General features: G+C 44.4%; 2 protein-coding genes across 2 annotated transcripts; one reads left to right on the top strand and one right to left on the bottom strand.

The window, feature by feature from the left end:
- Positions 1-2,028: 2,028 nt before the first annotated feature.
- LOC147712354 (olfactory receptor 10A7-like) lies at positions 2,029-2,973 on the top strand. The gene has a single exon (XM_086919647.1). The coding sequence runs from the start codon at positions 2,029-2,031 to the stop codon at positions 2,971-2,973; it is 945 nt and encodes a 314-aa protein (XP_086775773.1).
- A 24,082-nt stretch (positions 2,974-27,055) lies between these two features.
- On the bottom strand, positions 27,056-120,635 carry LOC147712353 (olfactory receptor 10A4-like). Its single transcript, XM_086919646.1, has 3 exons — positions 120,491-120,635; positions 37,863-38,599; positions 27,056-28,012 (listed from the first exon to the last, which is right to left on the bottom strand). Exons 1-3 carry the CDS (start codon positions 120,633-120,635, stop codon positions 27,056-27,058), a joined length of 1,839 nt encoding a protein of 612 aa, XP_086775772.1.
- Positions 120,636-144,179: the final 23,544 nt, after the last annotated feature.

The raw sequence follows: 144,179 nt of genomic DNA, 5'->3' as shown, positions 1-144,179 counted from the left end.
TCAGGAAAAAGAAATAGTGGAAGCCCAGGAACACGAACAAAGAATAACTATAGCCCAGGAACTCAGGAAACAAGGTAGCACTGCAGGCAGTGCTAATTCAGGTACAAGGAATAGCTATAGCTCAGGAACTCAGGAAACAAGGTAGCACTGCAGGCAGTGCTAATTCGGGCACAAGGAATATCTGTAGCTCAGTAACTCAGGAAACAAGGTAGCACTGCTGGCAGTGCTAATTCGGGCACAAGGAATAGCTATAGCTCAGGAACTCAGGAAACAAGGTAGCACTGCAGGCAGTGCTAATTCAGGTACAAGGAATATCTGTAGCTCAGTAACTCAGGAAACAAGGTAGCACTGCTGGCAGTGCTAATTCGGGCACAAGGAATAGCTATAGCTCAGGAATCAAGGAACAAGGATTAACTATAGCTCAGGAATCAAGGAATATCAAAAGCTCAGGAAACAATAATCAGTCTCACCGGAAAAGAGATACAATGACCAACAATGGGCTGAAGGGAGCTGGGGCTTAAAAGAGCTCACAGTACTCATGCACGTCAGGTGCGAGAAGGCTAGCAGCAGCCAGCCACAGGTGAGCTGAATTCCTCCACCCATCCTTGGCCCGCAGGGGAGGAGACAAAGCAGTGAGCATGGGATTATAGCTAATGAAGTTTCCAGCATGAGCAGACTGGCTTCTACAAAACCCACAATGGATTGGGAATGGATGTCAATTCCTAAATAGTGTCAAAATGCCTGTAAGTCAAGATATGCATGCAGGGGGGTGCCTGGAAGCATATTAGAATACTGGAAAGCCCCACAATTTGGCCCCCTGGTGTGGGCACGAAAGAACAGGTAGTGAATCGTGACATCTGACCGCCTCAGACAGGACAGCAGAAGACGGTTCGATCGGCATCGTAACAAGCCCCTAAGTCTCCAGAAAACTGTACTATAATGCTGTTAATGGCAGCATGGCAGACATGTTGGTCATTTTTGTGTCTGACAAGTCGTTCTCCGGTATGTCATTGCTATTTGTCCATGTTACCTGTATCAGACTTGCAAACACAATTCAGGCCCAGACGAAAAAGCTGCTGGTGTACTCTGCAGGTTGCACTGGTATTGGAATTTATTGAACATCACAAAGCTGGCTTTACCTACTGAAAAACTGGCATCACCCCAAAAGAGTTGCGGTATTAATGAGTTTGGGCACACAGGAAACAATGAATTGTTTTGTGGCTGCTGCATTACTGCTCATCTCTAGATGAGGCCCAAAAGCATCCTAATCTCTTATGCTGCCCAGGAAACCCACTTATATTAAGACAATTTCTGCTGAGGCAGGTTATTCTCTGACTATACTCACAATCAGTAAATAAAACCTGCCAAACACAGAAAATCCGATAAATCACAAATATTTCAGGCTGGAAGGTAACCAACCTCTCACCAGAAACATAGGTGCTCAGATAATTCCCTGTTCACAATCCTTTCTGATCAAAGCCTTTGAAAAAGAACAACCCGTCCATCGGCAGCACTTTCAAGGAAATGTCATAAAAAGTCTAGAGTAATTTATGTACCAGTGTGTGTGGCTGAAATTGTGTAAAATCCATTTCCTATACAGTGAAACTAAAAGCTTTGCAATTCAGTTTTTTGTTGTTGGTTTTTAGAATTTTATATAACGCAAACTAGACCCGAGACATCGGGTATCAGAGCGCTTTACATGAGCACCAGTTTGGGTACAGAAGGACACATTCATTTTTTTGCCAGGCACAGGGAGATTAAGTGATTTGGCCAGAATCACAGGATGTTGTGCGCGTTACCAAGACTGGAACCCAGTTCCCCAGCTTTGAGGTCGACTGCTCTAACCGTAAGGCTACATCCTCTCCCAGTTGTAATGAAAAAAGATCCATCTAGACAGGGGAGGGATGGGGGGGGGAGGCAGCAAATGCCACATTACAGCTGGTTGAAACTTAATTTAAAAATAATAAATGTGTGATCTCTAGGTTGATCATATGTGGCTATTCCTTCTTTTATTTCTTTTACAGAAACATGGAAATTCTAAATAGACAAAATCAGACTGCTGTGATGGAATTCGTGTTGGTAGGATTCACAACAAGCAAGGATCTGCAGAAGATCATTTTCTGCATGTTCCTGACTATTTACCTCCTCACCATCCTCGCCAACCTTGTGATCATTACTGTGGTGAGCAATGAGCCACGCCTCCACACCCCCATGTATCTTTTCCTCTGCAACTTCTCCTTCCTGGAGATATGCTACATCTCGGTCACTGTGCCTAAAATGCTGGTGGATCTCATGTCGGGCAGCCATGTCATCTCAAAGTCTGCCTGCATTGTCCAATACTACTTCTTTTTTGTCTGTGGTGCCATGGAGAATGTTTTGCTAGCTGTAATGGCCTATGACCGCTTCTTAGCTCTCTGCTACCCCCTCCGATACATGGTTCTCATGAGCTGGTCAGTTTGGGTTCGCCTGGTTCTGGGTTCCTGGTTGTTTTCTCTCCTTGCACCCGTGATGACTGCCAGCTGGATGTCAGGGCTGCAGTTTTGCGGCCCCAACCAGCTGGATCACTTCTTTTGTGACTTTTGGCCTCTGCTTCAGCTATCTTGTACAGACACCTTGCTTCCAGAGCTTACCTTTCTTGTTGCTGCCTGGGCCATCCTGCTCAGTTGCTTCTTCTTTGTCTTAGCTTCTTATGGGTACATTATAGTCACCATCCAGCAAATGCCATCCAGCACTGGAAAGAGTAAGGCTTTTTCCACCTGCACCTCCCACATCACTGTTGTAAGCATCTACTACAGTACTGCGCTGTACACCTATATCAGGCTGAGGGGGGCTGGAAGATATCATCAGGATAAGATTGTGTCTGTCTTCTATTCGTTGGCCACACCACTTTTGAATCCAGTCATCTACAGCCTTAGAAACAGAGAGATGAAGGATGCCCTGGCTCGAATCCTCATCAAATGTATGAAGCATTGACTGCGCAAAATGCTTTTCTCTGAGATATTGATGTTCCATCTTTAGATTTCATCCAGAATGTGGCAGTGCCGAGGAGGCAGGGATTCGGTTTCCTAGGTGATGTTGATAGGTCTCTGGGAGATTAGGGTCTGAGGCTAGCTTGGGATCCGTTGTTAATTTTGCTAACAAATTTGCTTATGACTGTCTGTTTGAGCTCCATCAACAATTCTTAGATTCACATCAAAGAGGGCCTTAATTGAACAAGACCCAATTGGAAGGCTAGAACATTCTCAACTACTCAATAGGCAGTTGAGATAAGGTACTTGTGGTGACTGAATTGAGTCAAAACAGAGGGGAGTATGGGTAGGAAGCAGCAGGAAAAGGCAGGTGCATTGTTTTTATCATTGCTGGTGCTGCCTGGTACACGTGACCTGAGTGAGATGTTCCGCACTGAGTGGATCCATGGACGTTGCAGGTTGAGACTGGAGGTAAGTCCTTCCTCTGTTTCACACACCCAAAATCCTGTAACCCTGCACATTTAATGAGTGACATAATAACCATGCATATTGCACAAATAAAGTAACAATGGGAGCTCAACAGGTTTTACAGACACTTTCACATCCGAACAGTGAGCTGGCTGGTTGGCGGGCCTTCATGCTGCGACTCCTGAGACTCGGCTGGGCGCCTACGGCACGGAGGCCGTGCATGCTACAGGCGGAGTCCCACATCTGGAGCTACATGGAATCCACCTCAGTTGCTGCCTCCCATGCCCAGAACCTGGATGCCTGACCCTAAGATGGTGCCCTTCGCCACTAGGCAGTGCATAGAAAATGGGGAGCACAACAAGAGGCAAGAGACACGTTGCCCTACTAGAGCTGCCCAAGAGAATATGGAGTACCAGCCTAGGAGTACTTATATTGCCTTTACCGAACACCTGCTGCTCATGAGGGAAGCCTTCCACACTCCTCTGCTCAAGGGCATTTACTCTGGGAACCCTCCCTTGACTGAGATCTAGCTATTCTGACTGATGCCCGGTGGAGTTACCCCAATAGCTATTGGAGAGAAGGGCTGTGGATTCCCTCCTCTGCAGTCTCCTGATGCCCGGTGGATCTACCAGATAGCTAAAGAGAAGATGGGTTTATGGACTCCCCCCGCCGTCACCTACCCAGCCGGACCTTGGACAGATTTCCCCTCGTCTCTACGTCTTATCTTCCTCCTTCCCCTTTATCCTATCCCCTCTTCCTTGCTCCATTCATCTTGTCCCCTATGTTCTTTAAATGCTTTTCTTGATACTTATGTAACTTTTAACTGATGTTAATTGTAACATTACTGCTCCTCATGTAAAGCACTCTGATTCCTTCGGGTCTAGCCAGCGCTATATAATAACTCATTAACTAAATATGTTCCCATTTAGTACTCTTTCTCTCTTTGTCTACTTCCCTAGCTCCTATACCCTCTCCCCTGAATCTCTCCCCTTGCCTGCTACTCTGCCTAGCTCCCTGTCCTTTGTGCCCTTTGACTAAGCACTCCTTCTCCCCTTGTTGGGAAAAGATCCAATATTTATACTCTGAAGTCTCAGCGAACCCGCTGAGAGAGTCCACGGTGCCAAGGGAGCCACTCACAGCTGAGGTATGGTATGGCACCCCTTGCCAAAAGCACTCCCTCTCCCCTTTTTGGGGAAGGATCTAGTATGTAGGCCTTGGAGTCTCAGTGACCCCTCTGAGAGAGTCCACTGTGTAAAGGGAGCCTCTCGCAACAGAGATAGTGTGTACCCATCACCCTTCCCCTCCTCTCTCCATGCGGTGTCTCTCACCCTCCCCTCCTCTTTCCCACCTTCATTATCTGTCTACTTCCCCTGCTCCTACCCACTCCCCTGAATCTCTCCCCTTGCCTGCTTTTCCCCTTTCGTATTTGTGCTTATTGTTTATCTCGACCTTACAAGTAACTATGTTGCCATGCTCTAATAACTGTGTAGCCTTTGTAAAAATGTAAAATGTAACCTGTAACTATGATCTGATTCTCATGTAAAGCGCTCTGATACCTCCGGGTCTAGCCAGTGCTATATAAAACCTTTAAAATAAATAAATAAATAAATAATAAAAGTATATTATAGACAGGGATAATATTGACAAAAAGTGATGGAAAGAGCAACAATACAAGGATAAACATGGCAAGAGGCTTGTTTGTTTATCTCACAAAGGTTTCACATGGATGTATCATGTATCATGCTTTGACCGCACCATAGAATTGAGTACTGTCATGGTCCATCAACATACATTAGGCATGCATCAGCTTTCTGCTGTATGAAATGCAGGACATTACAGTTTGGCTTTGTGTTCCGTGGGCATCACAAATTGGCTCTGTATTTTCTATTGTGGTAGCATTCAACTTGTTTTACTTGTGCATTGCCTACAAGTTGAATCAACTATTTATGCAAGTATTAAAAGACTATGCGAGTCGTTTGGCCCCTCAAAGGAGTTACATGACTCAAATAATCAATGACCATGAGACTCTGGAGCGTATTCCAGGTCACTTTTTTCCTGTGGCAACCATCAGTCATGAGCAGGAACAAAAAACAATATAAGGCTAGTCCTCCAGAGGGTGGGACTTTACAGTTGGCAGTATGACAGAATATTGTGAACAATATTGTCTGACATGAATATCATCTCAAAAATATAGTTTACAAAAATTCTTGAACTTTTCCCCATTCTGGTGGCCCTGCAAACTTGGCCCGAGGGATTCAGAGATCACTCTGTGGTGTTCTGGTCTGATAACATGACCGTGGTTGAGTGTATCAATAGCCAGGCAGCACGATGCAAATGGATTCTGAGATTGCTCAAAGAAATCGTGTTATTGTGTATGCAATTGAATGTGCTATTTAAGGCAAGACATGTGCCGGGGGTAATGAACAAAGCGGCTGATGCGCTTTCTCGTTTTCATATGCAGGACTTCTGGGGTTTTCTGCCCACAGCGGACCCGGTGGCGGCACCCTTTCCCGAAGCTCTCTGGTCTCTCGGTGCCCAGAACTACAAAACCTCGTGGGAGAGAGTTTAGCACCCAGGACGAGGAAGGCATATGAAGGGGCGTTCCGTTCCTATTGGGCCTTTTTGGGGGTTGCTAGGGGGGAGCTTTGGGGCCAGGAGGAGTTGGTAGTAAAATTTTTGCTGTCTTTACATCAGGCAGGCAAATCGGTGGCTACGGCCCAGAGGCACCGGGCAGCCATTTCCTTTATGGCAAGGGCTCATGGGATCCAGGACCCGACTGCGTCTTTCGTTGTGCAAAAAGCGCTACGTGGGTGGCAACGCCTTGAGGGTCGCAGAGTAGATGAAAGGCGCCCGATAGGTTTGGATAGGTTGGCCCGGTTATTATCTGTACTTCCTGCAACGTGTTCATCCCAGTATGAAACAGTGTTATTCCGAGCCGCTTTTGCGCTGGCATTCCATGGGGCTATGCGGGTGAGCGAACTAGTGGCGAAGAACAAGCAGGATGCCATGGGGGGACTGTGCCGAGAGCACGTTCAGGTCAGGGGGGAGACAATGACTGTCTCGTTTGTCAAGTCCAAGACCGATCAGGGTGCGGTTGGGGACTGCATAATCATACAAAGGATTCCCGGGTCTTCCATGTGCCCTGTAGTGTGCGTAGAGGAATATTTGGCGCAAAGGGTGGCATCATGGGGGGGGACCTTGTTGAGACACGCTGACGCTACCCCACTGACGAGGTTTCAGTTCCAGCGGGTGCTTGCGATGTCGATTTCGGCCGCGGGCTTGAACCCCGGCGAGTTTGGGACCCATTCCTTTCGGATAGGGGCTGCTACAGAGGCTACAGCCAGGGGTTTGAATGTAGAACAAGTAAAACGTGTGGGGCGTTGGTCCTCGAACTGTTATAAGAGGTATGTGCGCGTGCATATGTTGTGAAGCTGTAATGATGTACTCACGCTTCTTGTTTTGTTTGGTTTTCAGTTGCGCAAGCCTGCGAGGCGGGGCGGACTGTGCAGTCGACCCGACACCGGGGGGCCAGCGGTCAGACATCACCGGCTGTGAAAAAGGAGGTGTGGGTCGTGGGCCACTCATACGTGAGGCGTGCCGCGAACGTATTCAAAGCAGGTGACATGATTCACGTGGCTGGGGAATACGGGTACAGGGTGTCCTTCTACGGAAAGGGCGGGCTCTGTATTGACCAGTTTCAATCATTTTTTGAGGGTTTGTTAGGGCGGACAAGGTCACCGCCGTCTGTAGTTATAGTACATCTTGGGGGCAACGATTTGGTGACCACTGGTAGACGACTTCTTCTTGAGGCGATGCTTTCCACTGTAAGTTGGTTAGCGAGAAGAGTTCCAGGGTGCACAATTGCATGGTCCCATATGATCCCACGGAAAGTGTGGCGGGGGGCTATTTCGGTTTCTGCTCTGAATCATTCAGTAAGGAAAATTAATAATAAAGTGAGTAGATTGTTCCGTTCAAGTACACTGCATTCTGTTTCGCATGGTTGTATTAAAGGGGACAGTATGTATTTGGGGGACGGTGTTCATTTGTCCCGGATGGGGAACGAGTTACTCATAGGAGACCTGATAGCTTGGCTAAAGACTTTATGACATGACCTTTAGGCAGGAGTGTTGTGGGGGGGTCCGGATAGCCGGTCAACTATCCGGCCTGTGGCGGTAAGGTCATGATCGGTGAGCAGTAATTGGAAGATCCCTATGGGTGGGCGTCACCCATTACGGATGGGAGTGCTCGGGGGAGGTGGCCATTGGCCCCTCAACGAGGAGGCGGTCCCTTCTAAGGATGGGCCGCCGAAAGGAAAGGAAAGGCGGTCAAGGCCCCTTCCTGGGTAGGAGGGGCTACAGCCCCCTCCTGGGGAATTTCCCGGGGCCAGGACATCTGCGACGGCAGATGTGGTAAGTTGTGTGGGGTTTGGGAGGGGGTTTACGCTACCTTCTAGACACCTCACACGAGTCCTCGGACGACCTTTAAATGGCGTCGAGTTTATTGGGGCCCCCGTCAAGTCAAGGGAAATTGGTAGATGCACTTGAGGTACACCTCTGTGCGGTCGCCCCTCACAAGTGAGGGGGATATTTCTGGTTTAGGGATCTGACACCGGTTACGACCTTGCCGTTGGCCCTTAAACGTTAGGATGTACAATTTCAAGTTAAATGTCTTGTAGGATGTTAGTTCGGCTAGGTGAACCTTTGTATTAGAGAATATGTTAAGGTTAGCCAAACATCGCAATGTGGAAATGAAATTGTACATAATATGAAACGGTTATTTTAATGTTTTAATTTTGTTTCATATTTTAATAAATACGGCCGGGAGGGTCACTCCCTCCCGTCTTCCAAAAGTTCAGAACCGTTTCCGGTTTCCCATCCTTGGGGATTGTGTTGAGAGGGGGTGGCGGGTATCTCAGCCATATGGCAAGGGGCGACCATTCGGTCCCCCCGAACGTATGGTGGAGTACCACGATCCCCCCGGGAAGCCATCTTGGGCGGGAGGCGCGTCTCGGCTGGTATGCCCGAAGCGGCGTAGCCGGGGCGCGCCTTTTCCCGCCCTGGAGTGGGCTGGCCTAGACACTGACGCGGCCGGCCACGCCCTTGGGGCAGGCAGGGGCGGGTTTACGCCCGCCCTGAAGACGGATAAAAGGAGCAACAAGCCAAGGAAGCATCCTCTTGTTCCTGTGCTCTGAAGCTGCACCTCCTCGCTGCACGTGAGCTCGAGACGAAACGAAGAGCCAATTTTGACCCACCCACCAGCCCCTGAGGACAGCAAGTGGTTTTTGAATAAAGTTTTGATGTGGTAACTCTATTTCTTGCAGGTTGTGATGACTATCGTGATAACTTTGAGTATGCAATAAAGAATGGTCAATTTTAGTTTGTTTTGCAAATAAAGTAATTCTGCACTAGTGTTGATCAGTAATCATGCCTTTTAATAAGTGGTAATTGTTACTGTCATGTAGTAATGTAGTCATTTAGAATTTAGTTAGAATTGTCGTATTTATTTTGGTCGGGCGGTAAGGTCATGATCGGTGAGCAGTAATTGGAAGATCCCTATGGGTGGGCGTCACCCATTACGGATGGGAGCGCTCGGGGGAGGTGGCCATTGGCCCCTCAACGGGGAGGCGGTCCCTTCTAAGGATGGGCCGCCGAAAGGAAAGGAAAGGCGGTCAAGGCCCCTTCCTGGGTAGGAGGGGCTACAGCCCCCTCCTGGGGAATTTCCCGGGGCCAGGACATCTGCGACGGCAGATGTGGTAAGTTGTGTGGGGTTTGGGAGGGGGTTTACGCTACCTTCTAGACACCTCACACGAGTCCTCGGACGACCTTTAAATGGCGTCGAGTTTATTGGGGCCCCCGTCAAGTCAAGGGAAATTGGTAGATGCACTTGAGGTACACCTCTGTGCGGTCGCCCCTCACAAGTGAGGGGGATATTTCTGGTTTAGGGATCTGACACCGGTTACGACCTTGCCGTTGGCCCTTAAACGTTAGGATGTACAATTTCAAGTTAAATGTCTTGTAGGATGTTAGTTCGGCTAGGTGAACCTTTGTATTAGAGAATATGTTAAGGTTAGCCAAACATCGCAATGTGGAAATGAAATTGTACATAATATGAAACTGTTATTTTAATGTTTTAATTTTGTTTCATATTTTAATAAATACGGCCGGGAGGGTCACTCCCTCCCGTCTTCCAAAAGTTCAGAACCGTTTCCGGTTTCCCATCCTTGGGGATTGTGTTGAGAGGGGGTGGCGGGTATCTCAGCCATATAGGCACAGGTTTGTTTAGGGGTTTTTGTGGCTCACTCTGACAAGGAGTGGGATTATTATTTGAGGTGGGTTCTTAGTTCACATTTCATACAATATTTGTATTAATTTCTATGTGTTGTAAATATCAGGTGTTACTATTAACTTATTCTAGGTCATCTTTTGTATTACATTGCCCATCATTGGGCATATTTTGTTAACATTGCACTGCGTTGGTAAAACATAGGTCAGTCTTTCCTGCATATATTTAGCAATGAACTGCCACCTATCACACTTTCCAATCCTAGGAGTAGAAGAGCATTTAATGAAATCCTGGTTTCACTCAAGAGTTGAGTGTTTTCTGACATACCTTGTGTCAGGAATGGAATGCAGGCTTATGGAGATATAATCCCTCAGTAGGGGAGACCTAAAAGAGTGAGGCAATGGCAATTGGCCTAGCACTTACACCAAAAAAGGTAAACCATTAGCCTGTTACTGCTCCGACTTCTTTCAAGCTGTGGTCCTAAGGATCATGAAGGTGAATAGTTGGACAATATCTGGTTGAAGATTGTCAAAAATAACTGTATTGCTTTGCAAAATATTTGGTAAAATATGAGACACGTTCTAATGACACAAAGATCAAGTGGATGTGCAGTTAATTATTCTTGAACTTATATAAATTCAGGGATGTTTCCATAATATTTTTTGGACCATGGCACATGTTCGTAGAAGCTCCTGTCAGGAAGAAGGGAGTTACATGGATTTGGGTATTCACTTCTGGGACTGGTTGCCATAGAATATGGTTGAGGAAGCCAGGAAGGTTGGGGAGGACTGGTCTAATGCACCTTGGGCATCGGGGTCATCACTGGTGGGGGTCAAGGCGAGGGACTCCCCGGTTTTAAGGGGTAGCAGGGCTTTATAAGCTCTCTACGCCCCTTGGGAAGGTGCCTGTCAACCTTTCAGTATTGTATTGGCTTCTTTGCTTTCGTTCAGTTTACTCACCATTGTTGTGTTACTCACCTTTGGTCTTTTGTTCTCCTCTTGGTTTCCTCAGTTCACTGACCTTCTAGCCTGAATTTTAACCTGCTGTCAGGATTACGATTTTATACTGTTTGCTAACCAGCTGCCTGGACTCTGACTTGCCTTTTGGATTACAACTTGGCTGTGTTTGCTGAATGGTTGCCTGAACAGTTTTGTGCCTCAGGATTATGTATTGGTTGCTGTTTTGTTCCAGGAATTTCAGGTGCTTTGCTGACCCAGGATTCCATTGTTGCTATATTAGTTTCCTTTGCTTGTGGCTTAGGTACCCTGTGGCCCACCATTATGAAGCCGGTAAGCAAATTCACTGATACCTCCCTTTCTCAGAATACTTTAATGTTTATGCAACATAGTAAACCTTTTTTGTTTTATTCATCTTCAGCCTATGTATGGCAGCCACTTCTGAAAATGCTATTGAGACTCTCCTGAAGTATGAGAGCAATGTGGCTGATTCCAGCTGTCTCTTCACTTTTGACTCCCATTCCCCTTCGCTGTTCAGTTCTGCTGGTGATTACTCGCACACGGGCACAGATACGTTCTGGGAGTGGGAGGGATTGTCTTCAGATTCTGTCAATCAAGATCTGTGAGCCATTGCAGTTCCTTTGAAAAATAATTTCTTCCAAAATGCAGTACAGATGCCATTGAGTTTTTTAAGACTTATATTGGTCGAAACATATTAAAGATTGATCACAGTTAGCCCCCTGTACATTCTCCTTGCCACTGTTGAAAGTCACAGTATACCTGGTCCACAACTAAGTGAGCATAGGCTGAAGAACAAATTCCTCTTAGTACACATTACTGGGACAATATTGAGTTTGCTACTCAGCACTGATACTCAGCACTATCATTTTAGGTGTGTGTTATTTCATGGAGATGGAACGGGTGAGGTTACTCAAGCAAAGCAAACTTAGCGTTTTCAGAATTTGCCTTGACCTTCAACAGTAGCACCAGGATCTGGCAACACCTTCAGTGGGAATCACAGTACAAACAGCTGTTCACCTTCAGCCCACTGGTAGGTGGTGGACTTTATTCCTAATAAATGTGTAGCACAATGTTAAACAAAATAAAGACGTTAATAGTTATCAGTGCTCGTGTTTTTGCCTGAGGCATAATCCTCATTCAAACACTTTACAGAAATAAATGTCTATTTATAGCGACATTTCCAATATGAACAGCTTCTTCCACCATGATTGATGGCTCTCCAGTGCTCTAGTGTCTAGATTGTAATGGGACATGTATATTTCTACTGCAAAAAAAAACATCTTTATTTAGTATAATTGTCGTTGCAGTGCAAATCAGTGCAGGTACAAATACACCGAGAGAATTGTTAAATGCTTACAGTAAACTGGAATAATAAAGACACCTTCACATAAACCCTCATTTACCAGACTGCCAGCATGGCTCAGAGTGCCTCCAACTTAATGTACTACTGTCTCCTAAATATATCTACACTTAAGGGCAGATTTACAAGCCCCTTGCGACATCTTTACGACATTGTTGCATCACTTCTGTGACGCAGCAGCATCGTATACAATACGCCACTATGCAACATATTTACAACGTGACGCATCTAGGGAGATGTGTCACGTTGTAAAGCCCTGCGCTACAATATACCTGCATCAGGTATAATGTATGCAGGGTGGGCGTTATGTGGCAAGGAAGCCCCGTAAAAGTGATGCAGTGAAATCTACAAGATTTCACAGGAGTCACTTTTATGACCCCGCTGCATCAAAACCTTAGTAGTAGGCGTAAGGAGTGACGCAGCACAGCAAGTATAGGCAGCCCCGAGTAGTGCTGGAGTTGAGTCGCGCTTGCAACATGACTCCAGCACTGCGTCACCTTTACGCTGACAGATGCGCCACGCACCTGTCTATCCTTGCGCCACTGTGCACCGCATTATAAATGCGGCACATCCATGGTGGTGCAAGGGCATTTTTCCATCACACACAATAACTGGCGCATCCCCGCATATATACAGGTATGCGCCGGTTGTTGTAAATCTGCCTCATGATATTTGTGGCACTGCTCCTGTGTGAGAAATCTAGACAAATTAGAGAAGCTAGTTGATCTGGTAGAATGTCTGATTGCTCAATGCTCTCATTGGTCTGAAAATGCCTTTAGAAAGTTGGGCTTTTGTGCACTTACCATTTGGTACCTGCAGCCTGTTCCAAGGTCACATGATCAGGTGTGAGTAACAGTTGGGCTTTGTGTATTCCTCTCGGACAGCCACACAATAGAGGGACTAGTTGTGCCTCTATGGGTCATTGTAGGCAGGTTGGAGGGACGGGGCTGTGAGCAGGCCACTAGCACTCCAAAAGACCCTGTATCACACACATACAAACAACTTCACACTAGCCAATTGTGCCTGCAGACAGACTGGAACCAGGGCAGGGAGATAGGAAATTCCAGACACTTTGTGTGGGGGAAGTCTCCAAAAGTTTCTTCCATGTCAGGACGATGCTCCTCAGGACTTGCAAAATGCCAGAAGGGATCCACCTACAGGCACCTCCAATCTCTGCTTGTGATTATCACACAGAGCCTTAGAGTGGCCAGGCGGGGGAAAGGGTGTTGAGAAGGGTACTGCTGGGAAGGAGACCTGAAAAGACAAGAAATACCTTTACACTTAATCTTAAGTAAATCAATAAATTTTCCGAAGCTATGAATCTTATAATCATAATCACCTGTTCTTCCCTAGGTTCTGCCAGGAACGACTTTTAGTTTAGCTATAAATAGAATGCAAATAATTTTTAGTATGCTGCTTTTAGTTAAAGAAGAATTCTAATAAAAGTTTTCTAATAGTAGTATCATAAACAATACCCACCAAGTTCCTGCCTTAGGCTGCCTTTAAAGACTTTCTCCTAGAACTCCATTTTAAGGTCCTGGAATAAACATGCGCGACCTGCCACGCAACTTTGTACAAGAGTTCCTTAGTTAAGCTTAAGAAATAGTTTCATGTCTCTAGTTCACAGTTTCTCAAATGTTCCAACAAACTCCTCGCAGGTTTGTTAAATATCAAAGCAGTTTCTCAAATGTACCAACAAACTCCTCGCAGGTTTGTTAAATATCAAAGCAGGCTGAAAACTGCATTTCAAAGTCGTACAGGAAGTAACATTGCCAACTAGTATCAATGCTTGCACACGAAGATTGCAGCTCGAGTAGAGAGACGTCCTTACCCTGATTCCAATAACCCCGCTCCTTCTGTTATTCTGCCACTGAGACTGCGCCTCACTGGATCAGCTGCTCCGGGAGTCTCTGTAGGAAGGAAAGACCCGCAATGAAAGAAACCCCGCTCCAGCAAGGTTTCCAGAATAACGAGCGCGCATTATCGGGCGTGGTCCTCTTTTATAGGAGAGACCCCCCAGACGTTTTCGACGCTGTTAGGAAGAGTCCCGTGATGTCACACAGGAGGCGTGGTCATGGTCATTAAAGAATCGGCATAACCTGGAACCAACCTTTTTATAGGAAATAAAGAAGTGTCAACATAACAAGTAAAGCATATTGAAAGTACCAATGTGTAGTTCCTAGGTACAGTAAATATAGCAATGCAGCTACTTCACTAAAACATAGTTTATGCAGTAAGTGCTGCAGTCTTGAGGGTTCACCTTGCATTAAGATTCACTTAATGTTTATTGAAGTGGGCGGAGCGGCAATCCTCCAATGGATAATGAACCCTGCCACAGAGTCTGCGCAAACACCCATGCTTGCAGTGGCAAGGGTTGGTGGGGTTAATGTGGCGGAGGTTGGTGGTGCCCCTAGAGCCGCAGCCCATGAACATAACAGTACTCTCCCCTCCCAAGCGGACTCTAGGGGCTGGTTTATGAGGGTAGGAGTCATGGAACTTTCGCACCAAACGGGGCCCGTAGACATGCATGTTCAGGACCATAACCCTTCCAGGAAATCAGATACCATAACTGAGAACCCCCCCGCCTAGAATCCAAGACACGGTGTACCTCAAATTTGTCATGTCCCTTGACAGATACAGGACCTGGGGGGGAAGAACAAGTCTGCAGGGCTGGTTTCAGCAATGAAGTATGAAAAACGGGATGAATCTTCAGGCTTGAAGGTAGACTCAATCTGTAGGTGACTGGATTTGTCTGTCCAATGATTTCATATGGGCCAATAAACGTAGGGTGAAAGGTTTTCTTATTTTTGAACGTGATATTTTTGGTAGAAAGCCATACTTTATCGCCTATGACATAATGAGTGCCTGGAATGCGGCGTTTATCTGTAGATGATTTGAATGCCAATTTTCACATTCTCCAGCTGTAACATAATGGAAAAATGTACTTTTTGGATGTGTTTTACTCCAGAAGTTATTGACGGACCAGGTTTTGATCCGCAGGAAGAACCACAGGCAAATAGCTGAGATGAAAGCCATACGTAGAAAAGAAAGGAGAGGCCTGTAGAGAAGAATGATGAGCTGAGTTGTATGCAATCTCAGCTAACCAGTGTAAATTTACCCAGGACTCTTTTGTGGATGTAATAGAACACCGAAGATATTGCTTTAAAGTCTGATTAAGTCTCTCAGTTTGACCATCGGTCTGTGGATGGTATTTGTAGAAAGAGCTGGGGATATCTGCAAGGCTCGACACCAATGAGACCAAAATGTAGCAGTAAATTGAGAATCACGGTCAGAAACAATTTTCCTCGGAATGCCATGTAGACGGACAACTTGAAAAAGTAGCAGATTGGCCAATTCATAAGAGGTAGGTATATTTTTACATGCCACACAATGTCCCAACTTGATGAAGTTGTCTACAATTACTAAGATGCATGTGTGACCTCGATCTGCTGGTAAATCAGTAATAAAATCAACTGAACAGTGTTCCCATGGTCGTTGTGGTGTTTGCAAAAGAGGTAATAACCCTTTGGTTTTTCCATGTTCCCTTTTATTGCGAGCACATATCTCACAGTCAGCTACCCATTGTGACACATCCTGAGTTAATTTAGGCCATCAAAAATTTTGTTTTATTGCAGTTATGGTCTTAGATCTACCTGGATGACCTGAACAAGGATGATTGTGATGCCATCCAAAAACTGTTTTACGTAACTGTTCAGTAGGCAGAAATAGGGCATTTTCGTGAAAAGGTAATTATTGGATAATTTGTCTGTTGGCTTCCTGAGTTAACCAGTTTTTCCAGGAGAGAATTGAAAAGTTTTCTCGAACTTCATCCAAAAACCTTCCTGTAGTTATTATACAAATTACCTTGTCTGGATTGATAATAGCTTGTGGTCTTTCGGTCAGGGGCAATTGAGTTGAGTCTTGACGGGTTAGAGCATCAGCTTTTCTACTCCTGGACAAAATGTGACTATGAAATCATATTCAGAAAAGAAAAGCATCCATCTTAATTGATGGGGTGTTAGTACTCGAGCTGACTTCGTGAATTGTAAGTTGCGGTGATCAGTGAACACTGTAATAGTATGTCGTGGACCAAGTAAGTGATGTCTCCATTCTTTAAATGCTTCTCTTATCGCCAACAGTTCCTTTTCCGCAATTGTGTAATTTGTTTCTGCCAAGGATAGTTTTTTGGACATAAAAGCGATAGGATGGAGCTGGCCTGTGTTTTCACTTTGTTGCGAAAGAATCGCTCCAATTGCAATGTCTGAAGTGTCAGCTTTTACAATGTATGGTTGTTCTGGGTTTGCATGCACTAAAATGGGAGCAGAAGTAAAAGCCCTTTTTAATTGCTCAAAAGCCTCCTAAGCTTCCGCATTCCACTGGAAGGGAACTTTTTTTCTCAAAAGGTGAGTAATTTCAGCAATTGTCTGGGAAAATTATTCAATAAATCGTCGATAAAAATTTGCAAAGCCCAGAAAACATTGAACATCTCGGACATTTTTTGGGATAGGCCAATTTAACAATGCTTGCATCTTTCTTTGTGCCATTTGAAATCCTCCTGGAGTTAGAATGACTCCCAGGAATTCTACTTCGGTGCCGTGGAAATCGCATTTTGACAGTTTACAGTAAAGGCCATGTTTTTGCAACTGGCCCAAAATTGTTGAACCGTGTTGTTCATGTGTTTGGTGAGAAGTAGAATAAATCAAGATATCATCAATATAAACAGTGATGAATTTGTCAAGGAACTCGCGCAAAATGTCATTAAGAAAAAATTGAAATGCTGCAGGAGCGTTACATAGCCCAAACGGCATAACGGTATACTCAAAAAGACCGTATCTAGTTTTAAAAGCTGTTTTCCACTCGTCTCCTGCTCTCATGAGTACTAGGTGATACGCCCCCTTAAATCTAATTTGGTGTAGACTACAGATGACTTTACTTGGTCTAGTAGAACAGAGATGAGAGGAAGTGGGTATTTGTTCTTAATTGTTATTTTATTTAATGCTCTGTAGTCTGTTCACGAGCAGAGCTCTCCGTTGGCTTTTGGCACAAAAAAAAGTGGAGAAGCTGCAGGGGACTTTTGAAGGCCGAATAAAACCATTGGCCAGATATTTATCCAGGTATTCTCTAAGATGTTCATTCTCTTTTTCGGCCAGGGCATAGATACGACAGTTCGGAACCACTTCCCCAGGTATTAAGTCAATTTGGCAATCATATGCCCGATGAGGTGGTAAGGTATCCGCTTCTTTGTCATTGTAAAGATCGTGATATTTTTCGTATTGTGGGGGTAATTTAGTTTCCTTCTCTTCTGCAGTGGCGAGAGCATGATCTTGAATCAAATTCTTTTGTTCAGATTCACTTGGAATACAATTTATTTTGCAGGACTCAGAAAGTCAGATGATTTTCTTTTAAGCCCAATCTATATGAGGCTTGTGTGCTTAAAGCAAAGGCATTCCTAAAATAAACCCGTATTGAGGGGCACGGATGAGATTGAAAGAGATGTTTTCAATATGTTTTTGGGTGACTATAGCAAATTCTAATTGCATCGTCTTGGTTTGTTCAGTAATTGATCCTGAAGTAAGAACTCTTCCATCGACAGTTTGAACTATTTCTTGTTTACTCTTAGGTTCACAAGGTAAATACAAATGGTGGGCCAGGGTGACGCCTACAAAGTTACCTGTAACTCCAGAGTCAAGAAGTACAGTTATTGCATGTCTGATTTTGGGAGTGACTTCTATAATCATGTCTAAAGTCAAATACGTAACTTGATTGTTATTAGACGAATGCACTGAGGGGATTTGCCCACAACTCAAAAGATCTCCCTTTACATCTTTTGAGCTAGTTAGTTTCCCGTTGGTTTTGGAGGTGTATCTATAGTTTTGATTATTGATTGATAGATTTAGTTTTTTGGTTTAGTTGGACATTCTTTTACACAGTGGCCCTTCTTACCACAATACAGCCACAAACCATTCTTTCTTTGCAACTCTTTTTCCTCTTTGGTAAGTGCTGGACGAACTGATCCTATTTCCATGGGCTCCCCTTGATTGTCTTGAGCAGGTGGACTGAGAATTGGTCTGCTTCATTCAAAGCGAAGTCTGCTTTTCTCAGATCGTCGACCTTTTCGTTCTGCTAGTCTATGATCTAGACATAGGGTTAGATCAATCAGTTCTGTACATCCCTTTGGTTAAGGGTCTATTTGTGCCAAAACATCTTTTAGTTCATCTCGTAACCCATGATAATAAATTGCGGCACTTTTTTCTTATGGCCATTTGGTTTCTGACACTAGTCGATTGAATTGAGTTAAATACGTGATTAGATCTCGATTTCCTTGTTGTAATTCTAATAACTCCATATCTGAGGACAAAGTGACAGCTCTACGATCAAATATTTTCTCGAATTCTTTGACAAAGTTTCTCCAATTATGCAAAATGGGGTCATCCTCACGAACCAACAGGACTGCCCAAGAAGCTGCGTCACCAATCAAGTAGGAGATAAGAAAAGCCACCTTTGACTGGGCATCAGGAAAAGATGTGTGTTTGCAAGTAAAGTGTAACTCAATTTGCGTGAGAAAGATTTGGATTTTACTAGGGTCTCCAGAAAAACGTTCAGGAGTAGCCAGAGGTATCTGAGGTGGTACAGTTACAGAAATAGAGGTAGTGTGGGCACTTCCTCCCACAGCTCCATGTCCCACAGATTGCACCATGCTAGGAAATTTTCCTGGGGGAATATCAAAAGGATTACGTTCAGCTTTTTCCCTACTTTCAATCTTTTGTTGTAGATGTGCGACATTGTTTGCTAAAGCCGTAGTTCTTGTCTTAGATTCTAACAATTCTTGTTGAACCTGGCCTGGTGCCTTAAGGATATCATCTAGGGTGGCTATTCTAATATCAGGCAAGCCGGGAGGAGTACTATCCGTGGGCTCGTTATTCTGTCAGGACGATGCTCCTCAGTACTTGCATGCTGTCAGAAGGGATCCACCTCCAGGCACCTCCAATCTCTGCTTGTGATTATCACACAGAGCCTTAGAGTGGCCAGGGGGGGAAAGGGTGTTGGGAAGGGTACTGCTGGGAAGGAGACCTGAAAAGACAATAAGAAATACCTTTACACTTAATCTTAAGTAAATCTATTAATTTTCCTAAGCTATGAATCTTAAAATCATAATCACCTGTTCTTCCCTATGTTCTGCCAGGAACGACTTTTAGGTTAGTTATAAATAGAATGCAAATAATTTTTAGTATGCTACTTTTAGTTAAACAAGAATTCTAATAAAGGTTTTCTAATAATAGCATCATAAAAAATACCCACCAAGTTCCTTCCTTATGCTGTCTTTAAAGTCTTTCTCCTAGAACTCCTTTTTAAGGTCGTGGAATAAACATGCGCGACCTGCCATGCAACTTTGTACAAGAGTTATTAGTTAAGCTTAAGAAACAGTTTCATGTCTCTAGTTCACAGTTTCTCAAATGTTCCAACAAATTCCTCGCAGGTTTGTTAAATATCAAATCAGTTTCTCAAATGTACCAACAAACTCCTCGCAGGTTTGTTAAATATCAAAGCAGGCTGAAAACTGCATTTCAAAGTCGTACAGGAAGTAACATTGCCAACTTGTATCAATGTTTGCACACGAAGATTGCAGCTCGAGTAGAAAGACGTCCTTACCCTGATTCCAATAACTCCGCTCCTTCTGTTATTCTGCCACTGAGACCGCACCTCACTGGATCAGCTGCTCCGGGAGTCTCCGTAGGAAGAAAAGACCCGCGACAAAAGAAACCCAGCTCCGGCAATGTTTCCAGAATAACGAGTGTATTATTGGGGGTGATGATCATGTCACGCGAGAGGCGTGGTCATTAAAGAATCGGCAAAACCTGGAACCAACCTTTTTATAGGAAATAAAGAAGTGTCAACATAACAAGTAAAGCATATTGAAAGTACCAATGTGTCGTTCCTAGGTACAGTGAATATCGCAATGTAGCTACTTCACTAAAACACAGTTTATTCAGTAAGTGCTGCAGTCTTGAGGGGTCACTTTGCATTAAGATTCACTTAATGTTTATTGAATTGGGCAGTGCGGCGATCCTCCAATGGATAATGAACCCTGCCACAGAGTCTGCGCGAACACCCATGCTTGCAGTGGCAAGGGTTGGTGACGTCAATGTGGCAGAGGTTGGTGGTGCCCCTAGAGCCGCAGCCCGTGACCATGACATTCCACTTCTAAGTGAACACCAGGTATAGAAAGGGTACCTTCAGACCCACTCTTCAATTCAGTTTCTGGACCTGTGAAAGGACTCTCAGAGTACTGCCTGCATCTGTGCCCTGCTGAGTACTTCAGAAGGCTGCTTTGCTGCATCAAGAAGCCTGTTTTGCTTTGTAAATTTTGCTCTGAGCCCCCATAGGTCTGCCCTGCTGCTTGATCTCTGCACGTCTTCTTGAACCCAGGACTTTCACAGTGATTCCAAAGGCTAAATGGCTGACCTCCTGATCAGAGCTTTAGGGGCAGAAAAGGCTCCAACCATTGTGATCAGCACCTGGACCCTGCCTGAGTGAGTCCAGCCCAGAGCCCTTCAAATTGGTGCTAAAGGTGCCCGGATATCCAGAACTTGAGGCTAAAAATATTTTTTATCAAAAAGTGCTCTGAGAATCAAGAGAGGATCAAGATTTAGCTGCTTGTCGATCTGCCCAAGATGATGACTATGTTACAGTTCCCACTAAATTCTTCTGTGCAGGAGCAAATCCTGTTCAGCGGCTCCTCGCAGAAAGGTTATCCTGTCTCGTGGAGCTTTCATCAGCTACAGCCTGCAGCTTCATCCCCCCAAAAAAGACTAAGGTTCAGACTTTGATCTCTGTGGATTAGTCACACCATTACAATGGTGACGGACATCCGGGCTGCCAAAATATAAAATGTATGATAACCTCTGGGATTTATATTTCGGCAGACAGGATATTCATCACCTTTGTGACAGAGTAACCCATCCACCAAAATATAAATCAGGCCCTAAATCTGAATGTAGAAAACTTCACCCTGACCTTGCCCACTGTCTCTCCGATGACAATGCCTCCTCCTCAGACACCGTCAGCTGCCTTGCCCAGTTGGACTTTACCTTCACAGGCATTTTCTTTCCAAATTTCTTCTGAGTACTAAGGTAAGTGAAGACCGAGGGAGCTCCACTTCATGTATCCAATACACACATTCCATCAAAGTCGACTATAATTTTCAACTTTGCCCCAGTCTTGTGTGACTAGATTTCTGTGGTTGGTGCTTTGATCTTTTAGGTAATATTTTGTACTTCAAATTATAAAAAATCATAACTGGGTCTACTGATTACATTTTAGTTATTTTGGTATCAGACAATTTATTAAATGGTACTCTATTTTTCTAAATGGGTGTGAGATATTTCTTGTGTTGGTTTTTTATTTTTTGCTGTTTGTTTGCTGCATAAATACTTTACACATTGCCTTTAAATTAAGCCTTACTACTTTTCTGCCGATCTACCAGAGAGATAAGCACAGGTTCATTTAGTGACTGTTTGCATTTCAACCAGACAGAGATTGGGACTGTCTCACAACTTGAATTAATGCAGGAAAGCTTCATCGAACCTTGCTGGCTGTCCACCTAGTCTTGGTGGTCAACAGTGTCAAACGTTGCTGAGAGATCAAACATGCTAAGAAGATATTGTTCAACACTGTCAGAGATTATGAGGGTGTTGTCAAAGTTTTAAATGATAGCCATATTAGTGCTGAATTGTGATATAAATTAGCCCCAGGAGTAGTTTGTGGAGTTTTGCTATGCGGAATCCGCAAAGTTACAAAAAAACTCTGCAAAGTTGAGCGAGTATCCGAGTGCAGTGCGAATCGCAGTTTGTGGTGGTATTTCTGCTGCTCGGGTAAAAATTCTACCCGAGCCGCATCTCGCGCACGGTAAGTTCAAGAGCGGGGAAAAAACTTTGCTGCACATCGTGCAGCAAAGTTTTCTGCTCTCCGCGAGCTCCGTGGAGTCTAGAGTGCAGCAAACTCCATAAACGGAGCGAAGTTCATTGCCCAGGCCTAATATAAATCCAGACAGGTAGTCCTGCAGGAGGAAGTTAATCTTGATCTGTTCATATTTATGGTTATCCAATGCCTTCCCGATGATCTAACACATGATCAGTAGATAGCTGTAGCAAGATATGTCCATTTTTAGGGGCTTGCTGGAGGCACCTTGTGTTAAGAATGCAATAAAGATATTAGGATAGGGAGTCAGGAATTCACTGGATTGTTTCCTCCAATTTAAAATGATAGGATGGCATCATCTTCATGTGCAATAGCCTTCACGAATTGAAGTAGATGCTCTAGGTCATCAGCAGGGTATATTATGAAAGCAAAATATTTGGATATGTTATAGGCCATTTTACAGATAGTGGGTGTTTGTGTGTAGTTTGTTTGTTAGTAAACCCTGTGTCACTTGTCCTTTGAGCAGACATTACCATAATGTTGTGGCTATGATTACCGTATGAGAGGCATTCAATGCGATTGTGATATTGGGGCATGGGAGGCTTATTCAGTCCTTGTGAGTACCTGATGCAAATGATAAGTTAGCAACTGGTGAACAAGCTGGTGGATTTACTAAAAATACAAATCTTGCATTTCTGCACTCTAAATGAGGCGTAGAGACAACATTGTTCATTTTTCATAATATATTTAAAGTTTATATTTGAGCAATAGTTCATTGTTGCATTGAGGGTCACTTGTTACTGATGCTAATTTATCGTTCCAAAGGGCACTTGCTGTTCTTTCATGATTTTTGTGTAGGCATTACGTTATCCAGTTATAAAATATTGATACCGAAGCCCTGTTAACTGAGTCCAAATAAGAAAAGTCCAACAGATGGATAGTGCTGAAAGATTCAGTAGTTTATTCCTCATATGATCCACAATTGAGGCAATATTTCCACATGTAGCTTGATTGTAAACTTGTTATACATCAAAAAAAGCTGACGAGTGTTTCATCACAACTGCGACTTTTTCAAAGCTGCACAAGTATCCAAAAAATGAGACTACATTTATAGACAAATCTAAATTAAAAATGCTCATGCCCAAAGTTACAAAGCAGTAATAGATAGACAGGAAAGTCCCAAAATCCATGGATATGTACCCAAAATTGCCAGTGAAAATCATTTCACAAGAGCAGTAAACACACACGTATTATCAGCTCATGACCATTGTGTGGTATACAAGCATATAGCTACATGTGCTCATCAAATGATCATTGAGAGACAAGAGCGTGTAAACCCATAATATTCAATTGTCCCTAAAAGATTGTATCCAAAGCCAGATAGTATCTAGAAAGGGGAGTGCCGAGCCAATGTGTCAGTAGAGGTTAAAATAAATACCTAAATAAATAAATAGGATATAATAGCAAAACGTAAACCTCAAGGTTCAAAATCGTCACATCAATCATCAGATATGTCAGAATCCAGGTCTGAGTTACAAGATCCAACCACAGTATACAGGGATTTGTGGTGTTAAGAAAAAAACACTCTACAACATAAAGCATATATATTACTGGCAGCGTTGTCATAAGTAAACAGGAAGGCGCCATAACATGAGATGAGAATGCAAATCCAAAATTTTTAAAACTTGCCTAAAGTCAGTCACATACTTTTATTCAGCTATTATAGCCATAAAAACACAGATAAATTAAACAATACACAATTGTGAAAAGGAAACATTAAAATATAAAGTGCTATGGTACATTAAGTGCTGATTTCGTTGCCACAGAAAGAGATTAACACATTGATAGAAAAAGTGGTTTTCCAAGAACATTACATTATAAAAACATTTTGTGCGTAACATTTCTTTGGCCCCAAAATGGTAACATTTCAGCTTACAAAAACCCTCATAGAAGTAAATGAAGATGACAGACGACTCTTATAATACATAATATTGTTTTTATTGGAACATTCAATTATCTCCTAATTCTCAATGCATGCCAGATATAACCAAGAACTACATGACATATAAAGAAGGAATCTTAGTTAAAGTCAATAAATTGCAAAAAATCACCACACCATGAAACGCAGGGAAATCAAAGTACTACACCCGTGCTCAATGAAGGTCTTTTCCAAACGATATAGTACTGATGATTAGTCCAGCTGCCATAATAAGCCTCCAACTATAACATAACAGAATAGAGTAAAACATAGAGATTACGGATATACTCTTCCAAAAAGTATGTCCCTAAAGGCTACAAATGACAGTCAAATCTACCAACCTGTAGATTTGTCAGCTTTCCAAATCTGAGTGAGCAATCAAAACAAAATAATGGCCCCACAAACGCCATATAGGCGTGTTGGCAAAGAAATAAAAGAAGGACCCAATGGCAAGTAGCTGTAAAGATTTGCTGCCATTTCAGAAGGAGCAACCAGTGTATGCATACAATGTGGTTCATGGACTACATTTTCATGAATCACAGTCAATAGTCACCATCAAACACACCAAACTAAACTGTCCCAAAAAACAAAATCAAGATTCATCACAACATTTTAATGTATTCAATATTAACAATAGAGGCCCTCTTAATGTACGAACAAACTTGTAAAGTCACACTGAAAAAATAATAAGAAAGGGACTGAAACAAATTGCCATTTGTGATTACGGTCATCTCCTAGATAGGCAAAATATGCAAGGCGTAAAAAAGATACATTCACCCAAAAAGTTAGATAAAATCCAAAAGCAGTAAGAAAACTGTATGAAGAAACAGATAGAAAGTCACATATGCACAATAGAGTTAAAGGTGCATCAACATATATATATATATATATATATATATATATATATATATATATATATATATATATATATATATATATATATATATATATATATATATATATATATAATAATAATTGTAAATATGTACAACTATCCACTGAAACAAGTAAACAAACAAAGGTACATTAGTCAGTAAGGAAGACATATAGTTCCCTGTCGGTATTAAGCCCTCCCTCCACAGCTCTAAGTCTGATAATCCATTTTTTTTAAGTGTTCCAAAGGTAGACACTTCCCTTTTGGGATACACATGAATAGTGAGCACACATCAAGTGTGACGAACATGTATTTTTCTAACCAGTGAATATCAGTCAATTTGTTTACCAGATATTTCGTGTCATGAATATATAATGACAGATTGCATACAATCGCATTTCGTTATCAATGCTGATATTATACATCACATAGGAAACTATCTCAGTCCTCAAAGTTCCATGTCATTTCGAAACTAATTGGATTACACTAGTCAATAATTTTGCTATGAAAAACATGTTTTCATTTTCCCAAAATAAACAGTTTTACAATGCCCACCTTTGTGTTGTGTTTTCAGTGGAGTGGTGTGGCTCACTGGTTAGAGGCGGCAGACCCGGAAGCAGAGATCGGCCCGGGACCAGGGTTCAATTCCCGACGCGGCAGGGTCGTGGATCAGGGTCAGCGGACTCGATAATTCTCACCTCAATGCCTACTCTAACCAGGGATCACACTTGGCTACTCTGGGCATTAGCTTGCCTCATCTCTACAACGGCCCCCCACATTTGCCGGGGATGCCTGGTTTCACCTTGGAGATACCCAGTAGGGACCATCTCACAGGGATAGCCAGGACGGGTTCCCCAGCGGTCTACAGCGCCAGGACGCCTCAGGGCAGCAGTGCGCTTTACAAGACACATACATTACATTACAATATATCATAATTCAATTAATTAGCTGCATCAGTGAATGTGCTGTTCTGGGGAAATGCTTTGCAAAATATTAATTTCTTCTTCAGGATCTACCATTACAAATTATTACATCTGAATATAATAATCCATATGCCTTTATTAAACATCCCTTTAAACTTTTCCTTCCATCTTGTCCACTTTTCATTTCAAGCCACATTATCTGCCTCAGCTCTGCAGGGAAAACATTCTTGTTCATGAATCCTGTTACATTGGATTAGACCTAATAAAATCTTTAAATAATAAAAACAAATGGGAGTGCTCACATTTCTTCCTCAAAATAGTATAATATTCAAACTTTCTTCCTCAATTCTCACTGCGTAAGACTATATGAAGAGCTGTCTACTAAGGCCGATAAAATGTTTTGCGTTGGTGTCTTTTATAGTTCTAGCTCTTTCTGTGCCCATCTAGAACTGGAAGTGATTCCGTCTGCCTGTTTTGCTTTACAGGCTCTCCCCATGCATGATTTGGCCTTTCCTCTTTATCTATGAGTCAGTGCTATCTGTTTTCATCTTGATTTACCTCCCACTTGCATTTTATTGGTCTTTTTTTATTTCAGGCATGGGTGCCATCTTCTAATTGATTTATCCAAAACACTTTCCTTTGAGTTTCTATTTATTGTCTTACACCTGTTGTTGGCAGCAGAGCAAATTTAGCAATAATTTGAAATCATATTTGAGGTATTGTATGGTGTGCTTCCATCTAATGCCTTGCCACAAGGCATGGTTTATCATTTAGAATGTTTGACTTTTGGCTTGTGGGTTGTTTGCCTGCTTTATATTATTTGACAGGGTGATTTAATCAAATGGAGTACGAATGAACTTTCAAAACTATAGCCTCTCAACTTGATTTTTCTGCCTGCCTGTAAATGTATTACACATTGACCTTGAATATAACAATTTTACAAATATTGCAGTTTGTGAGTATACTATTTTTTCCTATTTTCAGTTTAGAATATTAATTGAACCTCACATTCATGTTAGACTTGGAACTATTATTTTACTCCAATCAACAAGGTTTTTTGATTGTGTATTTGAAACTGTGAGTGAACGATAGACTTATGACTTTTTAGATCTTTAGGCTATCTGATATGATTGAACACTCAATTGCCAGACCCTCTGTTCTGCCTCAGAGAGCATGCTTTTTATTCACTCTGCACAAACAGCGGAATTCTCCTATTCAGTAACCAATTGATAGACATGCTGCACGCTGTATTAGCGGGGATGCTTTCTTATTGGCTTGTGTTTCATCCTTAGCACTTCTACATTCACTAGTCAATCAGTTTCCTTCTGATCAGAGACCAGAGTCCTCTTTTGATGTCTTGGTTCCTCAGACTGTAGATGAGAGGGTTGAGCAGTGGGGTCCCCACGCAGTAGAGAAGCGAGAGTAGCTTTCCGCTAGATTCAGCTCCCTCCGCTTGGATCCGTAGGTACACCACCATGCCAGATCCGTAAAGGAGCGCCACAGAGACCAAGTGTGAGCCACAGGTAGAGAAGACCTTGCGCCGCCCCACAGAAGACTTCATCCGCAGAATGGTGGAGAGGATGTTGATGTAGGAGTAGAGGATCAACAGAAAAGGGATCAGCATCATAAACACGCTAACGACAAAGAGGGAAATCACATTGATGCTTGTGTCCCCACAGGCCAACTTAAGGACGGGTGGAAAGTCACAGAAAAAATGGTTGATGTTATCATTGGCACAGTAGGTCAGACTGAATGTGAGCAGGACTAGCTCAAGAGCAACCAAAAAGCCAGTGAACCATGTCATGGCCACCAGCACCACGCAAGTCTGCATAGTCATGATGGACACATAGCGCAGAGGGTTGCAGATAGCGATGTATCGATCACAGGCCATTACCCCCAGAAGGAAACACTCGGTCACACCCAACACAGAGAAGAAGAACATCTGTGCGGCACACGCAGTGAGGGAGATTCTCCGGCCCAGGGGCTGGAAAGTGGCCAGCAGTTTTGGAACAGTGACAGTGGTGAAGATGACTTCCTGAATGGATAGATTCCTGAGGAGGAAGTACATTGGAGTGTGCAAGTGGGGGTCTGACTTGGTTACAGCGATAATTAGCATATTCCCTATGAGAGTGCACAGATAGGCCAGTGTAAAGAGCAAGAATAAAAATGCCTGAAGCTGCGGGGCGAGGTCTGAGAATCCGATCAAGTAAAACTCTGTTAAGGAGGTCAGATTGCTCTTGAGTGCAATTTCTATTGGGCTCATCTGAAAGGAGAAGGGAGAAAACACTGGATAAGGTCAATGGCTAGAAAAATCAGAGAAAAGCAGAACATCAGTGCATTTAATCTACAGCTGAGACTTGGCAGTCAGTCGCATTGAGAGATGCACAAACATTGGAATTGAGGGTGAGCATAGGCATAGCTGAGGATGTGGAAGGACAAAGATACATCATGGAGTACTGGTTATGCAGCTGCAGTACTAGACAAGAAACTCTGAAGGAGCCTAGTGCTGTGTACAATATTGCCCAGGGCCCGATGTAGCTCTAGCAGAGCTCAGTGCAACATTTTATTTTGGACGCCTTCCTAATGACCTCCCTCTCCATGCATTCCCTCACTGCCATCCTCCAACACTTCCCCTCACCTCTCCATAGCCCCTCTCTCATCTGCATTTCATTTGTTTTATAGGCTACTCATACCAGTGCTGGGTGTCCGATCACTTGACATGACACACACATTGTACACAGACAATGGATCATACTTGAGTAAATCAGTCTATAGGAAAAGGTACTTACAATAATGAGTATCACAAGGTGCAAGAATCACATGTCATTCACAGTAGGCAATATATTTGAGCAGTGTTTTGTCTACAGAAGCACAAAGTCAGGATTTAAAACATGCAACAGTGGTTGGGATTGGCTTTACTAATAGAATTGTATCTCTATTCAAACTAACCCTTATTAGCAAAATTAGGATAATAAAAAACTGGGGGAAAAAATGTAATGTTTTTGCCTATACTGTGTGGTATTGCAAGCGGCTATTTGATGCCAGTTCACAAGGCACTTTACATATTGGGATTGAAACTAATGACCTACAAGTAACAAAAGGATCTCTGTGTCAACAATAGCAAGCAGTAATCCACTGAGCTATCCACATAAAATACAGTTCTGTGATCTGAATGGTACACATTTTTTCAGCAGTCATATGAAACCTTTGCACTACTTTATGATGAGTCAAAACTACCAGTAGACAAAACTCCCATCTCTCTCCTGCAGGAATTTTGATCACCACAATTATCCTGACATTATATTGTTGTTTTTAAAGTGATGGACACCCAAGTAACTCTGCAGCAGGTGCTTTTAAACCCATACGTTATTTCTAAACGCAGCGCCCCACAAGCTCAGTGCCAAGTACGGCTGCACTAGTCGCACCACCCTAAATCTGGTAGATGTTGAAATATATTATCAGATGGATTAACAGCTAAGAGAACAGGTGTCCTCTGTGGAGTACCTCTAAAGCATGATATCTTCCTTCGTAGATCAACACTTTTCATATTCCTCATGGCTCAGTTTCATGTATTCAAAAGTGCCAATTATGGAGAGATCCCACCTTGATCCTGCTGATCTTATCTTGAAGGCCAGAGGACTGACCTTTGGGTAAGAAACATAATTCTACAAAATCATGTGTTCCGTATTTTAATAATGGCAAAAAGGGTAGGTAATGCAGTCTTTAATCACAGTCAACATACTCTGAGAGAGCGCATTGCTCCACAGAGCATGTATGACAGTTCAACCATCAATAAAGGAACCCCTGCATTCCTCACATTCTATGAAACATACCATAGAGAAGAAAAGATAGGGGGGGGGAAGAAGGATAATGGACTACGTATTGATTATGAGTTAATTAACTTACTGTTTTGTGCTTAGAGGAGATATTGCTTTTGGAAGTTAGAATTGGCGACGAGACAGAAATGCACCCAAATATACAATGAACAACAATGAGCATACATTATGAAAACATCATATACAATTTAGGATACAGTTTAATTTCCTCCTTAACTTTAGGAAATACTTTGTCTAATTGTTTGGAATCTTTGTGTTGCTTTTATATATCAGTTTAGGACTACGTTATCAGGTTTCAGTGATGGATTTAGGCCTAAAGTCACTGATATAAAGGCAGCACCACAGTAATTCTGCTTCTTGGAAGCACCCCGCAGGGTGTATATCCCTTTTGATTGACCTTGATCGTGTAATAAACGCCACAGTCTTGACACATTAAAAAAGTAGCCTTAAATACACCATAAGGGCAATCAGAGAGCAGTAAAAAGGAGCAACACATTCTACTACCAAACCCACATCACTGAGCTATCTAACAAAAAGACTGTGTTGTGTCAAGGTCTACAAAGTGATAACTGAGCCAAAGACTCTTGAAAACACACGTTGTGCTTCACAAGGACCTACTTACCCTGTTTTCTATCAAAGATGACTAAGCTGAGGGACTCAGTTATTAAGAATCTTGGGGGAATATTTCATGTCTCATGGTTCTGTTTTGAAACTTTTGTATAGGTTTTAAATTATATATTTTAGATTGTAGCGTTGCCCAGAAGGCTATGTATGTTTATATGCTGGAAAGTAATAAAGAAAGGAATATTTAAAAAATTAATCCTGAACCTTTCTCTTCCCCAACACTACATCCCACTTTGCATTCATCTGTTACAATCTTCCATCCTCCAAACCTTATCCAAGTTCTAAAAATAAAGTGTAAGGTTTAGGCTTACATTCTAACTTGGGAGTTAATACCAGAGAGGTATTTCCACTCTAGAAATTAATGATATAACGAGTACTTGTAATTATAAAAAATAGATGGTAATGAATTATGTATAATCTCTATCGCCAAATTTTTACATGGCATGTGGATAATCCGTGCCGACGCCTTGCGTAACCAATGAATTTTTGAGGTATGACTGTATTCATTGGTTTTATGAACCTGGTATATAGATGGTGGTTTTTATGGATATTACTCTTTTTATAAGTATTTTATATTAACTTATTGTATTTTTGTATGACCAGAATATGTAACTTTGGATCATTTTCTATGGGGATCTTGTATTTTGTATGGATGAACTCAATGTTTTTATGGTTATTGTTTAAAAATGTAAATGTCTTTTATGATTATGTAATCGAATAAAGACTATTTGAATTGAATTGAATTGAGTACTTGTAATTGTTATATGCCGGAAAACCAAAGTATTTGAAATTGTATCCTATGGTGCCCAAAAAGAGGGAAATGACTAAAGGAATTGAGTTACAGCATCTGATTCCCATGGTAAGTGCACATTTTTCACCCGGTTCCCATATGAGAAAATAAAAGGTATGAAGATGGGGAAAAGTAGGTGGGGAATTGAGCATGCAGTATCCTTACATTGGTTCAGAAATCCATTTCCACCTGTTTTGGATTTTCACCGGCCTTCGAGTGTGTACTCACGCACTCAAATGTGTACTAAGATCTATGCCTCGTTTGGGTGCCTGAACCCTTGTTCCAGAGAATGCTGTGACCTGTATTCTGGATTCAAAAGGAGAGATGAACCGTTCCACACTTCTTTGTATCTCCAAGAATATGATGGCTAGCAATAGACCTGGGCAAAGACCCGGAAAAAACAGAAACACTGGCAACCCCTCTGACACGTAACTCTGCTAGCTGATGATGTCATCTACTTGATTCAGAGTCGGTATCTAAAAACAAGATTTATATCTTTGATACCTTATCTCTGCAAGATTCACTGAAAACTCGCTATAAAAAATGATATATTTCTAGAATATCTCTTCTGTCTGTCAAGGATACTGATGGAACTCTGACATTTCTGGAACTGAAATAATATCTATGCAATAACTTAGGTTTTTGTGAACCTCACTCCCTTTTCTGATTAGGACAACTCCTGTTTTTGGTATACACACTCTCTTGCTGTGATACAGTCAATGCCGTTTCTTTAACTGCAATTTACCAACCATTCGTCAGCATTATAAAGCACACACTGGTACCAATGAGTCACTTTCCTAAGCACATGTCAATAATGTGGTATGTACTAACACATGCATGATGAAGAATCAGGTGTGTAAAGATTCTGAGGATCCTTTCACATCCTCGAGTAATGTGAATACAAATGTACAGCAAAAATGTCAAATTAAGGCCTGAGTCAGTACTTGAAAATATTCAAGTTCCAAAGTATGACTTAGGGCTTGATATCTTAAGATATGCAAAAAATGGTCACAAAATGCACGAAGTAGCATAATATGTACTAATAGATCTGTTTGCAAAACAAGATATCGCACGGGGTCACAGAACGATCAGCCTAATTAATATTCATTAGGAAGGTCGCAATTTGCAATCTTCTATGATTTGCTGCAATGTCAGGGATGATGGCCTGCAAGGGACAGCAGATCACCACCCTGTGATTGTATTCCAAAATACAAACCTTGTTGTTTTCAAAGTACCTTATCTTCTATAAAGGACCCGGGCTGCTTTAAAAAAAGTTTTCCACTTTAACAAACTTCAGGGGGAACAGGCAGCTGGTCCTTTGGGCCAATACCTAATCCCCCCACCCCCGCCCCTGAGTCTGCCACTCCTATTCACAAAGAGGAAGGAGTCCAAAGGGGATACCGTCCCAATGCAAATCAGTTACCACCCCATGTACCGTAAAGACTTGCAATCAGGAAGGACTGCCACTTTTGTGCCCCTGCAAATTTGCAATTCGGTATGGGTTGCTAACACATTTTGCAATCCAGAAAAACCTTTCAAAATGGCAAAATGGGGTAAGTGCATAAGAAAAAGGAATTTTGTAGTACCAAAAACTCTGCAAATTGGCAAATGGCAGGGTTTGCGACTGCCAAATTCTGTAGTACATCTGGTGCTTAGTTCTTAGAATAGTTCTCTGTGTTCATCTTCAACTTCCAATCATGCTTACCAAAGAAAAACAAACAATCTCCAGGGTTTTCACAAGATCTGGTAACAGATTAATGGCGGCAGCAACAAAGTACCTCGATTGACTAAGAAGAACACCATGGAACATGCAGAAACGAATTCTCACATCTTCAAAATGGCCAACTTAGGGGGTCATTATGATGGCGGATTCCTCGCATACTCCGGGCCGGCGGAAGCCACCGCCGGCCCGGAGTATGCGGGGAATCCGCCGAGGAGGCCTGAAAGACCCACCGCCAAATTAGGATGGCTGGTAGGTCTCACAATCTGTCCTCCACTTTTCCGCCGCGGTCGGAAGGCGACCACGGCGGAAAAGCACTAACATGGCTGGCGGTGTCTATCAGACACCGCCAGCCATATTAGGATGTAGGGAAAGTAATGCTTTTCCACAGCGGCTTTTCCGCCGTGGAAAAGCATACGGACATTCACTTTGGGGGCCCGTTGTGGGCCCCCTGGGTGAAGGTTGCGCGGGGGGTGGACATGGGGGGTACCTATGGTACCCCCCTGCCTTTGCATGCACGAAGCAGCAGGCACCGCGCGGTGCCTGCCGCTTTGTGCATGCAAATGCACTGCTATCATTTTTTACATTGCGGCGGGTGCTGCTTCAAGCAGCACCCGACGCAATGTAAAACATACAGGATGTGACCGCCAGGGTGGCGGTCACATCCTAATTGCCATGGAGGGACCGCCGCTGCCCATGCGGACGGTCCCTCCTACTCAGGGGTGCGTCCGTCCGCCATCCTAATCGACCCCTTAGTTTCCAAACGTCCATGAGACTTCTATGGCTTAAAGAGAAGTGTAGACTCCAAATTTGCATTCAGACACCTATGCATAGCATGTTCTCCAAAGATGTAAACGCCTTTTGCCCAGCGGCGCCAACATTCCCAGTCAGCTGCCAGCCTTTCCATCCCAAGAATGTGCAAAGACCTTGTGAGTTTAGAGCATTGTGCTCGGCAAGGGTGTGAGTGTGGAAGGGAGAGTCTGTGCCATAGATCATGACAGGACCTCAAACATCTGCTCAATAACTCTCATGGCACAGAACTATTAATACCCTGCATAAGGATGATATACAAAACTTAAGAAAACTCATGTGGATCCTTAGAATCTTTCAAACTACTGTCCCATCACCAGCCTCCTATGTCCAAGAAGTATCCTGCAACCAGAGGTCGCAAATAGTGATGGGTGAATATACATAGGGCCTCGTGCACAGTATGGTAGCTAGTCCATCTGTCCCCAGGGCAGTGTTGAGATATATTTCACATACCTGGAGGAAGACCGACCCCTATACTTAGCAACCTCTGCCGGGCAGGCAGAGATCTCTGTGCTAGTAGCAAAGCTGCAGCTTCTGTGAAGGCATTGAAACATTGCTATGTGGGGGTTTAATGTACTCACTCAGCAACGTTTTTTTTTCTCCAAAACACAATGCTCAAACCATGAGTGATTAAAAACAACAATAAATGTCCCAGACAAATAAGGACTTTTCTCCCAGCTTGTGGTGGTCATTTATTTTGTTTTCCTGTTCAGGACCGCCAGGCTCCCTCCTACATAGAGCAGACAATCTCAGGTACTTTGACCAATGGACAAACAGCAGACTGCCAGAAACACAGCTGTTTCACCAACTTTAAATAAAGCAGGGGCTCTGCGAGTTTGGTTAACAGGATTTCCTTCAACTTGTTGATGGAATGTACCATCTGCCAAACTGTGAATGAGGGTCTTAAGGACATATTTGCAATATTTTGGCATAGGGCAGCGCTGCAAGCCTTCCAGCTGAGCTGCCCTATGTCAAATTTGAAGGGCATGAAGTTTCTGTATCTAGAAGATGCAGCGCATTCCTGTCCTTTCTGTCAGCGCCGTTTTAAAAACTGCAGCCGAGCGCCAATGCAGGCACAAAGGACTATGGGGCTAGGGTGTCTGCTTTGTTGGCATGATTGTTTTTGTGCAGGAAGGCAAGCCTTCCTGCACAAAAACAATCAAAGGAGGCGTTGTTCTCATTCTATGTGTGCTGCAGAATGCAGCACACATGGAAAGAGGAAAAAAACTAGGAGAAATGTAAATATTTCTCCTCGTTATGCTTGCTTTGGGAAGGTGTTAGTTTTGACGCCGCGCGAGATTTACGCTATGCTGTAAACCTGGGGCAGTGTAAAAAACAATGGGTGTTGCGTTGGAACACCCACAATAACACCCATGGAACACCCCTTTTACGCGGAGTAAGGCATTGCCTTACTCCATAGTTACAAGGCCATGAAACGCCATGCTGGGTGGCTTTGCGCGGCATTGTAAATATGGACTGGCACACTGCTCCCCTGGATCACCACAAAAGTGACGCCCCGACAGTATAAAAGAGCCGCAGTGGCATTGTAAATATGCCACATAGTTTATTTGACATGGAGCATGTTACTGTCACAAAAACGACTTGTTTAATCTTGTTAAGCAAGTGCAGGTGACCATTTGAAAATTGGGACTGTTAGACCTGGCATCCTTGGTGTGGTTTCCCCTGACTTTTTGTCTTCTGACCTCCTGTTTTGCTGACTTCGTTTTTGCTGACTTTAGGATTTTGGGTACTTTACGACTACTAACCAGTGCTAAAGTGCATATGCTCTGTAATTTAAACATGGCAGCACTGGCGTATCCACAATTGGCATACTAAACTTACTTATAAGTCCCTAGTAATGTGCAGTATATGTGCACAGGGCCTGTTAATTAAACGCTACTAGTGGGCCTGCAGCACTGATTGTGCCCTTAAACATGGCTCCAGCCTGCTAAGGCAGAGCCTGTGTTGCAGTTTCAAACTGCCATTTGGACCTGGTAAGTTAACCTACTTGCCAGGCATAAACCTTACCTTTTTGACATATAAGACACCCCTAAGGAAGGCTCTAGGCAGCCCTATTGGCAGGGTGCAGTGTATTTAAAGGTAGGACATGTACTTTTGAGTTTTACATGTCCTGGTAGTGAAAAACTGCCAAATGTGTTTTTCACTACTGCAAGGCCTATCTCTCCCATTGGCTAACATTAGGATTCCCTTTAAACGAATATATGACGTTAATTAGCAGACCATTACTACGCATGATTTTACTGCAATGTTGTTACATCGCAAAAACCATAACTTCGCAATATTAAACTGTGCATGCTTTTAGTACGCAAATACATTGAAAATATTTAAATATGCTCTTTCACCGCTGTATTTTAATACGCATATCACTTATATCGATTTTGGTCACATAATAACTAAAATTTAAACAGTAATCGTAACATATGTGCTGTTATGGGATGACATGGTAATAGGGGTTTAGGGTGGGGGAGTATTTTAAAAAACCGACATAAAATTATTTTTTTATTTTTTTGAATAAATACCCTTTTTTTTTACAAAAAAATACTCGTTTTTTTTCATTACTTATATTTAATATGCCCTTCACCCTTTCAAAAATGATTCGTCCTAATCCTAAAAAAGTTCTTTTTTAAATTAATTTTTTAATTAGTTCTGATTTCTCAAATCGTACATTCCACGTATATATCAATATGTACATTTTTGAAAATGTCTTTATATTATAAATACAATGTATTTTCTAACTTGTAACACCTACCACTATTTTTAATAATAATAATAATTATAAAGGAGCTTATAGAGCGCCTGGTAACGCCTTCACGGCATGTCCCCGCGCTGTGGAGCGAGAGACCTACCAGAAGTCAGGGAGCGGACCCCGATTCCTGCTCGGCACTATGTAGTGAATAGGTGAGTTTTGAGAAGACTCCTAAACCTGGACTCAGAGCTTTAAAGCCTAAGGCATTTCGGGAGTTTATTCCAGCTTTGTGCGGCTAGGAACCTGAAAGAGCGGACGCCCATCCTGGCTTTCTGAAACCTGGGAATAACTAACTGTCCTGTCCCTACTGATCTCAGCACTCTACCTGGCACATACCTGGTAACCAGATCTCCTAGATAGGAGGGAGCCTTGTGCCAGAGGATACGATGACATATGAGCAGGGATTTGAAAAAGATCAGTTTCTTGATAGGAAGCCAGTGAAGGGCTGCCAGGGTAGGCTTGGAAGCCGCTCTTCTAGGTAATCTCATTACCAACCTAGCTGCTGCATTTTTTAAAACTTGTAGGCGGCTAAGATTCTTTTCAGATGCTCCCAAGTATAGCACGTTCCCGTAATCCAGGCGGGACGTGATAAGCTCTTGTGTCAACGTTTTTCTGGCCCCTAGGGGGAGCAAATCCAGTGTTTTATTTAACGTTTTTAAGACACCAAAGCATTTCCCTACCAGCCGCCAAATATGAGCTTCATAGGAAAGGGTGGGATCCACCCATATCCCTAAATTCTTAGCCTCCTTACAAGGAGTGGGTGTGGTGCCTAGGCATTGAGGCCACCAGTTATCCGTCCAGCTGAGTGAGTTCCCACCTACCACCATCACCTTGGTCTTTCCTCCATTTAACTTTAGGCAGTTTTTATTCATTCAGGAGGCAAGCTCCTGCATGCATGCCCTAAAGTTGGAGGCCTCGGCCGAGGGAGCCTGGGATAGTGATATCAACAACTGGGTGTCATCAGCGTAAGAGACTAACTCCACTCCATATGCCTGCACCACCTCAGCCAGGGGGGCCATATACAGATTGAACAGAGTGGGGCTCAGGGCAGAGACCTGTGGTACCCCCTGCTCTAAAGCAACCTCGGTGGATAGAAAGGAACCCCGCCGGACCTGGAAACTCCGGCCCGTCAGGAAGGATTTCAGCCAACCCAAAGCTGGGCCCAACACACCCCCCTTGTTCAGACACTGCAGCAAGGTGAAATGTGCCACAGTGTCGAACGCCGCACTGAGATCAAGCATAATCAGTGCCATGGTGTGCCCGGCGTCCACTCCTTGCCTGATGGTCTCCGTGGCTCTTAGAAGGGCCGTTTCTGTGGAATAACCCGCCCGAAAACCCGATTGAGAGGGGTGCAGGAGATTATCCCCCTACAAAAACGATATCAGCTTGGTATTCACCACCTTCTCAGCTACCTTGGCTGCATACAGCAGCAGTGAAATAGCTCTAAGATTTTCTAGGACGTCTTGACTGACATTGGGGTTTTTTCCTAATTGGTAGGACTACCGCTCTTTTTCAGGCCCTTGGTAGTGTCTGGGATTCGAAATAGGTCTCCAGGACATATCTAACATAAGGCTCCAGAACCACCAGGCTACCTTCTAGCACCTTGGGCAGAGCTGGGTCTTTTGGGGACCCAGATTTAATGCTGAGGCAGATGTTTTTCAGCGTTTCCGGAGGGTGGACTGTAAACTGTTCTAGTCTCGAACCCTCTTGACTGTCTCCTATCACTTCCTCAAAGACCAGACCGCTCTCAGGACAGCTCAAAAATGAGGCACAGATGTTCCTAGCTTTCTGTGCAAAATAATCTGCTACTCTGTTGCACTCGGCTACTGAATTGTTGTCAGGTGCATTGGAGCTGGCCACCGTAGATATCTCTTTAAAGATTCTGAAGAGTTCCTTGGCGGAGTTCTCCGCCTCCCCTATTCTGTTTTTATAGTGAGAAGCCTTGGCCCCTCTCAATAGCACTTGAAATTTCCTATGGGCTATTCTAAACAATTCCTTTTCCTGACTTCCCAGTCCCTTCCTCCAGCTCCTTTCTAATCTCTTGCATTCAGTCTTAGCTGTCTGCAAGTCGGGGGTGAACCAAGGAGCCGATTTCCTAGGACTAATGTCAGGTCTCATCAGCCATGGGGGAGCCACCTCATTGAGAGCCTTCAGGATGCGCTCATCTAATTTTTCATTGGCACTCTCACTATCAGCCCCTCCTGGAGGGCCTCCTTCCCGCAGCACCCTACTAAAAGCGTCCTGCGAGAAGGTCTTCCATTTCCCACAGGGATAATTCCAATGTCCCTCCTTTTGCAATTCATCTGAAATTATGTTAATATTAAAAGGCATCATGAAGTGGTCCAACCATGGGACTGGAAGCGGTGTGCCCACCACCACCCACTCCCAGCTGGCAAATACTGGATCTAACAGATGACCAAGCTTATGAGTGGGGGCACAGGATTTGAGTTCCAGCTGCATAGTCTGCAGATCTTGTCTCAGCTCTGCAGCCTCCTTGTGCAAGGAGTCCTCCAGATGAAGATTCAGATCACCCAGTACAAGAAGCCTACTCCGCCTAACCGCCAGGTGGGCAATCCCTAGTTGAAGACTCGTACTAAAATTGCCAAGCCCTCCAGGAGGACGGTAGATAAGGATCCCAGTAATGGAGGACTTAGGGCCTATCTTCAACCCAAAAAGACGTGCCTCGCAGTTATTTACTGCTAGTGGTTCTAAGCTGCATAGGGTATCTTGCTAATAATTGCTATCCCGCCTCCCCTTCCCGTTGCTCTGTCTATCCTGGCTATAGGGTAGCCAGGGGGAAGGGCCTCTACTATGTCCGGGTCTGAGTTAGATCCCAGCCATGTCTCTGTCAGGAACAGTACATCGAGCCGTTCGTCTGTCAATAGCTGCCAAATCTGGATACTATGCCTGCCTAGGGACCTGCAGTTCAATAGACCACCCAGGAGCGTCTTATTGCCAATTCCACAGTCCGGCTCTTTACTTCCCCTAAAGGGGCAGTGTATGCAGCTTCTCAGCTGCAATGCCCCCATGGAGTGTTTGCATTCCTTAATTACCAGTGGACAAAGTTGTAACAGTTCATCTCTCCCGTAGTAAGTGCGATCTTGCTTAGTTTGAGCAGGGGTTTTAGCCCCGGCCCCCGGTCGGCCGCGGACAGGCGCAGATGGGCTTGCCTTTGGCGCGCCTTCGGCGCCGCTGACCCACCCTCATTAAGTAGGGAGCGGAGAGGGGCAACTAGAGCGCTGACCTGTCTGCAGTGAGCCCGGAAGTGCTGGGCTCCTCCTCACCCTCCGCATCAAATGCCCACAATGGACGCGGCGGAACGGAGCGGTAGTGCAGTAGGTAAGTGACCCCACCGGGCTCTCAAATCAGCCCCTATGATGTACAGTCAATAGCGTGAGTTTAGAATTTAAAATTAGAGCACAGTGATTTTTTTTAAAAGCTAGCAGTAATCGCTAACGCAGTGAAATTAAAACAGCAGTAATGGCTTTAGCAACCACGCTCTTGAATCAGCGCCAAGCAATATCATTCACAGCGTTCACAAGAGGATTGAGCCTGCCTCTGCCACCGGCAAGCTCGTCTCCACCCTACACTCTACACTTTCTCAATAATCAAATTCACAACACTACCCTAACCCTCAAACACTACAGTACCCTACACTACTCATACACCACTACACTACCCTAAACCCTAAACCCTAAAACACTACCCCTACTTGTCCTTCCCTCTTTCCCCAGTCCTGTCCCCACAATCTTACACTACTCTGCATAACCCCCAACACTACCCTACACTATACAAATACTGCACCTCTACCCTCTACCCTACATCCTAAATCACTACCCCCTGCACGGCCCTCCCCCTTCCCCCATTTCGCATCCTACACACAAACACTACTCTCCTCATCCCCCTGACACCACCCTACACTACACAAACACCACATCACTACCCTGAACCCTAAATCACTACCCCCTGCACCCCCCCTGCACAACCCTCCCCCTACCCCCAGTCCTGTCCCATACACTACCCTTCTCGACCCCCGAAATTACCCTAAACCCAAATACACTTCTCTACACTACACAACACTACCCTAAAACCTAAACCACTACACCCTGCGCGATCTCTCTCTCCCCAGTCCTGTCCCAACTCCCATACATTACCCTTCACGACCCAGACACTACCCTAAACCCAAATACACTACTCTACACTACTCTACACTACACAACACAACCCTAAAACCTAAAAGTCTCCCTGCATGATCCTAAAAACTACACTGCCCCACTTACCTCTCTCCCCTTGTGGTGCCTCTCTTCACCTTCAAGCGTGGTTCCTCTCTTCTTATACTTCCGGTCGTCAGAGTCGCACTGCGTTATCTGTAAACGGAAGCGCCTCAAAATCAAAACAACAAAGTGGATAGCCTGCGAAGAAACCTATTTGTGAAGTAATGGTATTTGCGTACTAGTAGCATGCATACTAAAAGCATGCCAAGTAATCATACCTGCGAAGTAAAAAATGCGTAGAAACGGTAATGGGCAGTTCAAGCTGCGAAGTAAGGGTTGAATACCCCTTAAAACATCTTTCAAGTGTAATTTCCAATTGGGAAAATATAGAGATTTGAAGTTTGGCGTCTAAATCAGAACTGTGATGGAACCAAGGACCTTCTGCCTGGAAGAAGAGCTGATGTGCTGCAGGGGGAACTGACACTTTGTTAAGTGCTTTGCTGTGTTGGCCTGCTGCATGCGTCTTCTTCCCGGAGAGAGAGAAGGACTAGATCTGTTCTATACATCCTTGAACCTGAGTTTCTCCAAGGACTTGTTGGTTTGCCTCCTCTTCTCTGAAGTCTCAGGGTCACATAAGACATCTTGCAACTCTGCTGGTGTTGCTGGGCTCTGCCATGTTTGAGTCCTACCCTTGGCTGAGGTGTGCCCTCCTGTCCTTGGCCTCAGAAGTAGGTGCTGTAGCTGTTTTCTACAAAAAATAATGCAGTGACACCTTTGTGCTGATCAGAACCGACTCACAGCTCTCCAATGCAGTGCTGATTCGACTACAACTCGGGTCCCAACTCCGAGGTTCGACAAAAAGGCAGCACTGATCCGAAGAAAACACTGCGAGTCTCGACTTCAACACAGCACCGATCCTTCAATATCGACTGCTAAGCTTGACTCTGACGCATCTAACGAGAACTTTAGCAATGTTTTTATCATGAGATCCTTGTTTCCACCATCTTTGTTCAGGTGTAAATAACTTCACATAGTGTTTGCTCATGATTATCCATTTCCCAATCAGTGGAGAGGCAAGCATACAGGAAGTAAGCCATTGTGGTCAAAAATCTCGTAAGATATGAGCGCCCATCCAGTTTCCGTAAGTCGTGCTCTGAATGGCACCAGCTCATGAAAATATGGCATACATTGAATTGAATTGAATTGAAGAGGTTCTTGTATAGCGCATGGCTACTCGAAAGCATCCCAGCGCTTGATGTTGAACAGAAGGGATAGACAAGGATCTGAAGTATGGGAGCTAACTCATCTATGTCTTGGGAAACAGTGCTGTTTTAAGTCTTTTTCGAAATGCCAGCAAGCTGGGTTCTAGACGAAGTGAGAGCGGGAGGGCATTGCACAACCTTGCTGCATTTCGCGAGAAGAGGCGGTCCCCAGATCGGGCTCTGTTGGTCCCGGGTATTGTGAGGAGGTTTTGCTGGTTTCACAGCTCCTGAAGACATTTCTGCTTGAACCATGTCTTGCATGAGAAAAAATTTGAGCTCAGTGTAGGTGTAAGGAAAATAGGAAATTATGCACTCTGTGGGGAGGATAATAATCAGGATCTACGTGAGATTACACTTGTGTAATACAATTTACAGATATGACTTATCACAAAGCATCTGTTGAAAACAACAGCCTACAACATGGCTGACACTTTGACTTCTGATCTTTAGGCTCATGCTCTTTGATATAAGGGGTGTCAAGAAGTATTCTAAAAATCCATATTTACTGTGATTTGTACTAGATTAATTTGGGCATCTGATCATGGATACCATTGATAATGTAAACCATTGCCTCAGCATAATTGTTATTGTTCCTACCATGTTTTGTTTCTTATGCTAACCATGCCTAAAGGATGTCTTTCTATGATGTTTAGAGCCTCTTCTTCACATCTTGGCTTGAAATTTGAGAACCTATTGATCAGCTTGTGTTCTCAGCCTAAACTATTTATATTTTTGTAAAAACTAAAGATCATCTCTCCTTCCCTTCTTATGATCTCAGACCCCTGTACTGAGTACCCCCTCTATCCTCCCAAAACCATCTGATCTCTCTTAAAAGCCTGTTTGCAAAACACTATATATTTGTGCCTCCTCCTTTGCTTAGCAACGCTTATTTGTTTGCAGATTTACATTGCGGACTGAGCAGAGTGTCACATGACGGACTGAAGTACTTCATTTGCTCATGAAGGAGGGCTGTGGGCAACTGTTTCTGTGGGCTTCCAGGTCAAAATTCTAGAGCCCCTTTATAAAGGATCGAAGCCTGTTTTTATACATATCAACATTTACCATTAGCTGCAGGACAGGTATGTATAAGTGATCATGTCCAATGTGGAAATGATGGTGATTGGAGAAGCACACAGATGCACACTACAGTTTGGATAGTCACTGATCGACTACAAAACGAGAAATCTCTAGGTTGAAAAGTCTCTGATATCACATTCTGCCCTGCAGTCTGCTAAAGGTTTGTCACTTCAGCTATGCATGCATGGGAAGTTACTCCCTGAGCATGGGCCAGAACATAGATCCTATCAGATATGTAGAACCGTCAAATCAGTACTGGTATAATGTTTAAAAACAGGTGTAAATTGTAAAGCATATTCAATATAAGGTTGTATCCCAATAACATAGCTGCCGTCAGCAAACTGCAAGCCCACCCTCATGCGCTGATGGTAACCTGCCCACTCACATTGCCTCTTTGATCATTTGACCCTGGTGCTAAGTATTTTCTTAACAGACAGATCTCTGTTTAACATGGTTTTCAATAAATGGCAGTTCATTGTTTATGTAGACCTTTATGTAGGGAAAAATGTGCTAGATTCCGTTTATGGATCCCTTCTGAGGACCCAGACTGGGGGTTTCAGCCTCGGAGTCTGATGCATGTTCCAACTGTAGTGCAGTGAAATGATTTTTGTTGTGTTGTAGTACCTACGCTACCACCTGGGCCCTTTCTCTGGCCTCTGTACCCTCCGCCGGGTGACCGCAGATTTCCTTCCACATCTTTTGGTCAATTTTTCTCATGCCCAGGGGTTGGCCAGAGGACCTCTGTCTTACTGGATGGGAGCCCCCTTTGACTGTACCCATCTCCAGGCCTCCTCTGAAGTTTGGAAGAAATGTGCTTTGTCTTCCTCCACAACACAGTATAGTGGGGAAGAGAAGGGTGTACCTCATGCCAATTGTTCTCAACTGCTGCTCTCTGGATCCATAGGAGTTACGGTGCTTTTGTACCTCCTCCATATATTTCTGGTATGCCATGATTGTCGCGTCCTCGTAGCACCAGGGGCCTTTCGTATGAAAAAGTTGAAGGATAAGTTCCCTGCCATGATAATGAAGGAATCTGGCAATTACAGGTTGCGGTGCGCTCCCGGAGGCATAGGGTGCCCTGGTAGGCAATGCACACTCTCTAAAGAAAAATACTTAGGAAGCTGACAAGCCAGAACATTGTCTGTTAGCTACTTCTCGAGAAAAAGCTCCATGTTAGGACCTTCTGACTGTTGCAGTATTTCCAACAAGTGGATGTTGTTACGCCTGGTTCGGCTCTCCACGTCTTTCGCCCGCCGACTTTTGTTCCTTTACTTCTGTTTGTAAGTCTTGCAGCTGGCTCTACATCTCCTTGACCGTGGGGCACATTGAGTTCAGCATTGACTCAGTGTTGTCTAAGCGATCCACCAGTTTTTGGTGGTCTACCCACAGCTGTTTTACCTCTATGGTTATTGAGTCAATTTTCACCTCTAGAGTGGATTTGGTGTCCTGTATCGCCAAAAGGATTCGCTCAAGTTGTCCTATATGTTTTTCCAGTGAGGACTCCAACTAGCTCAGCAGCATGTCACCTGATGAATGGGCCATGAGCATATTAGCTACAGACCTGGATGGCAGTGATGCTACCTTTGGTTCCTTGGATTAGACCATTGCAGAAGGCATCAGGAGCAGCAGCCTCCCCACCTCCGTGATCGGCGTGGGGGAACCTCCTACAACACCCGATAGGTCATGTTCGTAGTACGCATTGACCAAGTGTGCTGCGCACTTACGAAGCTGTGGTCCCTCAGATCGTTGTACCTTCCTTGTAGTATAGCCAGGAGCCTCTACCTCTATGAGGCCCTCTCTCAGCCTCGCTTGGGTTCAACGCTGTCTGGGCAGTGACTACCAGTCTCGACCCAAATAGGGCTTTGGGCCACTCAAGTGCCTCTGGTATCTGCTCCTCCTCCATATGGAGCACCGTGAGTTCTGTTTCACCCCCAGGCCTCTGAGATTGTCACTTTCAGCGCAAGGAACTTGGGCGGGGGCCAGCCTGCCCTGTCCACCGCACACTCACTTGCCTCACAAGGAGTGCGGGTGTCCTGCAAGCACCTCATGGCCCGCACCCTCCAGCTGTACCTGTTCGGGGTGCAGGTCAATAGAGGGAGTCCACCTCGTTCACCTCCACGTCTGTCCACTCTGTCTGGTATGCCAGTCAGGAGGGGCCCACCCTTCCATCTCCCATGCCACTGGCCCTACCAGGTAGAGTCCCGGACTGCAGAATTCCTCTCTTCACCTGCGTCACTCGCGCTTGCTTGATCTGCCGGCGGCATATGGGAACCACTGCATCTCTTAAGCGGTCCCCAATGTCGCCGCCCCACACCTGCACACCACTTTCAGAGCCTGCCACATGCACGGATTCTAAACCAGGAATCGCCCAGAGCAACCCTGAGCCCTAGTCTCTAATGTGGGCATCCAGCCATCGTCTCTGACATCTGGGGCTGATTTCAGCTGGTGCGCTGGCTCCTTGTTGACAGCAGAGCCCACCTATGCAGTCCTCTACGTTCTTGCTAGAGATGGACTGGGTGTGTGGTGGATTATGCGGGATAATGAAAGGGGCTGCTGGTGGAACTCCTTACACTGTGTCCACGGTGAACTCAATCTTAGCCACGTCTCCCACATATGCACTTTATAAATACTTTATACATCTTCATCATCATATAGCAATGTTCAAGAACACCTTTCCAAACTGTTTATCTCTCACCACCCAACCAGATGTTTATGACCAGACTTACAAAACTAGCTTTAACTTCTAGGATAAGAAAAATACTTTATCCCTTGGAACTTCTTCCTTCTAATGTTTCATGTGAAGTCTAACTTTAATAAACCAATACAAAGCATAAAGAATTGTATTTACTCTAAAGATTAGAATACATTGAAATGTTCTGTCTGGTTTACGTCTTTGCTCTGCCAGCTCAATGGATCTCTGTGAAGTAACCTTGGATTTAGTAGTACATTACAAAAGCAATAAATGGATGATATTGATTATCTCTCCAATGGCACTATGTTAAAATTTCACTGTAATGCCCAAAGCCTGATCCACTTTTCTCCAGTCACGCAGTATATTGATTACACAAAAGGAAAGGTCTTCTAATCTTTCAGCAGTGTGGAGGAGGCACTGGATGGAAAATATCTATTTCATGTGTGATCCTTTAACAACCCATGAAGCAGATTCGCAATAAAAACTTGTGGGGGCCAGATTTAGATTTGGCTGGTAATAGAAAATCTGACTATAGAGAAATGATTACATCATTTTTATAAGGCTCGCATATTGGTAAATCCAGCAGCTGAATTATTCCTCCTAGTACAGTGAATGTAATTATTCTCAGGGGAGGTTCCTCAGAGAGAGAAGTGAGCACAGCTGTCCAAAAGGAGAGGATTTTCCATTATCGATGTACTCTAAATCAGGTTCCTAACCATGGAATTCACCAGTAAATGTATTTCTGTCAACAAAAGATTGGCATTCCTTGGTGCAATTAATTTCTAGTGTATTGTCAATTTAATGGAAACTTACTATATGCTAATAGATTACAACAAAGACAAATGACCTACATTAAAGGTATAATATCCATTTTTGTCATAATATCGGTAATATTTGGTGACAGAAAGTATGAGAAAAAAGTCCCCCCCCCCCCCCCCCCCCCACACACTCCCCAATCTGGCTTAAGGGTTAGAGCGGCCAACCCTGAAGCTGGTGAATCAGGTTCAAGTCTCGGGTGAGGCTCAAACGTCCTGTGATTCTGGGCAAATCACTTAACCTCCCCGTGCCTAAAAATGGATGTGTCCCTCTGTAATGCAACCGGGGCTCATGTAAAGCGCTCTGATGTCTTCGGGTCGAGTTTGCGCTATATAAAAAATGCACACAAATTTATTGCGCTCTGTTCATTGACTCAAAATGGACATTGGACTTTACCCTGTGGTGGCCCAAGATCAAGAAGAAACATGTTTGCCTAGCAAAGTGACACTCAAAGCACGGCCTCGGTGCCACATGCGGCCCCCAATAGAACAACTGCACTGGGCTGCTGTTTGTTTGATAGGCAGTAACATTTAGAAATATGTTAAATAAACGGCAAGCGTTTATGTACACTAGCTGAAGTAAAAGAGAAGAAGCAAATAAGGTGTCCTGCGTCAATTAAATTTAGAAACGCATTATTTTTTACAAAACATTTTGCAACAAAAGTGCAAAAATACGATAAAGGCTCTTCAAAATAAAAATAAAAATTGTATGTATAAACATTCATGCCTCCACCCACCCTGACAACAATGTCAAAAGTGAACTAAGAGGCAAGTCAGTTGTCACACAAAACGGTCTGCGTGGTTTGGGTTGGGTATTATACATGGACACCCATTATAGTTCATACAATTAAACGCAAGAGAAGGTTGCTAGGATAGCGCCCACCTTAACCCCTCACCTCACAAATCCCCACTCCCACCATGCTGGCTTCAATGCGGCCCACGGGCACACCACAGACCACACTTTGCGGCCCCTGAGAGAATGTTTAGGAGTACTCATGGCCTAGCAGATGGACTTTACAAACCCTACTTCCGGTTAACACATTAGATTTTCTCTTTCTGCTGGCCCTGCAGCTTGGCTTCGAATGCAAGATCGCGTAAACTTGTCTACATCACATTTCTCCTTCAGGCAGAATTCTATTTTAACAGTACCTTGGTGTGCTTTGTCGGTCAGTAGCATCAGGTAGTTACCTGCCTGCCAAGCAAGATCCACAGAGTTACCAGACCTTTGCCACTTGAAAATAGCTCTCGTCAGGAAACAACAGCTTAGACACATTTAGGCATATTCTCAAGAACGTTTGATAACCATCGCAAAATGCACCATAAAAGCAGAGTAAATAAACGGTGAGATGACAACGTGCTAGCAAAACCCCACAGCTGTGACGCAGAACAAAAGACCATTGTCCAAATCAGATAGGCAATTCCCCACAAACAGCCACAATGTACATCGACATGCATTCAGTATGTAACCTGCACCAATGCGGAAACAAACATGGTACACACCGTGAAACTGCATCACCCCCTCAGATTGCAGAGGGACAAATAACCCCCCCTACACACCGATGTGCCATGTCCATGATCAAACAAGAATGAAAGCATGGACTAATGTAGGTTCAGTGACTCCCCCTTACGTACATGTTGCCCATGTTGTGGGACTCGAGACACAAGGTGCATCCCTGCATCATGGCGGCACATATCAGTTCATAAAAGAATCCCTGTTGTCACTTGTGGGCCACATATGACAGCCAAAATGGAATGATTTTGGACACATGTGAAACGCTGAAGAGTGGGAAACCTTAACAACTGTGACACACAGAACTGACAGTCCAAATATGTGACACCAGAAACAGCTTCACTGCACAGAGGTGACCCAGCCAGTCACACCCACACTTGTCTGAGTGAAGTGCCTGTAGAGATGAGTGACATGCATGCAGGGAATGTGTATCGGAATGCTTTTATTAGCAAATGCAGTGCTTGTGGTCAGTCAATGTACTGTCCCATGACTGCTAAGGACCCACACAATGTGACGTCAACCAGAGAAGCAATTGTCAATGATGTAGTTTCTACGGGCTATTCCTGCTGCGGCTGCAGTTGGGTGTGGTCCACCTGACTCATCTTCATCATCATCGTCTAGTGCATCTGGCACTTGTATCCATGGGCCTTGCTGCGTACACATATGTTGTGTAACACACAACAAGCAATGATCATCTTGCACATGAGTTCTGGGCTGTACAGGAGCTTACCACCTGTGACATTCAGGCACCTGAAACGTGACTTGAACACACCAAATGTGCGCTCCGTGATGCCCCTGGTGCATTTGTGGGCCACATTGTACTGCCTCTGGGGTTGTGTGTTCAGGGCTAGGGAGGGGTGTCATCATCTAAGCGCAGACTGCATATCCTTGGTCACCTGTAACAGTGCAGAGAGACATGAGTCACCACTATGTACTGCATGATGTGTTGGAAGGATCACTGGCTCATTGGTGTGTGATATTTGTGACCTAGTGATTTCTGATTGACATGTACTGCATGTTGCACATGAGCTGCATCACTGTGTACTACGTAGCCTCACTGCTGCACCTCCCCCGAGTACATTCACTAGTGTGCGCAGCGCGATTACATCACATGCACCCCTACGGCACACCATTGACATGCCTGTCTGCGCATGTCTACAAGCCTGAGTACGACACAGTGATGATGCTGCGCAGAATGTGGCCGGCCACATGTGTGTAGGCCAATTGCAAGGACAGGTCTGTCACAGATGTAGAGCACCTGCCTGGCTGCACTCGACATGCAGTTGAGGGTACATCATTAACTCATGCTGCACTAATAGCGACACACACAACAGTTGGCATGTGTGATCCCTGACCCAGAGCTTGCATGCCCTCCCCCATGTACACCTTCGGCCAACCACTTCACACTGGGGGCATGTCACATAGCAACATTGTCAATTGTGGGACGGGTGGTGCAGACACTACAACAGAGACACCCGCATCAGCCACATCCTTGGCAAGGCCCACGCTGAACGGCACCCAGATCCACGTGTGGAGGATCCACACCTCTACGCAGTACTGTTGTACGCCTGTCCACCAGATTACGCACACATGAAGATACGACACGGTTAAATGTCCCAGGTCTACACCATTGCCTGCTGTGACATGGTTGCGCACGCTGTACACAGCACAATGTAATGTTGAATGGCCCCGGTCCCTCATGCATACATAATGACCACACGGACACACTGAGTGACTTTGTGGGACTAGCTATGGGCACGTGCGTCCGGCCCCTTTCATTACCAGGGTTGCAGCTCCAGTGACGCCTGTGCTGGATGGGTGTTGGGTAGTGTAAGCCACCAGTCAGGGGTTGGGTGGTGCTGGCAACAACCACAACAGTGAGCAGACAATTAGCAGCACAAGGTACGGACATCATGTGTCCCTGACTTGAGCAGCACAGAGTTTGTGGCCCCGGATGCACAGCGGCCGGCACAGGCACACAGCCACGGGATGGTGACTTGCGGTGCACTGAGGTAGGGCCACATGAGCTGAGCGTGTACATGTCCAAGGGGGATATCGCAAAGGGTTGCGGAGGACAGTCGAAGGTGTCCCTCTAAGGCATGATGCAGAAGGCAGAAGCAAGCAGGAACAGGCAAAAGGCGGAGTTGAATGCTACAGACTCCACTTTTCCACATTGTCAGTATCAGCTACATGTATAAGAAGACAACCTCCAGCCCATGTGCCCAGACGCCACCGATGTACAAACAGAGATCGAACATGAATTTCAGGGCACACACTCAGGGGCACCAGAGCTGGAAGGGGGTGCAGCCTGCGATGAGGTCTGTACGATGACATTGGCTCTGACATGTAGAGGGCAAAACTCAGTTCAAAATGTGTGACTTACTCCACCGCAGTGTGTGCCAGATCCAGCGGTCATCAGGGGCCCACTGCCACGTGTGGTAGGCATGTGCTGCACAGAGCCAGTGGCACCAGTACAGTTGTTGGTAGCGTTACATCACCTCCGTAAAGGTGAGCCTTTTCACCTCCGAACTGAAGCGCGTCTTCCCCTTACTTATCTCCTTGCATACTGTGACATGTACACTGCCATGAAGATATCAAGACTCAGTTCCAAAATGCGACCTAGTTGGCTGCAGTGTCGGACGGAGGCAGCAGTCAGCGCGGGGTAACCGCTGTCCAGCCATCTCCTCCTGGATCTCTAACACACAACGTTGGAATAGCATTTGTATTAGATTTGTGGGTGACATATGTAGTGGCACTAGAGCTGAGCATGTGTTTAGCCAGCGACGATGCCGTGTCCTGCTGGTGGTGGACTGCATTGGATTGGTGTGAGGCCTGCAGGACCGCTGTGTAGGCCGAAGGCCGCAGTCAACAAGTGTCCACAGTCACGTTTGGTGCGAGTCCTATGCACAGCCTTGGTGGCACCACATTGAAGGGAGTATAGTGACATAACCTCAGCCTTAAAAAATGTTCTCTGCCATTGTGTAATCAAGACTCAGTTCCAAATGTGTGTCCTACTTGTCCGCTGTGTATGCTGGTGGAGTACGTCAGCGAGAATGAAGTTCTGCAGGCCTGTGTCGCTGAGGCCGTGATGGACCGAGGAAGCTGCTAAGGTCGTGGGCCTCGGGCCCAGAGCTTGCACGGGCATGTGGTGACCCTCTCCGACACACGCTAGTGTCGGCAGTTGGGCTTTGCGGCCTGAGTGCGCAGGGGTGGGCAAGACGGGCTCAGGGACCAGCGGCCCGGGGTGCAGCAGGCGCACAGGATCGCAGGCAACCCCGCTCACGGTGTCGGCCTCGTGGCTGGGTGAGAGGCACCGCCCTAGCAGGCACGTTGGGCATTCCGGAAGAGAACCACGCCCAGAGCTACGTGCTTTTTATTTACGCTCTTACGCTGGCATGGTGTACGCCAGGCCAGCCCACTCTGCTCCCGCTTACAGGGGGGGGGGACGTAACAAGCTACATTTCCACAATCTTCCCCACTGACTGGGGTGACATGGTTGCGTCCACTGTCCACTATACTTGAAACACCAGCGGTGTGTGTCGACATGGACATGTGTGTGGTCGGCATATTGCAGTCTGGCCAGCACATCCACGCCACACTTGGCATTGTGTACATGCTTATTCATGGGTCACTTGCCTCCTTCGCACATGCCTGATTCCCACCTCTCCCCAAAAAACTGCTATTGTGTGGCTGAGGTGCCATGCCGTTGATGGCTTGTGTATATGGCTAGCCCAGGTTCCCACAGTAAGTTGTGCTGAGTTGTCTGGTGGGTGGGCATGTTGTTTGTTGTAAGTGAGTTTGTAACGTGTGCATTCCCAGAGTTGTGAGTTGCATGATTGTGAAGTTGAGGTGTGTGGTGTGTTCATTTGGTACTTACCAACTAGCAGTGCTGTTCCGTAGGTGCCATCCTAGAAGCGCAAAGTTGATGATGGACTGTCGGAAGATGAAGGAATCATGCACGCTGCCTGGGTAGTTCGTGACGACATTGGTGAAGAGTCCCCGGTGGTCCACTAAAGCCTGCACATTGATGGAATGCATGTGCTTTCAGTTGCGGTAATTGTGTGCAGTGTCAGCAGGGGGCACAAGTAGGACATGTGTACAGTCTATTGCCCCCAAAACATGCGGTAATCCAGCTATGGCGTGAAGCCTTGCTTGGTCTCCAGCTGTTCCTGCGCACTGTGGGGGAAGTATAGGTACTGGGGTACCAAGCTGATGATGGCATCCAGGACAGTTGTGAGGTACTTTGATAGGGCTGGCTGTGAGACTCCTCTGACTCTGGTGGTTGTTCGTTGGAAGGTACCAGAGACCAACAGATGCAGCACAGCCAGCAGCTTTGAGAGATGTTGGTTGTCTGCTGTGTTGGTACCGTCAGCCTGTGGGCAATGATGTTCAGGATGTGGAGGATGGTTGTCCTTTTGAGCCTGTAGTGGGCAATGACATACTCTGGTGTCATGTCTGTGAGGCTGGTGCGTCTTCTGAAGGTCCGCGGTCTGTGTCTGCCATGCCTCTGTGGTGGCCCGTGGGGGTGGTGCAGGACAGGTCCGGGGGATGATGGCGGTCCTGGGGGTGGTGGCGGTGGATGTTGTTGGCCTATTGGGGCTCCGAGCTGCATGATCAGTAGCTCCATGACATCAGTTGTTCTTCAGTTGCAGCTATGGGCTGGGCTCCCTTTTGTGGTGCACGCTGCCGTCCGGTTTTGCACCAGGTCAGTGCAGGTATTAGTTTCTTGCTGCTAACGCACCTTATCGCATGTTTTGTGGTGGTATCGCTGATCTGGCTGGTCGTTGAGAAGGCGACGTAGTGGTGTTGCTCTTGTATTCCCATGTCTCGCAATCTTTTTTTGCACCATAATTATTGTGCTCCGTAGTAGATCTTATGTCTAATTTCCTTTATCAGGTTTATCCTCAAATTACTAGGTCTGTCTTTCCCTGCCATCAAGTGTTATCTCTCTGTTTGTCTATTTATCGCTATCCATTTTTCAGCCTTGTTCTCTCTCTCTCTTACCTTTAGGTCTTTAACTCTTCTTTCTTATAAGCCACTAGATCTCTCAAATATCACTCTTTTGCATCCAGCTCTCCCATGTACCTTTCCATTGCTTGTCTCTCCACATACGAGGTCTCAGACACACCCTTATACTCTGAGGTCTTTAACACTCTTCTATGGTCCCTAAAGTCTCATCTCCCTCTCTCTCCTTGTCTGTGTACCGCCAGCTCTTGTGCAGGTGCGGCCGGCACAGGTAAGAGTGGTGGGGCAGTGGACAGTGGGCAGGGAGGGGTGGGCCAGTTGGTGTGGAGGCGCGGGGCATTTGGGTGGGGCAGGGGGAAGTCGACAGATGACGGGATGGGTGCAATTAAATAAACAAATTATTAAAAGCACTTACCTTTTTCTTGCCGCATCGCCGCAAGCGCAAGGTGAGTGGTTTTATTTATTTTTTCACCCCTGCCCCGCCCCACCAGCCACGCCTGCACTTGTGCCTCTTTCTCTTCTGCTGCCTATACGTTTTGCTCCTGCATTCCCATATATCATTCTTTTTCCTCTCCTGCAGTCCCATTCTTATTCCACTCTTTCACTGCCTGTGCTCTAGTCTCACCAATTTCTCCTATATTCGGGTCACAACTCTTCATTTCCTTTTCTGAAATCAATTAATATCCCTCTTTTCTGCAATGTTTTGTTCTTCTTCCCCTCATCATTACCTGTTTCTCTTCAGCCTCTCAGTCATCAAACTCTCACAATAACCACAAATATGCAACAAATCAACCTTTTTCATTCACATCCACTGACAACTGGGACTGCAATTTTGGTTATGTAGTGGCGTGTGAGTTAGCAATGACAGAACCCTTTAATTCCTGATGAACTCCATAGAACTGTGATGTAGGGGTTAGAGCATAATGAAGTAAATGCAGTGTTAGCATATTAAGTTTGTGGTTACACGCAGACAAATAAAGACATTTAATACCAAGCTCTGTGTGTGGCATAGTCATTGGAGAATACCCATGCTGGGGAGGATGCTACAACTGGCGATGAGATTGAGGATAAGTAACCTGAAGATCGACAGTGCTTTCCGAGTCAAAGCGCAACTCTAGCTTGCGTAAAACATTTGAAGGTGACGACAGCTACACTGAGAAGTCTACACATTGTTAATCAAGAACCTGCTGCTAAGGCCGTAAAGAGAGGACAAGCCTAGGTATGCATCCTAAAGCCATACATCATACGAAGTGATAAAGTTAAAGGCGGATACAACCAGGTATTAAAAGAGCAGCAAATAGCGACAGAGAATTAAACGATAATGCGGTGAAAATAAGTCCTGCGAAACAGAGATCATCCATGTGAGACAGTAGAAAGAGACATCTACAAACAAAGCAATCCAGATACAAGAAATGTTCATCTGCTTACTGATTAATGAGAGTCATCATATCACAGTGTTGGGTGAAGAAGTGCATGGAGTTGTGCTGACAGAGCCATCCGTACCTAAAGCGGACACCACCAAAGCTGCTGGGTGGTAAAAGTGATGGCCTCTCATGGAGGAAGCTGTTGAAAAAGAAATTGAATACTTACTCAAGCATGATGTCATTGAGTGTTCCACTAGTCCAATGCCATGGGTTTCTACAATAGTGGTAGAACCCAAAGGGCCAGTGAAGGAGCTGTACACATCTGTGTAGACATGTGTCAAGCGAACAAGGCAATTGAAAGAGAACGCATAAACAATAGGAATCCACCTAGAATTGTGGCGAGTGTTACCTAACGTGGTAGGGAGCACTCAGTGCTTGTAAAATACCCCTCACACACCAAAAGGACCCTTGGTGTCATGCTTCATCATTGGGGTCTTCGCACCCCTCTACGGGATGCGGCGTGCTACTACCTACGACTACGCGGTAGCACTTACTTAATGTCTATGTGTGGTGCATGTGAGGGTTTTATATGTGCGTGAGTAGTGAGGTTATAAAGTGAGTGATAGGTTAAAAAGGAACTAGCTTGGGGGGTAGACAGAATCTTTTTTTAATGAGCCCCCGAGCTGCTCCTATTAAAAGGTGTCGTCGGAGGTACTCAAGCAGTACTATGTGCATTACCTCCTGTGTGTGTCAACATGTTTTGGAGTCGTAACTCCTTCTTCAGGACAGGGTACGCAAATCCCCACCTTGCTCACGTATTACTAAACTTCATCATTGGGGTCTTCGCACCCCTCTACGGGATGCGGGGTGCTACTACCTACGACTACGCGGGAGCACTTACTTAATGACTATGTGTGGTGCATGTGAGGGTTTTATAAGTGCGTGAGTAGTGAGGTTATAATAAAGTGAGTGAAAGGTTAAAAAGGAACTGGCTCGAGGGGTAGGCAGAATTTATTTTTAATGAGCCCCCGAGCTGCTCCTCTTAAAAGGTGTCGTCGGAGGTACTCAAGCAGTACTATGTGCATTACCTCCTGTGTGTGTCAACATGTTTCGGAGTCGTAACTCCTTCTTCAGGACAGGGTACACAAATCCCCACCTTACTCACGTATTACTAAACAAAATGTTGTTAAGTCTTAAAAGTGAAATGTAGTGCAGGCTACAATGTTCCTACAAATTTTTGGCGAAAAACGTTTCTGCAATTAGCGAAACCTGTAAAGGAAGAGGACAAAGTTTTTTTTCTGGCAATCCACTCCTTATACATTATAAGGTATAGTGACCTGTAGAAAAATACATGATTATGTATATGTATATAGTGAGGGCTGTGATCACTAGACACATGATGTCATCCTACTAGTGATATTGTGCCCTGTGAAAAAAGGAAAAAACGAGGACAGGACACACAAACATATAACATAAATCACACGCTCTAATTTTAAACATTTTTGTTCGTTTTTGTGGCTTATTGGTAACAGGGAAAAGTGTTTTAGCCCAGTCAGAAAAGCCACTTGTTGTTTTCTTTATTGGTGCCTCCTGAGCCTCAATACATAGGGGACCATCGCGCTAAATGGCTGCCTGTGAATGATTGAGAAGTTTTAGGGTTTTGTTTTTACTTACATCAGTTGTCCACTGCTCCCCAGTTGCTGCATGTTGTCATACTCACGAATACTCGGAGGTAATGTCTCCTGCCTGCCCCGTACGTGGCTCCGCTGAGAGTGCAGTGGCTGCATGCAGGTCTTCATTTTTATAGGAGGATTTCAATGACCACCCCAGTGCCACTTAATGTAATTTGCCGGATATGCCCATTTTGGGCTGTCCGGTAAAGCGGCTGGCCAGTTGTGCCGTTTGTACTAGTTAGGAGCCGCATCTTGTGACGTGGGCCGTTCTCGGGTAAATCGCATGTGCCCTGGAGGAACACTCTGCTGTTCGGACCATGCGCATTGCCTGTGTGCTGCTGAGTCTACCGCGCATGTGCCGGAAACGGGACGTTTGTTTGTCCCAGCGCATGCGTGTTGCTGATGTCTGCTTTTTGAGGGAAACCAAGCAAACAAGGCTTGGTAAATGTAACACTACGTGTGTGATTATGGGCGATACTGATGTCTTCTATTTGAGGGGACCCAAGTAAATAGACAAAGCTTGGTCAATGAAATACTTTGTGCTTTAATATAGGCGATACCTACAAAGAAGAAACAGAATAAACGAAGTAGCCTTAGAACGTCAGAGGTATCGTCTCTCATGCGTCATGGCCCAATAAGTGGCAAGAGATGTGCCTATATGGCTGCCTATGAGTTCTTGGAAGGTCATTCAGTGAGTATAGGGGTGCATGGAAGAATACCTATTGCACCTACGGGGATGGTCACAGGGACACGTTTGTTAATCATTCCTAAAGGAGTCATCAGATGGAGATTAGGCTAGGGGGAACAATGGTTGCCCTCTTAATGTCTCACCAGAGGTGACACTCAGTTCTGGTTGTTTTTGCATTGTTGTGTCAGGTTAGCTAGCCCCATGATATTTTTGCATTGTTGTGTCAGATTAGCTGCCCCCATGGTATGTCATCGTTGAGGCCTGAAATATGGGCACCCAGACGGAAAACCCATTGTTGTTCTTTTTCAAAAAGGCCGGTCTCAGTTGGCAGTTGTTCTATTATGGTCCATGACAGGTCATTGACACAATGTTGTGTGTCCACAAAATGGGTGGCAATCTTGGTGGTGCTCTTCCTGCACCTCACGTTGCTTTTATGTTCATTTATTCGGACCTTTACTGCCCTGGTAGTCATCCCTATATGAATAAAGAAAACAACAAGTAGGATTTTCTGACTGGGCTAAATCACTTTTCCCTGTTACCAATAAGCCACAAAAACGAACAAAAATGTTAACAATTAGAGCGTAAGATTTATGTTACATGTTTGTGTGTCCTGTCCTCGTTTTTTCTTTTTTCACAGGGCACTCTATCACGAGTAGGATGACATCATGTGTCTAGTGATCGCAGTCCTCACTATATATATATACATAATCATGTATTTTTCTACCGGTCACTATACCTCATAATGTAGAAGGAGCGGATTACCAGAAAAAAAAATGTGTCCTCTTCCTTTACAGGTTTCGCTAATTGCAGAAACGTTTTTCGCCAAAAATTTGTAGGAACATTGTAGCCTGCACTACATTTCACTTTTTAGACTTAACAACATTTTGTTTAGTAATACGTGAGTAAGGTGGGGATTTGTGTACCCTGTCCTGAAGAAGGAGTTACGACTATGAAACATGTTGACACACACAGGAGGTAATGCACATAGTACTGCTTGAGTACCTCCGACGACACCTTTTAAGAGGAGCAGCTCGGGGCTCATTAAAAAAAAATTCTGCCTACCCCATGAGCCAGTTCCTTTTTAACCTTTCACTCACTTTATTATAACCTCACTACTCACGCACTTATAAAACCCTCACATGCACCACACATAGTCATTAAGTAAGTGCTCCCGCGTAGTCGTAGGTAGTAGCACCCCGCATCCCGTAGAGGGGTGCGAAGACCCCAATGATGAAGCATGACATCAAGGGTCCTTTTGGTGTGTGAGGGGTATTTTACAAGCACTGAGTGCTCCCTACCACGTTAGGTAACACTCGCCACAATTCTAGGTGGATTCCTATTGTTTATGCGTATATGACCAGGGAGAACAAATCCATACGATATATCTCTCTCTCCCCTCTTTGTTATTTTCTTAATTGAAACATCCAGGTCAACACACTGCCGACATGATAACACAATTGAACCTTGTGAAGGTCTTTTCTAGCTTTGATTTGAATAAAGGATATCATCAGCTGGAACTGAGGAGAATTTCAGGTACATTACAACCTTTTCTACACATATTGGTCTGTTCTGTTATAAAAGACTACGTTTCGGTGTGTAATCCGTTGCAGAAATTTTTCAAGATGTCATTTGACGTATTATACAGCCTGTCGTGAATGCTTTCAATTATAGTGATGACATATGGGTTTTCTGAGCTACACTGAAGGAGCACCATAAAACTTGCAGGCAAGTGTGTCATTTGTTTGCTGATGCAGGCTTAACTTTGAATGCAGGAATATGTGATTTCCATAAGACAAAGTAAAAAAATTATTTGGCCATATCTTTTCTGATGGGGGCATGACACCCAATCCAGCTAAAATACATGCGTTGTCAACTGCCAATCATCAACAAGATATTTTCAAGTTACGTTAATTCCGTGGCATGGCCAGCTACTGTTCTAGTAATGTACAAGACTTTGCCACTGTTTGAGACTTGACAAAAAAAATAATGTTTAATTTCATTGGTTGCATGAATGAGAGAAAATCTTCAAGAAAACCAAACAAGCTATTGAGAACACTTCTGAAATGGCATACTTTGTTCTTAAGTTTCATACCGAGGTTGTTGTTGAAACTAGCCCCATTGGGTTAGGTTCAATCCTTGCACTGCACAGTGGAAACCCAAATGCTCAAAGACATATTGTGTCATATGCAAGCCGAAGTTTGTCCCTAACTGAACGTTCTTGTTTACAACATGAGAAAGAAGGTATCGTAATGGTGGGAGCTTGTGAATATTTTGACGTATTCTTATATGAGAAGCATTTTATGCTTGTGACAGATTATCAAGAATTGTTGACCATCTTTGGCAATCCAGAGGCAAAGTTGCCTCCTCATATTGAACGCTGCGGTCTGAGATGACAAGAAAACAACTGCACAATTGTGCGCTATGCAAGGAAAGATCAAAACTCTGCTACTTCTCGAGAGTGCCTCTGTAGTGCTCTGGTGCCACTTCCAAGATGGCTAAAGCCCACAAAAACTTCATTGTGCAGTCAAGCACACCTCCTACCATTTCGTTGGAACAAATTGTCACTGTCATGAGTCAAGTAGTGACATGTTAAAACTAAAAGGCATCATTACACAAATGTTTTGGATCTGCAGATAGGGCTTACTGAACTGACAATGCCCAGCTGTAAACAAATGTAAAAAAAAAATCAAAATGAACTCATTTAATGTGGATACGTTAGCCCTGGCATGCAAAACTCATGCCTGATTTGAGATTCATTCACATCAGTCTTTGCAAATCCAGCCTTATTTGAATGCTCATTTTACAACAGAAATGAAAGAAGCATTTTAGAAAATAAGACTGAGCATAATTTGAACCAAGGAAGGTACGCCGACCTGGATTCATGAATGGCCAAGTACTAAATGTAGACTATGTGGGTGGACATGTGAAACCTTATTGCACATAGTATGTGTGTGCCCTAAGCTGCTTGAAATATGCCATACGTTTTTAAAACCTTTATTTCTTAAGGCTGGAATTAGATCAGCTTGTCAGGCCCATATTTTATGTCTTTCAGGTGAGTCGATCCCATTGCTATGTCATTTGACAAAGTTCTTAGCTATTGCTGACAAATTATTGGTATCTTAATGAATTGTGGACCATGGTGGTTGTTTTAAGGTTGTTGGCATCTTGAACGATGTGGTGTCTACATTATCATGGTTATTAGACCTCAAAGAAAATATGAAACCACTGATGCACTTATATTGCCTGTTTGCACAATGGAACTTATTGTTTACAATTCCAGGTATCTAAGGCAATCTTGGATTGCAGGCCTTAAAACATACAGCCACTTTATTGTTCGTTTGCACTTTAAATCGTAATGCTACAGTTTATGTAGATAGGCACTTTTTAGCATATTTGCACAATGTATTATAATGTTATTTGTTTTATTGTATATTCTGGGGAATTAAATTGTAATATGTCATTTGTTCTATAATTTTATGGCATTCATTTTAAAAGATGTTTAGAAGTGGTTCCAATGTTATGGTCTGGCTTATAACTGTAGATACATTCTTGTTCAGGCGCATATTCTTTAAAGATACTGGAAATAGTGTCTTGTTACTTTGTTTTGTTTTTAAAAGTTTTAATTGCGAAGATTTTTGGTAATCAAGAAATAAAGAACCAGTACAACAGTCTTGGAACCGGCTCTCTTGACATCTTACCAGTGGCAGTGAAAACCAGAAGTTTGAACATGTAAAAGATGAACTGTCTGTTACTCAAGAAGGCATTATCCTAAGAGGTTTGAGAATTTGTCATTTCGGACAGTCTGCAACAAAAGAGAATTATGGTACAGGAAGGATATTGTGGAATCGTTGCCACAAAACAAGCACTCTGAGACTGAGTCTGGTTTCAACATCACAATGGGAGAGTTGAAGTCCTGTCATGAATGCAACTGCTTTTCATCGAAAACCACTCAACGCACCTCAAACATGTCAGAGTTTCGGAAGCATGTGTTGGAAAGAACTGATGATGACATCTTTGTTTGGCTTGACAATGGATATCACCAGATGGTGATTGTTGATGAATACTTGCATTTTCCACTGATAGAAAATGCCTCATCTATCACTCAACAAAGTCTTAAGACTCAAAATCTGACAACGGTCCACCTTTCAACAGTTGAGATTTCAGAGACTTTCTCAGTTATTTTCTTGTGTAGCATCAGAAGAGCACATCGCTTTGGCCCCAGTAAAACGTTTAATGAGTACTCTTAAAAAAGCTGTTCAGTGTGCTGTACTTGAAAACCTCAACCTTAAAACTGTCTTGAATTCTACTCTTCGAGCTTGCTGTTCGACCTCTCACTCGACCACATGTGAAAGCCCTGCAATCTTTGTGTTTGCGACAGCCATGATGACTAAGTTACCTCAATGGACCAACAGAAGATCATGTACTGAGGAAGACACCCATATAAAAGACTTGGATGTAAAATTAAAAATGAAGGCCTATGCAGACAAGCGCTGACATACAGAAGATGTTACTTTCATTAGAGGAGATCGAGTGCTTGCCCGTCATTCTAGGAAATTAAATTCTAAAGCTCCTTTTGATACTGAGCCCTTTCATGTTGTGACCAGCAAAGGACACGTGGTGACTGCTCAATGTCCTGGGAAGGCCATTGTGAAAGATTCCTCACACTTACGACATGTGGCTCATCGTTCATCAGAAATTGATGACAACGTAGAGACCGGTCTGAGAGGATAAGTAAAAACTCTTTGATTAATATACCCTATAAATTAGTCAAAGGGTTTTTACTTATCCTCTCAGGGTATATTGGTTACCTCTGAAGATGTCCAAAATTGGAGAAGGGAACAAGCTTTGTCCAAAATGTGACAACGACAAAGCTGACGATATACATATGTTTTGGCAATGCCCAGGAGTTTTACTCTTCTGGCAACAAGTGTGTAAGATACTGTCCACGCTATTGAAAAGAAGAATTGAGGTAAGCCAACCACTTATTATTTTTGGGGCCTAAGAAGATAATGACCTTGTGGGGAGAGCCAGGAAACTCCAAGAGCAACTTTTACTCTCTTTAATAATTATAGAACGCAGGGAAATTTGGATTAAGTGGGTCTCAAAACTACCTCCTACATGTGCTGAATGGTTAGCTTTCACAGAACGTATAAGTAACTTTGATCGGCTTAGTGGCTCATCAAACAGAATTAAAACATGAGAGCCATTAGCTATATATATAAGGGGACTAGCACACACATAGTCTTGGTAAGATCGGGGTCCAATGATTAAGACCCTCACCTCCAGAAAGATCTTAGGAGGGTGACCCTTATATCTTTCGCAATGGAGCAGAAGGTACATCAGGAGTAAATCTATCCTTCAGGTTGTGAGTACGGGGCGTTGGTACCTTTAAACACCTGATCACATACCTTGCAAGATGTCATATATGAGGACCAAAATGTTTTTGTTTTTTTAAAACCCTTTGACTGCTGTTGTTCATACATCACCAACGCAGAGCATGGACACTTCTACTGCCAGTCCCCAGAATCAAACGACATGATCAGGACATGTGATCTGAGCATCACGAAGACTCATTGAAGAGCTATGATAGTATATATGTTTGTAAAAAAAATATTTTTTATTTAGCAGATGGTGAGATGTAGTGGTGTGTGAGTTAGCAATGATGGAGCCCTGTTGACTCATGATGGACTCCATAGAACAGTGACATAGTTAGTGAAATAATGTAGGTTTAGAGTGTTCAGTTTGCGGTCACACGCAGATGAATAAAGTCATATCTCCCTGTGCAGCATGGTCATTGGCAGATTTCCAGGCTGGGGAGTTTGCAGCGCTCTACAGTTATAGGCCTGATCTTTTGGCTATGTTAACGCTTGTTATTAATGGTATACGTTGTCATTAAAACATAGAAGCTGACACACATCTTCTTTTATCAGCCCCTTTCGAAAGCCATATTGACTGTCTGGCATAAACGCCCTTATCACCAGCCCAAGACTCAATGGCTTAACAGTAGCCTATCTGCCCCTCTGTAACAAGTTACGAAGGGGCTAGTCTCAATTCTGCTTATGAAGCCGAATCTCCCTGGGAGGCACTGAGCACTCACTATTAATAACCACTGTTCCCAGTTTAGTTCACGCTTATTTTAAACGCTTCAGAATTTGGTCATTGGTTCTTCATAGTCCAGACCCTTTAGATGAAAATACAGAAATTTAAAAATAGATGATTGCTACAGAATCCCCTCACCTCAGCAGAAACAGGCAATCTGCAGCATTCAGTGGCTATAGCCCTCTGGCCTCATGGGACATCTCTATCAAGAGAGGTGGTTAGGGAAGGACACATCTAAACAGACAATTTCTATTGATACAGGAGTTTGGGGACAAATTTAACCGGGCAGCAACCGTTCCTAGGTTGATTGTGTTTTGCACAGGGAGAACCTGTCCTGGCAGTTCGGGTTGAACTGTTCCCATTGGACCAGTGTTAAGAGTGATTTGCATATGGCTTGGTCCAAACTGAGGTTGCATGGTGTGAAAAATAACAATGTACTAGGATGCGACATGAGTAATCAGTAGTGACTGAGATTAATTCTACCATTTCATCCATCATTGTTTGTGTACTTCAGAGTAAGCCAAAGGGGTGGTGGGCAACACCAGACCAATTGGCTTTGGAAATAATTGTTATCTTTGAGCTGAGCCTACTACATTTACCATCATTGGCCTCAACTTTATGCATTGAGCTGTGTGTGTAGGATTTATCAGTTAAATATAACTACTTTGGCTGTATGATTCACTTTATAAATTGTTGAAAATAAAATTAATTCACCCATTAAACATCTACAATCTCCCTCGTTCACCCATTTGCATTGCTCCAGGTTTATTGACTCACTCCTCTGTGTACCACTACACAGATACCTAGACATAAATTCACCCATTAAGTCCCAAGCACTGCAAATAACAGACCTACTGGCTTTGACAAAGCTTTGTACTACATGGACAATATTCTTGCGCATTGTTTATGCTCAACCTTGTTCAAATTGTGAGTTGAAGTAGAAGTTCTCCAAGGCTTATTTGTCAGGCTGCACAAGCAGACCAGCCTACCTGCTGGGCTTTCCAGGTAGTCCAACGCTCCTCACCTGTTCCCACTGATCTCCAGAGGAGTGCATGAAAGTTCTAGAATGTGTGACTGCAGAGACTGGGTCTAAAACATAACCCAAGGGGACTTTTGAAGCACTACTTCAAAAGCTGTAAACTAGATAGACAAAACAAACAGAGAAAGCTCTTCAGTTCACAATATTTCCTTACAAAAGTATGGGGTCTCTTAATGAGAAAGACCATGAAATTATCATCAGCTTTTCTGTCTTCAGAGTAGGCTAGGAAATGAAACTACTCAATGGACATAGCATAGATATTGTGTATGTTCACCTGTAGCATTTATAAAGAACATCTGTAATGGCTTTCACTAAAATTGGCACTGAATAATGGATGTTAGCTACTGGTAAGTCCAATAAATAGTACTAATTGTATTGGGCATATGATTGAAACACACAAAAGGTGATGGGAGGTTGTTTGCAATAAGCCTAACCAATGGCAATCGCTCAAGATAGAACTCCAACCCAATGTTCTTTTGCTCACCATGCCACCTCAGTTTGGGCCCAGCCACATGCACATCAGTCTTGTTTTGACCCTGTTTCTCACAGGAACAGTCTAGGCTGAACTGACAAGTGAGGTCCACACTGGAACTGGAACTAAGGCAACCCTGGTCCGGTTTTGCCCTAATTATGGGCTCATCAGCCAGGTACAGCTTGGTCAATAATTTTAGTTAACCCTGAAGGGATTCAAAATTATAATCAGAACTGCAGGTTACATATAGATAGATCCTGCAGCAAGTACAATGCAGATTTTTCAAAGTAACATTCCATGGAATTATACGTTAAGTCGAAATTGCGATTTCCCACAAACATTTGTGGCAATTATTAGAAATGTCATGGAGTCTACGTGAGGGCCAATGGTGTAAAGCAAAATGACGGGCCCCTTGCCGAATCTGATGAGGGGCTCCCGAGTCTCCTGTAGCCCCCAGATATTATTTGGCCTTGGGCTGAATGGGGCCCCCTTTGAAGGGTTGGTGGCCCCAAGGAGGGTTGAGGCCACCCTGCTCCACAGGGGCTGCAGGGGTCTATGTTATGCCCCTGTTGAGGGCATATCTTGGGTTAAAAAGCCAAAAAAGGTATTGATAAGAGTCTGGTTACTGGAGTAAATTTCTACTGCCATACATTTTTCTACCAAAAGCTAAAAGTATGCAAACGTTCACAAAATTTGTGTAAAATAGAAATTTTGCCAGGGCTTGGTGACCAAATGATTTTCTCAAATTCTATAGTGTCACCCCTGGAATCCCCTTTTTATAAAATAATATGTATCACAAAAAATACGGGGTTCCATCGAGCGCTCAGGTCAAATAACACACAAAAGGCCGTCGCTTAAGTCAAATAATCCTGGTTTATTAAAGTCATAATCGTTTGGTTTATGAATTTAATAAACCAGGATTATTTGACTTAAGCGACGGTCTTTTGTGTGTTATTTGACCTGAGCGCTCGATGGAACCCCGTGTTTTTTGTGATGTTTAATACCAGCTGCTCCACCGGCAACGAGCCACCCCTGTAAAGACGAGGGATCCCACTGCGGAGCGCCTTGCTTGCGTTATATATATATATGTACATATATATATATATATATATTACAACTCAACTTCAACACAGGATACGTAGAGGAGACGACGTCAGATGTGGTGAAAGCTTTATTTTTCTTTATTGCCGCTTTTCAACGCGTTTCGCCTGACCCAGCAGGCTTGGTCACGAATAAAGTTTCATAAATACAAACAACATTTAAAGTGCATTGGTGTCATGTGACTCATCACATGACCCGTAAAATCCATAGAACTGAACAAAAGACTTTTTTGCGATGTATATGTTGTTAAGTTCCATAATACACACATAATTCATTCATATTGAAAGAGGTAACTCAAATGTACAATTACAAATTATTTCCAGTTTTTAGAAAGCAGTTAAATTCCAAGGAACATTATTCAATGTCAAAGACAAATAGTCGCATTAGTTATTGACACTTAATATTCCGGAAATAGAGTATTTATAACCCATTTGTATGAACAATTGAGCCCAAGTGGGCATAAACACAATAAGCATCTCAGGACCTAGTCAATTCCCTCGTTATATGCCAATCCCTTCTTGAAGTACGAAGGTATAATGGCATGTAACCCCTTCCACGTGCCTCTTTTGTTTTCACATTCATATGCAAAATTGATGCTTTAGTAGCTAAAAGATTCCCATTCATGAGGAATAAATTCTGCTTTCACACTCCACTCAATACTGAATTAAACTCACAGTGGTGCAGTGTGGAATAACAACAAAAAGCTTTTACAGCTTAACAGTGCTGCCCCAGTGGGCCAGACGTTCAGTTCATCATAAAGTGAAAAAATAAAAAATTTAATTTTGACAAAACAAAAACTTAGGGAATGGATGCCACTTTCTAGGAAGCAAAGATATGAATAATATTCTTCAATGCAATGTTAATTCATACTCATAAGTGCGTATACAGATCTTCAATCCATATGGGCTTTTAGAATTTAGTTCTACAATGTACCATGATTCGAGCTTACGTAGCCCCTTAATCCTGTCACCCCCTCTCTCATTCACAGGTATCGAATCAATAACAAAGTAAGTCAGACTGCTTACATCCTTGTCATGAAATCTTTCAAAATGCCGGGCGACCGGATATGATCGATCTGCATTTTTTTATCGCCCTTAGATGTTGTAATACCCGCTGCTGGACAGGTTTGATCCTGCTCCCCACATATTGCAGGTTACATGCACATTTCAAAACATAGATAGCATATTCTGTTTTACAATCATATTGTCCCTTTATCTTTTTGATCCTGTTGGAGAGGCCTGGTTTGTATGTACTCACATTCTTCCCATGTTCACACGCTTTGCATTTACTGCATTTCAAAAATCCATCTTTTCTTGCCATCCAGTTACTCTTTTTACTCTTTCTCTTGATTTTAGTCACCGTGGTTTTTACCAACATTTGTTTGAATGATTTTGCTTTACGAAATGTAATGAGGGGTCTACTGGCTAACGACGGGCCTAAAACTGGATCATTTTTGATAACATGCCAATGTCGTGCCTATATCTTCCTTATAGAACCATGCAGCCTATTATAGTTGGTAATCAATCTGCATTCATTCTCAGCCATACTTTTCATCTTCTCTCTATGCTTGAAAAGGACATCTTCTCTAGTTTTTTGCCTGACTTTTACAAATGAAGTATTCAAACAGTTGTCACTATACCCACGCTGTTTAAATCTCGATTTAAGAGTATTCAATTCACAATCTCTTTCTGTAGGGTCGCTACAGTTTCTTAATACACTCAAACCCTCCCCATAGGGGATGCTGTTCACCAGATTATTGGGGTGGAAACTACTGGCATGTAGCACAGTGTTCCCAGATGTTTCTTTCCTATAGAGTTTGGTCTGCAACTTGTTGTCTTTTATATAGACTGTCAGATCAAGAAAGTTTACAGACTCAGTGCTCACAGTACTCGTGAATTTTAAGTTCAAACTGTTCTTCTGTATTTTAGCCAAAAATACATTCAAGTCAGGAATTGTGCCCCTCCAGACAACAAACAAGTCGTCAATAAAACAACTCCAGTGGAGGATGTTGTTGTCCCATTCCTCATGATACTGCTTCCGGCGCCTTGCTTGCGTTATATATATATATATATATATATATATATATATATATATATATATATATTCACTGAAAAAACCATGTCATGAGTGATGTCACTGACCATGTCATGAGTGATGTAATATGTGACGTCATCAGCAGTGCATTGCAGGCGCGCAAGTTATAGTGAGTCCAACTAACTATAACGTGGGAATTTCAATGGTTTTATGTCAGTAAAATTTCCAGCTAACTATAACTGGTGTGAAACCTATGTTTTTTCAGTGAATTTAATAGGTTTTTTAAATGCTAATTCCTAACTATAACTGGTGTGAAACCTATGGTTTTTTCAATGAATTTCATAGGTTTTTTAAATGCTAATTCCTAACTATAACTGGTGTTAAACCTTTGTTTTTTTCAGTGAATTTCAAAGGTTTTTTAATAGCAAATTTCTATAGCTATGAAATGTAATATTTTTTATAATGAATCGTATTTTGTATATTTATTTAATACTATTTTTCTTATGTATATTGTTCATGTTTTTTTTTTTTTATTATTTTTTTGCCCTGGAGCGCTCCCGGTGCGCGTCCCGGTGAGCGCACCGGTAAGCGCAGTCTTGCGGCGCGCCCCAGGGCGCGTACCGGTGAGCGTCCCGTTAGCGCTTTTGCAGCGAACGAAAACATAATCGTGACGTATCGCGTAGCCGCGTCCGCGTGATACGCGCGGCTTAAACGCACTCGGAAGCACTCGAGCGCATACGATCGCGCAACGTAAGCATCCGACGCGCTTACGTGACACGTCCCTGGGCGCGCCCCGGGGCGCGCCCGGGGGTGCGTAGCGTAAGCGCGTCGGGTCATGTGACCTAAAAATCTAAAAATAACACTTTTTATTGGTTCAGGACAGTTTTTGTTTCTAAATGATGAAAGCCCTGGTCATGTGACCTGAAAATAACACTTTTCATTGGTTCAGGACAGTTTTTTTTCTTATTGATGAAAGCCCCCACCTTTTTTCCTCCTTCTCACTTTGTACTTTGAGTGAAGAAGACCTGTTGAAAGACCTCTCTGTACCTTTTTGGACTGAAAAATGGCTTCAGCAGCAGCAGCAGCAGGAGCCTCTCAGCCACCACCACCACCACCAAGAGGACCACCACAACACCACAGTGGTGGAGATGAAGAGGAGGAGGAGGAGGAGGAGGAGGAGGAGGGGAGGAGGACATTCCTGTCAGAAGATAATACCCCATATAGGTTTAGCAAAATAAAGCACAAAGTTCCCCAGAAAGGCTGAGAAAGAAGAGTGTGAATGTGTATAGGGAAAGCCAAGAGGGGGAGGAAAGGGGGGAAATCCCCTCTTGGGAACTAGAACCCTCACACACCCAGCAAGCTAGGTGTCATGCTTCATCATATGGGTCCTGCTCCTCGTCAGACTGGCGCTGCAATGTCTGACGGGCACCCGCGAAGGGGCTCTTTAGCGTAGATCTTTTGTTCCTGCCATATGGTGCATGCGTGTGAGAGGGCAAAAAAGTGTAGTCGTGAGAAGGTGGTGGTGATTAAAAAGGTTGGTCAGTCCACAAGGATTTTTATTAACGTGGCTGACTCCCTTGGTTAAAATGGTGGGAGGGGAGATAGAGCGCTACAGAGGTATTAGGCAGAACTATCTACAACCCTCTGGTGAGGTCGACATGTTTCATGCTAAACTAGCAATTCTTCAAGACCTTGGTGACTAGTACTACACAGTGAGATATAGAGCTTGTATACAACCTTAACTTGGTTGGTCTGTGATGCAGGCCAATTTGTCCTGCTTTGAATAATGCGCCCTGGGAGGATCCCTAAGGTGCCCCGCAGTCTGCTCCTGTGGGACCTGCACAGGGGAGTCAGGGACCACAACGGTGTGCGGTCTCAGCCTGCAACACCTACCCCCACGTGGATTCCGTGGCGGATCCGGAGCGACTAGATGCGCCACGGAATCCACGTGGGGGTAGGTGTTGCAGGCTGAGACCGCACGCCGTTGGGGTCCCTGGCTCCCCTGTGCAGGTCCCACAGGAGCAGACTCATGAGATGAGTCATGAGTGATGTCACTGACCATGTCATGAGTGATGTAATATGTGATGTCAGCAGCAGTGCATTACACGCGCAAGTTATAGTGAGTCCAACTAACTATAACGTGGGAATTTCAATGGTTTTATGTCAGTAAAATTTCCAGGTAACTATAACTGGTGTGAAACCTATGGTTTTTTCAGTGAATTTAATAGGTTTTTTTTAAATGCTAATTCCTAACTATAACTGGTGTGAAACCTATGGTTTTTTCAGTGAATTTCATAGGTTTTTTAACTGCTAATTCCTAACTTTATATAGGGCCTCATACATATGTGTTTTTTAGTGAATTTCTAAGGTTATTTATTAGCAAATGTCTATACCTAAGAAAGGTATTTTTTTCTAAAAATGAATCCTATATTGTATATTAATATAATATTTTTTTTTAAAGTATATTCATTTTTTTTTATGTTTCACCTTGGAGCGCTCCTGGTGCGCGTACCGGTGAGTGCACCGGTGAACACAGTACATCGGCGCGCCCAGGTGCGCGTACCGGGGCGCGTCCCGTTAGCGCACCCCAAAAAAATTTTTTTAAAATAATGAAGGAGTGAGCATGAGCAAAGGGGACAGAAACAGTGGTGTAAAGAGAAAGAGAGCTAGAGGGAAGAACACAGAGGGACTGTGTAATGGATAGTAAAACAGAGAAAAGGTATAAGAGAAAGTAACTGAGAAAAGGAAAATGAATAAGGGAGCAAAAGAAGAGAAGAAAGAGGAAGAAGACTAAAGCAGAGGTTCTGGGAGAATGTGAATGGGTGATGAAAGTAAAAGGAAGGAGAGTAAAGGATGGGGAATGACGGGTAGTAACGGAAACAGAGAAAAGGAACAGCGGTGACGGAGGGAAAGAAAATAGCAGTGTGTGTAAGTAAAGAGGAGTGAAAGAGGGTGGATAAAAGTGAATAAGGGTAAGACATGGGGAGTGACAGAAAGAAAGAACAGAGAGAGTAAAGGAAGGAGTGTCAGAAAGGGACTAAGTGAACCAGAAAAAAAGGAAAGTGAGGGAGTGTGGGTGAGCAGGGGCACTGAAAGAAGTTGAATGTGGTAGGAAAGTAAGGAAAAGAAAAGTAAACATGGAGGATAAGAATAAGTGAGGGAAGCAGAGTAAGGAAACAGGGGTGAGGTAGGGTGAGAGAAAAGTAGTGAGGTTAAAGCAAAGGGTGATGACAAACTACATTTTGTAGTCACACTTACCATATAATTAATGAAAACTTACTTGCATGTTTAAACTATACTTTGTATCTGTGAAAAAAAGGTTACAATTAGTAAAATATATATTTTAAAATAGAAGACACAGGTCAAGAGGTAAAAAATCTAAAAAGTGTACTAAGAAATAAAGCAAGAGTGAAGGATACAGAAACAGAAATAAAGTAATGTAGAAAGACAAAAAAGAGGGAAAAAGAAATAGAAGAAGAACAAATTACTGAAGAAAAGTAAGATACTAAAAGAATGTGAGATACCAAAACGAAATCAGGAAAGAGAAGAAAGTAAAAGGAAAATGAGTGAAAGGGAAAGGAGTCTAAATGAGGATCCATTAATAAGAAAGAGGAATGGAAGATGACTGAGAGTGAGTGAAGGGGAGTCACAGAGTGAAGGGATGAAAGGAATGAGGTTAATATAGAACGATAGAGGAAAAAGGAGTGAGGAAGTAAGTACAAAGGGAAGGACTGAGTGAATTGCAGTACAATGAGTGAAGAAAAGAAAAAGAGTAAAGGAGCAAAAGAAGGAAAGAGAGGGGAATAGAACTAAAGCAGTGGTACTAAGAGAATGCGAGAAAGCTGAAAAGTGGTGCAAGGGAGAGAGGAAATGCAGACAGTTGAAATTGGATTGAGGAGTTGTGAAAGAAGTGGAGTAAAGGAAAAGCGATGAAACAAAGTGAAAGAAAGGTAGTGTAAGTGAGTAAAGAGAGCTGAATAAGGGTGGAAAAAGGAAAATGAGTGTGAGACAATGGGAATACAATATAAATTACACAATGCAAACTATAGAATGACTTATACAATATGTTACATTATTTATTTTTGCGGTTCTCAGAATATATTGAATTTAACTTAAAACAGTGAGTTCAAACTCTTCATCATATAACAGAGGGGAAAAAACACAATCTAAAAGATTGTGTTTTAAAAAAAACATATAAACTTACAAATCATATATGTACACTAATCTTTGATTCACTTACTTTTCCTTGAGGCCAAATAGTAGATAGTGAAGGTCCTTTTGGTAGAAAAAAAGTCTGCTGTTCTCTAAAACTTCCATTTCATCGATATCCTATGGGAAAAGATCTAAGAACATCTGAAATAATTCTCAACGTTTTCATTTTCCTCCTTGTGTTAAGTTATGACTTTTTACTCATACCTTGAATTTTCCTTACGGCCAAATAGTGTCAGATATTTGAGTACATTTTGAATTTTGTCTAATTAAACTCTGAAATTACCGTTTACCCAAAGTTTTCAAAGAAAAGCTCATATGACATTTTCACAATGTTTTAAAATTTATATTCTCTTTTTTGATCACTCATGTTCAACATTTCCTATAAAACTGATATCACTTACTATGAGATCCACTTACAGTACCTATATGAGAAAAAAAAATTAAACATTAGACTAACTAACTAACTAACTTTTATTAACTACTCCCGTCTTCAAAGGCCAATTATCTTTACTAAAACTTTGGTTTTAAAAACACTAGGTAAGAATTTTTAAAGTCATAAGGCAAACGTTGTTTATAAGTCAAATGAGAATCATTGCAGTAACTCCAACCTTTTTGACATTTTGAGTAGCATGTATAATGTGCTGATGTTGTCGAAGGTCCGTCATGATAAATAATAGAAAATACAATACATACATTTAAAATACAATTTTCTTTAAAAATACATTAGGAATCTCTTCTCATCCAGCGAGGAATAGGGAGTGGCATGACAATGATAAATAATAGCTACAGTTGTAAAGGTTCTTCCTGAAATTGATAACTGAGAAGCCACAACATTTTTGATACAAGTTGTCAATTTAGTTCCATCAGGTCTACAACGTTGGAAAACTAAAATGATATATTGACCATAACTTTGTATAAATAATGTGGACAGCATTGGACACTTACATTGGGTACACACCATATTATGATCTGCTGCTTTAACTAGATTATTTAATGACACTGATTTACAGTCTGGTAAAGTCAAATATATAAATCTTTCAGTGTCTATTCTAGTAGTACTTGATGAACTACAGTTGTGGCAGTCATGCTGCCATTGATAAGAAAGGCTAAAAAGATTTTCTACATCTACACCTTCATCTTCCAAAACACCAAACATATACATTAAAAATTCCTGACAATCCTGCTGAATGTTCTGTGAAAATTTATCTTGACCAGAACACGTCTAAAATATTTCGAATTTCTGTTACACTTTCTATTTTTGCTCTATCACTGCTACATTTCTCAAACACAGAATTAAATAAACCACACAATCTTTGATCCCGATTTTCAACAATCTGTTCTTGTAAAGTTTGAAGAAAAAAACAACATTAATCACTACATTAGCATAGCAGTTGACACCAGAACTGTTTTCAAACTGAAATCCAACAACATTTTCATCAGAATCCTTTTTCTTTCTGTTTTGAATTACATTTTCATCTACCTTTTTGTCTTTTTGCTACTACCTTACTGCAATTATTCTCATTTCTTCTTTTTCGGCCTACCACACGTTTTTCAAACAGAGGATATTGAGGCAAATGTGGAGCATACTCTCTTCTTAACCTATTGTATTCTTTAACACAATCTAGATCTGCACAAATCTTTGTCTCATCACACTCAATCAAGTACAATCCTGATAAAGTTCTGACTCGTGATAATGCCACATATGCCATACCCTCTTTAAACACAGATCTTCCAATGTTCACCAAAGCACTATCTACACTTAAACCTTGAGATTTATGAATTGTCACTGCATATGCCAAACAAACAGGAAACTGTTTTCGGCGAACATATAAGTCTTTTACAAGCAAAAATCTAGCAGAACAATGACTGATTTGTTGTACTTGTTCAATGCCATCAAATTTTTTTTAAAAAAATTCAATTCCATCTCTATTTCTATAATTTACAAAATCAACAACATAACCCATTGCTCCATTTACCAGACCTCTTTCAACATTTAAATTCCTTCTCAAAATGATACGACAATTTAAACACACATTCAGAGTCTTTTCAAAACCAGCTGTTTTAGAAATACTTTTCTCTAATAAATCCAATTTTGTTTTCAAATTTTCTGACAAAACAATTGTTGCACCCATATGCTCTATTTTATCTATTGCTTCCAGTTTCACAATGTCTTCATTTTCTAACTTTAACAGTTTGTTGTTGAAGATGGAACATTCTTGCAGAGTTGGCATCAAACATATCCCAGATTTCATCTCAGTCATTTTTTTAAAAATATTCTCTGGAAGAATGTTTTCATTTGGATACAAATTTGAAATTAATCGAGCATGTAAAGCTTCTTTCCGAAGCTCACTTACTTTTCCGATTCTTACATTTAGTAGAATATTTTTATAATCTTCATCCTTTGCCTTTCGCATATTTTGAATCAGTTCAGCATATTTAAAATTTAACCATATATTAACGTTTCCAATGCTTCCAAGGGACTTCCTGGTATCTTCATGCGTAAGCATTTTAAACACTGGTTGTCCCTTTATGGGAGTCAACTGCAGTAGATCTCCAAAAACAATAATGTGTTTTCCTCCAAATAACACATCATACTCTGTTCTAAGAATTTCTTGCATTCTCAAATGCACAAAAGCAAGCATTAGATTTGAGACCATGCTTACTTCATCAATGATAAGAAGTTTCATTTTCTTCAAGACTCTGGAAACTTCAGAACACGCATCTCCAGATAGCTTGTTGTAATGCAATTTATTATCATGCTCAACTGGCAGCATCAGTAAACGATGTAGAGTAATCCCTTTAATGTTATGTGCTGCCAGTCCAGTTGGAGCGGTTACAACACAAGACAGCGGTGATTCAGTCCTTTTCTGCAAAAAAGTTGCAATGGCTTTAATCAGAAAACTTTTTCCTGTTCCCACTTCTCCACTTACGTACAGTCGAACAGGCTTAAATGATGTACATGAGCACACTTTTTTCTCATGTCTGAATCCATTTTCAATCTGTTCTGTGACTTCGTCATATATCTTTTCCTGCTCAACGTTTAGTTGCTTTACCAAATCTTTTAAGCTAACTACAACCTCTTGAACTTGTTCCATAGCTTTTTCCACCTCATCCATGGCAGTTGCAGCTTCATTTTGGATAATTGGTCCTCCTAGTGGATCCTGACTCAATGAAGTAGAACTCTGACTGTCTTGAGAACTGTCTCTAGCAATCTCTTCAGCAATTGTGGTTTCTTGCTCTATTTCTTCGTTCAACATTTGATGATAATTTGGAAAAACAGGACATTCTACGGTATCCTTGGTTGCATTAAAAGAGTCTTCATAACAGAGAAAATCTCCAAGCAGTTCCTCTTCTGTACGCCATGGCTTAAAGAGTTGCAAAAGAGCTAAATAGTAAAATTCTCTTTTGTCTGGAGCTTCGCAACTCAATTTTAGATGATTAATCAATTGGCCTTTTCTCTTCTTCACTAGACATCCTTCATACCCAATGACAGCATATTTTCCATTATTGATATCTTCTGTGATGTTCCTCTTATTACTGTAGTTTTGCAGAACTTCTTACAAACAAGTGTTCTCAAGGTGAGTACTTCTATTTGGATAGTATGTATCCAACATGTTTGTCTTCAAAATATCTGTACTTTTTGGTTCTTTCTCCGCCAAATATTCAATTTCTTGTACAGATTTCAAAACTCAGTTTCGTGTTGTAGCAAGACCTAGACTCACCCAAATGATTGTTCTTGATTTGGCATAGAGACTTGCTGATGATAACCGATCAGAACATTCATATGCTCCAATTTCTCGATGCGACAACATCTTCAGACTGAAACTGTATAATTTTTTACTTATACTCTTTTCATGTGAAATGTCTTCCAACATTTCCTTCAGTTCAGTCTTTTATTTTTTTGTGATGTAAGAAGTCACATATCGAGCCACAGTAATAGAGTTGTCAGCAACAAACTGAATATCCATGTTAGCATTCCACATGGATAAAATCACTGGGTTGTAGTCGTTGATATACTTGGACTCTTCGTTTCTTTTTAAATTGTATGTATTTTTGGGTGATTTCCTTGTCACAGTATGTCGCAGAGAAGATATCAAATTATTTACTCTTCCTTTAGAAATCACTGGTCGTGGAAACACGAAACGACATTTCGTGAAGAATTTCTCCTTGTTTTTAAATTTTCGACGACAGTACTTTCCACAACGATGAGAGTGAAAACGTAAAACGTGTTGCCTTAAACTGTTTTCTTCAGTAGTTTTCGGAACAGCACATGTTGAATATTCTTCAATGAAACTCATCACTGTGTCATCTGAATCAGTTCCAAATTTGGGTGCATCTTTAATCCATAACAACATATGTATATGAGGAGCACCTCTTGCTTGATATTCCTTCCTCCAAAAGAAATCCAAAACCTCTCCAACTGGAGGATTTTTTTTTGTTGGTAATAAAAGACATCATAGCTTCAAATCTATGATTAAAATATCTGCAAACATTCACTGGATCCAAAGAACACAGTTCTCCAGGTGTTTTCAATTCTATATTTTGTATGTTTCCATTTGCCTCTCGTAGAAATTGAAGTAAGTCGTCCCATGCATACTCAGCACAGCTAAGAGTGAGGAACCATGTAGGAGTTCCTAAGCTTCTTAGCATACATCTCAATTCCCCATGACGACGGAACCAATACTCGTTTGTTCCACGCTGACATGCCATGAGATTGATTAGCTGAGATTCCAAAATACTGTCTTGCAGATTGACTTTCTCCATAAAGTCCCTCGCCAAAACATTTTGCAGATGAGCTCCACTTTTCAGTATATGATTAACTGCATAAGAAAGCCCAGACAAATCACTTTCATACAGTAGATGAAACAAATACGGAATGCATTGACGAAACCTTGGATCTTCAGCATATAATCTTAAAGTCCGGTATTCAGCTGCAGGAATTTGAACTGGTCGATCGTCATATCGTCCACCTCGACCTGTTGGAAATAACTGTGGAAAACAACGAGCTTCCAAACTTTCTTCCCATACACTAATAGGACTTCCTTTTTCTGCTTTCATTTGAAACAAGTCAATTGCATTCCCCATTACTTCTTTGGAATGCAAAGGATGAACAGTATAATGTTCATATATTTCTTCACTTCTAGACACATCAACTTTTTCAATTTGGCCAACTGAACAATCACTGTCTTCTTCTGTAGCTGTTTCCTCTGCTCCAACACTTACATCTTTATAGTACTCATTGTTTTTGACCAAACACAACGTTGCCTTTTTGACTTTCCTAACATCCACTAAATCTTGTCAGATTTTCTTACTCTTTGTCGGAACCCCATTAACTAGAATAACCAGAGGATCCTCTTCTACTCTTTCTACACCAATTGTATAAATATTTTTATTGACATATAGAGGCAAATAAACAACTCTTCCCTTTAATCCTCTTTGTAAATCTGTAGGAGGTAATTTCCCTATCTTAGGCTCCATGCGAACAATAGCTTGAAAAGGATGGACACATTGAATCATAATTGACTCATAAGTATTTAAATCCATCAACTCAGTAGGAATATCTATCAACTGAAGATTATTATGAACAGCTCTAGCAGGCATTCTATTTTCATTTAATTTTTTCAAACAATAGTTACAAATACGTTGATCAAAACTCAAATCGAAAGAATTCTCCACCAACAAATAACTTACAAAATCCTTCCATTCACTATTATTTTCCAATTCACATTTTGCATATAAATCAACTAACCTAGTCTGAATCTTATAATGAGTCCGTCGACAACACACACAAGTTAAATTAGGCCTTTCACTTGATTTCACCTTAAACTTGGTAATTTCCTCATCAAACGTTTCTATACTTGAAATCTGTACATTGTCTTCCACATTACCATCCATTACTATATCCATTTCTACACTGTCCTCTTTGTTCCCAATATAACAAATCTCAATTTCTTCACAAATAGTCTTCACATCTACTTCAGATCCATGCAAAAGAGCACTGTTTAACTGTTTAAGCTTAAGTGCTGGACTTTTTGCATAATACAACCTTCTCACTAATTTCCTCACCTTATTATGATGCACTGCTATCATCCTAAAATGGTGAAAAACACTCTGACATGCTTTTCTAGAAAGACAAGCCAGTGAATGCCCATGCAAACCTGTGTTTTCTCTCACTCTGCAAGGATCTAACTCTTGCAAGATCTTCATTTTTTGTTTTAGACTTTTCTTACTATATGTACGAAAGAAATTTCGAGGCAAATCGATTGAATCCTGTCGCACACTACAAATACTACTGCACTTCCATGTGTACACTGGGCCCTTAGTACGTCTCCCTAAAACCTCATCAGCTAACACCTCTTCTGCATCTCTAGACACAAGTTTCTCTTTTTCCATCACACAACCATCTTTCACCTCATATGCTCAACCACTGGTGTCAACTGCATGCACCAAATCATTTTCCTGAAAGTAACTCTCCTCATTAAAAAATGGCTCAGAACTTGAACTATGCATCCATTCTCCAGAAAATACTTCACAAAAATGTGTCCGATTAATTATTCTTTTCCATCTACTGTTCGATTTGAAAACATCAATTGCCTTATTGAGTATCCTAATTCTATTGATTACTAAAATAAATAATTTTTTCTTAACTTCAAAAGCCTGATCAACAATCTTCTCTACACTTTTCTTTTTCTTGTAAAAAGCAGGTCTCTGTTTACCTTTCTTTTCATTTTTTACCAAATTTAAAACTACCCTATTGCAAAACATTTGTCTACGAATGTCCCTAAATTGATTTAACCTTCTATTGCTATCCATATTCTTCTCTCCTGCTCCAATAGAGACATTTTTTGAGGGCCTCTCCTTCCTTTTCAAATTTGCTCTCTCCTTCTGAATCTTCACATTCCCGTTAACATTTGTTTTTGTTTTACATATGTTGCGAAAAAAAGACTTAGTTGTCTTACCAGGACCTTTTTGGGTGTTTTTAGAAGTACTTGTTGTAGAGGATTCCTTTACTTCCGTTGCTAATTTTGGTTTTTTCCGTATGGTATTTTTTCTTCTCCTTTGCCTTGACGGCATTTTTGCTTACTTTTTAAATGTTGATTTCAATCTGTGGTAAAGAAAAAAATAACACATTATAGACCACTATTAGCAAACAACAAAGCAATCACAATAAGCAAACGATATAAACACTAATTTGCAACATATCTAAGTTTATACCACAGCAACTATATAACTAGGAGTAAGACAAAGAAAAACAGCTACAGGGAGTAACACAAAAACACAGAGAGACTCAGACAAAGAAACAGTTAGAGGGAGTAAAACATACAAAAGGACTAAAACAAAGAGAGTGTATAATATATTGAAAGACAGAAAAGGGATGTAATAGGGAAAGGGAGTCAGTCAAAAAAAGGGACTAAATCAGAAAAAGGATGTAACAGGGTATAAAACAGAGAAAGGGTGTAACAGGAACTAACACAGAGAGAGGGTGTTAGAAGAGAAAAGGTTGTAAAAGAGACTAAAACAGAGAGAGCCTGTAAAGGAAGAGACAGAGAGTAAGTTTCAGAGAGGGTGTAAGAGGAAGTAAATCAGAGACAGGATGTTACAAGAAATAGGACAGACAGAGGGTGTAACAGGAAGAGAGAAACAAAGTCAGAAAGAGAAAGAGAGACGGTATAAAACAGACAAAAGGTGTAATAGAGAGTAAGTCAAGGCTAGAATATTACAAAGAAAAAGGTTGATTAGATAGTATCTGCATGATTCAAGAAATATATTAACACATTGCACAATCATGTCATCTATGTTTCCTCAGATTACTCATATTTTTGGATAATGCTTGGTTAAAACATTTAGCTGCATAGAGAAATTATCTTTTTAGAAACACAGCACAGGACCTATGTGCAAGCATTCAATTTCACTACTGAAACCTCACTGTTTCGCAAAATACAAATCCCCTATCTTGCAAATGTTCATAGCAAGCATTATCAAAAAGCAAGACACAAACCAACAGCAAAGAAAATCAGGGCCTTTTTTATAAAGGCCTTGCGCCACCGGCGCGTCACTTTTTTCCCATGTTAAAAGTGACGCACCGGCGCCACAAGGCAATCATAAATAAGGCCCAAATGTAAATACCATTGATTTGCCACCAAAATCGTTTTTTGAATAACATTTTAGAAACACAGTGCGGGACCTATGTACAAGCATTCAATTTCACTGCTGAAACCTCACTGTTTCACAAAATACAAATCCCCTATCTTGCAAATGTTCATAACAAGCATTATCAAAAAGCAAGACAGAAACCAACAGCAAAGAAACTCAGGGCCTTATTTATGAAGGCCTTGCGCCACCGGTGCGTCACTTCTTTCCCATGTTAAAAGTGACGCACCGGCGCCACAAGGCAATCATAAATAAGGCCCAAATGTAAATACCATTGATTTGCCCCCAAAATCGTTTTTTGAATAACATTTTAGAAACACAGCGCCGGACCTATGTACAAGCATTCAATTTCACTACTGAAACCTCTCTGTTTTACAAAATACAAATCCCCTATCTTGCAAATGTTCATAGCAAGCATTATCAAAAAGCAAGACACAAACCAACAGCAAAGAAAATCAGGGCCTTTTTTATAAAGGCCTTGCGCCACCGGCGCGTCACTTTTTTCCCATGTTAAAAGTGACGCACCGGCGCCACAAGGCAATCATAAATAAGGCCCAAATGTAAATACCATTGATTTGCCACCAAAATCGTTTTTTGAATAACATTTTAGAAACACAGTGCGGGACCTATGTACAAGCATTCAATTTCACTGCTGAAACCTCACTGTTTCACAAAATACAAATCCCCTATCTTGCAAATGTTCATAACAAGCATTATCAAAAAGCAAGACAGAAACCAACAGCAAAGAAACTCAGGGCCTTATTTATGAAGGCCTTGCGCCACCGGTGAGTCACTTCTTTCCCATGTTAAAAGTGACGCACCGGCGCCACAAGGCAATCATAAATAAGGCCCAAATGTAAATACCATTGATTTGCCCCCAAAATCGTTTTTTGAATAACATTTTAGAAACACAGCGCCGGACCTATGTACAAGCATTCAATTTCACTACTGAAACCTCTCTGTTTTACAAAATACAAATCCCCTATCTTGCAAATGTTCATAGCAAGCATTATCAAAAAGCAAGACACAAACCAACAGCAAAGAAAATCAGGGCCTTTTTTATAAAGGCCTTGCGCCACCGGCGCGTCACTTTTTTCCCATGTTAAAAGTGACGCACCGGCGCCACAAGGCAATCATAAATAAGGCCCAAATGTAAATACCATTGATTTGCCCCCAAAATCGTTTTTTGAATAACATTTTAGAAACACAGCGCCGGACCTATGTACAAGCATTCAATTTCACTACTGAAACTTCTCTGTTTTACAAAATACAAATCCCCTATCTTGCAAATGTTCATAGCAAGCATTATTAAAAAGCAAGACACAAACCAACAGCAAAGAAACTCAGGGCCTTATTTATGAAGGCCTTGCGCCATCGGTGCGTCACTTTTTTCCCATGTTAAAAGTGACGCACCGGCGCCACAAGGCAATCATAAATAAGGTCCAAATGTAAATACCTTTGATTTGCCCCCAAAATCGTTTTTTTGAATAACATTTTAGAAACACAGCGCAGGACCTATGTACAAGCATTCAATTTCACTACTGAAACCTCACTGTTTCACAAAATACAAATCCCCTATCTTGCAAATGTTCATAGCAAGCATTATCAAAAAGCAAGACAGAAACCAACAGCAAAGAAACTCAGGGCCTTATTTATGAAGGCCTTGCGCCACCGGTGCGTCACTTTCTTCCCATGTTAAAAGTGACGCACTGGAATCCACAAGGCACTCATAAATAAGGCCCAAATGTAAATACCACTGATTTGCCAACAAAATCGTTTTTTGAATAACATTTTAGAAACACAGCGCAGGACCTATGTACAAGCATTCAATTTCACTACTGAAACCTCACTGTTTCACAAAATACAAATCCTCTATCTTGCAAATGTTCATAGCAAGCATTAACAAAAAGCAAGACAGAAATCAACAGCAAAGAAACTCAGAACCTTATTTATGAAGGCCTTGCGCCACCGGTGCGTCACTTTTTTCCCATGTTAAAAGTGACACACCAGCGCCACAAGGCAATCATAAATAACACCCAAATGTAAATACCATTGATTTGCCCCCAAAATCGTTTTTGGACTAACATTTAAGAAACACAACACAGGACCTATGTACAAGCATTCAATTTCACTACTGAAACCTCACTGTTTCACAAAATACAAATCCCCTATCTTGCAAATGTTCATAGCAAGCATTTCCAAAAAACATGCCACAAACCAATAAGAAAAAATCTCAATCTGCTTCCAAATCTGAGGTAATGCAAGTGACATCATTCTAAAAGGTTCAAATATATTTATTTAATGAGGCAAACACTATTAATTTCTTCTCAAAAATACAAGCCATCTATTTACCCCAAAATCGTTTTTTAAATAACTTTTAACAAACACAGCACAAGTCCTATGTACAAGCATTCAATTTTACTACTGAAACTTCACTATCTGCTTCCAAATCTTCTCCATAGAGCAAACAAGGCTCTATCTAAATTAAATGAATCATTACTTACCTTTACAAATGCTTTGGGAGATTGAGAACAGTGTCAGACACACACACCAATTTTTCTTTAGCAGAGCAAAAGGTGTGCACTCAATACACTGAAACCAAGACTGGCAGAGAAAACCTCTAATTCTACACACATATGCCTCATTTCAACCAATCAAAACTCTTCCCTCACTTTTTTCAAACCAACACCCTTCCCCCTCTCAGACCTTTCTATCTGTTACCATAGCAACTCCCTCCTAACTGAACTCTCAGGTTCAAATGTTTATTCTACAATGTTGCTAATTAAGTCAGCAAGGATGTTTGACCTCTCAATATACCAGCTTATCCAGGGCATTATTGCTTTTAGTGACTTTTTCTTAACCATTCAAATTGCTTCTTTCACACAACACAATCATGCACCCTAAATTTCAGTTTTCAACTATCTGAATCCACCAATCATTGCTTGTGATTCAAGAGTAGAGAAACTCAACAATTATTTTTATGTAAACTCCTACTGTTCCAACTGCCATTTCATTCCCACACTTCATCTGACTGCTTCAGAACCTTCTCTCATCATGTATACTGTGTGGATTATTGGACATAGCTACATCCACTGGGCTCAAAGGTATGCAGCTAGCAGACATTTTCACAACCTTGATTTATCAAATGTGGAAATCAAGTGGATTGGCCAGAGAGGATTGAGATGTCACCAATTAATACCATTGGTGAAAACCTTTTTGCATCTGCCAAACCCTGACCTCTTAATAGTGCACTGTGGTGGAAATGACTTGGGCACTATGACCGGGGTTGGTCTGGAAATGCTTTTAAAGGACACCTTTGATCAATTGATGACACTTTTTCCACAAACTGCCTTGGTATATTCCAATATATGCCAAAGACAGAAATGGAACTGGTCCAACCAATTTTGTCCACAATTTGAGAAAGCACGGAAACATGTGAATAAATCTGTTTCTGCTTACATGAGAGACTATGGAATGGGTTCAATATACAACAATAACTTGCGTTACAACATGCAAGACATCTACAGAGGAGATGGTGTGCACTTCTCAGATGAGGGGAATAGAATATTCCTCCTGAATTTAAGACTGTGCATTGGAACCTACTTGCAGGTACTTAAATCAGCCACAGAACCCAAAAGCTCTTTTCAGGGCTACCCTACCTCTGATCACTCATAATGATTTTCTTTTTCGAACTTTTTTCACTGTTTTTCACCAGAGTACACTCCCCGGTAGGCTTCCCAGTGCGCGTACCGGGCGCTCACCCCGTGAAAAATTTTAAAATGTTTTTTTTTGGGGGGGTGGGGGGGGACATAAATGGGCCTCCTAAACCCCCCTTAGAAAACCTAGAGGGTCAGGAAGTGTCTACCGTGCCCCCTTCTACCCATTCTTAACATTGTTTGTCCTCCATCTTGTGTCTCAATTCTACAGAAACACAAAATGGCGGACTTCCGTAGCGCTTCCGGTGCGCGTACTGGGGCGCGCACAGGTAAGCGCTCCCAAAAAAAATGTGGGAAAGTAATTTACATAAAAACCACTGGAGACACTTACACCAAATATAGAATAGGCCCTACTACATAGCAGTCTCTACCATTTACCCAAATTTGGTGGTATTCCATTGAGCCATTTGGGCTGCAGCCCTGTCTAAATATCTGAGGTAAATTACATGACAAAAACACATATGAAACTGTTTGAATTTTCAACCAATTAAAATGTTACTTACATTTTGTACTTTTATGTGCTGACATTTGGAAAGGGGCGACCATTCGGTCCCCCCGAACGTATGGCGGAGTGCCACGATCCCCCCGGGAAGCCATCTTGGGCGGGAGGCGAGTCTCGGCTGGTATGCCCGTAGCGGCGTAGCCGGGGCGCGCCTTTTTCCCGCCCTGGAGTGGGCTGGCCTAGACACTGACGCGGCCGGCCACGCCCTTGGGGCAGGCAGGGGCGGGTTTACGCCCGCCCTGAAGACGGATAAAAGGAGCAACAAGCCAAGAAAGCATCCTCTTGTTCCTGTGCTCTGAAGCTGCACCTCCTCGCTGCACGTGAGCTCGAGACGGAACGAAGAGCCAATTTTGAGCGTGGTAATCTTTCTTTTTGTCTTACAGATACGCGGTCTGAGAATGCCCAAGAAAGTCGGGAAGCGAGTCAGTACCGATCAGATGCTCCGCATGCTCATGAAAGAAGTAACCGATCTGAAGAAGCAGATGGCAGCTAAGGACGGGGAAGGGGGGCCGAAACGACCTTTGTCGGGAGCAGCCCCTGGAGGGAGAGGCAAGAGGTCCAGAAGGGGGGCATCTGGGGGGGAAACCCCAGTTCCCGAGATCCCGCTTGAAGAGCCAACTCCAGTACCGAAGGAGGGGAATCCGATTGCCGTGGTGGTCACTCCCGTGTCCGGGGAGGATATGCCTCCCGAGTTAGCAGCACAATTGGCAGCGTGGTTGGGGAAAGATAGCGAGGGCGCCACGGCTGACGACGCCCGGGTGTTAATGAGACAACTGCGTGAAACTAGGGACGCGGTGAAGGCACCATCGTCAGTTACCCCGCTGTCTCCGGCGGTAGAAAAAGCAACAGGCCCAGGTCCGGCGGCAGATGCAGCTTCTGGTTCAGGTAAGCGGCCATTGCCGATTGCGAGGGAGGGGTCTGCACCTTCACGAAGGGAGAAGGTGGCTCAGCATGTTCCTCTGGCAATTAAGGAAAAGATTTGGGCGGATGAGTATGTAAACATTTTTTCGTTGCTTACCGACCATTATGAGATGGAGCATGTTAAGAGCCAAAAGGAGCTCATGCATCCGAGTGTTTGGCGCGCAAAAATGGCCGCCTTTAAGGTCGACGAAAACATTGGCACTTGGGGCAGGGCATGGGGAATCTTTACCTCCATCATGGGCGAACGTAGGCCCGAGTTGTTGACCGAATTGCCTATTTATCAGTCACGGATCATGGAGTATTACGTATCATATGGGGGCAATCAGTGGTTTTGCTATGATAATATTTTTAGAAAAGCGAAAGAACACGACAAAAACTTGACTTGGGATTGTTACGACTCCGTTTCATGGTCAAAAATGGAGAGTACAGGAATGTTGAAAGTACCATTGGTAGGAAGTAGCGGGGGCGAGTCCTCCCGCCAATACGCTGGGACACCCTTTCGATCGGGTGCAGGTAACGACTACCACTCTAAGCCGAATGGCAACGCAGGTAAAAGGGGGATTTGTTGGAATTTTAACAGGGGTAAATGTACGAGGCCCCAGGGGTCGTGCAAGTTTAGACACGAATGTGGGGGGTGTGGGCAGCCATCCCATCCTGAGTCCATGTGCAGAGCCAAAATGGGTGATAACGGTGGTAGGGGAAGCGCCAAACAGGTCTGAAATAGTCCGAGGGGCGCCTTTACCTACTCCGATTGATACCATGGCGATGATTCCTTGGCTCAACGAATACCCGGATCATGCTTCCGCTGGGGTGTTGAGGAACGGGTTTTCATATGGTTTCCGCATCCCAGTGGGGGATTTTCAGGGTGTAGCAAAATGTAAGAACCAACTGTCGGTCTTGCAACATACGACCGTGATACAGGAAAAAATTGGGAAGGAGGTTACTCGAGGTCGAGTCGCCGGTCCATTTGATGTGCCACCGATGGCTAACTTTGTTTGTTCCCCTTTAGGGGTGGTCCCCAAGAAGGACCCGGGTGAGTTTCGACTGATACATAATTTATCAGCCCCACGTGGTCTTTCCGTGAATGATGCGATAGACCCGGAAGTGTGTTCGGTGCGGTACGCATCTTTCGATGAGGCCGTTGCCATGTTGAATCGCCTAGGGCCCGGTGCGCTGATGGCAAAGTCAGATATTGAGTCAGCGTTCCGGTTGCTCCCGGTACACCCAGACGATCAGCGTCTCCTTGGTTTCATGTTTCAGGGTCACTATTACATGGATAGATGTATGCCAATGGGATGCTCTATATCTTGTGCATATTTTGAGAAATTCAGTTGTTTTCTGCAATGGGTCTTCACAAAGAGGACGGGTTTTAAAAATGTTATGCATTATCTCGATGACTTTTTGTTTTTGGGGGCAGCCGGGGATCCAGAATGTGGACAGGCTTTGAATGAATTTCGTGTCTTAATGAAACATTTTGGTGTGCCATTGGCACCAGGTAAGACTGTGGGTCCCTCGACTTGCCTCGAGTTTCTGGGGATCGAGCTCGACTCAGAGGAAGGTTGTTTTCGATTACCGAGAGAAAAAGTGTTAAGATTCAGGGCATCCATGGAGACGTGTATTAATGAGTCTAAGGTCAAACTGCTTCAATTACAACAATTGGTGGGCCAGCTGAATTTTGCCCTGAGAGTAATGCCGATGGCCCGCCCCTTTTCCCGCTCGATCGCTCAAGCCATGGTCGGCCTGAAGGAGGGTCATCATCGCACGAGGCTGTCGGCAGAGGTTCGCCAGGACATGCGCATTTGGTTGGCATTTCTGGCGGATTTCAATGGTCGAATTGTCTGGAACAAACCGGCGGTGTCCTCCGAGGAGCTGGGGCTGTGGACAGATTCGGCAGGAAGCATTGGTTTTGGTGCCATATTCGGCACTCGATGGTCGGCTCAAAAATGGCCGACATGGTGGCACGAGTGCGGGCTGACAAGTAACATTGCTTTTCTTGAACTTTTCCCTATTCTGGTGGCCCTGAAAACTTGGCCCGAGGGGTTCAGAGATCACTCTGTGGTGTTCTGGTCTGATAACATGACCATGGTTGAGTGTATCAATAGTCAGGCAGCACGATGCAAATGGATTCTGAGACTGCTCAAAGAAATTGTGTTATTGTGTATGCAATTGAATGTGCTATTTAAGGCAAGACATGTGCCGGGGGTAATGAACCAAGCGGCTGATGCGCTTTCTCGTTTCCGTATGCAGGCCTTCTGGGGTTTTCTGCCCACAGCGGACCCGGTGGCGGCACCCTTTCCCGAAGCTCTCTGGTCTCTCGGTGCCCCGAACTACAAAACCTCGTGGGAGAGAGTTTAGCACCCAGGACGAGGAAGGCATACGAAGGGGCGTTCCGTTCCTATTGGGCCTTTTTGGGGACTGCTAGGGGGGAGCTTTGGGGCCAGGAAGAGTTTGTAGTAAAATTTCTGCTGTCCTTACATCGGGCAGGCAAATCAGTAGCTACGGCCCAGAGGCATCGGGCCGCCATTTCCTTTATGGCAAGGGCTCACGGGATCCAGGACCCGACAGCGTCTTTCGTTGTGCAAAAAGCGCTACGTGGGTGGCAACGCCTTGAGGGTCGCAGAGTAGATGAGAGGCACCCGATAGGTCTGGATAGGTTGGCCCTGTTATCATCCGTACTCCCTGCTACGTGTTCATCCCAGTATGAAACAGTGTTATTCCGAGCCGCTTTTGCGCTGGCATTCCATGGGGCTATGCGGGTAAGCGAACTAGTGGCGAAGAACAAGCAGGATACGATGGGGGGACTGTGCCGAGAGCACATTCAGGTCAAGGGGGAGACGATGACTGTCTCATTTGTCAGGTCCAAAACCGATCAGGGTGCGATTGGGGACTGCATAATCATACAGAGGATTCCCGGGTCTTCCATGTGCCCTGTGGTTTGCGTAGAGGAATATTTAGCGCAAAGGGTGGCATCATGGGGGGGGACCTTGTTGAGACACGCTGACGCCACCCCACTGACGAGGTTTCAGTTCCAGCGGGTGCTTGCGATGTCGATTTCGGCCGCGGGCTTGAACCCCGGCGAGTTTGGGACCCATTCCTTTCGGATAGGGGCTGCTACAGAGGCTACAGCCAGGGGTCTGAGTGTAGAAGAAATAAAACGTGTGGGGCGTTGGTCCTCGAACTGTTATAAAAGGTATGTGCGGTTGCACATGTTGTGAAGCTGTAATGATGTACTCACGCTTCTTGTTTTTGTTTGGTTTTCAGTTGCGCAAGCCTACGAGGCGGGGCGGACTGTGCAGTCGACCCGACACCTGGGGACCAGCGGTCAGACATCACCGGCTGTGAAAAAGGAGGTGTGGGTCGTGGGCCACTCATACGTGAGGCGTGCCGCGGACGTATTCAAAGCAGGTGACATGATTCACGTGGCTGGGGAATACGGGTACAGGGTGTCCTTCTATGGAAAGGGCGGGCTCTGTATTGACCAATTTCAATCATTTTTTGAGGGTTTGTTAGGGCGGACAAGGTCACCGCCGTCTATAATCATAGTCCATCTTGGGGGCAACGATTTGGTGGCCACTGGTAGACGACTTCTTCTTGAGGCAATGCTTTCCACAGTAAGTTGGTTGGCAAGAAGAGTTCCAGGGTGCACAATTGCATGGTCCCATATGATCCCACGAAAAGTGTGGCGAGGGGCTATTTCGGTTTCTGCTCTGAATCATTCAGTAAGAAAAATTAATAACAAAGTGAGTAGATTGTTTCGTTCAAGTACACTGCATTCTGTTTCGCACGGTTGTATTAAAGGGGACAGTATGTATTTGGGGGATGGTGTTCATTTGTCCCGGGTGGGGAACGAGTTACTCATAGGAGACCTCATAGCTTGGTTAAAGAGTTTATAACATGACCTTTAGGCAGGAGTGTTGTGGGGGGTCCGGATAGCCGGTCAACTATCCGGCCTGTGGCGGTAAGGTCATGATCGGTGAGCAGTAATTGGAAGATCCCTATGGGTGGGCGTCACCCATTACGGATGGGAGCGCTCGAGGCAGGTGGCCATTGGCCCCTCAACGGGGAGGCGGTCCCTTCTAAGGATGGGCCGCCGAAAGGAAAGGAAAGGCGGTCAAGGCCCCTTCCTGGGTAGGAGGGGCTACAGCCCCCTCCTGGGGAATTTCCCGGGGCCAGGACATCTGCGACGGCAGATGTGGTAAGTTGTGTGGGGTTTGGGAGGGGGTTTACGCTACCTTCTAGACACCTCACACGAGTCCTCGGACGACCTTTAAATGGCGTCGAGTTTATTGGGGCCCCCGTCAAGTCAAGGGAAATTGGTAGATGCACGTGAGGTACACCTCTGTGCGGTCGCCCCTCACAAGTGAGGGGGATATTTCTGGTTTAGGGATCTGACACCGGTTACGACCTTGCCGTTGGCCCTTAAACGTTAGGATGTACAATTTCAAGTTAAATGTTTTGTAGGATGTTAGTTCGGCTAGGTGAACCTTTGTATTAGAGAATATGTTAAGGTTAGCCAAACATCGCAATGTGGAAATGAAATTGTACATAATATGAAACTGTTATTTTAATGTTTTAATTTTGTTTCACATTTTAATAAATACGGCCGGGAGGGTCACTCCCTCCCGTCTTCCAAAAGTTCAGAACCGTTTCCGGTTTCCCATTCCTTGGGGATTGTGTTGAGAGGGGGTGGCGGGTATCTCAGCCATATGATTGGTTAAGTACATGAATATATATGAAAAATGAAAGGGAAACACAGCCATTTTGACTAACACTACCAAAGGTACCTTTGGAAAGAATTTTGAAAGAAAACTTCAACTACTTTAAAATAGGTAAGTTGTTAATTTGAAAGGAGAACTATGTTATGCACTTTAAATTAATTTATGAAAACGTTTTCAGATAGTTATATACTGTCCCTCTGTAAGAGTTAGAGATTGAGATAGGCTTCTCTGTTATAATTATGGAATTATGGATTGAGTTAGGCTTCTCTGGTATAATTATGAATTTACTTAGGCTTCATCACAGGCACTTTTTAATAGTTCTACTTCCTGCCTGAAACCATGCACTGCCCAAAGATAACTTCACTGTTAAAAACTCACAAGTACCTGTCTGTACTTAAACCCAACAGTGCCCTATCTCTACTGATATATTTATAACAAAATGGAAGGAGAACAGAATATGTCTTTCGAAATTGTTTTGGACAACAACCCTGAAGAAAAAATTGCTGAGAATGATAACTTTGATTTTATGGATGAGTCTCTGGACCTTCAATTAGTTCAGTGTGTGGAATCAATAGAATCACAGAATGAAAATGAGGACATTCCAGACAATATATTGTTAGAAGTTTTATTAAATTTTGAAAAAGAATCAGAAAAATAAATTTAATAATCAAAAATTGTTCGAGACATTATTCATTTTTATATGTAATTCATCAAGTAGTTCCAAAATGTTTATAATATTAAATGAAACTTATAGTATACTGTGCAACTTTTTTGTGTTACATAGTAAGTTTGCTCATAGTTACTTCCTTTCTCCCACTATATTATCTCCAATGTGTATTTAACATCTCTTTATCATCTCCTGCCTCCATGTTGTTTCTGCTTTCCTGACAGACTATGGTATGAATTCCATATACCACAATAACTTCTGTAACAACATGGAAGATATCTACAAAGGAGACGGTGTATAATAAAGTTTAGACTCTGCATTGGTACCTACATGTTGTTACTTAATAAAAAAAAATAAAACAACAAAAAGAACAATTAAAAAACATACAATTTTTGAAAAGTCTGTCATTCTTTTTTCCCCATGGTACGCTCCCTGGTGCGCTCCCCTGTGCGCGTACCGGGCGCTCCCCCCGCGCAAAACGCGGGGCCCTTTTATAGCCCCCACATCAAACCTAGGGGGTGAGGGGGGGTCTACCCTGCCCCCTTATGGTCATTTCCCCCTTTGTTTTGGCCACCTCTTGTGTCTCGACCCTACCGAGACACAAGATGGCGGCTGCTCCGGACTGTTTCAAATGTTTACAGACACCCGAGAGCCAATCAGCTTTCCGTGCGCAAGTCAATTGGCGGGCCCGGTGCGCTCCCCGGTGCGCATACCGGGGCGCTGCCAAAGATATATATATTTTTTTGAACCTAAATTACTCAAAATCCACTGGAGCACATATCTTGAGACATAGCAAAGGCACATCGGGCTACCAGTCCCTACAATTTTGCCAAGTTTGGTGGAAATCCATTCAGCCGTTCGGGCTAAAAGTGAGGTCGACCGCCCTATGGAAATTAACATGGAGAAACACGTTTTGGGACCCCCCTTTTATCTCGGCCCCCACTTGACGAATCCTCCCAAACTTTCAGGGAAGGACCGGAGCTTGACGAGGCAAATTTGAGGAAATTTTAAGGCAGATTCGTCAACCGACGCCAAAGTTATTCACAATAGAATTTTGAGACTTTGCATTGAAAAAAATCCTAACTATAACTACCTACTGGCGACCGCCAGTAGGTAATATATATATATATATATATATGAAATCTCTTCCATCCTATATCCAGGATACAGGCGACCTTCTCAGGAAAATGGCAAATTTTGAGTGGAAACCAGGATATGTGCTGGTATCAATGGACGTGTTATCACTCTACACCAGCATCAACCACAGGGATGGCATAAGAGCTGTGGAACATTTCCTGATGAACAGAGCGTCATGCCACTCAGAACATTAAAAAATGCTTTTAGCCATGATTTCACTTTGTCTTGAGAACAATGTGTTCCTGTTTGCCAACCAATTGTTTTTGCAGGTCAGGGGTGTTGCCATGGGGGCCTGTTTTTCTCCCAGTTACGCATGTTTCCACATGGGTTACTGGGAGGAGCAGGTCCTCATGGTAGAACACAATCAGGCCATGACCACCAGGGTTAAATCGTGGTGGCGCTTCATAGATGACCTCTTCTTTATTTGGGAGGGGTCTATTGAGGAGGCAACATCTTTTGTACAAGAATTGAATACCAACACATTGAATTTACATTTCACCTGCAATGTGAGTGAGCTAAGTGTAGTGTTCTTAGATGTTGAATTTTATGTCGCAAATGGTCATTTACATAGCAGACTCTACCGCAAACCTACGGCAGGCAATACCCTGCTGCACGCCAGTAGTCATCATCCGGCGCACCTGATCAGGAGCATCCCGTATGGTGAGATGCTCCGCATCAGGAGGATCTGTAGTAGTGAGTCAGAATGTATAGCAGCGCAGAATGAGTGCAAAACCAGGTTTCAACAGAGAGGCTATTCTAATTGACAGTGCTATGTTGAGAGCGAACAAACATGATAGACTAACCCTCTTGACCCCATCTACTGATATCGTGAGGGATGACAATAAAACTGATGTGGTTCGCCTAATTATTGGGTACAACAGCCAGCATAAAGCCATACATAAAATTGTGAAACAGCACTGGCCACTCATTAAAAGTGACCCTGTTATTGGTGTTAAACTGGATAAATCTCCCAATATAACTTTCAAAAAAGCCAGATCTTTGCAGGATAACCTTGTTAGTAGTAGCCCAGAGTTAGTCACGGGATTGTGGCTATCGGGTAGTAAAGGCTTTCTGCGTTGCTCCACCTGCAAGGCCTGTAAGAACGGTGTCAGTAAAACGGAATATCAGTCTCCACTCTTCCCCAACCCATTTAAGATCAAAGAAAAATTTAACTGTCGATCGGAATACGCGGTATATGTACTGGAATGCCCGTGCAGTCTGAGGTACGTGGGAAGTACCAGACCGCAGGTGTACAAAAGAATTTTACAGCATCTAAGGGCCATCACTAATGCTGATCCCGCGTACCCGGTCGCCAGACACTTCAATCAGGTACACGCAAAGAATGCTTCTCTATTAACTTATTTTGTAATAGACTGTGTACCCCCACAACGGAGAGGTGGTGATAGGGAGGTTTTACTGAGAAAACTGGAGACTAGACATATAATTCTACTTGACACAAAGATTCCAAATGGGCTTAACACAAGTGATGATTGTTATACGTATCTATAGGTTTCCATTCTCTAAGGATTATCATCGTTATTCTATGAGATGGATACAAACCTAGTATAAAAACTGAATACAAATGAGTTAATTAACTTTAGGTTTTCTTTGCCCCTCTGTATAAGTCCTCCACACATCTGATATTTCATGAATTTTAACATCGATTACATGTCTTTTAAAATTCACTGGTAGCACTTTTACGTTTTACATAATGAAGGCATACTGCTTTAGAATTTAAAAATTGCGTATTTTGCACAAAGGGGTCTTGCCCACTTGGGCGTTACTATCTGTTGCCTTACAACAAATATTAATTTGCATAACTGACCTTATACTGAATCAGTATTGCTTGCCCACTTGGCCTTCATTGTTGGCAACTTTGGAAATTAATCCTATGGATTTTTTTAGAAATAATGCATTGCATTTTGATGTATTTTTATTGTTGCAGCTAAATCTTGCATACGGTAAAAATCATGCACTTTGAACAGTATTGGGTGGTACAAGTGAATATTTATTGTTTTAAAGGTACATTATTTAAAATGATTGTTTTTATCTTTGTTAGAACTACCCCCATTGCTGGCTATTTGTAATTTTGGATTACCAATAATCCAAAGCACCTGTACTCCAAAACCCAAACCAAGCCCTGAACCCTATAAATGCCCCTGTACCTCAAAACCCAAACCTACCCCTGAACCCTAAAAATACCACTGTATCCCAAAACCCAAACCTAGCCCTGAACCTTAATACCACTGTACCCCAAAACCCAAACCTACGCCTGAACCCTAAAACACCCCTGTACCCCAAAACCCAAACCTACCCCTGAACCCTTAAAATACCCAAACACCCCAAAACATATACCTCAGTACCCCAAAACATATACCCCTATACCCATACTTACCTTGTCCAAACATTTTTAAAAAAACATGCTTTTACCATTCATGCATTTACAACGAATTTCGTTATAAATGTATGCGTGGTAAAAGCATATAAAATGTAATGCCATGCGTTTAATGGCATTGCGGAGTCATGGTACTTTCGTAATGAAAGTATGCGGAGTGATGGTATGCGGAAAGAAAGTTGCGGAATAATGGGTGTTTACCCTCCCCGGGTAAGTACATTGTTGGCAAGGCGGCCCACATCTCCAGCAACATACTCATATTTTTTCACCACCCATTTGAAAAATGCACAGGTCTCTCTCATGGATGGCAAGCACCGACATACACTTTTAGACACACCTCCGCCACAAGTTCAAGAATTGCGAACTTTAGAGCTGGGGAGCTACGTTCCAATCTCGGCATCAGCTCAACATCCTGTGATTCAGGCAAATCGCTTTGTCTCCCCGTGCCTACTACAAATGAATGTGTTCTTCTGTTATGTAAATTGTGCTCATGCCATTTTGTCGAGTTCACGCTATATAATATTGCAAGGAAAAATAAAGTAGGGAAACTCAAGTTCACACACTACTGAACGCGCACTCTTAAGTGCATCAGCAGTGCACTGTGAATCGGAGCGTTTCACAGGCCTGTCACAGATAAGAAATGCTATCAAAACGAAATCCTACAAAACAACATACTACTGGCTGGCATCAATTCATACCAGGACAACGTCAGGACGGGCTGCTAGTATATAAATATATATATATACATACATACATATATATATTTTCACCAAAGTTATCCAATACGTAGGGCGCTCTTTTAACAGCTGGTGCGCGTGACAGGGCTGTACAAGCCTTGTACAAAATCTTTCATCAAGTTCGAAATTAACACAGAGCACACTCCCAGTTTGGTAGAATAACGATTTATTCAACCGTGAGCTGACCCATATTCCCTTCACCAACGCGTTTCACCCTGATTGGCTTAATCATGGTACACAAACATTAGTCCCTTGACTGTTTCTACATTTTATACCTGATCACCAATGTGCACATTATGGTGCATTATGGGTCAGGTAGTACTTAGACAAATAAACCCAATTGTGAATCAATAATAAAGAAAAAAGTTTTGTCTTTTTAACCAAAGTGATGCATAAAATATAAAATTGTTTCTCCATTTGTCATTTTTTTACCATAAGAAGTTATAGATGGCTTGTTGGGATATAATATTGCAATTTTCCTTGGCTCCCTGCGATTTTAAATGTCTACTTTTAGCAGTTTTGTACACAATTTGTTGAATTGTCCCTCGCTGTGCTTTGTAATAGTCTCAGTGACTATACACATTTCCTGCTTCCCACATCATTGCATTAATTTAGCACTTATTTTAGTTGGTTATTGTATCTGATGCATTTATTATGGGACCATTTTTTATATGTAAACTGCTCTTGTTTTTCATAGATTCTTAGGCTCAGTGCCTTGTAGAGCCATTTTATTGCAAAATCGTTGCTATCTTTCATTCCCAATAGCCTCCTCTTCAGTTGTTTTTTTGGTTGTGTTCAGTCTTTAGTTATGGTAGTAGATAGAATTGCCATTTATTTCCTTTTTGTCCTTGCTTCAGAGATGAACATACATCTCTTCATCCCCGTTCAATCCTGTTGGGAATTTGGTTCTGAATCTAATAATAAGCTTTGATTCCAATCTTCACAATTTCAAAGTTCGATTTCCTCCTCTCTCGTCAATAGGTATCATTGCCAATCCAAAATAACTCATATCCATCCAAGTTTTTCCTGGGTGAGTTAACATGTGTTTTGCCATAGCATATGTCAGGTCTTTGTTTTGTATCGCTCTTGTGTGTTCAAGGATTCTCTTTTTCAATGGACAGATTGTACTGCCAATGTAGAGCTTTCCACAATGGCATTCCAAACAATACACCACGTGTGTGATGTTGCATGTGATGGTGTCTTCTATATTAAAGACTTTTCCTTGAGGTTCTTGAATGGTCCTTGTGTTCCTTCCAATTTTACAAGCCTTACAATGGCTACATTTTATAAATCCTTTTTGAAGTCCTTGAAACCAAGTCACAGGGCGTTCATTTACAAAGTGACTATTGACCAATTTGTCTGATAAAGAAGGTGCTTTTCTATACGAAATTTGCGGCCAGTTCCCTAGTTCTTTCCCTATATCTGGGTCTTTTGTAAGGATGTTCCAGTATTTTTTCAGAGATTTTTTAATTTTGGGGCTTTCTTTACTGAAAGTCATCGCCATTCTTATCGGTTCCTTGGTTTGGCTTTACTTTCCTTTATCTTTCCTCCTGATCAGTGTATCAGATCTCGTCATAGATGATTTTGTTTGAGTAAAATTGATTGTATAACTAATTGATTAAGTGTATCTTAGCAAATACATAGGTTAGTGAGTAATATTTAAACATGTCAATATCTGTATCAGTCGCTCACTTTGTGTATAAGTGACTGCATGGGTTGGTGAGTAGCTATATGAGTGTGTTTATGGGTTATTAGATGTTTTTTGGAGTATCAGTATGAGTGTCTGTATGGTACGGTGGGGGATATTACTTAGCACATAGATGCATGAATGAGTGACTCACTGTTTGTATGTGTTTTGAAGACAGTATGTGTGCAGACTGTATGGGTGGATGAGTATGTGTATGGCTGTGTTTGTGAGTGAATGACTGTCTCAATAATATCTTTATGAGTAATTACATATGTTTTAATCTAGTATATGTGAGTATTGATGTATATAAGTGATTATATGTGAGAGTGAGAGATTGAAAGAGTTCCTGTATAAATAAGTATGTGTTTCTATAAGTGATTGTTTAAGAGAGTAAGTATGTGTTCGTTTCTGTAAAAGTAACTGTAGTGGTGTGTGTATAGCTGTATATGCAAATGAATGGATGTTTGATAGTTTATTTGCTTGTGTGAGTAACTCTGTGGATGAGTGTCGGTGTGCAGCAGGATGTATAGGTGTATGAGTACATATGATGAATGAATACATGTATGAGTGACTATATAGAACTGTTGGTGAATGAGTGCATATGTGTATGTAGATGGTGGAATTACTGAATAGATGGTTTTAACTGGTATTGGTATCTCCATTCTTTTGAAAATTTTAGATTCTATTTTGAATGTGTATATCAAAGGTTATATTACGCTGAGAGGAGGTCTGCCACTCTTTCACAAGGATGATGTCATCAGTGATGTCATCAGTGATGTCATTGGAGATGTCATGAGTGATGTCATGAGTGATCTCACTGACCATGTCATGAGTGATGTAATATGTGACGTCATCAGCAGCGCATTGCGGGCGCACGAGTTATAGTTAGCTGAACTAACTATAACGGGGGAATTTTCAATGGTTTTGTATGAGAGAAATGTCCAACTAACTATAACATGGGTGAAACCTATGTTTTTTTCAGTGAATTTCTAAGGTTTTTTAAATGCTAATTCCTAACTATATAACGTGGCTGAAACCTATGGTTTTTTCAGTGAATTTCTAAGATTTTTTAAAGGCTAATTCCTAACTATAACGTGCCTGAAACCTATGGTTTTTTCAGTGGATATATATATGCACTGGAAAACTAAACACCCACTTCCTTTACAAAGAAATGGAAAGTTTGCATCTCTGCAACCTCTCTAATTTTTCACCTTAGTCATCTTCCACTCAATCAGCATAGCAACCACAAATACACGCACCTACTTGTTACCATTCTTGCCTAAGCTTATCAATTATTCTTGTTTAATTCAAATTCAAAGTGCAGGCCCATTATTCAGCCTTCTTGGTAACTACTACCCGTGAATAGCAGTGGATAATTTGCACACTTCTGTCCTTTCTAGCGTCTTTTCTACCACACACTGCGGCAAGCCCCTTGCGCCACTTTTGCATCATTTTTCCCAAGACCTTGTAAATCTGCCCAACTGTTTGTATTTTATGCACTAGCTTTCTTCCTTAGTTGTTGTGCTAGTTTCTCTTGCTCCCACTGCGCAATCCAACACCCTATCTGTGTAATGACCTGGAAATCCAAAGATTCACTTCACTGACAATGCAGTGGGTAGTTTGCATCTCTCCAACCTATTTTTCACGTTTTTCATCTTCCACTCAATCTACACATCATCCACACATACACACATCTAATTGCTGCATTCCTTAGCTGTGATTATCAACTATTCTTCTATTTTATATTCATATTCAAAGTGCAAGCCCTTTATCGAGCATTTTTGTTGTAAATACTGTTCCAGGAATTCTGCTCATACACAGAACTGTGCATAAAGACTTAGGACCACAGTCAATTATGGTGTACCAAAACCCACCTTACTATACAAACCCCCTACCAAACTAGCAATCAGTAACTCATTGGTTCCTCGCCCTAGAGCAAAAACACCAATGACCAGTCAACCCAGAACATGCGACTTAGATTACATGAAGTAAAGTGGATAACAAAAACACTCTTTCAATATACTCTTACACCAGTCAAAAACAAGATTAAATAAAGACATTTGCAACTTTTAAATGTTTATTTCAATCACCATAATCTCATCCACAGTACCTTAGAAAATACAACCAAACATACTATCAGAAACAAGGTTGTCAGCATTGTTACTATTCTATGAAATACAAACGGGAAAAGCATCCTATAATGCTAAAGGTAAACAAATTTAAAATATACCTACATTTCACCCTCCCTACCTAGCAGATTAGTTTATAACTACAGAAGGTCTCATAGGATTACATTGGCAGACCCATACCTCTGGCACTCAGCAGTATTGGATGACATTGAGTTCTGCCACAAACTGTCAGGATACAGATGTTCTCCAATTGTGTGTAACTTTGCCTCCACAATGGATTATGAAACGGGCAAGTATCAGAGGTGGCCACAGCTCCATATGTATTATGGCTTGAACGTGCGAGGATCATTCTGAATAACAGACACAGTAGTCAAGATAACCTTGATGTTCCATGCTCTCACTATACACACAAAACTAGCGAGGCAGTTTACAAATCTAGCATACCAAATTATTCTCATATAAAGCAAAATACTCAGCCTTCTCTAAACAATATCACAAGTGCGTGTCGTGTGCAAAGCAGAGCAGGAAAGCAAAAATAGCATGTAAGCTTCTATTAAACCTATACTAACTTAACAGGGCGTGAGTGTAACGCTCAGCCCCATGGCACCCTTTCTTGATCAAAGCACGTGATGTAAACGTGGGCGAATTAGGAACGCAGAGTCTAAGCCTAAAAAGCAGAGTCAAGTACACATTTCCAAAAAAAAGTTATTTGCTCTTTGATAGAAAGCAGTAACTAAATAATAAAGAATATGTAGAAAAATCAAAGAGTCTTATTCCAACAGCGTGTAAGCACAGTATATAGCAACAGCCTCTTTTTCATCTCCGATTATCTTTCATGATTATCTCATATTGACTTTGTTCTATGTCATGTTGTTATATTATGATGTACTATTTCTTTTATGCACAATAAAACTTTATTAAACTGAAAAAATAGCAAAAGCCTCCAACAGGAAGTCATTGTTCTCATCTGAAAACATTTTCAGCCATCCAATTCAATAGTGGGAATGAACATACATGTTCCTCAACCAACGGAGCCTCTATCACCATCGGAGGAAAACTCGGGTCATCTTCAATGTAACCTCGTGCCAAGAACTCAAGCGCCGCTGCAAAAAAATTCCAACGTCCCATTATTCCATTTGTCGCTGCTAAAACCATAATCCTGCGATCAGAACAGAGCAAGTCATGAACCACTAAGGGGCTCATCAACTGGTCATAATCCGCGTTAGCAGACACCGTACTGCAGAGACACAAATCCAGGGCCCAGTCGAAATTGCAGCTCAGACAATGGAACACAGGGTGAACGCATGTAAAAAAAGAATTGAAACGATAATCCATAATCTGCACTCAACGTTGCAAGAGGCAGCGATCCATAGTAACTAAGCATTCGGTGGCGGAGCAGCAACATGCGAGAAATATTATCGTCTGCTGCAGGATGTGCATCCATATTTATGTAAACAAATTAATAAAAGCACACCGGCAACTAATGCGAGTATTAAGCGCAATCCACCAAAGATGCTGGAAAAAACCTAATGAAAAAATCCCAAAAAGATATCAAATATACTTTCTACAGAAGTTTCTAACTTGAAAAAAATAAGGTAACCCCGTAGTCAAGGACACATTAAAGATACTCTAAATTAACTCCCCAAAATTCAAGAGCATGTCTGTATTTAATAAATCATGCACTTCTGTGCGGGTGTTTGCTACATAAAGCACAAATGTTTTCTTACCAGATATAAGAGCGACCTCTTTTTGAGACAATAGCACTCTTATACGACTCAATCGACCGCCAGATGGAAACATCCAGCTTCCCATGCAGAGGAGTTAACGCAACTTTTTTTAATCAAACCACACACTCAGTTACCGTAATCATGTAAGCGATGCCTGCTAACATTGAACAACAATCTCCATTATTTCAAAGTAAATAACTCCTGTTTCCAGTAAACGGAACGTTGTTATGATAGCAGGTGTCAGACTACCTTTCAAAACTCAGTCCAAATCAGGCGCATCTTGTATACAAGAGCCATGCAATTGTATGTGTCTTCAAATTAAGGAGTGATGTGCTACTATTGTGCAATCCTCGCCATTCACATAGACTTCTTTTACCTCCCTCAGACACCTATATGTAAATGGTAATAACCAAGCTTCATGGACATAAGCGCTGCCAAAACATCCATATCTGCCTATCGCGTAGTATTTCATACAAACCTCAAACTTAACCAGGTTAAAAAATAACGTTAATATACAGTGGATAAGCCACACACCTGAATTGGATCTCCAATGAGTGACCACTTCTAACCATTCTCATAGCACGCACTGTGCTCCGATTTGACAGTGAGAGAGTGATTGCACCATAGTTTGTACTGCTAATCATTCTCAGCATATGCTACAAATACGCTTCGAGGTTATGCGTCGCATCAAAGCCTCCGTGTGACGTCATGCACGGCACCCCATACAAAAAAGACGCAAATGTTTTTAATTGTTTTAAAACACTTATTCATGTATTTAATGAACATACTAACAGAAGACTTAATCTAGGATAATTATGGAATCATTTTTTTGTAAGTTTTAACAATCCTATATTACCTCTATATTGTATGAGTCCAGCTGCGCGCCCCTTCACCTGGTACCCTAGACTCCACCATGCCCAAACCCGGTTCATAACCATGCGTGATCGTCACCACAAAACCATTAGCATGCATATCGCTTTTCCACACATGCTTTTACAACTAGTATGCATTTACCACACATGATAAATGCATAATCTTAACAATGTTTTTTTTTACCAAAACGTGTTGTAATGCCTGTGCCCTACGTCTTTCAAATTAGTTTCGAGATATACGTGTGACCAACTCTCATAAGATCAGAGTCCAAGGACAAACACCATGGTATCTGTGGCACCAAATCTCATCGATCACAGAGAAAATATACGCAGGGTAAAATGAAAGTAACAGGTATAATAATAATAATGAAGGAAAACTACTAAAATGGTGGTTGGACGGAGTATGTAATCAACGTTTGGCGCCTCGACACTACATTTCAAATAAATGTACATACAATATGCTTATTAATATATTAGAAAAGTATAGCACTGGATAACACACATGACCCGGGAAAACAAAGAGGCAAATTTAATACCTAAAATCAGGAAAGATTTGCTGGGCGAACTTGAAGAAAAAGAAAAAAAAGTGCACTTACAAACAAGGCTGCACATGCGTACACAGTACAACTGATGCAGCAAAAATAAAACGGAAAGTTTTACATACTGTCATACAAGTACTGCACGAGTACTCCGCTATTTTATTTTTTTTTTCAAATAAAAATTGAGCCTAAAGATCCATGTACCACCCCCCTGAGCAAGACTATAGGGTCAGAATGTTTCTACCCTGCCCCCTTCCTTATATCTCAACTTTGTTTTACTGTTTTCTTGTGACTCGGCTCTCGTGACAAACAAGATGGCTGCCAACATTTCCTATATTGGAGTATTGACACCAATCAGCATGCAGCTCTTGCTCGTAATTGTACGTCTTTCCAAACGGGTACGCGTCAATTTTCCTTTAAAAAAAATAAAAATAAAAATAGAGCCTAAACATCCATGTACGACCCCCTGAGCAAGCCTAGAGCGTCAGAATGTTTCTAGCCTACTCCCTTCCCTTATTTCTCAACTTTGCTTTACTGTTTTCTTGTGGCTCGGTTCTAGCGAGGCACAAGATGGCCGCCAACACTTCCTGGTTTCGAGTGTTGACAGACAGTTCACAGCAAATCAGGATACAGCTCGCGCTCGTAATTGAACAGATTTCAGTACGCGTGCTGAACTCCGTCTCTAGATATCGCTATGATTTTACTTGCAATTTTTTCAGAAACTACTGAACGGATTTACACCATTTAACAAAAAGCACAATCTGCAAATAGAACTCTACCTCTCTGCCAAATTTCGTGTAATTCCGTTCAGCCGTTCGGGCTGCAGCCCTGGCTAAAGGTCCCTATGGAAAATTGCATGGGGAAAACACGTTTTGGGACCACTCTTTTTTCTCGGCCCCGCTTGACGAATCACTCCTAAACTTTCAGGGAAGGAGCGGAACCGAGCAGGCCATTTTCTTGGAGAAATTCACAAAGATGTGTCCACCGGCGCCAAAGTTATTCCAAATAGAATGTTGTGGATACACTATAAGCACAACATTCAATTAATAGGGATGCTGTGCCCACATACCTTAAACCAACGTTCTAAAAATTATTCTTACATATATGTCACAATGTTTGCCAAGGATATACGGATAAGGGTTGGATTTATTTATCCAGAGGGGCCGGGACCAGGGGCCATGCCCTTTGATACTTCATCTCTACATCCCTCTACTACGTACTCTAGAGATGCCCTCCTCAGCCTCAGACCAGCACACTGCTTACACAGCTTGCCCCTGAATTGTCATCTGGCCCCCATCACTTGTTCTAACTGCAACCTTTCCCTCTCCTCCCTCCCCTCCCTAACGAATATAGCGACCTGTAACTTCCCTCCCTCTCAATTTCGGCCTACACACACAAAGCTCCCCCAAGTGTTTACGTTTATCAGCCTAAACTGCAGGTCTTTAGTGAAACACAAGAGAGACATCTTTGATCTTCTTATCTCTTCGCAACCAGTGGCTCTATTTCTTACAGAGACCTGGCTCAAAGATTACTCTGGCCCGGACATTGCATCCGCCCTCCCCGACAACTACACGTATACAGGAAGAAACAGAGTGGGGAAAGAGGGTGGAGGCATCATCATAATCTTTAATAGACTATATTCCTGTAAATGGGAGGACTTTGACATACCGAACAGCGAAGCAGGTTACTTTAAACTTCTGTTATCCCCTAATTTTACCTTTTCTGGGATGCTTATCTACCGCTCGCCTGGCCCTACTAGCTCTTGGGCCATTGCCCTTTCTGAGTACATTGCCCCTCTACTTCAGGACTCCACAAATTTCACGATTATTGGTGACCTTAATTTGCATTTTAATGACCCATCTTGTTCGATTAGCTCCAATCTTTTCCAGGACCTCACAGCTCTTAAAATTATTTTACACAATTCCGGCCCCACCCATAAAGCTGGGAACCTTCTTGATCCCATCCTTTCCAACAACCTTGAACCCATTGTGTGCAGCCCATCCCTATCTATTCTATGGTCAGACCACTACTTGGTGACCTTTTCTGTCACTATTAGCTGTCTGTCCAATTTCCCCTCGACCCCCTCTGAACTTAGACCTTCCATAAAATGGAAAAATCTGGACCCTATAAAATTTAACTTTTGTCTCGAGAATACCAGGCCCCTCACGGAAGTCACCAACATTAAAGCGGAAGCTTTTATTAACAGCTGGTTAACTGAAACTGTTAACGTATGTCTACCCCAGCAAAAGAAAAAGCACAACCAACATCATCCCCCCGCGCCCTGGTTCACAGACGCACTGAAAAAAGAAAAAACCTTATGTAAAAACCTTGAGCGCAAGTGGCGCACACACTACGACACAGGCTCTAAGCAAACCTACAAGACTGCCTTAAATAACTACCATCTATTTTGTAAAACTGCCAAAAGAGAATACATCAATACTACCATACTTGAGGCACAAAATCGCCCCAAGGCACTCTTTAAAGTTGTACAAGAACTATCGGGAGCAGCATGTCAGCCCAAAGCGCCTTGTCTAGACGCCTCTCAATGCAACTCCTCGGCTGAATTTTTTATTTCTAAAATTGACGCCATCTATGCTGATTTTGACAAGCCGATTCCCCCCTCCCCTTCCCCAAAATTACCTGATCCTGTTACTCTATGCGTTCCTGAAGCTTCTGCGGACAAGCATTCCACACTTTCGCAACCTAATAACCCCCCTAACAGGCTTGTTCCTGTGATCTCTCTCGAACCCGAAGTCTTAGAGAAAACCCACATTCCACCCGTTCAGCAAATCTGTACTTGGGATCTTCTCAATAGCCCTACACTCATCAACATCATCAGCAACATCAAATCTGGTTCTCCACTGGATCCACTTCCCCCTCAAATCTTAAAAATTCTGGACACCCCCTCTCTTAACCTTATTCTGGATTTACTTAATTGCTCCCTCAGATAAGCCAAGGTACCCTCCGCATGGAAACACGCCATGATCATGCCCTTATTAAAAAAGGCTAATGCTGACCCCAACAACCCATCCAACTTCCGCCCCATCTCTCTCCTCCCTGTCTTCTCAAAAATATTGGAAAAGCACATTAACACACAACTTACCCGACATGTTGAATCCAGTAATATCCTTCACCCATCTCAGGCAGGTTTTAGATCCGGTTTTTCGACAGAATCTACCCTGCTGGGGGTCTCAGAAGCTATTAGATGCCGAGTGGATGGGGGGGAGACCGTGGCACTCATTTTACTCGACTTGAGTGCCGCTTTTGACACGGTCTCCCACCCCATCCTTATCAATGCCCTTAGATCATCAGGCAACACCGGCCCAGCCCTTAACTGGCTTATTAGTTTTCTTTCAGGCCGTACTTTCCAAGTCTTTTCCCCCTCTTCTGTTTCCCAAACCTTTAAATCGGTGCATGGTGTTCCTCAGGGCTCCATTTTAAGCCCCATACTTTTCAATCTCTATGTCAGTTCTCTGGCTAACATTGCGGAACAAGCGGGGCTAACCATCTACTCATACCCCAATGAAACACAGATCATCTACTCTCTTTCAACCGGTTCTCACTCCACCCCTTCTTCCCTCTGTATTGGCCTCAGTAACATCGCCAAGTGGATGCACGAAAACAAACTTAAGTTGAACGGGGGAAAACAGAGCTCCTTCTATTTGGTAAGAACACTACTCTGTGGAGGCCCCAACATTGGCCCACACAAATGGGTACGCTCTCCGTTCCATCTAAAACAGCTCGCAATCTGGGCATCACTTTTGATGATCAACTTTCCATGAAACACCACGTGGTAAAAACCTCCTCCACCTGCATTACCATCATCAAATGGCTCCGTAAGATCATTTGGATGCTCCCTCAGGAGACCCAGAAAACCGTAGTCCAGGCTTTAATCACCTCTAGACTGGACTACAGCAATATTCTTCTCCTGGGGGCGTGCAAAGAGGTGACCCGTAAATTACAGACAGTCCAAAACATGGCAGCTCGACTGCTCTGTAAACTTCCCAACCTATCCCCCACCTCCAACTCTCTTTGCAAATTGCACTGGTTGCGCATCGAAAGTCGCACGAAATTTAAGGCCCTCTGCTACATGCACAGGATCAATGCAGGCCTGGCTCCATCCTACCTTAGTACTTTAGTGCATCGATACTGCCCTGCCCGCACCCTTCGATCTTCCAATCAGTACAGGTTTCAAGTTCCCAGAGTTGAGCCAGGATGGGTGGTCGTTCTTTCTCCGTCCTGGCTCCCTCCCTCTGGAACTCCCTTCCACCATCTCTTCGCACTGAATCCTGTTACCTCAAGTTTCGCAGAGAAATCAAGACTTGGTTATTTAACCAATAGCTTCGACTCGTCTTTCAGTTTGCTCTCCCCCTTAATCTGGTCCTTAGCGCCGGGAAACCTCCGGGTAGCTGTGCGCTTTACAAGCTTAAATATAATAATAATAATAATTTATTGGCCGGGCCAGCGATTAACTAGCCTCAAAATTAGTGCCTTTTTCCATTTTGAAAGCTCTGCAGGTAAGTGCATCGTTCATCTGTCATTTTAAAAGCTCAGAGGAGTGTGCTTTAATAAAAAATAAAAAAAACTTGCAGCGTGTCCTTGACTGACTTCCATGCTACTCCTTCATTTACAATTTTGTGTGTGGGAAATTCAGTATAGTTATTATTTTGAAGGATGCATTATAAGAACTTCAAGTTCAGAAAAAAAGTATTTGGTCTTAGGAGGACAGAACACCATTCCTACCTTTCTTCCGCTGCTTCTTCGCTCTTGGTCACTTCTTGACGTTGACACATAGAGATAAAATAGGTCCTGCACGGACTGACCAAGCAAAGGCCGGTCATCCTGCATAACTACTACCCTGACAACAGAAGGTGAGGTCATGACAATATTCAGGCATGTACAACATACTCTGAAAAGCAAATTGCTTCAAGCAATTGGGCATTTCTCTCAGTTCTAAAAGCCGCCTGTCTCCTTGCTGGAAGGGATAGTTCTTCTAAAACAAACTTTCCATCTATTGCGAAAAATACATTTCAAGCAAGGTTTACAAAACGCGTTGGTAGGTCTACGGTTTTTAAATAGCAGACAAAGACTGGCAATGCTAATAGGACCGGTGTTATCCAGTCGCATTTTTAGTTTATGTATTCGTTTTTGCAATCTAATGCAATAGGAACTAAATGTTAAAGTAAATTAAAAAACATTACATTTATGCATGAATAAAAGGTGAGATAGGCTTTGGTGCAGAAGTAGAATACCTTTCAGACTGATGCGAACTTGAACACAGTCAAAATGCTGTCACTCACAGTGACGAGAGTCTGTGGTTGGAGTCGACTGGGCCATTATTCCTTGCACAGAAAGTTGTTTAAATGGGTTTCTAAATGTGTGAAGGTCTCTGTGACTTTCAATTTTTGTTGAGTGCAGTAAGGCACCGAGCTCTTCCTCGCTTGAGATGAGTTGATTGCGACCTGAAGGAGATAAAAAGGCACTTTGTGAGGACAATTCGTCGTGCTAGGCCACTTCTCACTCATTTGGAAGATCGTCGCTTTCTGGATTAACTTTAGGTTCTATAGAGCAGCCTGTGGGGGTAGACAGATTTCAGCTTCGTGTAAAAGTGCCAATTATTGGGAAGAGCGCTAGTTCTTAGCAAACGCCAAACATAATAACTGTTGGTTTGAACAGTCATATTTTATCTTATGGTGTGGTGTGGTGGGAACAGTGTTATGTCTAACATTAAGGTGATTGCGCATTCATTTCTCTGGGAAACTATTTCGAGGAAATGAGGATGGGAGACACAATAGAAACGCCATGACGCAACCCAGTGACGCACCCAATGGATGGAATGAGCTGACCCATTGCCCCATGCTGTATCCTGTGGTGGGCGGGAGCAAAGTGTGAAGGACAGAACAACAGTCCAATGGATGAAGCAGACTTAACAAAAGTCCATCTATGTAATTAGGGTGACCAACCGTCCGTAAATTTCACGGACAGTCCGTAATTTCGGCCGTCTGTCCGTTGTCCGTGAAGGATTCTTTAACGGACGCCATTTGTCCGTAATTTTAACCCCGGGCACCGGTCGCACTACCCTAAAGCCGACACAGCTTCCACCCTCCTCCCTTCTTGACTCGGATGCAAAGCTCAGATACCCCGCAGCATTGGAGAGGCACAGCGGGATGGCAACCCTCAAACCTTCAGCCCTTGATGAGCTGTTAAGAGGTGCTCGAAGGTGACTGAGAGGGAGGGGCGGCAGCTTCAGGAGCAGGGGCACCTATTCAGATGCAAACAACCCTGAGTGCACCATGTCTCTGCGATTTAGGAGGGCTTCACACATTTCATTTCTGGCCAGGGCCCCAAACATCCTACAACCGGCACAGATTACACTGCGCAGTACTGGTTCTTTTCACAGAGCTTAAATACTGTCACTAAATTGTAAGCAAACCTCGGTTCTTCTAACATGCAGTCTTAATGTAATAAAATTAAGAAATGGCACAATCGCACCCACACTAATTAACAAAGTATGGAGGACAATCAGTTAAATCAGTTCTCTTGGAGCATCTCCGGTAAGTACTGTACATCACAGTGGGGGATGGCACAACTAACATTTTGGAAAGAGAGCCTGTCTTCTCGTTGTCTTGTCCAGGAGGGGGTGAGGAGCCCTACCCCACCCTGGAAGAGACCAAGATTATACTAGAATACTGCATGCCCACCCCTGTGCCCACCCTGGTGGGTCCTGTTCCCCCTCCTGTGATGGCTCCTGCCCCGCCCCAGTGATAGCTCCTGCCCCCCCCCCCACCTGCCCCCTGCCTGTGATGGCTCCTGTCCCCTTCCTGAGGTGGATCCTGTCTCTGCCTTGGGTGGCTTCTGTCCCAGTCCTGGAACGGCCCCTGCAGCGAGGGTGAAGTTCTTGATGGGCCTCTTGTCAAAAAGGCTCTGCTCAAAATGAATATGAAAAGGTGGGCGAGTGAGTAACTGAAGGGATGAATGGATGGCTGGATGAATTAGTGAAAGGGTGAATGGATGAATGAAAGATTAAATAGATGGATAATGAGAGAGGATGGATGGATTGATGAGTGAGTGGAAGGATGGAAGAGAGAAAAGGTAAATGGCTGGATGTATGGGTGGAAGGGTAGCTGGATGAGTGAACAGGTGGATGGATGAGTGGAAGGATAGATGAGTGAAAAGGTGGTGGATGATGAGTGAGTGAGTGGGTGGATGGATAAGTGAAATGATTGATGGATTGATGAATTGATAAATGCAAGGTTGAATGGATAGACGAATGAGTGAAAGGGTGGATATAAGGATGGATGAGTGAGTGAAAGGGAGGGTAGATGAACAAAGGATGAATAGATGAGTGAAGGAGTGAAAGGATAAATGTATGAGAGAAAGGATGGATGAGTGATAGGGTCAATGGATGGATTCATGAGTGGATTAGTAGATGGATGGGTGGGTGGATGGATGGAAGGAAGGATTGCTAAGTGATTGGGTCGATGGAGAGAGAAAGGGAGGATGGATGACTGATAGAGTGGAAGGGTGGAAGGATGAGTGACTGGGTGGATGGATGAGTAAGTGAAAGGATGGCTGGATGGGTGAAAGGGTAAAGGGCTGGATGGATGAGTTAATGGATGGATGGGTAGAAGAGTAGATGGATGAGTGTACAGATGGATAGAGTGGATGGATGAGTGTACATATGGATAGGGTGAAAGGGTGGATGGATGGATAATGGATGAATGAGTGAAAGGATGGATGAGGGGATGGATGAGTGAAATGATAGATGGAAGGATACATGATGGATATGTTTGCAAATTGTTGAATATGTTTGGATATGGCTGGGCTTACTTCTATACTATTGCGCGACCTCTGATGTGTCTGTAAAACGTATCAAATTGTCCTGAAGTTTTGTCCTGAATTTCGACCTTCTGTCCTGAATTTGTGTCCTGAATTTCGACCCTTTGTCCTGAATTTTTACACTCCCCGTCCTGAATTTGCACCAATGCCAGTTGGTCACCCTATATGTAATATGTATATATGTATTTGTCTATAATTTAAAAAAGGTCTTGTAGAATGTCTGAGCTTAAAAGCTTAAAGAGGCGAACAGACAGGCAAGCAAAAAAACCGAGTAGTAATTATAAAAGCGGGAGGCCTGCCCTCGCGCTGTGAGCTCGCTCGCTGGGAGCATGCAAGCCTCGAGAGCCTCCGGCACCTGTCTCCCTCCAGAAGCGCTGACTCTCTTTCATTGTGGTCCTGGGGATGAGGTGCGTTTGGAACCGGCGGCATCAAGTAGGATTTTCAGTGCATAGGGACCAGGTCCCAGCAGCGCATTAGTCATTATTTCAGTCCCAGCCGGGACAGCCTCATTATAAGAATCCAGTTTACAAACTAAATGTAAATAGTCCCTTAAGTTCATGGAAGCCGTGTCAACCAAAATTAAAAAATGAAACAAAAAATAAAAACACCTAAAATATAATTAGTTCAGTTTATTGAAACACACTTAGAAGTTTACTTTTCTAAATCCTTGCGGAAAAGTTCTTTGGGTTAAGGTTTATCTTGGAAGATCTTTGTCCTCTACACGTTCAAATATGGGCCGGAATGCCCGCCACCCCTCCCAACACCAATTCCCCATAGGAGGAGACAGACACAGGTTTAAACTTTTGGAAGGCGGGGGGGCCTCACGACCCCCCCGGCCGTATTTATTAAAATATGAAACAAAATTTAAAACTTTAAATTAAAACGTTTCATGAATCATGTACAAATTCAACTTCAATTACATTTTGATGAAGACAGGTTTTTTAGGCTAACTTTAACAAATCTCTGATACAAAGGTTTCCTAGCCGAGTCTAGCATCCTGAAAATGCATTACATTTTAGAATTTGTACAACCTAGCATTAAGGGCCAACGGCAAGGTCTTAACCGTGTCAGATCCCTATCACCAACTTCCCGCCCTCACGGTGTGAGTGGCGCATGCGCAGAGGACTTTACCCTCGCAGCCAACTGTAACTTCCCTTGTCGTGGGGGCCCCCTTTCACTCGACGCCATCTTAAGGTCATCCGAGTTCCCGTGCAAGGTATCCGTAAGAAGGACAGCGTGGACTCCCCCCCTTCCCCACACACTCTTCCGCCGGAGCGGATATCCGTCCCCCGGGAAATTCGTGGGAGGGGCATATAGCCGTCTCCCCCTGGGAGGGGCCTATGGCCGTCTCCCCCTGGGCAACCCATCCGTAGTGGGTGCCGCCCCCCGTGGAAGGGGCCAATGGCCACCTCCCCCCGGGCGCTCCCATCCATAATGGGTGGCGCCCCCCCTAGGGACCTTGAAATCACTGCTCACCGATCATGACCTTACCGCCCGACCAAAAAATAAATACGACAGTTGTTTTACCTACTAAGGAAAGAAAATTATGCCTAAATCTGTAACAGTTTGACAATTCACCGACTTTGACATTGCTACAAAGGGAAAAAAGTCCTAAAGCAAAAAACACAATCTTTAGTGAATCCATTCCTTTACGTTTCTACAAAGGAAAAAAGGCCTACAAGCAAATATTCCATTATATGCATACATTCATGATGCAAAAAATGACTGTACCTTTTTATTACATCAAAATAATCATCGAGAAAATTACTTTATTACACAAAATTTGCAACAGGGGGCTGGTGGGTGGGTCAAATAAGTGCAGCTTGTTCCCTTGAGGGCTCATGAACGACGAGTGGTGCAGCCTTCAGAGCACAGGAACAAGAGGAAGCTTCGTTGGATTCCCGCCTATTTATCCATCTGCGGGAGGGCGGGGGCCCGCCTCAGGTACGCCCATCCGTGCACGGACTTCCGGGTGGGTGTCTAGGCCAACCTCTTCTGGGCGGTAGGGGCGTGCTCCGGCTATGCCGCTTCGGGCATACCAGCCGGAACACGCCCCGCCCACAATGGTTTCCCGGGGGATCGGGGCACCCATCCATACGTTCGGGGGGACCGAGTGGTCTCCCCTTTCCATATGGGCCGGGATGCCCGCCACCCCTCCCAACACCAATTCCCCATGGGAGGAGACAGACACAGATTTAAACTTTTGGAAGGCGGGGGGGGCCTCACGACCCCCCCGGCCGTATTTATTAAAATATGAAACAAAATTTAAAACTTTAAATTAAAACGTTTCATGAATCATGTACAAATTCAACTTCAATTACATTTTGATGAAGACAGGTTTTTTAGGCTAACCTTAACAAATCTCTAATGCAAAGGTTTCCTAGCCGAGTCTAGCATCCTGAAAATGCATTACATTTTAGAATTTGTACAACCTAGCATTAAGGGCCAACGGCAAGGTCTTAACCGGTGTCAGATCCTTATCACCAACTTCCCGCCCTCACGGTGTGAGTGGCGCATGCGCAGAGGACTTTACCCTCGCAGCCAACTGTAACTTCCCTTGTCGCGGGGGCCCCCTTTCACTCGACGCCATCTTAAGGTCGTCCGAGTTCCCGTGCGAGGTATCCGTAAGAAGGACAGTGTGGACTCCCCCCTTCCCCACACTCTCTTCCGCCGGAGCGGATATCCGGCCCCCGGGAAATTCGTGGGAGGGGCATATAGCCGTCTCCCCCTGGGAGGGGCCTATGGCCATCTCCCCCTGGGCGACCCATCCGTAGTGGGTGCCGCCCCCCGTGGGAGGGGCCAATGGCCGCCTCCCCCGGGCGCTCCCATCCATAATGGGTGGCGCCCCCCCTAGGGACCTTGAAATCACTGCTCACCGATCATGACCTTACCGCCACAGGCCGGATAGTTGACCGACTATCCGCCCCCCCCACACCTCCTAAAGGTCATGCCTCCTCAAGCCCACTAGCCAAGCTACGAAGTCTCCTATGAGTAAGTCATTCCCAGCCCTGGACAGATGCACCCCATCATTCAAATAATAGTGATCCCCCCTAATACACCCATGGGGTATGCTTTGGAGATGAGCGGAGCGAAACAGTTTCTCAATCTTGTTGTTGACCCTCTTTACCGAGTGGTTCAACGCTGACATAGACAAACCCCCGCCATATTCTCCTGGGAATCATGTGGGACCAGGCGATCGTACACCCAGGGAGCCTCTTGGCCAACCAGCTAACTGCAGACAATATGTGCTCAACTAACACCCGTCTTCCCAGTCTCACCAAGTCATTGCCTCCCACATGCACTATGATTACAGATGGCGGTGACCTGTGCCGCCCTAAAAGTTCCTCCACAAAATCTTGCAATTGGTCAATACAGAGGCCTCCCTTCCCATGGAAGGTCACTCTGATCCCATATTCCTGAGATGCGTGGATCGCGTCACCTGCTTTGAATATGTCCCTGGCACGCCTCACGTTTGAGTGGCCCACGACCCAGACCACTTGATCTCCATTCGGTGATCCCTTCCCGCTGGTCAGCTGGTGTTGGGCCGATCCCAATTGCCGCCCCGCGTAACAGGCTTGCGAAACTGTAATCCAAACAAAAGACAACAAGCATGAGTGCATTTCATCAGTCTTTTACAACATGTGCAGGCGCACATACCTCTTGAAACAATTTGAGGACCAACGGCCTAACTGTTTCACCTCCTCTGTCTGCAGACCCCGAGCTGTAGCTTCTGTAGCGGCCCCTATTCTGAATGAGTGGGTCCCAAAATCACACGGGTTTAAGCCCGCCGCTGCAATCGTAATTGCCAGCACCCTCTGAAATTGAAATCTTGTCAACGGGGTGCCGTCCTCGTGTCTAAGCAGGGCCCCCCCCCATGTTGTCAACCTCTGTTTCATGTAGGCCTCCACATGCCCTACTGAACAACCGGGGTTCCCCCGAGCGCGCTGCAACACCACACTACTCCCCAACGCCTCCTGGTCTGTTTTTGACCTGGCTATCGAGATCAGCAGAGAATCGCCCCTTACTTGGACGTGATCCCTGCGTAGACCTCCCTCCACATCCTTCTTATTCCCTGCCACTAGTTCACTTACCCGCATGGCCCCATAGAATGCCAATGCGAAAGCTGCTCAGAACAGTAGTACCTCACTGGGCGAGGAGCATGTCTCATCCAGTTTCGCTAGTAATGTGGACAATCTATCCAACCCAATCGGGTGCCTGTTATCCTGTCTGCGACCCTCCAGGCGCTGCCAGCCGCGGAGAGCCTTCGTGACTAAGAAGGAGTTCGTCGGGTCCCGTATCCCGTGGAGCTGTGCCATAAATGATATGGCGGCCCTATACCTGTTGGCGGTCGCCGCCGACCGGCCTTCCTTATGAAGTGCCACCAGAAATTGGAGCAAGGACTCTTCCCGCCCCCATCTATGCTCCCCTACCGGCCCCAGAAAGGCGCAGTATGAACGGAACGCTCCTTCATAGGCTTTCCTCGTCCTGGGCGCTAAACTGGCTGCCACGAGGTCTTGTAGTCCGGGGCAACGATCTGCCATAGTGCTTCGTGGAAAGGTGCTGCCACTAGTTCCCCTGTGGGTAGATAACCCCTGAAAGCCCGCATGTTTGAACGAGAGAGTGCATCAGCTGCATTATTCAGTACACCCGGCACATGCCTTGCCCTTAACTGTACATTCAATCTCATGCATCGCAATACAATTTCTTTCAACAGTCGTAAGATCCATTTGCAGCGTTATGTTGTTATGTTAAATTAATTTATTGAGCGCACTAACACCATTAGGTTTCTTGGCTCTATACAGAGGGAGCAGGGAGGAGAGACAGAAAATAACATAACAGAGATGACAGCTAATAGTACGCTTCAGTGAAAAGATGCGTTTTAAGGGAAGATCTGAATCTGGAGTAGGGGGAGGACAACCTAAGAGAAAGGGGTAAAGAGTTCCAAAAAGACGGGGCTAAGAAAGAAAACCTAAGGCCACCGTGTTTCTTCCGCTTGAATCTAGGGACAGAAAGTAGAGCCATTTGAGATGACCGGAGGGTGCGGGAGGGAGCATACGGATGAAGCAAAGTGGAGATGAAGGAGGGGCCGTGACCAGTGAGGGATTTGGAAATGATGCAACCAAGCTTAAATTTACAGCGGGCAGAAACCGGAAGCCAGTGGAAACTTTTTAGAAGAGGTTGAACATGTTGATCTCTGGGTTGATGGTAAATCAGGCGGGCAGCCTGATTTTGGATCATCTGGAGTCTCCTGATTTGGTATGCAGGAATGCCTACGTATAGTGCATTTGCGTAGTCAAGCCTGGACATGACTAACGCAAGCAGGGCCAAAGTAAGGGCATCTGTGGTAAGTAGGCGGGAGATTTTGCGTATTTTCCTGAGCTGGAAATGGCTGGAGGAAACTACAGCGCTGATCTTGGGTGTCATAGATAGATCGTTACTTATGACAACTCCCAGACTTTTTGCTGAGTTGACGGGACATGGGGGCTGCCAAGACTGGCAGGCCAAAAGGAAGAGTAGCAGGGATTGGAGGGCCCCCCGACAAGCACCAACTCAGTCTTGTCGGGGTTAAGTTTCAGATGGTTTGTGCCCATCCAATCACTGATGAAACAGAGGGTGTTTTGGAAAGTGGAAATGGATTCATCACTGGAGTCAATAGTGAAGACCAGTTGAATGTCGTCCGCGTAGTTGAACGCAGAGACATTGAATCGACGGAGGGAGCGGATTAGCGGGACCAGGTATAAATTAAAAAGGAGAGGGGATAAGGAGGAGCCTTGCGGGACACCACAGGTCAACTCGACTTGAGAAGCAGAAAACTGGGACAGCCTGACAGCTTGATGGTGATGGGTCAGGAAAGAGCGCACCCAGTCCAGGGCAGTGCCCTGGATGCCAGCCTCTCTGACACGGTCGACCAAAATGTCGTGGTCGACCGTGTCAAAGGCGGCCGACAGGTCTAGAAGAACCAGGGCCTGAGAGGTGTTAAAGTCGGCGCCCCTGCGTAGTTCGTCCATCACAGAGAGGATGACTGCTTCTGTGGAATGCGCAGGTCTAAACCCAGCCTGCTGGGGGTCCAAAACACAAGAGTCTTCTACAAAAGAAGTAAGGGTTTGAGTAACATGGGACTCCAGGACTTTGCTAAGGAAGGGGAGGAGGGAGATAGGGCGATAGCTGCTCATGATGGACGGTTCAGCCGTAGGTTTTTTCAGAATGGCGACCACCTCTGCCCGTTTGAAGGATCCCGGGACCACCCCTGTGGTTAAGGAGTTGTTTAAAAGGGCTAGAGGGGGGTCCGGGCAGGAAGTGAAAGTTTCTCGCAGGGCCGAGGGGGGGCAACAGTCGCTGGGAGAGCCAGAAGAGACTTTGAGCAGAAGGGGGAGAAAATTGTCTTTTGAAATGAGGGGAAGCTGGGTTAGGGTATGGGTGTTGTGGTGAGGGGGAGTACTGGGGGGGGGGAGAGGCAGGTGAGGCGTGAACAGAGATGCTGGTTTTGATTTTAACAATTTTGTCCACAAAGAATTGATTCAGGGAATCACACAGAGGCTGGGAGGGGAGCGGGGCAATTGTGACTCTCGCCGGGTTAGATAATTCCTCAACAATAGAGAAAATATCTTTGGACTTATTAGTAGAGTTCAAGATCTTGTTGGAAAAGTAGCTGGATTTAGCTCGGGCTATAGCCGCCTTGTATTCCCTCAGCTGAGAAGAAAAAACGGCCTTGTCTCGGGGGTATATCCTCAACGCCAGCGTCTTTCGGCCTGACGGAGACTAAGTTTCAGAGCCTTGAGTTCCTCGGTGAACCACCTATGGGCGTCGTGACTACGCCGCATCTTGACAGGTTTTAGAGGTGCCACCGAGTCAGCAGTGGAGACAAGCCATTGGGTGAGGTTATCAGACTGAGAGTCGATGGAAATGGTGGGTCCCGTGATGGAGGGGGCCGATGAACTCAGGAGGGAGGTAAATTTATTGAGGTCGGCCTTGTTCCAATTACGTGCCAGAAAGATAGATTCTCGGATGATATTGGCCAGGGTGGGCTTGGCAAGGGAAAAAGTGATAAGTAAATGATCTGACCAGAGGCAGGGAAGAACAAGGGGAGTGGAGATGTCTAGAGAGGAAGTCCATACCTGGTCCAGGATATGACCTTTAACGTGCGTGGGTGTGTGTATATGTTGGGTACAATTGAAACCCTGCATGAGGTCAGAAAAGGCGAATGAATCAGAGGTTTCGTGAGGGTCCGATGGTCAATAATTGAAGTCACCAAGAACCAAAACATTGGTGTTGTTGATAGTCAGCTGCGAGATAAGCTCCCCAAACTGAACTGAAAACTTTGGCATAGGTTGGGGGGGACGGTAAACTAGGACACATATAAGAGAGGACCCAGGTTGCTCCAGCCTGAGAGCGAGACAGTCGGTCATGGGGATGCTGGGGGTGGACACAGGGGAGAACCTAACTGAGTGACTAATGATGGCTGCGACCCCGCCGCCCGCTTTGCCAGAGGGGCGATTGGCTTGCAGTATGTAATATCCCGGGGGGATGGCCGCCAGGATATCAGGGGAGGAGTCATCTGTGAGCCAGGTCTCGGACAGGAACAAGATGTCAGGCTGTTCCGATCCTAAGAGATAGAAGATGTCAGTTTTATGGCTGACCAGAGACCGAGTGTTAAGGTACATCACAGATAAGGGGGAGTTAGGGGCAGGTCCCGAGGTAGAAGTGGGAGATTTGCCTGCCAGGTCCGGGGGCATGTGAATGGGGGGTGGAAGAATGATCTCAGGAAAAGATTTCCTGGGTGCGGGCAGGCCGCATACAGCGTGCTTGACACAGGCCTCGGGGGGAGGGAGTACAGGCTTGTGCAGTGAAATAATGGCTGAACGGGGATAAATGAGGCTGGGAGCAGAGGGACATGCCCCGTGCCCCGGCCTGCCGCGGACGGGCGCAGACGGGCTTAACTCAGGCGCAACTCCGGCGCGCCTCCGTCGCGCCCGCTGTGCTCATCCGCTGCGCTGACACATTATGGCCGTTTAAATAGGGGCGGGACGAGGGTGGAGTCTCAGGGAAGCTTCATGCCGATTGAAGCCCAAGCAAAGATGGCGCCCGCTGCCACTGGGAGCCCGAGATTACAGACAGCCCCCAGCCAGCCGCCCGCCTCTGGAACCAGAAAATAAAGTTAGAGCCCTGCACAACAAAAGGTGAGGTTAAAGATGCAGTATTAATAACAGTGCGCTGCGTGAAAACGCCACCGCTCGCATTCAGCGGGGCGAAATGCTAAAAATACAGAGAGGTGCTCTCTCTCTCTCTCGACTCTCTCAATGTTAGCAAAACGAGCCCACTGCCACCGGGCTGTCTGCCAAACACCGACAGAGGAGTGAAACACGCTCCTAAATAGGGGCGGGACGAGGGTGGAGTCTCAGGGAAGCTTCATGCCGATTGAAGCCCAAGCAAAGATGGCGCCCGCTGCCACTGGGAGCCCGAGATTACAGACAGCCCCCAGCCAGCCGCCCGCCTCTGGAACCAGAAAATAAAGTTAGAGCCCTGCACAACAAAAGGTGAGGTTAAAGATGCAGTATTAAAAACAGTGCGCTGCGTAAAAACGCCACCGCTCGCATTCAGCGGGGCGAAATGCTAAAAATACAGAGAGGTGCTCTCTCTCTCTCTCTCGACTCTCTCAATGTTAGCAAAACAAGCCCACTGCCACCGGGCAGCCTGGTGATTAATGCACTCGACCACTGTCATGTTATCTGACCAAAACACTACTGAGCGGTCCTTAAAGTCTTCTGGCCATGCCATCAGAGCCACCCAGATGGGGAATAGCTCCAAGAAACCAATGTTACCTGTTAGGCCGCTTATGTGCCACCACGCCGGCCATGTTTGTGCCGACCACCGGTTTCCAAAGATTGCGCCAAACCCTACGCTCCCCGCCGAGTCGGTCCACAATCCTAGTTCCCCCGACGAGGCTGGGGGTTTGTTCCACGCCACCCGACCGTTGAAATCCTCCAGAAATGCCAACCAAATGAGCATGTCCTGGCGAACCTCTGCCGACAGTCTAGTGCGGTGGTGTCCCTCTTTAAGGCCCACCATAGCCTGTGCTATGGAACGAGAGAAAGGGCGAGCCATCGGCATCACTCTTAAGGCAAAGTTAAGCTGACCCACTGTCTGTTGCAACTGGTGTAGGGTCACCTTCTCTTTTCAGAGACATTGTACCAGGGAAGCCCTAAACTTGGCCACCTTCTCAACCGGCAGACGGAAACACCCCTCCTCCGAGTCTAGTTCTATACCCAGAAACTCGAGTGAGGTAGATGGCCCCACCGTCTTACCTGGCGCCAATGGGACCCCAAAACCCTGCATCAGCATGCAGAAGTCCTGCAATGCCTGCGCACAGACCTGAGTGCCCGCTGGGCCCAGAAAGAGGAAAACATCCAAATAGTGCATCACCTGTCTATGCCATGTGGCCTCTGTGAACACCCATTCCAAAATGGAGCTAAACATCTCAAAATAGGCACATGAAATCGAACAACCCATGGGCATGTATTCATCCATGTAGAATTTCCCCTGAAACGTGAATCCCAGCATCGCTGGTCCTGAGGGTGTACCGGGAGTAACCTGAATGCAGATTCAATGTCTGATTTCGCTAACAATGCACCGGGGCCCAGGCGATTCAACAGTACGACTGCGTCATCGAACGATGCATACTTCACTGAACATACCTCGGGATCAATAGCTTCATTTACTGAGGCCCCTCTAGGGGCCGATATATTGTGGATGAGTCTATACTCCCCCGGGTCTTTCTTCGGAACCACTCCTAAAGGGGAACACACAAATTCTGCCACTGGTGAGCCACCAAATGGTCCTGCCACTCGCCCCAAGCTAACTTCTTTTGCTATCTTTTTGGCGGCCACCGCTGGGTTGTGTTGAATAGACAGCTGGTTTTTACAGGAAGGGCTCCCCCGAAAATTGCCCGCCGGGATCCTGAAGCCATATAAAAAGCCATCCCTCAAAGTCCCGGCGGACGCATGATCAGGGTATCGGTTCAGCCAAGGGGTCAAAGCCAAGATATGTATGGGCGAAGATGTTTGCTGCCGAGGCACCGCATCAATCCTGCTTGGATCCCCCCTTTCCTCCCGCGCCATTGGCTTTAGATCGGCAACTGGTTTCCGGGTGTGAGGAATTCCCACAGCCCGAGCATGCGTGCCGGAACCTACACATTCCCTGGGGCCTGTTACAAGTTCCTTTGTTAAATCCCCAACAAACCCCTCGCTTGCCTTCATTCCCGCTAGACCTGGGCTGGGAATCCCCCCCGGCGCTCGCCCGAAAGGGCTGCGACGGCTTCAGATGGAATCCCCCAGAGCCACTCGTGCTTGGCACCGAAATACCCGCCGGTCCTGGCAAGAGCTGAGCATGCCATGACACTGTATCCAAAAAATCCCATGTCAAGGCCTGGTTAAACTCCTTTGCTTTTCTAAAGGCAACATCATAACCCTTCCATTCATTTCCCCCAAACATCACATGGAAATTCATGATCCTGTTCTGATAACATGCCAGGTCAGTCAACACTTCTGGTTTACGCTCTCCGATAATTGCCGTGAAGATCGAAAAGGCCCTGACCCAGTTCACCATGGTCTCATCGACCCTGAATTCCGCCATCTTGGCCCGCCATACACTGGGGTGCCAGAGATCTTTCTGGGTCTTTGCATATTCTAACTCACGATGGTCGGTCAAAAGTGAAAACATGTTAATATACTTGTCTCCCCACACCATCTCTTTTGTAACCATGGGAATATGTTGAGATAAACTTTCCCGCCTTGAGGGTACCGGGCCCTCCCCCACCAATGGCAACGCTCCCTTACCGGCTTCAGCCGAACTCCCAGCTGTGTCCGTTGTCTTCTCCCGACCGTCAGCCGTGACCCCCGTCGCCATCTGCGGGGAAATAGAAGGTACATTCCCAGTCCCGGCATCCCTTGACTGCCGCAACTGCTCAAAAATTAATCTGGCTTCTTCGGCCGGGTCTCCCGCAGCTGCTGATCCCCTTGCTCCCTTCTTTAGCCAGGGTAATACCGCTGCTAACTGAAGTGCTAATTCTGGGGGCATCTGGTCATCCCCCAGTGGCGTGATAACCACAGGAATTGGCAATCCCCCATCCGGTCCTGGTACCGGGCCGGCCGCCGGCGCCACGGGAATGTCCGCGACGGGACTCGGTGGAGTTACTACTGGGACTGGGGCCTCGCTGGGACCAGCCCTCCCCATCCTTTTCTTACCCTTATCCCCTGGGGTGACGTTCAGCAATGCCAGTCCTATGTCCTTTTTAGGCCGTCCCGAGGGAGCATTCTGGGCCTCCACCTGTTTCCTGATGGCCGCTAGGCCACGACCGAGCTGGCCAACTTTACCCAACTTTCGGTCCATCACCGCCACTTGGTTCACCAACGTGCGCAGCATTCTTTCCATCTCGGAGCTCTTTCAGGATTTCTTGCCAGGCATGTCTTCGATCACTCCGTCCGACTTGACTCGCAAAGGTGACTCGATCTCCCACACGCCTTGGTACTGAAAGAGAAAGACAAGGATTACAAGTTCTCAAAAAAGTGCAGCTTGTTCCCTTGAGGGCTCACGAGCGACGAGTGGTGCAGCCTTCAGAGCACAGGAACAAGAGGAAGCTTAGTTGGATTCCCGCGCTATTTATCCATCTGCGGGAGGGCGGGGCCCCGCCTCAGGTACGCCCATCCGTGCACGGACGTCCGGGCGGGTGTCTAGGCCAGCCTCTTCTGGGCGGTAGGGGCGTGCTCCATCTACGCCGCTTCGAGCATACCAGCCGGAACAAGCCCCCCGCCCACAATGGTTTCCCGGGGGATCGGGGCCCCCATCCAAATGTTCGGGGGGACCGAGTGGTCTCCCCTTTCCATTCCACCAGTGCTACCTTGGCCCCTCATTCATCTGAATGGGGATTATTGATTTGGGCAACAATACCATCTGTTTTTTAAAGCGCCAACAGACATTTTAATTTTTTTGGTCGGCGGCGACAATTAGCAAAAGTGTTTGCACCAAGTTTTCTACTTTCAGGTGATTAATGGCTGCAATTCATGACACAAGGCTATTGAGGATACTCAGTCTGCCTCATGCCCCTGGGCACTTTGGTATTACAGACGGGGCTGCAGACACTTGTGTGTCCCCTTCTGTAATACCGAAAGCCGTGACGCACATAAAGCGCCAGCGCTTACTCAAGAGGGCGGTTCATGAATTGAACGAAGCAGTGGCCCCATACAAATGAGGGGTATCCCTTTGCCTCTGCACCCATGCCATTTTACAGATGCGGGAGGCGCCCCCTGTTTACAGCCCTCTGGTGAGGGGAAGGTGTTCCCATGGACCCCCCCAGACATCCCCTTGCAGGCGGGTGAAGTCACTAACAGCATTCGCCTGATAGGGCATCTCTAATCCCCTGTAAAGGTGCAGGCGGTTTGCCGCCTGCACTGTGAAGACATGGAGAAGCTTAAAAGCAGCTGCTCTATTTTCACATGATATCGCTGCCCTGGGGACAGCGCAAGTTCATGGATGCGCTGGGAGCAGTGCATTCATCCTAATATGGGACATGTTCCTTGACTGCACCGGGCGCACTTTTTAAAAGGTACGTCCGGCTCAATCAAAGAAAATGCACCGTACGTGTAATAAGATCCCTGGAGGGCATATATCTTTAAGAATCACTTCCTGCTCTTCATCACCCTTCACCTTATTGTGGCTCATTCACCAGCGGCACCATTGCCTCTTGGTCGTTTATGGCAGGGTCTAGAATGATTCTTAACAACAAAAGAGAGCCTATTATTGTGAATTCCTATAAAGACTATATGTCTAAGTGACGAAACACACAGTGACTGGACTAAATGAAATGGGTGGCCAAAAAACTGAAGGGACAGGGAGAAAAAACTATTCTCTAAAAGAACCCTCACTCACCCTAGTGGTGACATGCTTCATCATGGGGTTCGTCACAGGAAGGACCAAATATCCCCATGTGTGCTTCAACGCCTGCAGTTGCAGCGGAGCAGGTATGTCAATAGTCAAGAGTGTGATCAGTGAATGAGTGGTGACTATAAACGATCCCAACTGGACCCCAACAACTTTATTTAAAGGGCCAATTGTTCACATTAAGATAGTGAGATCACTACAAGGTTGAAATTAAAACCCTAGTGACCTGGTGTAGGTGGTCAACATGTTTCTGCTGTATTATATGCTATCTCAGCTCAGCTTTCTTCAGGACCAAAATTAACAATAGAAAGATACGTCCTCCGGGGGTCCACACACGCTAAGGAGTGCCCACACCGTTAGGACGACAGAGGAAAAATACCAAGATTTTTGTAACTCTCCTCAGTTAACTCACGGTTTTACCCGCACTCGATATTCCTGCAATTTGCCTGGATACCATCTATAACACAAAACACAAACATTTTAGATGTATCTATTTCCGTTGAATAACCTGTCTATATCAGTTTTTTGACCTGCTTTATCAAATAGTTTTTGAACTACAGATTTCTGACTCATATTAGGTCTTTTTTAGTAAAGTGCAAGTATTTCTTAAACTGTACATCAATGAAGTCAGTTCGCGTTTAAAAACACCGGATTCTAAGCCCATTAAATCCGAGTCCTAACAGCCCCCTTTCAGATGCTACCAGGACCACAAAAACAGACAAGTTGCAGAAGGAAAAATAGTCAGTCTTAAAGCACTCCCTCTGTTAGAAGAGTTGGCGTGCCACATGGACGCTCAGTCTGGCATTCTCTTCACGTCCCGTTTTATCTAAAAAAACAAGCCAACACAGAGCGAGTTGCCTATCAGTTCTCCCACGCTGTTCAGGTCAAAACCTCAACGAACAAGACTCATCTACACAGCGTGACCAATCGAGATAGCCGCTTACTTTTCATCGATCACATGACCGGAAGGGATTCGTATCCCGGGTTTTATCTTTTACGGCCAAGCTCATTGTTTTAACATGTAGGCATCATTGTATATCTTAAAAAGTTGTTTTCGAATCTCTGGATTCTCGGATCAACCGATCTGTAAATAATCATTGCCGCACATTCATGGTTAGAAATTACCCCAATAGTACTAGCTACTTCCTTGTTCACTATCCACTTCCGACAGTCTAAACCAAACGACTAGACCGCTAACTTTGCTCCTCAAATAATCACGTTCGTATTGTGACAATATTGTTGATCTTACACATCCCATTGATGTAGTAATACAGCGAAAGGGATAACAAGCAATCTGTGGTAAAAAATAAATCAAAGTTATGTTTAAACCAGGGTCTCCATCTACCCAGCTGGTCGTACTGTCACAAATGGAAAAGCTGGTTGTGCGCAGATCCAGTGAGTAAATATACATTGGTGCTATGAATAAAAGGGCACTATCATCGTATACTGCCCCAAGGAATATCGTCATTAAGTCCCGTTCGGTGAGAAGATAGGCGATAAACCCATCTCTGTTCCTGTTCGAATAATCTATGCTCATTACTGTGTTGAATATGTTCAATCACTGTCCAGTGAATGTCATCTGGGGAGTGTTTCTGATCTAGGAAATGTGTGGTCATTTTTGTGTTACTCTTGCCACATCTAATACTGCTCCTGTGTTCACAAATCCGGAGTTTGACCATCCTTTTAGTCATCCCTACGTATTTTAAACCGCAGGGGCAGGTTATTAAGTAAACAACATTAGCAGTGTTCCAGTTTGTGTGGCTTCTCTGTTCCCAGATCTTATTGGGTTCCAATGTTAAGGACTTTGAGCTGGTGGTAAAAGGACACACGCTGCAACCGCCACATGGATAGTGTCCTGTTACAGGTGGTAGACCCCAGGCATTCAGGACACATCTAACAGACTCCTGTGTCTTTCGAGGTCGAGTATGGACCAAGGAATCCTTGAGACTTTTAGCCTTTTTATACGAAAAAATAGGTTTTTCCCAGTTGCAATTCTTGGATGTTAGGATTCTCCAATGCTTGTTAATACAGCGACTCACTACATTAGATGCTGTGTTATATGTAGTGACGCATGTCAGAGGTGGCTCACTGTTCTCATTGTGTGGGTTTTCTTCTAACAAGGAGTCTCTATTTTGGTTTCTCGCTCTTTTGTAGCTCCTAGTTAATAGATGTTCTGGGTAGCCCCCATTATGCATCTTGACAGTCAAATCCTTAGATTGTTCTTTGTAATCTTCTACATCACTACAGTTCCTCCTAGGAGAGGCGGGGCTTGCAACTGGCAAAGATGGTCGCAGCCTAGCAAGGCTCTCGACCCCCTGCCCACTAATCCGGTCATTACTCCTGCTACAGCCCTGGGATCCCCGCCGGAATTCGGGTGAACCCGGGGGACACTCCTGTGCCTGCTCCGGTCGAGGCGGAGACCTGATCCTCCTGCCGATAAGGGAACAAACTGGTGATGGAGCTCCGATCCGCAGATCCACAAGATGGCGGCGATCCCACGACCGGCGATGCTCCACTAGCCGATCAGCCGATCCACCCACCCCTGAACCCCGCCAGCACGAGCTGATCCGGCGCGAGGCACTACACTGAGGAGGGGGCAACTGTGACTGATCCCTTGGCCCGGAGCCGTTGCTTTGCGGCCCTAGCGTAGCCCCTCCCCCAGCCCAGAGACAGACAAATCGACACCCCGGCTTCAGAGGCCTTAGGCGACCAAGGATTGAGAGGTCCGGGCTGCGCTGCTACCCCCGCCTTCCCTGGATTGCCTGAGAGCGGCGAACTGCAGGAACCACAGGTACGGCAGCTCCTACCGGCGGCCCCGTCTGCGGCGACGCTCGGAACTCAGCGGGAAAGCGTCTCACCTCCGGGACCGCAGGCGCCGCTCCTCCCCATCTGCAAATCTGCTGCTTCGAGAGGGGGCCGCGGGAGCACATTGACCTGCCTATGCAGCGGAAACCGCCAGTGCGGCTGCCCGGGCTCGGGGACTACGAGGACGAGCGGCCATTGTCCCACTGACGCTGCTAGGGGTCGGAGGCGCTGGGGCTGCCGGTTGCACGGCTTAACTGACTGACTTCGAGCCCCATTGCGGGGGTCCCACGTGAAGAGACGCGTCTCCGGGTTGCAAGAGGAGACGCCTGATTGGTGTTTTGGTGTTGGCCCCGCTGCGAGATCCACGCCTGGGGGTAGCCGGCGACTCTGCGACCGACGCCTCCCCCCTGGCCGTCATTGCGGAAACCCGGACCACCTCGGCAGAGCCAACGAGGAATCAGCGGCTACTGGGTGTCGTACTATGGATGCCCCCCTGGCCCTTGCCCTCGGAACTAGAGCGCAGTAACCGCCAAGAGGTGGAGTGAACGCAGACGCATACGCCTGGAACTCGGCCTGGCCCCCGCGGACATCACCCTGAGAGCGCCTTCCTGGTGGGGGAGCGACGGAGCCAGCATTTTGTCACAGCCCCGAAGATTGCACTAGTGAGCAGCGCTGGGAATTGCCCGGCAGAGGGTGACTAGAGGGGGGGTGAGGTGGTGTAGTGAAAACGCACGCTGAAGGGGACAGGGCAGGGACCCTGCTGGCTTGGCTTGCCAACCCCGCCAGACGTAGCCATCCGATTCTAGCCATATCAGAGGGGGACGGCAACATGTGTACCACGCAATTGGCGATCCTAAGCAGTTTCAGGACCTACTATGAACAATTATATAGAAGCGCACTCTGCGATAAAGAACGGGATATGGCGGCTTTCCTGGAGGACCTGCAGTTACTGCTAGGCATGGGCGGAAAATCCGTTCCGCTCGCGGATTTTGCGGATTTTCGGGAAATCCGCAATCCGCGAGATTCGCGAATCTCCCGCAAAATCCGCAAATCCGCGAGCAGCGGATTTTGCTCGCACTGCTCGCACTGTTCGCGTGAGTTCGCGCCCCGCGAATAAGTGCAAAATTGCAGAAATACGATCTTAGCAAAACTGAAAGTAACTACTTACCAGGTTCAAAAGTTCAGGCTCATCATTAGTAGCCATTTCCTGTAGTGCTTCCTGAGGGGCCCCTCCAGAGTTCAGTTGCCAGTTGAAACTATTATGTGACCCTGCTCTGAACCTCAGAATAGTTACACATATGCCACAAAGGTCCTGAATTACAGCTAAGGGAGACAAGCAGGAGCCAGGCTGGAAGTTAAAATCCATTAATCAGCCCCTAATTCATTATTGTCAGTTGGGGCAGGGCAGGTGTTGTAACTAATTTTGCAACAATGAAAGCACTTAGCAAGTGCAAAAGATCACTAATCAGGGCGCACTAAGGAAGCAGGTGCCAGCTAAAAAAATATTCTGTGACACATTAATCAGCCCCAAATTAATTCAGGTCACTTGAGGCAGGGAAGGTGTGCTTTGCTTTGCCGAAAATAATGTACACTGGACAACCAGAGGGTGTGGTGATGAAACAGAGGGTGGCATGGGTGGGCCAGAGGGTGGCATGAGTAGTCAGAGAGTGGCAGTGGTGACAGAGAGTGGCAGTGATGAAGAAGAGTGTCCCAAACAGGCTGGACACGTAGAAACAACAAGTTCGCAAAACTTGCGACCCGACAGGTAAGTTCGCAAATTGCGAAATTGTAAAAACCCTCGCGAACTGGCAGAAACACGGGCGAACACAAAAAAAAAAAATCCGCAAATTCGCGGGAATTCGCGGATTTTGCGGATTGCGAATCCGCAAATCCGCAAAATTCGCGAATGCGAGATCCGCAAAATTCGCTCATCTCTAGTTACTGCAACTGGACCAGGACCGGGCGAAATCCTTGGGAGGCCCGATAGAATTGATGGAAATCAGGGGAGCGATAAAGAATATGGCCCGGAATAAGGCCCCAGGCCTAGACGGCTTACCAATTGAGTTTTATGGGCGATACCTAGATCAACTAGGCCCACGACTACAAATTATTTACGCTGAGGCTAAGCTTAAGGGACGGCTACCATGCTCGATGCGCGAAGCTTTGATGATCCCCCTACTAAAGCCGCGGAGAGAGAGCACTGACACGGCATCCTACCGGCCGCTATCAATGCTGACCACCAATTATAAAATCCTGAGTACGGTACTAGCAAACAGGTTGCTACAGAATATGCAGACCCTAGTCCATAGAGACCAATCCGGGTTTATTCCCAAGCGCAACACCAGCCATAACATTAGGAGATTGACCCGTCTGTTGTCTAGCCCACCGGCTTTTGATAGCCTGGAATGGGATTACCTCTATAGAGTACTGCGATGCTTTGGGCTCGGAGAGGGCTACATACAATGGACAAAAGTATTATACGCTGATGCGAAGGCAAGAGTGAGGGTGGGCACCCTGGTATCGGACCAATTTGAAGTGCTTCGCGGCACCAGGCAGGGCTGCGCACTATCTCCGCTGCTGTTCGCCCTAGCGGTGGAACCCCTGGCGGCGATGGCTAGGAGGGGCGCCTACTACGAGGGTCTGGCTCATAATGGGGCATGCCATTTTATCTCGCTGTACGCGGATGACCTCCTGCTCTTCTTGGAAGATGCCGATGAGGCGCTGTCAGGAGCCTAAAGACTCCTGAGGCGCTTTGGAGAGATATCTGGACTGAGGGTTAACTGGGCAAAGACCTGCCTGTTTCCCCTACGTAAACATGAGATTCAGCCCCTTCTCCGACCTTTACTCAGATGGGAGCCCAGTTGCTTGGAATACCTGGGGGTACATATTTATCATGAAGAAGCAGACATGCTGGACGGGAATGTTGGATGCTGTATCCGGGCCTTAAAAGGCAATATGTCCTTCTGGGCCACTCTCCCGTTATCGGTAACGGGTCGCATATCGCTGCTAAAAATGATAGCATTGCCCCGCTTGCTGTATTATTTCCGGACCCTGCCTGTTTGGGTCCCAGCCGCGACTTACCGACTGCTGCGATCACTGATTATCTCTTTTTTATGGGGCGCGGGCAGGCGAAGAGTGGCACTGTCCACCCTAATCCGCCCGAAGGACGAGGGTGGCCTAGCTGTCCCAGACTTTGAGCTTTACTATTTGGCAGCTCAGCTCCAGACCTTTACGCGAGAAATTGCAAGAGTCTACCGCGGGCCGGAACATGACCTAGACAACGGCGTCCCCCGGCATGTGCTTGCCTTCATTGCCCTGCGACAGAGATTACCATTGAGAGACCTGTCCTTAGAGGAAAGAACTCTCCGCCTATGCTGGAACCGCTCAGCGAAGCGCGCGAGGATTAGATGCCCATATGCACCCGAGATCCCCCTCGGTATGGTAACGGCGCTTCTGCATGGGGGCGACTGGTCACACCTGCAGGGCTGGGAAGAGGCAGGGCTGCAGGTGGTGGGGGACTTGTATGAGGATGGAGCATTGGTCCCATATCAGACGATACTAGAACGCTTCGACCTCCCACGAGGTGACTACTTGTTGCATGCGGCAGTAGTGCGAGCCATACAGGGCCATTGGGGAATGGGTTTGCGGAGCCACCAACAGCCCAGGCCTGCCAGTACACCATGATGTCGGCAGGCACCTTTAAGGCGGTTACGTGCTTGTATTCAAGAATGCTGAGATAAACACTGCAGCCGCTGACTACTTTGAAGGCCAAGTGTGAATTGGATTTGCAGATAGAGATCCCGGACACCACATGGATGCAACTGGTGGGACGGGCTAGGAAGAGTACGAGGAACGCACGATTCCAGCTTATCCATTTTTATATTCTCCACAGAGCTTACCTTACCCCGGGCAACATACAGAAATTTTTTGGGGCGTAGGAGGCCGCTTGCCCGCGCTGCAGTACACTAGGGGCTGGTCTGACTCACATGCTCAGAGAGTGCCCCCACCTACAAGATTACGGGAGAGACGTTGGCGACACCTTGAACGAGGCCGCGGACAGGGGCCTCCAATACACTACGGCAGTCAGCATTCTACATTGGTTTCCACACACACCCAAAAATAGGATGTCGAGTAGGTTTATAGATATGGGCCTCCTTTTAGCCAAGCGGGAATTGACGAGGGGATGGAAGGCGAAAACGAGCCCGACATATCGGAGATGGCTCGCAGAATTTTTGAAATGGGCGGCGAGCGAGAGCACAATTAGGTATCAGTTGGCGCACAGAAGGGCGGACGAGATAGCCCTGGAGGCGGCTATGGAATGGGAACTCTTGGTGCAGGCGCTGCCCGATAGCACACTAGATGAGGAGGAGGATGAGCCAGAAGGGCTGACTAACACCGCTAACGGCCAAGGGAGGCCAACCCCAACACCAGCCACACACACACGTTAGATAACTAAGGCCCATTGATTGCGGTTATTCAAACTCTATTCCTGACCGAGAATGATTGGTGACACATGGGGGGGGAGGGCGAGACTAAGGAGCGGGGAGGGAATCCCTTCAAGTAGTGTAGTTGGGATTTTAGATATAGGCACTACAGGGAGAGGGGGGATCAGGGGAAAAACTAAATGCAGACAACGGAACCCCCACATGCGCCATATAGTGTCCTCCGAATGTGAAGATTGCATTGCTTTGAGATTTTGCCGCCCGACCTCTGGGTTATGGGCTTAACGGCTGTGTACACCTGATGGGATCTTCAAAACAAGAGGGGGGGTTTCACAATGATGATGCTAATGTGCTTGAATATTCTGTGACTGGTTCTGCAATGAAAATTGTTTACAAAAAAAAAGAAAAATCACTACAGTTCCTCCTAATGCGGAGGTACTGTCCAAATGGTAGATTTTCCCTCAATGGTTGAGGGTGGAAGCTGGTGTAATGTAGAAGATTATTTTTGCTGATTGGTTTATAGTAGGATTTTGTTTTTAACTTATTTCCTACCCGTGTAATGGTCACATCCAGAAATACAACAGTTGATTCGTTGTATTCATAGGTGAATTTGAGATTAGAGTCACAACCATTAACCCAGTTGAAAAAGGAAATTAGTGTCTCATCACTCCCTTTCCATATTAGCAGCACATCATCTATGTACCTTTGCCATAGAATGATGTTATCAAAGAACGGATTGTCAGATGGTAAAATGTGTAGTCTCTCAAAATTAAAGACATACAACCCAGCTACACTGGGGGCAAATGTGCTGCCCATTGAAGTACCAGTGGCTTGTAAGTATAGCTGGTCTTCATACGGGAAAAAGTTTCTTTTGAGGGCTAAGGATGCACAATCAGTCACAAAGGATTTTGATGTCTTATAATTCCGCGTATTGGTCTCTAGTGTGTTAGCAATTATTTCAATTGTTGCATCCTGCGGAATACAGGTATAGAGGCTCTCAATGTCTAATGTCGCCAAAAAACATTGACCCTCCGGTAAAGTTACTGTTTCCAGCAGAGAAAGCAAACTTTTAGCATCTCTGATGTAGGTGCTAGTAGCCTCAACTATAGGTCTTAAGAAAAAAATCACAATATTTGGATAAGGATTCAAGCAGGGAACCCAGACCCGAAACAATAGGTCTCCCTGGTGGTGGTAGGATTCCTTTGTGTGTTTTCGGAAGAGTGTAGAAATGAGGAATATTCTTAAAAACAATATATTAGCCAGATTCTTCCTTCACCTTTGCCTGGATCACCATTCTGGTAACAATATTCAACCAAGCCCCTGAGTGCTCATAGTTGTTCAGATAAAGAAACCTAAGTCATCAGTTACAGCCTTCGCCACCCCAACATCCTTACTTGCACAGACTCTTCAGACCATAAAATATATCTTTGAGAGATATTATCAGCTACTACATGTCTTCCAAATGCACTTCTCAGTCAACATACATTGGCAAATGTCCTGTTTCCTCTCTATCCCACTGGTGTATTTACCATTGTCAAAACAATTGCAATGCACACTCATGCAAGCAACAGGGATGGCTGCATACTGTCAGCAATACATACAAAGTATCTAGGAGTCAAACAGAGAAAGAGGAGCTCAATTCATCGAAGACCCTTGACATGACAGAAGAAAGTATTGTTAATTTAATCTTTAAATAGCACCACGTGATCAATCCCTGGGAAAGCCAAACCCAAGGGTAGGTGAAAATGTTCCCATCAGTTGTCGATCTGTACCGCCACTTTTACATCATGTGGGTTCTCCTTACCCAGGAGTTAGTGCAATCACAGTCACAAGGAAGTGAACAGACTGTGAGAGCCAAAGAACTTTTGTTTAAACCCAGTGGGCTGTGCAAGTGTGAAGGGACAACTGAAAAAAGCATTACAAATAAGTGAATAGTGATAGGATACAATTGGATCAGGCTGAGTAGAAGTGTAAGTTTTAATGATTTCTCTCGGCTATCCAAGAGTAAAAACAATTGTGATAAACAGATTTAACAAAATATCTGTTCAGCAATTAGTGGTCAACATGTTTCTGCATAGATGGAAAGTACAAATGCATTCATCAGGACCTAGATTTTGCTACTGCTGATAAATCAATGAAGAATATAAATATAAAATGGAATTATATCACCTGCATTTCAGGTTTCGAACTCCACCACAATCTAAGACATCGTCATGTCAATGGGAAAAAAATGAAAGGAGACCCAAATTATTGGAAACTATCAAAATACACTCATCAGCAGTTTGTATTTCATTACAAAGATTTGGTTAAATCAATTCATGTATATATCGATAGCGCCTCACCTCACCTGGCTGCAGCTCAGGTAATGAGGAGCACCGCTCTGTTTTAAAAAAGAAATATATCCGTAAATATTCCGCTGTTCGTCCTATGTGGAACTAGAGACCATCCTGTCAGAAAAATACTCAATCTGGAGTTTTTAGATTGAGTTAGCCACCCCCACAGGTTGATATTCTTTACATGGTGTTTCATTCTATGTATTAATCAAACCGACTTAACTATATTGTTAGCAAGAACGTAGTCTATTATTCTTTGTGGACAAGTCTCGCTACCATTTGGACAAATTCACAGATTGAACACTGTGTCTATCGCCTATCAGATCTCACATATAGGCTAAGGCTGGGCAGAAAGATGCCAAATTATCCGTTTTAGACAAAAGTATGCAAGTGCCCATGAGATCGCAAAGGTCGCGGTTGTGATTTCGTGGCGAACACTTGTAACGAGCATCTCTTATACTTTGCTCGATGTCTGGCCGGGCTCCGCTAAGCAGAGAAACCCCGTCGCCCCTCCTTACCTCTCCTTCGGTGTCTCCTGGCGTGCCTCTGCGCTAACTGGGGAGGCACCGAACTGCTGACGAGAGGACTATTTGCTTGCGGGAACGCCTTTCAACACACGTGATCGCGGATGGGATTCTGGACGTTATAGTCAATGCGATATCAAATAGAAACGCTCTAAAAATGTGCTATCGCCCAGGGAAGGAGAACCGGGAGTATTCCATATTGATTTCTATTCGCGCAATTAGTAAGCATTATTAGGCACTGAACTGCTGATGAAAGGACTACTTGATTACGGGAACGCTTTTCCCCACTTGATCGCGTTGGGATTCTGGACGTTGTAGTCAATACGATGTCAGATAGAAACGCTCTAAAAATATGTTAGCGCCCAGAAAAGGAGAACCGGGAGTATTCCATATTGATTTCTATAAGCCCAATTAGTGAACATTATTAAGAGTAAAAGGACGTTCAATATGACAACAATAGTTTGATTTTTAGGAAAATTTTAGTCTGTACATCCGGGGTCAGAGAATTAAAAAGTGCAAAAACAAGACTTCATGTATTTTGTAGGCGAACAATTAAAGCATGATGTTGTATAACTGTTAGTACATTATTAACGGACATTATTGGTTCATAGTGTATACACCGATTACAAGGCCAGTAGTGTGTTTAAAAGGTTCATTTTACACATTAGTGTCTGCTGCAGGCCTGTTTGTGAATACTAGCAGGGGAGTGTATGTTCATTGTGTGTAGCAATACCTTTCAAACATTGGTGTTAGCTGCAGAACTGTTTGTAAATATTTACAGGACAGTGTTGGTTCATGGTGTATGCACTAGTGTTCGCTGTAGACCAGCATACACTTATTTACAAGGCTAGTAATGAGTTTGAGCCGCTCCATCTACAATGGTCAATCAACTCGTCTATTGCGACATCCAGGGTATTGGTTCATTCAAACTCTCTTTGTCGCTATTAAGCTTGTAAACCCACTTTTGTTCCTTTTTGAATAAAAATGTACTCACATCGGGGAAATGCTCCGGAATGGTGGGTTGTTCCAGCACAGTCCAAGTGAAACCATTTGGACCGTGGCCTGCCTCTAGAAAGTGCAATGTTAAGCGAGTTGCTTGCTTACGACACCGCACTGTACTTTTATGTTCACAGATGCGGGTTCTTACTTTTCTTGTTGTCATGCCTACATACCTTTTCAGGCATGGGCAAGTACTGAGATAGATGGTGTTCTCGCTATTACAGTTCGTGAATTTCCTTTGCTGCCAGGGTCTGCTTGTCACAATACTTTCTTCTGTCATGTCAAGGGTCTTCGATGAATTGAGCTCCTCTTTCTCTGTTTGACTCCTAGATACTTTGTATGTATTATTGTCATTAATAGGGGCGTGTATCTAGTTGTGAGTCTTTAAACTAGCCCTATGACCCTCTTTTATGTAGTGTGTATTATGATGCATACTGTCAGCACCTGTGCAGCACGCTGTAGTGCCCGCCAACGGTGATGCAGCCAAGAATCCAGGCCTGCACTGGCCTAGGGCGCAGCAGTGAGGAGCAACCTGCCACCTCCCACCTGGGGTCAGCGGGCGAGAGGCTCTGTGCCCCCAACCTGAATCCTGGTAACCCTAGTCGGGGTATGCCTGGCTCCAAAATGGCGCCCGTCCGACTTGAGCGGCTGACTCTGGGAGAGAGGAAAGTTGCATCCCAACACCGGAGCACTCTGTCCACTATGTAGAGGTAGGCTGCCGTGCCCCAGTGACGACTGCTGCCCCTGGTGGGAGGGGCATCACACCCCTACATGTGCCAAGTTGCAACATTATCTCTGGAAGATGCCTGGCTGTAAAATGGTGGCTGCACGCCCACGCTGGATCTACGCACTTGTGCCTCCCCCTCCCAGAAGCAATTGGCGCGGTTATTATCTAAAACAGCAGGGATCGGAGGGGGGAGAGCATTGGCCGCCCCCTTGTTAACCGTTGCGGACTCTGCCTACTTGGTTCGGCCCAGCACAACCTGCATCCAGCATGCTGCTTCCCTCACCAAAAATCCGGAGAAAATCTATTTGTATATATATATATATATATGTTTTTTTTTCTTTTAAAGCTTTATTCGAGATATATACTCATAAAAGCACAAACATACATTTAAAAATACATATTAGTTAAAATCAGTATATATATATATATGTACATAGAGATAACTCTAACCACTAGTATATGTAGTAGACCCTTGTATTCACTAAAATTCCTATGTGACTCTTAGAGTTTATCCATTTGCATCTCTTCCTTGAGTGACTTTACAACTTGTACATTTGCAATTTTCTCTGTTTGTATCCCTTCCTTGTGTGACTTTACAACTTGTACATTTGCAATTTTTTCTGTTTGTATTTTTTATGTAACTCATGTAATCCTAAGTCCTTATGTATCGCAACTGGTTCTTTTGTAAAGCGCTCTGACACCTTCGGGTAATGTTCGTGCTATATAAAATCGCGATAAATAAAATAAATAAAATTAAATAAATGGTCATCTTTGTTGAAACCACCTACTGTACAGCAGTATCATTCATCATAAATATTATAATCTCCAACTTGAAGATGAGAATTCTTGGGAATTTTCATAATGAACATATGTAGTCCTTTCTAGCATCCTTCAACGCTCCAAATGGTATCCATGTTGAGGATTCCTTATCAATGCTAATGGAGGTGGATGCCTCAGTGCCCCAAGTGATCCCTTTGGGACACCTGGCTGATTCAATCACACATGTTGTAGCGTCCTTCCCAACCAGGGTACTTGTAAATGAATATGCCACACATGGAGCTTGGTATAATACATCTTTATTCCTCAGCGTGTAAGTACAAACTCAACATTCTAAACATAAACTTTATATACCACACCGAACACTTACGTCTCCGTTCTACAGAATATATATACATGACAACTCCTCCATAAGTTGTCGTGGAGCTCTGATTAATTGCCCAGATCATGTCCTCTGAGGCTGTGAAGAGAGAAGAGCAGGTGTGAAAAATCTTCCTTAGTACCTGGAGAAAGGGGGGTACGATCCCCAAGACCACAACGTATGGCGTTGATTCGGGCGGGAGATGTAAATTAACTGGGTTGTGGTGGAAGTTCCCATCTCCATCATTAGATAAGACTCCCTTATTAAAGCTTCTGGGGATCGAGTGATCAGGAGTAGGACCCTACATACAGCTTCGCCACGTGGGGTCTTCTAGGCTAAGGGCATCTGGTTCAAATTCTTAGCCAAGGACAAGGACCGTGTGGGCTGAGAGTGGGAAATACTTGTCCCCATGACAGGCTTCCGTGGTAACAGTAGCTGCTCCCTTATTGTGCGTGTAGATCATCAGGGTTGGGCCTCTCGGAAACAATATGGGCTCACGTTAACGTAGGACCCGTGTAGATTACCTCCCCCCTAGATGGGGTAAGTTGTTTCAACTCAAAAAGTTCCCTATCTATGGAGGTAAGGTGTTGATAGAGAGAATCACATTTTGCGTCCAAATTAGCCCGTACAGACCCTTGGAATGCCTCTTGGGCAGCCACCACGTCTTGCTTAGTGAATTCTCGCTCCGTGGGTGCTTTTTGTTGCATTCCCTCTGCACTCGATCATTTTTGCCTTCCCTCCAATCAAGGGGTCCTTTCGTTTCACGCCAGAGCCAGGGCCTGAACCAACTGTTGTTGCTCCTCTTGTTATCCTGTACAGGCCTAGCATGTTAACCTCTGGTTGTTTGTCAGTGCCACAAATGGCTGCCTCCTCGACAGAGGAGTTAAAATTGAAGTTGCTTCAGCTGCATTGGAAACCTGAATCTGGGGAGAAAGGGGAATAGTGTGACAAGGCACACAGCTAACGGCACACCCTGGTTCCAATGTGGGGGATGCGCCTCATTACCAGCTCTTTCTCCTTATCAAGGACCCCCGCCTCTCTTAATAAAAAAGAGTCCATAGTTACTACTGTGCTGGTAGTAGCTTTCACCCGCAACATTGCCACCTTACGTTTCCCCATAAAGAACCAGATATGGGCACACTCAAAACATTGGCTGCTGTTACGGGGACAAGGACTTGCGTTGGAAAAGTGGACAAGATCGTTATAAGTCGTGCTACCAGTAAAGTCGAATCAGGGCAGCTCCCAACCCCTTGTAACAATGCCGCTTAGGTGTAAATTGTGTGGTTGTAGTACAAACATGAACCACCGTCCCCTACCTGCTCCACATGCACTGTGTTGTTATAGATCCTGGCCCATGTAGTCACCGCAGTCCTACAACTGAACTATCACACCCAGCAGACTCCAAAGAACAAAACAACGGCGAACAAGAAGGGGCCAGGAGAAAGGGCCCAGCCCAGCCTCCTCTGGGCTATGACGGGTGCTGACGGGCCCGTACCTTGGCTTGGGTTTTGCCCGGGTGCATCCTGTGCCACAGGAGATGAACTGTGCTTTTCAGCGCGTGCGGGTGAGTCCACCTTTCCTCTTCAGAGGTTTCTGGGGCAGCGATTCCCCTGCTCCAAAATGTAGCGGCCTTGGGACAGGCAACCAGCAACCGCGTTCTCCTTCACTCTCCTGTGCCGCAACACATCAACATGGTGCGTAGGGTCAATTGGGCCAGAGGGTCCAAAAAGTTTTTTAAGGGTGACTGTGTTATCATTAATTTCAACCAACCACACGTAGCTGAAAGGATTTTGGCTTCATCCTCACTTTATATGAATACTACCCCTGGCCCTTTGACGTACATCAGGGCCCATACCCTTGGTTTTCTTTACAAACCAAAGTACACATGATGGAAAAACACGATTAATAATGGTGAGGTCCCTTTTGGTAGTCAGATGCCTATTCCTCCCTTTCTGATGGATTATTTAGACCATGGGGCCCCAGAATAACTTGAATCAGGTTTACTGGCCCACACATGGAGGACAGATGCTTTTCCACCCTTCCCTGGTATAATCTAACAGTTTTGCACCCTTGGGCACCCTGGATGCCTGGGATTGACTGCACAGGGTTGCCTCAGGGGAACTAGGGATATCAAGTACAGGGCAGGACTGTTTTCAAGAAGGTTTCAATATCATGGGTAGCAGGGTTCGTAATTTTAAGTCGTGGAACATTGCTGGCCCTGTTAACAAGTTTCCTTACCCTATCTGGCTTAAATTTATAAAACAGTTTACCCTAATTTGTTAACAGGAAATATGGGCTACTACAAACGTTTTCCACCTAGAAGGATTTAAGTCATTCTTTGTCCCGGCTACTCCCTAGAGTTCAGGAGATCAAAGGGTAGCCTTATAACTTATATTTCCCTTGCATTAGAGTGTAATGTCTCAGTGCTGTCCAAAGACAACCCTTGTTTACAATTGCTGATGTTGCACAAAGGGTCTGGCAAATTCAGACTTGTGAACTTTTATAATTCAATTTCCTGCCCTTTGGCATTTTGTAACACATCTCTGTTGGGTCGTTCCTTAAGACACCAGATCAAGTCAGACTTTAGCCATTTTTTGATAGCCGGGGATTTTAACACCAATTATGTGGGATCCAAAGAAAACTACCATTATTGATTTGGCTTGCCCACGGGTGAAGGGCATCTATTTTGAGCATATAGCACCAGGAGACCCCTTCACAGAATTACTACTTGAATTTGATTTATCCTTGACCATGTGCACTCTAGATCCACGCAGAGTGGATTGAGGAGCATGATATCCTCAGTCCCTACCAGGCTGGATTCAGAAAAAAAACATCTACTGTCGACCAGATCTTCCGCCTCATAATGCTATTCTGGAAGACGGCGCTACTGGACAGTGGCAGCCTCTATATGGTCTTCGTGGACCTTCGGTCCGCATTTGACCTAGTACCAAGGGGCAAACTGTGCGCAGTGCTCTTGGTACAGGTCTAGCATGTTAACCTCTGGTTGTTTGTCAGTGCAACAAATGGCTGCCTCCTCGACAGAGGAGTTAAAATTGAAGTTGCTTCAGCTGCATTGGAAACCTGAATCTGGGGAGAAAGGGGAATAGTGTGACAAGGCACACAGCTAACGGCACACCCTGGTTCCAATGTGGGGGATGCATTAGATCGCCTGGAGACTCATTCAGGAGGTGCCGAAGTCTCGCAGGGGCTTGTAAGAAGGCTCATATGAAGGTGTTTGCTAGGGGAGCGGGAAAACGCCTCATTACCAGCTCTTTCTCCTTATCAAGGACCCCCGCCTCTCTTAATAAAAAAGAGTCCATAGTTACTACTGTGCTGGTAGTAGCTTTCACCCGCAACATTGCCACCTTACGTTTCCCCATAAAGAACCAGATATGGGCACACTCAAAACATTGGCTGCTGTTACGGGGACAAGGACTTGCGTTGGAAAAGTGGACAAGATCGTTATAAGTCGTGCTACCAGTAAAGTCGAATCAGGGCAGCTCCCAACCCCTTGTAACAATGCCGCTTAGGTGTAAATTGTGTGGTTGTAGTACAAACATGAACCACCGTCCCCTACCTGCTCCACATGCACTGTGTTGTTATAGATCCTGGCCCATGTAGTCACCGCAGTCCTACAACTGAACTATCACACCCAGCAGACTCCAAAGAACAAAACAACGGCGAACAAGAAGGGGCCAGGAGAAAGGGCCCAGCCCAGCCTCCTCTGGGCTATGACGGGTGCTGACGGGCCCGTACCTTGGCTTGGGTTTTGCCCGGGTGCATCCTGTGCCACAGGAGATGAACTGTGCTTTTCAGCGCGTGCGGGTGAGTCCACCTTTCCTCTTCAGAGGTTTCTGGGGCAGCGATTCCCCTGCTCCAAAATGTAGCGGCCTTGGGACAGGCAACCAGCAACCGCGTTCTCCTTCACTCTCCTGTGCCGCAACACATCAACATGGTGCGTAGGGTCAATTGGGCCAGAGGGTCCAAAAAGTTTTTTAAGGGTGACTGTGTTATCATTAATTTCAACCAACCACACGTAGCTGAAAGGATTTTGGCTTCATCCTCACTTTATATGAATACTACCCCTGGCCCTTTGACGTACATCAGGGCCCATACCCTTGGTTTTCTTTACAAACCAAAGTACACATGATGGAAAAACACGATTAATAATGGTGAGGTCCCTTTTGGTAGTCAGATGCCTATTCCTCCCTTTCTGATGGATTATTTAAACCATGGGGCCCCAGAATAACTTGAATCAGGTTTACTGGCCCACACATGGAGGACAGATGCTTTTCCACCCTTCCCTGGTATAATCTAACAGTTTTGCACCCTTGGGCACCCTGGAAGCCTGGGATTGACTGCACAGGGTTGCCTCAGGGGAACTAGGGATATCAAGTACAGGGCAGGACTGTTTTCAAGAAGGTTTCAATATCATGGGTAGTAGGGTTCGTAATTTTAAGTCGTGGAACATTGCTGGCCCTGTTAACAAGTGTCCTTACCCTATCTGGCTTAAATTTATAAAACAGTTTACCCTAATTTGTTAACAGGAAATATGGGCTACTACAAACGTTTTCCACCTAGAAGGATTTAAGTCATTCTTTGTCCCGGCTACTCCCTAGAGTTCAGGAGATCAAAGGGTAGCCTTATAACTTATGTTTCCCTTGCATTAGAGTGTAATGTCTCAGTGCTGTCCAAAGACAACCCTTGTTTACAATTGCTGATGTTGCACAAAGGGTCTGGCAAATTCAGACTTGTGAATTTTTATAATTCAATTTCCTGCCCTTTGGCATTTTGTAACACATCTCTGTTGGGTCGTTCCTTAAGACACCAGATCAAGTCAGACTTTAGCCATTTTTTGATAGCCGGGGATTTTAACACCAATTATGTGGGATCCAAAGAAAACTACCATTATTAATTTGGCTTGCCCACGGGTGAAGGGCATCTATTTTGAGCATATAGCACCAGGAGACCCCTTCACAGAATTACTACTTGAATTTGATTTATCCTTGACCATGTGCACTCTAGATCCACGCAGAGTGGATTGAGGAGCATGATATCCTCAGTCCCTACCAGGCTGGATTCAGAAAAAAAACATCTACTGTCGACCAGATCTTCCGCCTCATAATGCTATTCTGGAAGACGGCGCTACTGGACAGTGGCAGCCTCTATATGGTCTTCGTGGACCTTCGGTCCGCATTTGACCTAGTACCAAGGGGCAAACTGTGCGCAGTGCTCTTGGTACAGGTCTAGCATGTTAACCTCTGGTTGTTTGTCAGTGCCACAAATGGCTGCCTCCTCGAAAGAGGAGTTAAAATTGAAGTTGCTTCAGCTGCATTGAAAACCTGAATCTGGGGAGAAAGGGGAATAGTGTGACAAGGCACACAGCTAACGGCACACCCTGGTTCCAATGTGGGGGATGCATTAGATCGCCTGGAGACTCATTCAGGAGGTGCCGAAGTCTCGCAGGGGCTTGTAAGAAGGCTCATATGAAGGTGTTTGCTAGGGGAGCGGGAAAACGCCTCATTACCAGCTCTTTCTCCTTATCAAGGACCCCCGCCTCTCTTAATAAAAAAGAGTCCATAGTGACTACTGTGCTGGTAGTAGCTTTCACCCGCAACATTGCCACCTTACGTTTCCCCATAAAGAAACAGATATGGGCACACTCAAAACATTGGCTGCTGTTACGGGGACAAGGACTTGCGTTGGAAAAGTGGACAAGATCGTTATAAGTCGTGCTACCAGTAAAGTCGAATCAGGGCAGCTCCCAACCCCTTGTAACAATGCCGCTTAGGTGTAAATTGTGTGGTTGTAGTACAAACATGAACCACCGTCCCCTACCTGCTCCACATGCACTGTGTTGTTATAGATCCTGCCCCATGTAGTCACTGCAGTCCTACAACTGAACTATCACACCCAGCAGACTCCAAAGAACAAAACAACGGCGAACAAGAAGGGGCCAGGAGAAAGGGCCCAGCCCAGCCTCCTCTGGGCTATGACGGGTGCTGACGGGCCCGTACCTTGGCTTGGGTTTTGCCCGGGTGCATCCTGTGCCACAGGAGATGAACTGTGCTTTTCAGCGCGTGCGGGTGAGTCAACCTTTCCTCTTCAGAGGTTTCTGGGGCAGCGATTCCCCTGCTCCAAAATGTAGCGGCCTTGGGACAGGCAACCAGCAACGGCGTTCTCCTTCACTCTCCTGTGCCGCAACACATCAACATGGTGTGTAGGGTCAATTGGGCCAGAGGGTCCAAAAAGTTTTTTAAGGGTGACTGTGTTATCATTAATTTCAACCAACCACACGTAGCTGAAAGGATTTTGGCTTCATCCTCACTTTATATGAATACTACCCCTGGCCCTTTGACGTACATCAGGGCCCATACCCTTGGTTTTCTTTACAAACCAAAGTACACATGATGGAAAAACACGATTAATAATGGTGAGGTCCCTTTTGGTAGTCAGATGCCTATTCCTCCCTTTCTGATGGATTATTTAAACCATGGGGCCCCAGAATAACTTGAATCAGGTTTACTGGCCCACACATGGAGGACAGATGCTTTTCCACCCTTCCCTGGTATAATCTAACAGTTTTGCACCCTTGGTCACCCTGGATGCCTGGGATTGACTGCACAGGGTTGCCTCAGGGGAACTAGGGATATCAAGTACAGGGCAGGACTGTTTTCAAGAAGGTTTCAATATCATGGGTAGTAGGGTTCGTAATTTTAAGTCGTGGAACATTGCTGGCCCTGTTAACAAGTTTCCTTACCCTATCTGGCTTAAATTTATAAAACAGTTTACCCTAATTTGTTAACAGGAAATATGGGCTACTACAAACGTTTTCCACCTAGAAGGATTTAAGTCATTCTTTGTCCCGGCTACTCCCTAGAGTTCAGGAGATCAAAGGGTAGCCTTATAACTTATGTTTCCCTTGCATTAGAGTGTAATGTCTCAGTGCTGTCCAAAGACAACCCTTGTTTACAATTGCTGATGTTGCACAAAGGGTCTGGCAAATTCAGACTTGTGAATTTTTATAATTCAATTTCCTGCCCTTTGGCATTTTGTAACACATCTCTGTTGGGTCGTTCCTTAAGACACCAGATCAAGTCAGACTTTAGCCATTTTTTGATAGCCGGGGATTTTAAAACCAATTATGTGGGATCCAAAGAAAACTACCATTATTAATTTGGCTTGCCCACGGGTGAAGGGCATCTATTTTGAGCATATAGCACCAGGAGACCCCTTCACAGAATTACTACTTGAATTTGATTTACCCTTGACCATGTGCACTCTAGATCCACGCAGAGTGGATTGAGGAGCATGATATCCTCAGTCCCTACCAGGCTGGATTCAGAAAAAAAACATCTACTGTCGACCAGATCTTCCGCCTCATAATGCTATTCTGGAAGACGGCGCTACTGGACAGTGGCAGCCTCTATATGGTCTTCGTGGACCTTCGGTCCGCATTTGACCTAGTACCAAGGGGCAAACTGTGCGCAGTGCTCTTGGTACAGGTCTAGCATGTTAACCTCTGGTTGTTTGTCAGTGCCACAAATGGCTGCCTCCTCGAAAGAGGAGTTAAAATTGAAGTTGCTTCAGCTGCATTGGAAACCTGAATCTGGGGAGAAAGGGGAATAGTGTGACAAGGCACACAGCTAACGGCACACCCTGGTTCCAATGTGGGGGATGCATTAGATCGCCTGGAGACTCATTCAGGAGGTGCCGAAGTCTCGCAGGGGCTTGTAAGAAGGCTCATATGAAGGTGTTTGCTAGGGGAGCGGGAAAACGCCTCATTACCAGCTCTTTCTCCTTATCAAGGACCCCCGCCTCTCTTAATAAAAAAGAGTCCATAGTGACTACTGTGCTGGTAGTAGCTTTCACCCGCAACATTGCCACCTTACGTTTCCCCATAAAGAACCAGATATGGGCACACTCAAAACATTGGCTGCTGTTACGGGGACAAGGACTTGCATTGGAAAAGTGGACAAGATCGTTATAAGTCGTGCTACCAGTAAAGTCGAATCAGGGCAGCTCCCAACCCCTTGTAACAATGCCGCTTAGGTGTAAATTGTGTGGTTGTAGTACAAACATGAACCACCGTCCCCTACCTGCTCCACATGCACTGTGTTGTTATAGATCCTGCCCCATGTAGTCACCGCAGTCCTACAACTGAACTATCACACCCAGCAGACTCCAAAGAACAAAACAACGGCGAACAAGAAGGGGCCAGGAGAAAGGGCCCAGCCCAGCCTCCTCTGGGCTATGACGGGTGCTGACGGGCCCGTACCTTGGCTTGGGTTTTGCCCGGGTGCATCCTGTGCCACAGGAGATGAACTGTGCTTTTCAGCGCGTGCGGGTGAGTCAACCTTTCCTCTTCAGAGGTTTCTGGGGCAGCGATTCCCCTGCTCCAAAATGTAGCGGCCTTGGGACAGGCAACCAGCAACGGCGTTCTCCTTCACTCTCCTGTGCCGCAACACATCAACATGGTGTGTAGGGTCAATTGGGCCAGAGGGTCCAAAAAGTTTTTTAAGGGTGACTGTGTTATCATTAATTTCAACCAACCACACGTAGCTGAAAGGATTTTGGCTTCATCCTCACTTTATATGAATACTACCCCTGGCCCTTTGACGTACATCAGGGCCCATACCCTTGGTTTTCTTTACAAACCAAAGTACACATGATGGAAAAACACGATTAATAATGGTGAGGTCCCTTTTGGTAGTCAGATGCCTATTCCTCCCTTTCTGATGGATTATTTAAACCATGGGGCCCCAGAATAACTTGATTCAGGTTTACTGGCCCACACATGGAGGACAGATGCTTTTCCACCCTTCCCTGGTATAATCTAACAGTTTTGCACCCTTGGGCACCCTGGATGCCTGGGATTGACTGCACAGGGTTGCCTCAGGGGAACTAGGGATATCAAGTACAGGGCAGGACTGTTTTCAAGAAGGTTTCAATATCATGGGTAGTAGGGTTCGTAATTTTAAGTCGTGGAACATTGCTGGCCCTGTTAACAAGTTTCCTTACCCTATCT

Source organism: Lissotriton vulgaris, chromosome 5, assembly GCF_964263255.1.
Source record: "Lissotriton vulgaris chromosome 5, aLisVul1.2, whole genome shotgun sequence".
In the NCBI taxonomy this organism is placed as follows: domain Eukaryota; kingdom Metazoa; phylum Chordata; class Amphibia; order Caudata; family Salamandridae; genus Lissotriton; species Lissotriton vulgaris.
The sequence above is the reverse complement of the archived record's forward strand: the minus strand, read 5'-3'. Positions and strand labels throughout refer to the sequence as shown.

What these genes read in the sequence shown, in the direction of transcription:
- LOC147712354 (XM_086919647.1), top strand. Translation starts at nt 2,029, where the DNA reads ATGGAAATTCTAAATAGACAAAATCAGACTGCTGTGATGGAATTCGTG.
- LOC147712353 (XM_086919646.1), bottom strand. Translation starts at nt 120,635, where the DNA reads ATGGACCGAAAGTTGGGTAAAGTTGGCCAGCTCGGTCGTGGCCTAGCG. An exon ending in CGTCACCCCAGGGGATAAGG is followed by an intron (nt 38,600 to 120,490) that starts GTAAGAAAAGGA and finishes ACATAATTTCAG; the next exon opens with ATGAATTGCAAAAGGAGGGA. An exon ending in TGGTGGTTCTGGAGCCTTAT is followed by an intron (nt 28,013 to 37,862) that starts GTTAGATATGTC and finishes TTCTCCTTTCAG; the next exon opens with ATGAGCCCAATAGAAATTGC.